Source organism: Vigna umbellata, chromosome 8, assembly GCF_029865625.1.
Source record: "Vigna umbellata cultivar VRB3 chromosome 8, Vumbellata_1.0, whole genome shotgun sequence".
NCBI classification, from domain to species: Eukaryota; Viridiplantae; Streptophyta; class Magnoliopsida; order Fabales; family Fabaceae; genus Vigna; species Vigna umbellata.
In genome coordinates, this window is record NC_142172.1 from 32,194,928 (window position 1) to 32,320,460 (window position 125,533).

Consider the following 125,533-nt stretch of genomic DNA (forward strand, 5'->3'; position numbering starts at 1 on the left):
AACGTTAATTTTTTACTCTTTATAAACATTTTTTATTTTATTTCATGTAATATTATAAGCTGTATTCAAAATTAATAAATCTCACTTTCATAACGAATCAATTCATACTACTTGGAACTAAATTATATTATAAGCAAATACTACATTAAAAATAAATTCATTTTACTAAATTATAATTTTTTTACTTTTTAAAAATTAATTTTAATAATTTTTTAATTTTTTACTCTTTATAAATTAACAATTATCATTTTATATTATTTTAATAACTAGGGGCATTTTGGTAATCTTTAATTTCTATCAATTAAACAAATATTTTAAAATTGTCACATCAATCAAATCCTAGACTAATTCTCACAAACTTTACCTCTAAATCCACTCTCATTTACCTCCAAATCCACTCAAGTAAACACAAAAAAAATTACTCTCAAATCCATTCAATCACTCTCCTCCAAATCATCTCTCCAGTCAACCCAAATGAACACACCCTTAAAGATTGCACATGACCCCTGTACCTATAACTAAGATGCACCTATTTTTTTTTTCTGAGAATGTTAAATTGCTGCATGCGCAGAAATATAGATAGAAGAGCGACGTATATTCAATAATGTTTTTTTAATATAGTTTAAGTCTATCTTAAATTTATTAACATACCAAATGTTTACTAATGTTATTTACATACTAAATTCAACAGTTTTATCAAATAAATTTTAAATTTAACTAAATTTCACACAAAAATGACAAATAATACATTGAAATTTAAACTTACTTCTATATTATAATCTCTGGCTATATATTTAACTTATCAAAGATCTTTAACATATTCTCATACACCAAATACTGAATATCTCCAATACGAAAATAAATATATATAATTATTTCATAACATATAATATATAGGTTCAACTAACAGTGTTAAAATGATCAACTTAATCAATTAACTCGTCAGATAGTGAATTTAAAATAGACCAACTCAAATTCGTCTTAATTTATGATTAACTAAAAAAAATTACAATATGATTCGATACATCATAAGTTAGAGATTTCATAGATTGACTTGCTTAAATATATTTTATTATTCAGGAAGAACTCACGTACATTCAACGAGACCTACATCATTATACATATGAAATCGACCATTTCTACCATTCACTTTGGATGTGTATAAATATTTTTAGCATATAAATCCTTAGAAAACTAAACAATATAAAATTTATTTTTTTAGCTACACAATATATATTTATATATTCTAATTTAATTATATTTTTATTGAAGTGTAATTTGGAACTAATAAAAGTGAATTTGTAAGGTTAAATTAAAAATAAACTCGCTTTTTGATTAGTTTAACTTTATCAGTCTTGTTATCATGCAACTGTGATACAAAGAATATATGTTATGGAACAATAGTTTCTTTACGCATTAATAAAACAGAATTACAATTGTATAACCTTATTAGACAGAGATTTAGTTCGTGTTTAGGATAAATAGCATTAAAGACGGTTGGTCGGCTGTGTAACTAGAGCAGTAATTTTACGACCAAATGTCAAAGATTAGCATACTTTGGAGAAATTTTATTTATTGTGCATGATAATGACATCATTGATATCTGATTGAAGTAAGAAGCAGCAGAGCATGCAGAATCGGATTAAAGAATAACAGTACCTTAAAAAATATGCAGAAAATGTGTCCTTTTCCAATTATGGCAAACCGGTATTCTTATTTTAGTATGCTGCCCATCATGCCCTCAGCTTTCTTATTAAAACCTATCTAAGTTCCTCTGCCAAGACAACTGGAAACCATCAACCGAACAAGGTACCATGTGTACCATCTCACAGGCTGAAACAAATTATGTACGATTATTTTTTTAAAAAATTATTAAAAAATCCATTTCAAATTTAATTTTATTTTATAAAATCAGTTTATAAAATAAAGTAGTGATCTCTTTAATAAATACAAATCATATTACTAATTTTAAACTAATGTTAAAAATTAAATTTTAAATTTAATTTAATTTTATAAAACTAATTTATAAGATTTTTTTTCATTTATTTATATATATTGTAAATTAATCTCTTTCTAAATTTTCAATATATTTTCTTACATCGAATATATATATATATATATATATATATATATATATATATATATATATATATATATATATATATATATATATATATATATATATATATATATATAATAGATAGTAAGTGAAACAATAGAGACACCAACCATAGCTTTTGTTAAAATATGTTTTAATCCATAACTCTGATATAAAAAAAAATTAACTTAATCCAATAAAATTGAATTTGTAGTCATTTTCTTTTATATATATATAATTATAATTGGGTTAATTTAGTTATTGAAGTATCAGTATATCAACGTGTTAATGTTGCCTATTAAATATTGTGATTATACACTTTTAGTTTCTGTTGCATAATAAATTAAGGTGGCATGATGGTAGTCGAGGAGATGGATGACCTATAATTTTGAAATTTTGATTGGTTGCATGTGTTTTGAACAAGCGAAAATCGTTCTTGAATGGAGAAGAATGAGTGAATATGAGCTAGTTTTATGCAGAGTGTGTAATGTGTTGCCTAGACATGAGGCATTATGATGATATATATATTGAAAAAAATTGAAAGAAAATCTTATATGATTTTGGCTGTTAGCTATTAGATTTTTATGTTGTATATATAAATGACAGCATGCGGTTTATAACACACTCGAGTTCAGTGCATTTCCACTTGATCACATGAACAGTATATATATTTTATTCCTCCACTTTCCTATTTTTTATGTTCATCTAAATCTTCATTTGATGACTACTTAATTGATGTAGATGATCACGTGAAACTCATTAGTCTTATGTTTTTAACACACTTTTTTTTGTGAGAGTAATAAATTATTTATAATTTTATTTTAACTGCATATAATTTTAAATTTTTGTGGATGTTGTGATAAGTAAATTAGATAACAAGATAAGATAATATCTGCAAGATTTACGAAAAATATTGATTCAGTTAAAAAGTATAAAAATATAACTTAAAAATTGACGTGTCTAATTTTTTCTTCAAAATTAACTTTCAAAAGGTGTTATGTACAATATTAATTTCTTTTAATATTTCTGCAAAATCATTTTCTGAGTGTTAAATATTTTTTTACTTCTGAAGTTTTTTTTCTAATACTTATAGAAAATGCTTTAAGGAGAAAGAGTATTTTAGAAAATAAAATAAAAGGAAGGTACATTAGTAAATCTGGAAGGTGTAAATAATAATCACCAAGTATTTTCGAGTATCTTTCTCTTTCCATGGGCTCAGCCCAATGGTTGAATTCAAACCTAATGCTGACAAACACGTAATTAGAAAGAATACACTTTTTATAATAAACTTTTTAGTCCGTGCCTCCTACAATCTCGAATGTGTGTTCATTTTATTTATAACAATATATGCGATTTTTCATTTTAGTATACGTATTTTACATTTTTATATTTAATTATATTTTAAAATTATAAATTATTTATATATTAAAGGCATTAAAACATCACAAATTCTTCATTATTATTTTTATGTAACTATCATTACTATTTTGTATTTTTTTTTAAATATAATGACTCGAAGTAAATTAACTAAAGTAAATTACTCATTTTCACTTATTATATTAATTAAACATTAGCTTTATAAATAAATTTCATATAATTTGTGGGAAAATAAAGTATATATTATGAAATTTATCTAGGATTAACCTCGATATAAAGTTATGAAACCAATCTAATAAAATAATTGGCAAGACAAATAAAGTTGCACAATCTTATAAAAGAATATGATCAATTTTTTGAATCATCATTCAGTCGTACCTAGCGTGATTGAGAGTCTCTGTGAAACCTAACACAAATCAACTTGATAATCAAGGTTAAAAGGTGGTTGTATCCTAATTAGGCTAGTTATAAGTAAAAAGACCGTTACAATTTATATAAATATAGGGTACAAGTGAAGTAGCTAAGATCATTGATTGCTACATTTAATACTATAGTGACTAAACCCTTTTTGACTTAAACATAAAAATACTTTTTGCAAGTACCATCATATCGGTTATAGACTGAGCTAAGACTACATCAAGCGAATTTAATAAGTAAAGGGAAAGAGAAGGAAGTTGGAAACTTAATCACTTGGGAGTTATTAGTATTAATATGATCTAGTAGAAACATTTTAGAGCCCATTGTGAGACTGAACCAACACTTATAAAGGTTGAAGGCTAATCGTCACGTTATGTAAGTTGTCCGATCTGAATGATTGAGAACACATGACACTTCACATCCTACGTCATAACTGACAGCAAGTGACATAAGGCGTCAGAACTATCGAAACCAATGGTAACTTTTCAAATACATCCGACCAGAAACCAAATGCCAAGTAATAATTTCAAATTATTTTCAAAGCTTTCATCTCATTACACCCAATTCTCGATTGTTGTGGCTTAGGAGGTTTGTGTATAGTATGAACCCAATTGTTTATATGTTAACTGTTGAATTAACTCCAATATAGGATTACAAAATCAATCCAATAGAACAATTGGTGAGATAAACAAAGTTGCATTGTCTCTTAAGTGAATCTGACTGATAATTTGAGTCACTGATTAATTGTACACCTGATGTAATCGAAAGCATATGCAGATATTAGCAAAAGGACTAATAAATGATTGGATTGTAATTAAAGTGATGGTAAGTAAAAGTCAATTACAATATGTATAAATAAGAGGTTTTAATGAGATAGTTAAGATCATTGATTGATACATTTAATATAAGAGTGATTAAACCCTTTTTTATTTAAATATCGGAGTACTTTTTATTGATACTATACATACAAAGGCTTATGAACTAAAAGAATACATCAAATCAAATGAAACATGGGAATTTAACCGGTAAAGGGATTGAGAAAAAAAGTTAGAAAACCTGAACTTGTTAGAAAAATGGAACTCAAACCCAGAATTTGATTGATTAGTTATCTACGTTTACGGAGAAAAACGTTTGGAATTTAGACAAATTTATAGTTGAAGAAAAATAGTTATTAAATAAAGGGTGCAATTGTATGTACTATCTATATATCTGTTCAGGGGTATTTTTGAAAAATATTTTCTATTAGAACTTTTCAAAAATAAAAATAAGAAAAATATAAATAAAAAATTCCATATAGTAAAATTATTTATTAAAAATTAAAAAATCATTGTAACTTTTAAAAAACTTCTAAAAAAATAAGAGAAATTTATACTTTTATTTGCCAAGAACTCTATCAGTTTCTGAGAGTCCCGTTTGGGCCGAAAAAAGGATTACTTCTTAACGGATCAAGATTCAACTCAACTTAAGGCCCAGTTTTTATTTTTAACACATTTAAGGTTTTTTTTTTAAGAATTTCGTGGTTATTATTTGAATTTGGAAAACAACAATGGCGAAACTTCTAGGTAATTGATTTTGCTATGAAACATTAATCTAATTATGAGAAAAAAAAATTAAACTTTAAATGCATACTTTCATTAAAATTGATTTGTCTGAAATAATGAATCTCAGGACGAGAAACTAATATATTTAGATTCTGGAATTGGGTCTGAGACCCGCTTAGAGAATTTTTTTTTTATAAAGTTTGTTCCGATCTTATCCTATAAGACCCATTACCCACTACTCTTAATAATAGGAAATAATTGTTTCTAAATATATAAATATAACTTTTCATGTATAGGAAGATACAATAGATGTTTCTAGATTAAGTATTTTTTTCGGGGTTTACTATAATGTTTTGCTGTTGTCATGGAAACAAAAATGAGGTTCTAAATTCGACAATAGTTTTGTTTTAATACACACAATAGTAATTTCAATACAGTTTTTTTTTTTTAATTTTATGATGTTTTTTAGGAACAAAATTTAATATAAATTTCAAATTTTAAAGTATACAATCTCAAATATAATGATTGATATTTTATTTTAAAAAAACTTAAAATCTGAACATTATGATCTATCCGTATATTTAGATTTTGGATTTGGCTCAAGGTTCACTTTGAACACAATATAATGAGAGTTGAACAAGAACAAGCACAAGTTGAATTGAGTTTATGATAAACATAACTTACAACTTATTGATTTTTTTTTTCACTGACAAGATTTATAAGAGAAATAAGAAACAAAAGAAAAAACACTCTTCCACATATTAAGATGGACTTATATACAAATTAAAAATATTTTATTCTTAAACTATACAAAAGGATTACATATTACCATAGATTTCAAGTGGATGACTTTCTTGGTAAATATTTTGAAAAAAAGAAAAACCAAATTAAAATTAAAGTTATTTTTATCGTAAATTAAAATAAATTTATGTAAAAAGTAAAAACTTTCTTATACAATTTATTTAAATTTTTATTTTTAACTTGTACATAAACCATTTTTTTTACAAAACAGTTTATTTTCTTTTCTTTTTCTTCTAAAAATTCTTATAAAGAAAACATATAAATATGCTCTTAAAATAAACGTGAGAAACCATTTTTTCTTAATTTTTTTATCTTGTCCCACTTTAATTTTACGCCCCACTGATATTTTCTTCCTTAATTGAAAAACTAAATAGACATATGGTGGAATTAATTAATTATATAGGATAGATTTCACGTCTGAAACATGAAATTTTTTATAATTTTAAACATAATATTTATTTTCTATTTTCTTTTCATTTTTAAGAAACCTTTTAAAAGGATAATAATGTTCATAAACAGGAATATTTTATAATATATTTCATCACTTGATGTAATTTTGAGGGATTAATATCATTTTGGATTTTTTTTTGTAATTTTTATTATATATTTTTTTCATCAAAATTCATATATGTCTCTTCTTATATTACAAGTGTATCATATATATATATATATATATATATATATATATATATATATATATATATATATTGTGGTTGAATGATAATTAATTGAGTTGGATATTCGAGAAATGAGTCTTGAATCTATGCATTAGTGAATAATTAAGTGAAGAACATACACTACCATATAGGCTTTTGCTTTATTGATTTTCATGTAACTAAAATGTGAGGTAGTGGAGAAAGGAAGAGTTCCTTGTTAGATTCACACCTAAGGTGATGTACAAAAAAATCGATAACTCTGAACTTACCGTAATTCTTAACTCTCATAATCTCTGATAATGATCTAATTTTAAATTGAGTAAAGTGTTATATTTTAGTATATTAATGTACTTAACACGAGTAATCCGTCCTCAAATTATTAAATATTTTAGTATCCATTGTGCTTAGATTTATTATAATATACCATGTTTCGAAATAAACTAGTTAAGATTATTTAATATGAGAGGAAATATAATAAAGCATATAAATATAGCTATTGTTGATTTGTAGATTTATTTAATTTTAATTAACTCACTCTTTCGTGTATTTGTTGTGGTTTCGTGCTATTATTTGAATTTTCTATGTTTAATATTTTGATATATTTTAGATAGATGTATTTATAAATTTTATTTAATTTTTTCAAGTATACCTAAAAGTGTTACAATTATTAATTTAACCAAAGTTTTCAAATAAAAAATGGTGTAAATTGCCAAAAACCCTCAACAAAATGATATAGTTGAGCGAATGAATCAAAATATCATGAATATGGTTTGAAGTATGCTCTCAAAACAAAAATTGCCAAAAACATTTTGGTTTAAGACTTGTTAATTGTGCAAGTCACATTCTTAATAAGAGTCCAACACTAACAGTGAATAATAAAATCTCAGAATAAGCTTGGATTCAAACCATCAATGTCTTACTTCAAAGTGTTTGATTATATATCACATGCTCGTGTTCTTTATTGTAAAAGAGCAAAGCTTGGTGACAAAAGTGTGAGATGTATTTTTCTTGGAGTTAGTGAGGAGTCAAAGACATATAAACTATATGATTTTATTTCTCAAAGAATTATAATAAGTAGAGATGTGGTGTTTGAAAGAGACAACGACTGGAAGTGGAATAAACATGATGACGAGTATTTTGGTTGACTTAAATTGGAGTGATAGTGATAATAATAATAATGAAACAAATACATTAGCTTTTTCAAATGAAGATGGGATGAAATTGATGAATATAATGGTGAGGAGTAAATGGTAAATGGATCAAGTGATGAGAATTCATCTAACTTGGGTGAAAAGCTACTTGAACAAAGAATAAGATGACAATCAACTTCAATGAGAGATTATGTTAATCGGGAAGGATTACCAAAAGAAGAAGATATAACAAATTTTGTCATGATAGCGACAAATAATCCAACTTGTTTTGAAGAGGCTTAAAATGATGCAAAATGAAGGACAATAGTGGATGCATAAATTGAAGCTATAAAGAAAAATGATACTAGGAACTAACAAAGTTACTTGCAAGAGCAAAGAAGGTTGATAGTGAAATGGGTAGACAAAGTTTGATGAAAATGGTGATGTAAAAAAGTACAAATGTGTGTTTGATTGTGATGGGTTACACCCAAAATATGATGTAGACTACATTGAAGTTTTTGCACTTGTTGTACATTTGGAAACAATTTGGATGGTAATTTCTGTATAGCTCAGAAAAATTGGAAAATTCTTCAGTTTGATGTCAAGTCATTTTTTCTTCATGAAAAACTTACTGAAGATGTCTTCATTGAATAACCACCAAGTTATCAACAAAAGGGTGCTGAATATAAAGTCTACAAGCTAAAAAAAGGCCCTATATGGTACTGAAGCAAACACCACGAGCTTGATGTAGTCATATAAAGTCATACTTTGCTAAGAAAGGTTTTAGGCGATGTTCTTATGAGCATATCCCTGTTTGTCAAAGTTGGAGATGGAGGTAAAATCTTTAGTTGTATGTCTTTATGTTGATTATCTTATTTTTAAGGGTAATGAGGAACATATGTTTGAAGAATTTAAAATTCTATGATGCATGAGTTTGATATGTCATATCTTGGACAAATGAGATGCTTTCTTGGCATAGAAGTCCTTCAAAGTCAAGAAGGTATTTTTATTTATCAAAAGAAATATAACCAAGAGGTGTTAGAAAGGTTTGATATGGATAGGTGCAATCCAGTCCATAATCCACTTGTTCCTAGGTGCAAACTCATGAGTGATGAGAAAGGAATTAGAGTCGGACAACACTTCAATACAAGCAGCGACAACTTGATATACCTAACCAGCTACTCGTCCTGATATCATATTTGTTGTTAGTCTTTTAAAGCAAATATATGGAACATTCTAATAGAAATGCATCTCCAAAGCTGTTGAGATATATAAAAGGAACTTCTAAATTTGGGATATTGTACGAAAAGGTAGAAGATGATGAATTTTTTTACTTATAGAGACATTGATTATGTTGGAGATCTGGATGATAGGAAAAATACTTTAGATTATGTTTTTGTATTAAGTTCTATTGTTTCTTGATCTTTTAAGAAACAATAATAAGTCATTGTGTCTACTATTGAAAACTGAGTTCTGTAGTTGTCGTATCTTGTGCCTATCAAGTCATTTGGATAAGGAGAATCTTAATTGATTTTAATCATATTCATAACTAGTGACTAACAATTTTCTTGCGATATTAGTTCGACTATTAAACTCTCAAATAATCTTGTCTTTTATCCTCTTAGCAAACATATAAATGTCAAATTTTATTTTATTTAAAAACTCATAAAGGATAAAATTGTAAAATTGATTTAGTGATTATATTCAATAACAAATTATAGATATAATGACGAAATCATTAAAACTTGATCAATTTGTGAAACTTCTAAGATCTATTAAAAAATTATTCTAAATCAGATGTAGAACTAAATACATAGTTTTCAGATTAAGAAAGGATGTTAAAGTTTGTAAAGTCTTTATTTTGAGTTTTATTGTAAATTATAAATTAGATTTTAAATCTTTTAGTTAGTGTTTTGATCAATCTCTATCTTTCAGGGATTTAACTAATGCTTTAAAACATAGTTTTAAGTTTTTGTCTTATCTGTAAGACTACATATTAATCATAGCAATTAATCATGTGATTTTTCTACCCATTGTTTTCAAATTCACACCCTTATATACTTATTTTTTTATTTTTTATTTTATCAATATTATGTCAAAAATCAGTTTCATGCATAATATCTTTCAGTTTAATTTATTATTTTTAATTTAACAAGGAAAACATTTTGCGACTGTTACATTTATTTGACAACACCGATTGTGATTCACAAGAAGGAGAAAATTATAAATTGAAAGAAATAAAAGTTAATCTGAACATGAAAGAAAATGATGAGGCCACGTGGGGTTTACATGAATGCGAAGACCATACACAGCACGTGGTGCTCTTCTCTCAGATCTCACTTATACACATTACACATCAATCAGCATCTTTATTCTCATCCTAAAATAAATATTTGTTTATTATAATTTTGTTTTCATATTATTTTACTTAACCTAATAATTTTAGGAGGAAAAAAATAATTTACGAATATGGATCCATCACAAATTAATATGTATGATATATTTATTAATTTTATTGTGTACTGAAAATGTTTTTTTTTATTATGCTTTAAGATAAGTCGGATTGAAAAAAAATCCAAATAAAAGTTGATTGTGAAATACGAATATAATAGCTTTTTAAATAACAGGTAATATAGATTTAATGACAATATAATAATTTATTAAAGTTGAATTCGTGCTTTTTATTTACACATGATTTGATTCCATTATGTTTAAAGGGGAGGTCTACCACTTTGCCTAATCACGATGGACATTCGGATACTTACATCAAAATAATCGAAATCAAGATGACATACCTGTAATTGAATATATCTAAAAGAGTTTATTTACTAATATTAATTAAAAAATAATTATCACTTTCTACATTCTTAAATGAATTTACTCAGAAGCAGATTCTAACTTAATTCTTTCAATGTAAATAGAAACAATAAATTATAACTACAGATATAAAAAAATACAATTTAAATCCTAAAACTTAGTCAAATTACACATTTAATAGTTTGTAGAGAATATATATATATATATATATATATATATATATATATATATATATATATATATATATAAATCAATTCAATTATTGAATTTTATATATATTTTTATCAACCAGGTTAGGTATATAAATATTCATACAATTTTAAAATGTGTGAAATCACTTAATTTTAACGAGTAATATGATATTTAAAAATATACAAATTTTATATCGTATTTATAAATTATAAACTTTGGTAAAGATAATTGTTAAAATAATATAATAAATTTCTAATATTGAATATATTAAATTTGTATTTTATAAAAAAATATTGAAAATGTAATCTAAATAAGTTTTACTGTAATTCTCTCTCTCTATTTATTTAACAAGTAAAATATGACCTGTATTCTCTTACAAGAAAAAGAACCTATTCCTCTTTAAATGAAGAAGAAGAAAAAAAGATAAAGGGGTGTGGCACACATGAGAGGTCGGTTGTAACATGGAACCCCATAAAGCTTGCCTTCATCAGCGCCGTTGCTTCTCTTTAGCGTGGCAACCTACTAGCCGTCGATGTTTTCAGCTTTCACACTCTGTCGTTTGACTTTGATTGCGTGTGTTAGTATTTTCACTTACTTACTATAGCCCCCACGTGGCACCCCAAACACTCCTCTCTGTCCTCTGTTGCATGATGCCAACCTTACATCTGGCATGTCCCATTCTCCTTCTAATCCAAACTTAACGTTACCGTCTATTTTAATTCACTCGTTTTGCCCCCCCCAAAAATGTAGACATCATTAAATAACATCATTGAAATTATTTTGTCTGCTAAGTAATTTTTCTTTTTTAATATAATTATCCAATTAAAAGAACATGGATTCATGAGAACTTTAGTTGAGGGAACCCTAAGATATTTTTATTTAAAGAATAGTTCCTTAGTATGACGTTTAGCAGCATAACGGCACACGGGATTTACGTGAGGTGAAGCAACCGCGTTCTTAGGTCCAATGAAAAGATGCCACGTGAATCCGTGGCTGTGTGTACGTGGCTTATAAATAAGCATGCAGAATTCTTGGGTTTCGTCTCAACTCACAAATTAGGCGGTTAAAGGTTTTCAGTGTTTCGTTCTAATCAGAATTGTTCCTCTGTATTTTTTTGTGAGTTGCAACTTCACAAAGAAAAGCTTTTTAAGTTAAGGAAATCCAGAGAGCAAAAATGGCAGGTGACGGTACAGCTAAATGCATAGACATCCTTCTTGCTATCATCTTGCCTCCTCTTGGAGTCTTTCTCAAATATGGCTGCAAGGTGTTCATAAATTTTACATGTTTTTTCTTTGCACAAAGATTTTTCAAGAAATTTTGGTTATTACTTTTTGTTTCGTGTTAGGGAATTTAGAGTGTGGCTAATACAATACATGGTTGACGGTTTGTTGGTGCAGGTGGAGTTCTGGATTTGTTTGGTGCTAACCCTTTTTGGTTATATACCTGGAATTATCTATGCTGTCTATGCCATAACCAAGTGATCATACTTTAACTTTTGTAAGTGGTCCTTTTACATGGAAGATTCTCATTTTGTTAAAGCCGTGGGATTATCTTTTTCTCTTGTAAAGTAAACATTTAATTTACTTCAAGGAATTTGGGTTTGAAATAATTTGGCTGTTGTAATTTTTTGGGCTTCTGGCAGCGGTCTCTAGCACCCTGTTCTACTCAGTCACATTAAGATGAAACCCATATCTATTTTTTTTCCTTCTTTCCTTTATAGAGAAAGAAAGCACAAAATATTCATTCAGAAGTAACTAGTTGTAATTAAGAATGAAGAGAGAAGTTTATACAGAGAAGGGCATGTTGTTACACCTCGCACTACTTTTATGCTAATTTCTCCTGATAATAATTGTGATTAAAGGAATTTGAAGTGGGTTACTGGGTTTAGCTTTGAGTAGCTTTACTTTTATGGTGGACCTTCTAATTTCACTGATGAAATGATGTTTCTTTTGGCAGGAAGGCAATAAACAAATGTCATGATCGTTTCTGTCATTCAACTCAGATATCAGTGTTTCTTTACTACATCATTGTCAATGTCATAATTTTTTTTATGCTCTGTTTCTAAAATTCCTTTGTTTTTAGCTTAAGCGAGAGTGGAGTGTGTAGCTTGTATGTAGTCTCTAGTGTTAATCGATTTGAAATACACAATTTGATTTGTACCAATGGTCTTGTTCAAGTATGTAATGTAAATTGTGCTATTCTTGACTTTCAAATGAATAAATTGAAATTTTTTCTTATTACATACTGGTTAGATTTGTGAGAACGCTTTTGACTTTATGTTAAACAGGTAAAGGTGTTCTGTCGATGTCATTCATCTGTTCGATGGGGACAAGGTTCTTGTATTATTGAGCCCTTTGCACATATTCATTCTTATCTTTAAGACAAAGAAAAAAAAAAGTTAACGATAATTATCTCGCCTAATAATATCATCGTCCAATGATATTACGAAAGAATCAAATTCAATATCATTATGTCCTTGATAAATAAGTAAATAATTCAGTGCTAACAGTTTAATTTTTATTTAATACGTTTAAACATAAATAGTAGCAGAAACGATGATAAATTTGTCTGGAGTCTCTTGAGAAGTTGAGCAGGAAAGAAACAAGTAAAGGAAATTCATGAAGGATTTCCTTATTCTGTACTCTTTCTGTCAACCCTTCTTTTACACTCTTGATTCGCTAGTTTATAGGGGTTGAGCATGGATCCTTCTCTGGCAGCTATAATTATTAATTTGTTTTTGTCAATAAAGAATCATAGTAATTTTCATCTTACTCTTTCATGCCTCAACATGGTTTAGCCTCTGCTATGATACAAGCTGCTACCCCAGTGGCATTGTTTTTTGCCACCAACAAGGGGAGCCATGAAAGTGTTGTGGAATGTGGTTCCTTTGGAATTCTCCAATGTGCAATTCTAAAAAATATGAATGTGCATATTGTAGAAACAAATGTCACAAGTTCTGTTATTTAGGTGTTAGGAAATGAGTTGTTTTTTTCTACTCAAACCTAATAACTATTGTACAGGTCATCTCTACTTTAGTTATTTAAACCATGGTGACACGACAACTTCAGTAATACAATCTTATCTACTAAGAATTTGACCATCTTTCGTACGTGGTCCATATCACATTATCGTAGTAAAATAACTTGTTGGCGTGACAAACATAACAGATTTAGCGGCCTAATTGGAACAACAACTTATTTTAATACAATTAATCTAACAATTGGAAAGTGGCAAACAGAGACACTTGGGACAAGGCGTTTATAAAATCAGGCAATGACTAACGTATCAAACTACATTTCCAAAATCTTTAGTGACAGTTCATTAAATCATGGAAAAAGGAGAGTTCGGGAAATCTGACACGTTTAATCGGGATAATAAAATTATATATATATATATATATATATATATATATATATATATATATACACACACCTGACACGTACCTGAGAAGTTCTCAATTGTGCGGGAAGTCCTTCATACTCCTTTGGTATGCGTACAACTTTTTAAATAGTAATCATGTATATCAGCGGCAGTTCAAGACATTTAAATCAGGGGAGCTAGAGAACTTTAAAAGCATGTATGAGTATATGTGTGTTTGTGCAACTACAAATTATGCTTAGCGGCACCTAATGTATCTGCAGTCAGGAAAATTGGAAAATCCTAAAATGATAACATTGTAATATCAATGCATGTTTGGTTTGGCATATATTCAATAACCACATGTAATAAGAAAACAAAACTTATTCGCTGTCACTATCCTACACGTACAGACCACAAAAAACCAATGAAAGGATTACTTTTAGAAACCTACAAACTTGAAGGCAAACCACAAATCTTGATCTACATTGTTTGTTGAGCAAAATCCAGTAATGGTAGGTGTACTAAACAAACTATTAAAAATCTATTATGAAATCACCATGAGACTTCATAGTTAACTCTTTGACAACTTTACCAAATCTTTAAAATAATAAAATCAAAATTAAGGTATAGTTTCCCAAAAGATTTACATGTGTTTCGTTAATGTATATTCTTGATAATCTGAACTAAAAACATAAAAACATTGGATCATATAAATTCAAAGAGTAATATTATCAAAAGCTTAATGGGCAATGAGAACAAAATCCATCAAAGGCCATCCTACAAATCCCAGGTGTTTCATGCTGGGCATCCCAAGTCCGCAAAGCAGCAGCATGCCATCTATATTTGACAAAAGGGAATGGCGTATAACACGAGATTTACTTGTTTTGGTTGCAAAGCAAATGAATAGATAAATACTTAGGAGGCTATAAAACATTGGAACAAAAATCATGTTTAATTTGTTTTGTCCAGCATATGTTTGGAGCAATTGAAACCACAGTGCAACACAATTTCACAGTAGTCATACAAGTTTTGTTTGTTCCATAGGATGAATGTCGGCAGAAAATTATTCATAACCTACTTTTGTCCTGTCCACCTAACATGTAACTGAAAATAAAAACCATCACTAATATTCCACCTAGCCATCCAAAAATGGAGCATATCCTCCTCAAGACACACATGTGCAAATCCCCCCCACAACACAAAAGTAAGCATAAAAGACCTTTCCAGACTCATCCCAACCCAACTACATATCAAATCAAAGCATTTCAATCTCGTCTCATTTTCACTTCCCTCATTTTCTACCTTCTCTAACAAGCAAGCACAACCTTAATTATTCAATAGATATAGTCATAAAACATCCAAAATTTTCAGCCATGGAGTAATTTGATAGACAAAGCAAGCAGAAAAAGTTTATCGTCATTATATTGGAGTTATGTCTAAGAAAGAAAAAGAGAGAGAAAGTCTCATTTCATAAGTAGAGCAGATATCAGGTTCGATAACTTCGTCAAGAAAAATCTTTTTTCTCTTTATTGTAAAACAAAGAAAGGGTTAAAAGATGAAACAATTATTAAAGGGTATTTTTAAGCCATACAATGCCTTATTTAATTTATAAACTTTATCTTTTTTGCCTTCAATTTCCTGTAGGTTGTTCAAGATACATTTCTTCTTCCAAAATACCTTCACGAAAGCAGACATAACATCTATTTGATGAATTTTTCAATTATTTTGAGTTAATAGAGAGATAATCATATAAATTGTATCTAATATTACCATAATAGCAAATATTTTAAAATAATCAATACTTGATTTTTGTTTATATCCTTTTACTGCTAACCTTACTTTGAAGCAATCAATTTCTCCATTGGATTTGTACTTAGTTTTGTATACCTACTTTACTCTAATTGACCTTTTGTTTGTTGGTAAATCTATCAGCTTCCATGTTTGACTCTTCTAAATGACATGCATTTTTTCATTCATCGCTTTCTTTCAATGTTGATTATTTGAAGCTTCTTTATATATTACAAGTTCACAATCTGAAAATAAAGAAAAATTGATAATTTCTTCATTAGATGGATCATTGTCATCTCCCACAACATAGTCTTTTAATTTGGTTTGTCTCTTTGATGTTTCTGACTCATTTAGTGTTGAATCTACATTATCGTTCTCTTCTTCGTAAATTTATGGAATTATTGTAACTTCTTTTGGAGCTTTCTAAGACCAATCCCACATTCCTTCTTCATTAAATGTCACGTATCTATTGATGACTACTTTCTTAGCCTTTGAGTTAATACTATAACAAATGAAGATGTTCTTTTTTCCTTTGACATCAAGGTTCTTTTTGAGTTTATCTAGTACATGGACACATGTTATACATCCAAAAATTATGAGTTTTGAATTGAGGGCCTTCTTTGCCTCCAAGCTTCTTCTGGTGTTTTATCACAAACACTCTTTGTTGGACACATGTTCAAAATATACACAACAGTAGAAACAACTTTTGCCTAATATTCTTTGGGCAATTATTTGGCTTTAAGCATGCATCTCACCATGTCTACGATGATTCCATTCTTTCTTTCTATCGCTTCATTTTGTTGAGGAGTATATCTAGTTGTCAGTTGATGTTGAATCCCATAGTGTTCAAAGAAATTTGCACAAGCAAGATATTCTTAGCCTCTATCTGTCCTCAACGCTTTAATCTTGCAACCACTTTATTTCTCCACAAAGGCCTTAAATTACTTAATGGCATCACTTGCTTTTAATTTCTCTTTCAAAAAGTATACCCAAACTTTTTTGTTAAAGTCATCAACAAAAGTACTGAAATACCTACTACCAGTCATGGGTTGGTATCTTTACCATACACAAATCTAAATGAACAATCTTCACTACATTTCTTATTCTCCAAGACTTTCTAGTTTGAAAAGATTTTTTGTGTTTTTTTTCCAATTTCCTACGTCTCACAAACACTTTTTGAAACATTTATAATAGATAAGTAAAAAATTTAATCAAAAAAGTGATAATGTACAAAGCGTATATGCCATAACCAATCATCATTTAGTATGAAAAAACTTAAACATGACATTTCTTTATGCCAAACTTTCAAAGAAAATAGACAATTATGAGTCTTTTTCTAATAGTTGCCTATTACTTAACAAGTTTTGATGAAGACTAGGAGTATAGAAAACAACAAAAAGATGAAATTATGAGAATCATATTTTAATATAAGAGCAAACGAAGATGAAGGAAGTTTTGAAATGAATAAGTATACTTATTTTAAACGAAGATAAACAAAAAATGAAAAAAGGTTTTAAACATGAACGAAAGAATAAATTTGAAATTAAACGCTGTTCCAAGAAGAAAGTTGAAGTTAAAATTGAATAAGAGAGAAAACGTTGTTGCTTCTGAAAGAGAAAGTGACTGTGTAAGAATCTCAGTAAATATATCATGTTTTATAGTAAATACGTTTACTAAAAAGTAATAATTGCTTACTTAATTAATTTAATATTTTTTATATGTATTTAGGAGGGACATATTTGATATCAGAGTAACATTTGGAGGTGCAGAAAAAAAAATGAAAGTACAAAAAGAAAATCCTTATTTGTCAAAGCATCATATAGTTGGGCCACACAAGACCCAATCTAGCATTGGCCCATTGAAAATACCAAATCAAAATAGTTTTGAGTGGCGTGGTGAATTCTACTACTGGTTTTGTTAGTTTACTTTCCATTTCTCATAACATAATATTAGTCTCTTATTTATCAATCATATTTTACAAACAATATTTTTAAAACTAGATTCATCACTCAAACAGTTAATGCATTAATTCAAGATTTCATCATAATTGAACCAGTATTAATAAAGTAATAATAATAATAATAATTTAAAAAATGCATAGAATAACATTGTAACTATATAATATACTGAAACTAAAAATAATACATAGTTTTATACATTCTCAACATTAATACATATACAAAAGTCAAAATATTAACTATATATATATACTTGAATAAAAAAATTAAATATTTAAATATTTAAAAAGCCAAAATGATGTATTAAGCATATTTTACTGACTACTGCAATTAGTTTTTTTTATTGATTTTAACCAAAATTTCAATTCTTCGATCGTTTTTAAGACTAGTTTTTGTGATTAATCTCTCTTGTTCAGTTCTGACACGGATAATGTCGTCATGTTTATCTTTTCGATCTTGAAATAGTACCCAATATAAATATATTTGGAATTATTAATTATTATCTTATGCTAGAACCATTTTTAGTTATTAAATATTTAAAAAATGGGAAATGTTTACTTTTGGTAAAGTTTAATATTAGAATTTTAACTTTAAGAAAAGATTTGAAAAAAAAAGCGAATTTGGTGAAAATTGAATTATTGTATCGGACAAGGAAAGTGAAATGCGAATAAATCTATCTAAAGGAACTCGATAGAGGCAGTGGGATCCACATTTCTTTTTTTAATTTTCTTACTCTTTCCTCTCTCTTGCAAACGAACCGATGGAACGATGGAAGACTGGTAAACTTTCTTGCTGTTTCTGCGAAAGCACAAGGGTTAGTAAAAGATCCATATCTTGAATATTCTCTAAATATGGCAATGCATTAAGGTGTAGCTATTTATGGCGCATATTTTTTAATTATTTTCCAATTCAATGCGCAAATGCAATCGGTGTAAAATGTCAATGATTTCAGGAATTTAAACTGGAAAAGATGAGATGGGGCTTTATAAAGAGCATAAGGTTTAGAGAGAAGATATTACATGAAATGAGATTGTGAATTGTTACTAGGTTTTTTTGGCAATTGTAGGCATGACTAGGCAGAAAGTGAAACTTGCGTATATCAGTGATGTGACCGCAAGGAAATCGACGTACAAGAAAAGGAAGAAGGGTATCATTAAGAAGGTGAGGGAACTGACGATTCTGTGTGGGATCCCAGCCTGCGCAATAATTTCATGTCCTTTTGAAGCTAAGCCAGAGATTTGGCCAGATCCTGAGGGAGCAAAGCAAGTGATTCAGAGGTATCTGGATGCATCTGTTATTGATGAAAGCAAGAATGTGAACCAAGAGAGTTTCCTCATTCAGAGGATTGCCAAAGCCCAGGAACAGTTGAAGAAGCTGCGTCAGGAGAATCAAGAGAAGGAGAAGATCTTGTCCTTGTTCAGCTACATGCAAGGTGAAGACCTCCCGACTGATGTTCAAGAACTCAAACAACTCAAAAAGCTCATTGAGAATACTCTGAAGGAAACTAAAATCAAGATGGACGACCTCAATTGTGAGTCTATGTAGTGTCTTTCAGAACATTTAAATAAAACACTTCAATTTCTACCATTTTACTCCTCTTAATCACAGAACAAGAGATGCCATGCTTAAATTTTGGTACTTTTAAGCAATAAGAATCTAATGCAAGCTTAGATTGAAATGTAGGAGCAAAATACCTATTCTATTCCATAAAATTTATAATCGAGTTAAAATTATTATGTCAAAGCTCAAATCAGATAACAACAATTACAGTCACTGTTAGTTTGCTGGTCAATGCAAACCTGTGCAGTCAGCAGTCAGGGTGATGTGGTTATTTATACCGTTGTCACTGCAATAATGTGTTGTTTACAATTTAAATACCTGCTTATTTGGATGAAATTTTGTTCATAATCAAGTATTGTACCACCATGTGAGTCTGCTACATAAATTAAATGACTATCAGAAACCAAATTTGGATAATTCAATTTAGGGCAACAAAGGTTTGTTTGTTTATCCTGAAGTTGCAGTCTTCCCTACCTCTTTTAGTTAATAATCTTCCATGTGAATTACTTTTTAACACATCTGTTGGTCTTCTCCTTGAAATCAAACCATCTTCGGCAAGAACTTGTTATATTCTACTCGACAAATGACACTCCAATTATGATCAAATATTAGCTTTTCTTTTATGTTCACTCATCCATCTAAACAAAATCTTATTTATGCTAGACTTTTTTCCTCCTTCTGGTGTCACAGAAACTGAAATTATGCTTGAAGCATTTTTCATTTGGTCAATTTTGCTTGAATCTTATTTGTTGTATCTCCCAATGTTTCCTCTTACTCCTACTTGAGCTTTTGCAGTTGTCTCTAATGTGGAAAAAGGAGTCTGCTGATAGGAACCAACATTTTATATGAATTCCCTAATAATTCCTAGCGCCATTATGTCCATGTTCTCCCTCATGATTCACAGTGACTAGTTTAACAATTCCTTTTTCATAGCTGTGTATTATTCTGTTAGTTCTCTCCACTCTTCTAAGAGAATTAGAGATGAGAAATTGAACATATTTTGGACTATGATGCATGGGGAAGGAGGCTAGGCCCAATTCAACCTTCCTTAAAAAATCCTCCATACTATTGTTTTATTTTTTAAGTGTGTCATGGGCTATATCTGACAACTGACTAGCGTGAGTGATATGCTGGGTTAGGTGGGTCACAAGTTTTGTCGGATCCATATCTTATTGGGTCTGGTCTCATTCTAGCTAAAGCCCAATTATTAAATAAAATACTAAATTTGAACTTTCTTTTTGCATGCGGATGATCTCGGGAATAGGGTTGAATTACATACGACTTCTCCTAGTCCACTTTAAAATACAATAAGATTTTATTGAATTGAAATAACATCGTCTACAAATCACAAAATCTTATGAATAAATAACTTGTTTTAAAATCGACTATCTTCTACTTCTTTCTTTCTATAATATATCCCTACAATATTACAAATATTACCAGTGACAAATTTTCGACAAATATTTTAGAAATATAAATTTTTTATATTAATATATAATTTTTTTAAGATACCAAATATATAAATATATTAAAAGAAATTATATACAAATAAATTTGGGGGCCAAGATCCTTCTCAGCGACCATCAAATCAAATTTTTAAAAGAAAATAATACATAATGTTTTATAAATTAATTTTAACTTATATATAAGGTAGTTTATAAAAAATCATTAATATTTTTGAAATAATTTTTTAAGAAATAATGTAATTTTATTTTTTGAAAAACATCTTTCAATTTTCATTTTTATTTTTCCTATTTCTACAATTATATATGAAAAACTTTACCAAAACAAATTTTATGCCCTTTAACAAAAATCCTATGGACCAAAAATTTCTAAGAAACTGGAAATAGTTTAATTTAGATATTGTATGTTAATTTAATAAAAATAAGAACCCACATTAATGTATTCTTTCAATGTATTTTAACCATTTAAAATTTAAAATTTTTGATTTTATCATTGACTTGCTTAAAAAGGTTAATTAAAGTCAATTATATCCTTATAAAACTTTATCATTTGCTCATAGGTATTTTGATTAAATATTATTATTTTATGTGCTATACAGCTAAACTATTTAGTCAATTAAAAATATTTATTTTATTTAATAATTAATGTTTTATATGTATTAGGTTATGATTTCGAGGGATTTTAAAACATTTTCTTATAATAAATCTTATTGTATTTCATCAAGACTTTTAAATGAAGTAAATAAGTGTTGTTTATTTATTTAGAGGATTACTATAATTCTGTGAAGGAACAATAAAATCTGATTATAATAAATTAAAATTTTGTTTGTAACTTGTACAAAATTTGTTGTTATTAATAAATATTAATGAATTATATATTTAAGATAGCTTGCAACTAATTTGAAATAATTTTTAAATTAATAAGATTTTAAATTCCATATTCATCAGCAGTAGCACCTAAATCTGAAGAAATACTATATTATTAACTAATCTTAACAACATAAAGTAGTCATTTCAATACCAAAATCTCTTAAACCAAACAATATCTCAAAATATCACATGGAATCAGATCATGAGACATCAAATCAATTCACAGCACTAAAAACTTTGAAATCCAATCTTTGAAAAATGCTAGCCCTAGAACTGAAACCCATAACTCTATAACCTATATATTTATGAAAAATTTAAACTTTAATATGTATTGAATGAAACGTTCCATCCACCTCCTGTTGTGTGAAACATTTCAATAGGTTGAAGATATGCTTGAATGCAATATATATGATGCCCCAGATAAAAGGTTTTTCCTTTTTCAATGGTAATGACCATTGAAATTAAATTTGATTAGAATTCTGGAAATGTGTTGTTGATAGAAAAATCATGTTTAGCCATTCTTTCTTGCAACAGTGTGATGCTTTATTTATTCGTGAGTCGAACAAACATAAAATGAAAGGCTTCAGATTAATGGTATATATGTGTGAACACACACTTCACACATGCACGTATGTAGTTGAATTGACTTGAACAATATACAAGTGTCTTCACTGTGACATTTGAGATTGTGAATCTCTATGTGCACCATTCGGTGTGCATCAACCATTATGTACATGCACCCTTTTTCCTTTAAGTTTGGGAGAAATCTTTCACGCCAGAACACGATTCTCCTATGTTGAAGGAATAAAAGGAGTGAAAGCTATTCATTTATATCGACCATTACAGGGAAATTTGTATATTCATCAGTCCATTTCGAAAAGACTTGGACACAAATTCCATCACTTTTTCAGCACAACTTTAATTTCTCAAAGAAACACTTTTACTGCTCAAATTTCACAAAACCACCCATTTTTTTTCCTATTAATAAAATTACAATGAAATAATCCTACAAGTTTTTCAGAACACATTTTTGCTAAAAAATGTCAAAACGAGCCAATGATGAGTCCTTAAGCGTAGGTTTGAACACAGAAGTCTTTTATGAATTCAAGGTAAAAGTTTCCTGCTAAAGGGTCAATTCAACATGATTCTTAGAAACAGTAAAGAGGTAATAATAGAGAAGGTGCTTATTTTGTTCCATCGTAAAGTAAATTTATATTTGGATCAATGAAGATTGTGGGATTGTTCTTGCTTACTTTTGACCACAAACATGAGCTATTACTGATTCTTTGATGGGAAGATAATTTCACGTTACCCTTTGCCCTTCCTTATATACTGATATAGGTATTAGAAACATGAAGATGTCTTTGACTCACTCTTCTTCTGCATTGACTTCCACCAGTTCAGAATTTGCCTTTGCATTTGAATGGAATATGCCAAAGCTCCTGTGGTAAGTGAGTTGTGAATAATTCAAGGAGAAGAATTAAGATATTTACTCTTTGGACCACTGTGACTGTCACAAATATCATAGCAGCAGCAATTTTAGATTTTCAATCTTCTGAGATGCTTATTCCAGATCAATATAACTTGATATATGCATTATTCTCCATTAACATCACTTCAATAGTTTCTCAGTGAAAGATTACATTAATGTAACTCAAACCCAATTCACATAAAAAGATTCACACCATGTTGAATTCAAAACAGTATTTAACTTTCTCAGTCAAATGTTAGACTCCCTCACACTTATATACATATAAGTTAGTAACTTTTTTTCTATGTGGATGATTAGATCAAAATATCTCAAATTATTATACAGTAAAGTAAATGGTGTGTATCAGGACTTAATCAGAGATTGCTATATATAGTAATTTTTCAATAATTAATTTGAAAAGAAATGATGAACAGCGAGCTAGAAAGGGTTGATTCGAGTTGGAGGGTCTATAAAGCAAAAAGAATGGGTTAGGAAAGACACGAACCATCAAATGGAATTCCTATGATATCCAAAGAAAGAGGAATAACCTTCACAAATATAGATGGGCAGCATCGGATCCAGTAAATTTGTAAGAAAAAAGATTCACATATAAGAGTGGATGTATGAGTAACTTTAAGCAAGCTAGCTGGCTGGCATATATGACTGCTGAAGGGTTTCTCTTTTTTGGTTCTGAATCGCAAAAGAAAGAAAAAGAAGACAAGACAAGGCAAGGAGGAATCTGTAAAAACTGAGGGTTATTTCATGGATTCTCTTTGTTTTGAAATTCTATGATGTTTACTTGTCTTTGTTCACTTTGGAGGGTGCATGGCACATGTTGTGCCGTGAAGATTGATGTTTGAGGATCAATGAGTCGATGGAAGGTAGCCAAAGAGAGAGCTTAAACACCACAGACGTAAAGGCCTTCTGCAGAATGTTTATGCTAAAGCCACTCGAATCAATTATTAATGTTTCAACACTAATAAGCTACTTCTTACTTTTAATTTCATTTTATGTCACATCCACCATCATTTTTATACCTCCCTCTTGTTAAATGATTATATTATGGAACGAATCTTCAAACCCTATCTATTTTTGCATTTTCACACCCTAATATATATCACTACTTTTCTATGTACCAATATTTTTTTTTTATGTAATTCCCAAGTTACAATAAACATATATTTTTAATGTATAGTTTATATTATTGTTAAAAATAAATATTTTCAAATCATAAATATGTATAAAATTATTTTTAATTATTGAACTTTGAAAATATTTAAAATCTATTTTAATAAAGTTGTAAATAAAAGAGCGTAATTTTGAATATGCAAATTAAAATATGAATTTTAAAATCAAAATAAAAGAAAGATATAAGTTATCTTTATTTTAAAATCAAAATAAAGGTACTGCCTGGTTTGAAACCCTAGTTACTTATATGAGGTTTATAAAACCCTAGTTACTTCTTAGGATTTGGGAAACTCCAGTTACTATCTTAGAATCCCATTATGTTACCAATATGATTTCAATATTTTTTTTCTTAGAGTTTTAAACCCCATTATGTTTGTTGCATTTTTTTTTTCAAATACGTATATCTTGAAACAAATAAAAAATTATAAAAGACAAAGATTTTAAAATTTTGTTATTTATGATTTGTGTATAACATTCATAGAAGGAGAAAAAAACAAAGTCTAATTTTAATATCAAATAATACAAACAACAAAGTAGAGATAACAGAGGAAATGTTAAAAGAAATAGAAATCAAAATTCTACCTACTCTAGTTGGGGTTTGATTAAAAAAAAAAAAACCCTTGATACTTATCAAGGGTTTAGAAAACTTCCATACACATGTTTCTTTCTGAAGGTTATTAGAACCTCTCTTAAATAACCTTGTTAAAATTTATTTTTTTATTGTTTATTCAAAAGATACTAATAAACATAAAAGTTATTTTAATTTTTCCTTCAAAAAAGTCTCTTCACTAAATTAGAATTGTAAAAGCACTTCCAAATTTTATTTTAACGTTCAGTATAAAATAAAAATATTTTTAATATGAATAAAAAAGGTTGGAATTAACCCACCTACCATCTCGGATTGAACACATGGGAGATAAAAAAATTTTAATGTAATTACAAGGTAATACTGAGTTAAAAAATTTAATTATTTAATTTATTAGATGAAATATAAGTAAATTTTGAAAATGATGGAAAAAAATATTGTTAAAATCAAGAAAATTTGAAGAGGAAGTGTAAAATTTTTAATTCTTTAATGCGTTGCTCATTATTTTTTATACGAAATCTTTAATTCTTAATTATAAAGTCTTAATTTTTCATATGCTATGTTTTGTTAAATATAAAAGAAATAAAATATATATTTTTACAAGGGTTAAATAAATTGGACCTGGTTTATGATTTTAATTTAGTAATTCAATATATACTGTGAATTATGTGCAAACTTGGAAAACTTTGAATTAAAGGGTATGATAGTTTTATGTATGAATGTAATATAATATAAATTCATGTCGAACTATATATTAAATGATGTAAATTTTGAACTGAATAATTTTTGACGTAAATTTATATCGAAGTGAGAATCTTCAATATAAATTTACATTGGAGTATTTGAAAGGAACATACAAATTTTAAAATAACATGTAAACACTTTTCTTTTGTGAGTGGCAGTTCTATATCATAGTCTATGATTTTCTGGCATAATGGGAAATCAAATGCAAAATTTTCGTTACATATATCTCCTTACAATGTAGGTCAAAGGTGTAAAGTATCTTATTCAATATAGGAAAATGATAAAATAAAGTTACGACTCACGTTCAAATCATAAAATCTGTATTAAAGTTTGTGCCAATTAGTTACCAAAGCATTGTCCATAAACTATGACAATGGAGTGCATCTTATAATATTTTAATAACGAGCTAATTGGTGATAAATTTAAAGTTTAGTAGTTAAATCATAGACAAGTTTAATTCGATGTAATAAATTAATTTGGTTGACTAATTTTTTCATTTAAATTGTTACTCAATTCAAATTTTGTTATCAGAATAGTAAATGTTGACAACCATATTATACAACCATGATATACAATCACCTTAAAATTGTTTATAACTTGTTTAATATTTTTATTGAATATATAATTCAATCGAATGTTTTATCATTAAACATTAATTGTTAATGGGTTGTTTAGAAAGAGTATGGTGAGAATAGATGGTCTGCTTCTTGTTAGGTGGAATATAAACTTTTTTTTCCCCATTCACATTTGCCTTATTTTGGAGTAAATTCAGGGAAAAGGCAAATAATTGGGTACATAAGGGAAAAGGTTTGCTGAAAATAAAAAGGGGAATTTTGTATCTTCGAACTCAAACCCGTGACAGATAAACATGCATGTACAATGGACAACGTTGTGCCTTGAGGAAACAAGTAGGATTCCACGTGCTGCCAATCACCTAATTTCTCCAAGGATAACTTTTTTTTTTTCAACAATGAACTGTACAATTCATCAGCTTCTTCCTTTAATTTTTAGTGCACATACCATATATACATGAAAACATGTACAATTCCCCAGCTTTAAAGGATTACAGTCTATTTTTGCATACTATACCACTATGCTAAAAAATAAAAGGAAAAAAACAACAAAAAAAAGTGGGGGGAAAATGATTCAACAGCCAACCAATCGAAACAGCACATTATCAGCATCCTCTGCTAAATCCTAGTACATGTTTCAAACAATAAGTTCTAAATATTATCTACTACATTTCAGACTTCAGCAAGTTAAACCCATTACATCAACATGATGGTTTAATTAACCATGTGCTAATAACGAAAAGATAAGTTCAAATCAAAAGAAAATACTTCATAGCACATTAACAACACCCATTACATATATAGATTCCCATCATCACAAGGGACACATTTTTCTAAAGACAGCACTTGATAACTAATTTCTTTGATAAAATCTCATTCATATAATACTGTGTCAAATTAGGTATAAGTTAAACTGCGATGATTGAGCAATTATAGGACCAAACATCTTATTTTAGACAAAAAATATTTAGTAGAAGTTCAAACTACAACCAAGAAGGCTGGCGTTACCAGCGACAGCGTTCCTAGCTGCTTTTGATCAAAGTTCCTATAATGACCCTCTAAATTCGTGATTTGGAATCAAGAAGAAGTGTGAATCAAGAACAAACCATTAATCCTATCTTTTTTCGAATTGATAAGGTGAAGAAGCTGGGATGTGTTTCGCTCCTCTCGGTTAGCTGGAACCCTTCCCTTTCAATTTGTGCGGGAGACGAAGTTGTCCAACAAAAGCATCCATGACAACGTCAACGGTAGCATCACAGCACTGCGTTTCGCCTTTCTCTGTTCGCGTTTGGGAAGATTTTCAAACGGGAGAAAGAAAGAATTCACGTTTGGAAAGAAAGTGAAATGGGGAAGGAAATATCAAATGTTAATTTAACTTCATAAAATAAAGTTTACTAATAAATATTTCTATCGATACCTTATATAAAATTATTCATTTATATAATTCTATTAATAATGGGAAGTTATCGACGGATTAATATCTATGGGTAAAATGTTGCTGTAATTTGAGCTTTTCTTGTAAGGAAGCTGTCAGATATTAGTCGAGTATTTCAAACAATAACCAAGTCACGTTCCCGTCACATTGAACATTCAACAAGTGAAGCAAATGTCATGCACTTGTTGAATGTTGAAACTCTAAAGTTTCTGAGAAATCTAAATTGCATGAAGCCCTGGCGAAATATTAAACACCAGAGCCAGTGTAAGTGGAAGAAGTTATGAACTCATATACACTTTCCACCGTTTTATCATGTAATTTTTTAATCACATACACAAAACAAGGGGTGTAACTGAAATCGTGGAAGAAAACATTGGTGCTACACAAGTGTAATGGTAATTATCAGAAAAATACATGGTGAAAGAGCCAAATGCTATCTCTAAACCACAGTATATTACAATAAGAAGGAAGATTACAAATCACCTGAAGAGCAGGCTATATAGTTGGGTGATCCATATATGAACAACTAGACAAGTTGTTGTATACAATAAGTTATTCATATATATCTTCATTATTTATTGACATAATTTCTACCAGGTAGAAGGTAGAAGCAACATTAATGGATAAATCACAGGTTCACAGCGAAGAGAAACAAAGAAATATACATATGGTTTGAAATTATGCATTATCAGCAGCAGGGTCAAGTTGATAGAGTGCAGATTCTGAAACACGTTTCTTGTACTTGGCAATGAAAGCTTCGGCTTTCATGTCAATATTTGGCTCAGCAACACCCCAGTTACCTTTGTCATAATCACTAGGCCACACCCTGCGGCTGGAATCAGGAGCATCACAGTAGCCTCCTCTGGACTTCCTAGATGAGAAGACGTTGAAAATAGAGAAGAAAGTGGAAGAAGACTTCTTCTGCCTATTACCTGCCATCACTGTGGTGTTGTTTTGGATAACAATGACTGCAATAATCACTTTGAAGACAATGAACTTTGGAGAACTCTTATTGTCTTGGTTTTCAATGCAGAGGTAACACAACTCATTTATACAGAGGGAGGCTTCGATCGCATGAGTGGTGAATAGTGAAGGAATCTGATAAAGGGTTCAAATGGTGCTGATTTGGCAAGTAATACACGACACTTTGTTTTGTAACATCATTGTCGAGGCACATTTGCTCTGCTCCGCTGGTTTAGTACTTCAAAGCTTTATTTTATCACTTCAAAGTTTGGAGAAATTTTATTTTTAAAAAGGTTTTATTATAAAATATATTATTTGAATCTTTATAAAAAATAAATTTTAAAAATTTATGAAAACAATTTGATTGTTTAAAATGACTTAAAATGACATTTTTTGTAAATATGTCATCAAGTTATTCGTCGAAGTTATAAATTTAAAATAATAACTTTTATATTTAAAATTTTTTATATTTAGAAGTAATTGAAATAATTTATTTAAATAAAAAAATTTCTCATCCAAATTAGGATTATAAAAAAAAAGGTCCAACCTAAATTAAATAAAGAGGTTCAATGAGTACATTTTAAAAACTTATTTCTTTTGAAAGGAAATATTTTAAGAAAGGGGAGTGTAGGTTTAAAACTTCATCACCTAGGAAAAGGTTATGGAATTCTAAACAATAATAATAAAATGAAAGGGAAAAGAGTATTTAGCCTCTAAATTATACTTTCTTTTTACAAAATAAAATAAAGTTTACGGAATTCTTAAACTTTAGTTTTTTCATGATTTCTGCGCCTGTTTCTTTCCTTCTTGCTTTCCTTTTCTTGCTTTTCACCTCACTTTCTCTAAAAAAAGAACACATCTCCCTTCTTTCTATTTTTCCTTGTTTCATATGTTATTTTTTTTTTAAATCTAAAAACACCTCGTCATAAGGACCTAAAGAACATATCTACCTATTAGATTTTCAAATAAAATAACTTTCTATGTAGTTTATAGGTTTCTTTTTCTCTTACTTTTTATATAGTTTTGTCATCAATTTTTACGGAGTTAATTAAAAAAATTAACCATCTTAAATTGTTTTACCTTATACTAAAATTTGGTCATACTTTATACTAAATTTTGAGTAAGCTTGTACTTGAGTTAAAACATTCTTGGTAACTTGGTAGCTAGGTTTTGGTTTGCAAGAATCGTGATTGGTTGAAAATTATATTTTGAATGTTTGAACTTGAATGTTACTGAGTTTTATTTGATGAATGATTGTTTGAAATGTTTTAAAGTGGATACTCTTGTTGATATTGATATATTATTCTAAAAACTAGATTATGCAAGTTAATTGAAGAGTTTCCTTGATTTGAATATTGAATCCTTCATTATGATAATTTATGAAATTGACATAAGCAAAAATATGCACACTTTGAATTAAAGAACCCCTGTTGATTTGAAATGAGTAAAGAATGATGCTTGAACACATTATGGTTTTGATTAATATATAATTTGAATTCTTTATAAGTTGAATGACTAAAATACTTTTAAAATTATTATTGAAATTTGGTTTGATTATGATGTTGAATCTAATTTTTCTTATATTTTCGTTCATGCGAAAGATTTTCTCTCAAGTAAAGATGGAATAAGGACTCAAACCTTATTTTCTATCTATTTTCACTTAAGCAAAAATAAAGTTAAATATAATGTCTTTTTTTTTGTCTTATTTTGCTCAAACGAAAATATATACCACTACAACTTTTAACTCAAGTGAAAATATTTTTGTTGAAGCTATTTCATTTTTCTTTTTCTTTTCTTTTCTTGTGGTTACTTTAACTCATTAATTGAACGTGAATGTTTTTATAAATTCACGTTGAACATTAATTTCTAAATGTGATTGATTTATGATTTTATTTAAATGAGTTATATTGTATGACAATGCTTATTAAGATTGATGGAATTTGCATTTGATATGAAAGTTGTTGAGATTTATGAGAATTATTTGAATTTGTGGTCAAATATCTAGGATGATATATGTCAATTATCGTTTGATTTAAGTATTAAGTATTGACATGTTGTAACAAAGATATCATGATTTTACTTATGGTATAAATCACATAGACTAAGATATTAGTTGGTGAGAAACTCGAAGGTATTTTTGCATACCGTGACATGTGTCTATGTGCGACTTAGATTGTATTAAACTTACCTTGATAATTTCTCTTAGGCTCACTTATATATCTAAGCCTTTGGTATTGGATTTAATGGTAGTCTATGGTAAAACTTACTTTAACACGTGTTTTTTAGAAGGCATTAATTGATATTCTGCTGTTTGAATATCCTTGTATAGATCCAAGTGTGATATATTTGGTTATTGTATGTTGGATTTTGAATGAAAGTTATTTTTGTGACTTTTTAATTAAATATTTTAATAGTTTACCCATGTGTTGTTTTATTGAGTGGTCCAATTTTGTGGGGTTGAGTTAGACTTAAAGTCCACTTCTTAACATGGTATCAAAGCTATGATTAGAGTCTATTCTAGCGATATTTATTGTTTGTTGGACATGTTGATCCACCCGTTTATCGAACCACCCATTAATGTCTAGTCTCACGCTTGAGATGATGTCTATACCTCGACGTGAGGAGAGTGCCTTAGAAGTCCCACATCAACTAGAGATAATACTAATTTAATTTATAATATATAATATATAAGTGAGTGCAAACCTCACCTTACAAACCAATTTTATGAGATTGTGTTATTTAAAGTGCACTTCTTAACAATCACTTAAAAGATATAACAAGAAACAAAATATAAATAAATATTTTTGGATAAATATTAAACGGAGATTTTTTAAAGTATTAGATACTCACTTTGGAAATATAATTTATTGGGTAGGTAATATATTAGTAAGTTAAAACTTATATTAGCCAACAGTTTTGAATTAAATATTTCTCATTAAATTATTATTATTATTTATTAGCTAAAAACAATTAGAAAACATGCATTTATAAAGTAAATAATTTTAAAAAATAATTATAACAGAGTTAAAGTTCTAGGTTTTACTTATAAGGAAAAGGTTAAATATCAATTCGAACAAAATTAAAATTTAAGGTGTCTTTGTAGAAAAAGAATAAATTTTGAGATCAATTAAAACAAAATTGAATTTTGGAGTGTCTAATTGTAAAATGAGAAAAGTTTAGGAGGTTAAATATTTTCTACCAAATAAAGAAGATAGAGATTTGACTAAACAATTAAAGATAATAATTAAAATAACGATAAAGAGACCATATAGAAAGCCAATAATTAAAAATTCTAACCCAAAGTTTGATTTGCGTTTTAGTTTTTCTTTTTTACACGGTCTCATTGAGGTGCATTTTTGGTTTTCTTTTATTTGCTATTACTAGTGAATTCTTACTTTCTTCATTATCAAGTGAAATTTATTGGAAATTTGAAAGAATTTTTAAAAGTTATTTTAAAACTAATATTGCCCTTTTAGTTTTTAAATAAAATAAATATATTGCATGAGAAAATGATTTATTTGAACTCATCGATTTTAAGACCCAAATAGGTAAAACCTTTGTTTTAGACCTCATAAAAAAAGTCTTCAAATTTTTTAATACCTATATATATATATATATATATTAAATTAATTGTAATGTTTAAGAATAAAATTTAATTAAATTATTATGAATGGCTATTAATTTTTACAATCAATTGTTTTATTAGTAATAATATCTCATTAAATTTGTTTTAGACCAAATTATGATATATTTTAACATAAATAATTTTATTTATAAATAAAAAAGGTTTTATTCTTAAGTTTATTTTAGCTCTTTCAAATCTTTGAGTCATCTTCTTTAATATAGGAATGTGTAACTTTCACAACACTAAAAGTATGACAATTTTGAAACTTGCTCAAGTATGCCACCATGCAAGAGTTTCTTAGTTTGAAAAATTAACTTTGTCCTCCACTTACAAGTTTTACATCTTTTAAAATTTCTTATCATCAGTCGACCTAAGATATTCAACACATTCTAATAAAAAAAATCAAGTGGTATAAATTGAAGGAAAAATTTTTTTTTAAGAAGAAGAATATAATAAAAGACTGTATCTTGAAACATATATATAAAAGTAATTTGAGGAATTATAATTGAAAGGATCTTATTACAAGATCCAAGATTAAAACACATGTCCTTAAATTTATATGCCTATGTAGAGAGGTACTTAAAACTAAAGTAAACACTTTTGAATCATATTACATATATAAATTTACATCTTTTTAGAGAGCATTCTCTTATTGGATGATTTTAATTTAAAAGAAAATACGTTTAGCCGTAAAAGTTAGTAATTAAAAATCAATAGTATTTTAAAAGCAAAGCATATGTATTAACATACACACAAATTATATATATATATATATATATATATATATATATATATATATATATATATATATATATATATAATGAATTTTCATAATATTTAGTGATTTATTTTTAAATTATCCGTATTTCAGTGCAACATGAATTCTAGTATTTTACTGTGTTTTTGTGCTTTGTGTGGGTGTGGGTGTTTTATTATGAAGAAGTTTGAGTATAATTGTGATTCTTAATTGATAATTTATATGTCTAATTGCAATTGAAGCCCTGTAAATAATTGTTATGGAATGGAATGGTATATTTCTTAACTCGATTCTTATTGCTTTGGTGCTACTGCATCTCTGGGCCATAAAATAAAAGCTTGAAAATGATAGAACTTTAAATGCTATGAAAGACAAATATCATGCATATCTGAATACAAAAGCACTAAATATTGAATAATCTGACAACATAAAAATCAAATAGAGTGAGAGTTGAGTGCAGCCAAGTTATTCTCAATCTGTTTTATATTTTTGTCAATCATTTTGTGGATTTCTTTGATTTCTTGAACGGTATTTGGCAGGTTTTGACCTAGCATGAACTGAAACATGGACAAGGTAATCTCCTTCTCATAGTTGTCTTGACGTAGCATCTTCAATTCAGCATGAAGCTTTCGTGGTTCACATTCCTGCTTTTGTTCAGCACAGATGCATTCTTAAACCTCTCCATCACCTTCTTGGCTCCTTCTGGATTTGGCCAAACTTCTGTCTCAGAATCAAAAGGATTACAAATTATAGCACAAACTGAGATCCTGCAGAGGGTCGCAAGTTCATCCACCTGAATTCATCATACTCTTCTTCCTTCTCTTGTACGTGCTTTTCCTTGTCATCTCATCAGAGATAAAAGCAAGTTTCAATTTCTTCCTACCCATGCTTCGGGACGAACTATTACGAAATTATAATAGTTTATGCATTATTTTTCTCCTGCTAACTGGGTTTTATAACGAGTTATTCTACCTTTGATTTCAAATTCTGAGAATCTTTTTGTTTGGACACACGATCCCACCTTAAAACCTCCAAACAGAAACTTATCTAGTCATTCTCCTTTTTGTATTTACAATTACTGCATTGTTGTATTAAATTGGAAAACAATTAAAACTCACATGTGTCATAAATTGTCATACCTTAATTAATTTATTACAATTTTAAAAGAATATATATGCAAGATATAGAACTTTTAATTAAGGTTGTAAAATGAATGATACACCAAAATGTTCGAAGAGATTGAGTTGTTAGGGATGTGCTTTTGTTTATACGATAATGCATAATTTAAGTTATATTTTATTTTCAACATATGTATTAATAATAATGCTATATTTTAATGGATTTTATGCACATTCATTGAATTTTACTTTTACCATTCACTCACTTATATCTATAAACCAACTAGAATTTTTTACGACCAGCACAACAAATTAAAACAGGCTAAATTATATTTCACTATTTTGAGAAAAAAAAAATGTATAAATTGCCCTAAAATTTTTCCGAATAATAATGTTATTTGTCAATAATTTTTCTAATATTTCACAAATGCATATTAAAAAATAAATATGTTTTATATCTTAAATAAAAATATAAAATAATTTATTAAAATTATAATTCATTATTTAAGTTCAAATCCTGCCTATTTTATATAGCGGAATATAATTTGTGATCACTACTTCTTTAGTAAGTTGACACCTAAATTTTGAAGTTATATGCATCTGACCTAAAAAAATGTTTTAAGTTTGAGTTTTTTCAGTAACATTGTTTAAAAATTCCTCGAACTATAACAATTTCTTTCGTAGTGGCTTTTTGAGATGATCTCGTGAATCATTAAGGTGAAGCTCTAGAAACATTGGAGCATTAAGTCTAAGATAAAAGTTTAAAATATGTGGTTTGATTTTCTACACGTGGGTGTAGTAGTCGTTTTACCAGTAGTACATAACAAAAATTGATGCACATTACAATTGTAAACAGTGTGGTCAAAACAAAATGTTAATGACGACTCTCCTTTGCAACGGCTAATGTGGTTATTTTAATAATTTTTATTAAAAAATTTAACAATAGGATATTACTTGATAGTTAGTACAAGATAACCTTTTAATAAAAAAATATTAATGAAATTTCAAGTCCGCCACTATAGATTTAAGGGTGTGTTCACTTGGAGAAATATAAATTTGAGGGAGTGAATAAATTTGAGAAAATTTAAGAGTAAATTAAGTGTTGTTTTTTTAAATAAATTTGAAGGTGATTGAAAGTGAATTTAGAAGTAAAATTTGTAAAATTAGAATAGAATTAGACCAATGTAACATATAAAAAAATGTTTTAATGGATAGAAAATGAAGATTACTAAAATACTCTTAGTGATAGAAGTAATATAAAATAATATTTATTAATAATATATTTAGTGATAAAAAATATTATAAGAGGAAAAGAATAGAAAATTATTTTCTAAAACAAAAAAGAACTTATATTAAACTAAAATCAAATAATTATTTTTAAAATATTTTTTTAAGAATAAAGTATTATTGTACCTAATACGCATATTCGAAATATTTTAACCAAATAAAGTAATTGAAAAAAACCATTTCAAATTAAAAAAAACATTTCAATTCAATGTATTTTAATTTCTCAATAAAAATAAAATAAAATGCAAATGATAAATGATACAAGTAAAAAAGAACGAAGAAAGGAAGAATTGAGTTAGATGGAGGGAGGTATAAAAGTCTAAATTGAAACAAAAATAGGAATACATGTATTTGAATTGAAGGAATTTACATACAATATATTTAATTGATAGGTTTTGGTATAGTGAGAGGAGAGAAATAGGAAGAGTAATGTGTGAAAAAGTTAATATGTTTCTTAAAGTGGTTTAATTTTATTAGCGTGACCCCATCATCATCATCATTACAAACTCTTCCAAGTTGGCGGTGTCGTTGTCTTTATCCACATCACTGATCATCCTTCGACACTTCGCTAAGGAATACTCCTCCCTAGGTCCTGTATCACCGTGTTTAGCTCCTCCGCTCTGATAAACTCGTTCCCATCCATCAATAACTAAAAATTTTATAAACATCTATTTACTCTAAACTTGACCATTCAGATATATTGATATCAATTTATAGGAGCCTTGCACCCAAAGGTAGTACAACAACAACTCATCCACACCAATTATCACAACTATCACCAATAAATGATCATCAGACTAAGAACCTCTTACTACTCTTCACCAATAAATGATCATCCCACTAAGAACCTCTTCCTACTCTTCACAACATAATTATCCTTTTCTTTTTGAGATTGAAAATTATTGAGAGCATCAAAATAACACATAATCATTAACATCCTATATCAATACATACACTATACACAACCATCTTAAGAATTTATCTTTAAAATCTTTATAGTATCATATACAATTTCATACTCACAAATAATTTCATATCAACTTTAAATCAAACATATATATATATATATATATATATATATATATATATATATAAGCGATAAAATAATTTTATAATTGTTTTTTTTAGGAGTTGTGACCTTCATCATTCATAAGACTTGTGATCTTCATTACTCATTTATACCATCCATGTAAAATATTAAGGGTTGTGACCTTCATCATTCTTCATAAGACTTTACTTCTGATTAATTGAATGATATAAGACTTGACCTTCAATCAATTGAATATAACTTGCTTGAGTAATCTTTGGTCTTACAAAATATCCTGAATAATTTATTTTTCCTTCAACAATAATCTTAACAAGAAAAATATACCTACAATCAATTTCACTGTTAAAGAATTTTCATCAACATGGATATGTCAAAATAATGACATTTAGTTGAGGTTAAACTCACGACTAACAACCAAAAATATAATCTAGTCGAAGTTAAATTAAAAAGAAAATATAGAAAATAGATATAGATATAAAAAAAGAATATATAAAAAAATTTAAAATTCTATAATTTAAATAATAAAATTTACTCTTTTTCCATTTTTTAAATTCTAATTTCTTTTTAAACTAATTTTCCAAACGTCATATTTTAAAATATTTCATTTTTTTTATAAAAATACATTATAAGCAGGTCTCGTAACCCCCTCAACCAAAAGTATAACCAACATAACGTGAACTCAATAAATGTCTTACATAGATGTGCAACTTGACCGATATTACTCAGCTGTTTCGACCGATGATAACCATGTCCCGTTCAATCATTCATATCGTAATCTTCATGTGAAATCTTAATTGCATGAGATCATGGCGAAAAAGAAGGTGATGCAAATGAAAGAAATACTTCTATGTGTTATTAATTTGGATCGTGGAAGAAGTTGATAATGCTACACATGTGCAGCGTGAGAGAGTGTATTTTGTCTTGTGAAAGAGCCAAAGGATATCTAAACCAGAGTGAAAGCATATATTTCAAAGAAGAAGCAGAAGTAGAATGAAAAAAGTTATTCATATATATCTTCGTTATTTATTGACATAATTTCTACCAGGTAGAAGGTAGAAGCAACATTAATGGATAAATCACAGGTTCACAGCGAAGAGAAACAAAGAAATATACATATGGTTTGAAATTATGCATTATCAGCAGCAGGGTCAAGTTGATAGAGTGCAGATTCTGAAACACGTTTCTTGTACTTGGCAATGAAAGCTTCGGCTTTCATGTCAATATTTGGCTCAGCAACACCCCAGTTACCTTTATCATAATCACTAGGCCACACCCTGCGGCTGGAATCAGTGGCATCATAGTACCTTCCTCTGGGCTTCTTAGATGAGAAGACGTTGAAAATAGAGAAGAAAGTGGAAGAAGACTTCTTCTGCCTATTACCTGCCATCACTGTGGTGTTGTTTTGGATAACAATGACTGCAATAATCACTTTGAAGACAATGAACTTTGGAGAACTCTTTTTGTCTTGGTTTTCAATGCAGAGGTAACACAACTCATTTATACCAGAGGGAGGCTTCAATCGCATGAGTGGTGAATAGTGAAGGAATCTGATAAAGGGTTCAAATGGTGCTGATTTGGCAATGTAATACACGACACTTTGTTTTGTAACATCATTGTCGAGGCACATTTGCTCTGCTCCGCTGGTTTAGTACTTGACTTAAACAAGCTTTGTGGAAGATTCCATAAAAAACCCACAATTCTTGGCTCTGCTTTTTGTACTTTGTTTTCTTGTAAAGATTCATGTTATTATTGGTCCTTTTTCACTACCCATCTAAGCACCTAACTAAGCGCTCCTTCCAATAATTTATCTACTTGCATGCACATGTTTACTCACATGAAAATGGTTCACACACACGACCAAGACTCCCCGGAGAGGGTGACACCGTGATCTTGCTGTTAATCTGTTTAATTATGCACCATATTTTGCATATACATAAATTGATCTATTTTCTAAGTATTTACAAAAGTGCTTGAACTACTCGGGCAATTCTCACGTGCAATTGGATGAAAAGAGAGAACTTCTGCACTATGAAATGTATAAATTTTGTAATTTGACCTGAATCATCTTGTGTATAGCTGAATTGTAACTACCTCATCTTTCAAAATTTTAGTACATTTGCACTTGATGAATGGACGTCTAATCTTTCCATCAAAAACATAATATTTACATTGTCGTCCGGACAAACTTTTCAATTCCTAAGATAAAAGTTTCTTCCAAACCTCTACTACCACTGTAACCACGGTCATATATCCAACTATAGTGAATGGGCTATTTGACCATGTTCTATCACAAGCACATTTGTGTTAGAAGATACCGGTGAAATTAGATCCCAAAGTTCATAATTATCTGATGCATGAGGTATAGTTAAAAAGTGTAACAGCAAAATATCTCAATCCATGTTTATCTTCATTACCAATAATAACACTTAATTTCAGGTTTTGGGTTCAACTTCCACGTTAACAAAATATTAACCACTAACATTTGTCTATTGAATTCAATACAATTTAGTTACTGAGTTTAATTCTGAATCTGGATTTGGCATTTATGCATTTGTTGTGATTCTGGTTTTTGCAAGTTCAGATTGATTCTGTTTTAGCATTTTAACCAATAGGGGATTTTTGGTTCTGCTAGTCTTTTAGTTCAATTAGTTGTGTTTAGGATCAACTTACATTTCATTGGTTGTGCCACAGTTTACACTCTAGGTTGTCACGCTAGTTGCTACCAACCTTTGTTATAACTTGTGATTTTGAGATTTCAACTTAGTTTTAAATATTGCATTGCCTTTCTAGTCTTATCTTAATATTGTAGACTTGTTTGAACCATTGCATCTGTACTTCATCTCCATTCATAAGTTTGCATCTAGCAACCAGTATAACAGATCAAATTCAAACAAATATAGTGAGGTTCCAAGGGGTGGTTATGTTCATAGCTTCCCTTCTTAGATAGTTCAGAAAGTGGTTCTAAAACACAGTGATGTGGCGGATAGCAAAAACGATTCAACACTTTTAAAATTGATTCAAGAATAAGATTTTTCTAAATAAGATTTACAAGTATGTATAAGTAAGAGAACTGACAGCACTGTCATTAAATAATGTGTTCATTTACAGCACTGTCTTTAAGATAATGTGTTTATGGAGCACTCTTAAATTCCTTCTAGAATTGACAATTTTCTCATTATCGACATAAATCAATTCAGAACATGCCAAATGATTTGTTGTGTATGTGGAAAAGGAACTTGGGAGCAGACATAGCCATTGATTATACAAAGGGGCTGCTTGAAGAGCTGGAAGAAAAGTTTGATGTAGTGTACGATACAGTAGGTGAGATATTGAAACTCTGAACCTATATTTTTGTTGTGTACAATTAATATGCTGCAACAATATACAGATAGACCAAAAAATAATATTGTATAAATTATTGCATTTGTATCAGATTTTCTATAATAACATTATTGAAAACTTGTGTATGGTTGATTCTAAAATCAGGGCAGAGTGAGATTGATAGAGCATTGAAGGCTGTTAAATAAAATGGGAAAGTTGTGACAGTAGCAGCACATAGAAGTTCTTCAGCTATCTTCGTAATTGAAATTATGTTTGTCACTGTTGGGAATTGATCACCAAGGAAGAGGCTGTGCAGGTGATGAATTGAAATTATGTATACTGTTGAGCTTGATAATTATCGACGAATTTGATATCGTCCATAAAAAATTATCTGTAATTCACGTTTTTCTTATAATGTGATAGGAACCCGGAAATAGTTAGGCCCAAACCCAAAATATCTAAGGTGTATGTTAGACAAAGAAGGAAGGGCAAAGTAGGGGATCAAAATGGTCAGAGAGAGAATGAGAAGAATCTTTCTATATAACAAACTGCTGAGCTGGCACAGTAGGAAATGAGTGATTATGTTGTTTGGGGTATAAGGAGTGGAAAGAGAGTGGGGAGAAGGGGGGGCTGGAATTGGCTGGGAATCGGGAGAGACTAGACACTCTCTAACTGTCTAGAAATACCTTTTTTGTGCTGTTACAGATCTGTATTCTCTTTCTGGGATATGCACTCTGTTTTTCTTTGATAATAAAGTGACTATTCAGCTATTGTGTGCTTCCTTATTTCTAGTATCTATCAATTGGTATTCAGAGCCCGCGCTTCTTGGGGTCTGGATGGTTATTACAAGAACAACAATGGAGTCGAGGATTGAAAATCTAGAGAAAAGTATGCTTGAATGGAAGCATGAGAGTCAAATTCAAATGGACGAAATCAAACAGCTATTGAAGGAGAAAAATCGCGGAGACACAAGGGGTCGATCACGACAACGACGTTCTCCGAGACGTCACGCGGAGGGGGAGAGTCAAGGTAGTCGAGCTATTTCATCACGAGTTTCTGAACCCTATTCTAGAACTCGCGATTCGCGGAGAGAGAGTCGACCACCGAAAGGGGATTACAGAGGGCGAAAATTGGAGGTTCCTATATTTGCTGGTGATGATGCTTATGGATGGATTACCAGAGTTGAACGCTACTTCAAGGTGAACGATATGGATGACTCTGAAAAGATGGGTGCGGTGTTAGTAGCATTAGAGGACCGGGCATTGAATTGGTACCATTGGTGGGAGGAACAAACACCTTCACCAAGCTGGGTCCAGTTCAAGGAGGCAGTGATTCGGAGATTTCAATCGGACTTAGTGCAGAATCCTTTTGGGCCATTGTTGAGCATTAAGCAAACTGGGACAGTAATGGAGTATAGGGAAAAATTTGAGATGATTTCAGCTCCATTGAAGAAAGCGGACCGGGTGATGTTAAAAGGAATTTTTCTAAACGGACTCCATGTCGAATTGCAAGCCGAACTGAAGCTGTACAACATAGAATCGTTATCAGAACTCATGGATCGGGCCTTATTGTTGGAAGAGAAGAATTGGGCTTTGAAGAAAAGGGTGTTAGGCTCGGGTGAGAAAGTAAGCATGGGTGAGAAGGAGATTTCTCCAATGGTGACTAAGATGGGTAGATCGTATAATGCAACAGTAGATTTTATGAAGAATAAATTGAATGCTAAGAAGCCCAATTTTGGAAGTGCGGGTACAACGGAGCCCAAACCACAAAATGGGCCCAGTGGAGAAAAACAAATCACTATGGGCAGAAGGCTTTCGCAAGCTGAGTTGCAAGAACGGAGTAAAAAGGGGCTGTGTTTTAAATGTGGGGAGAAATGGGGACCTGAACATGAATGCAAGCTGAAGCATTATCAGTTGGTTTTGATGGAAGAACGTGGAGAGGAAGAATCGGAGGATGAGGAGGAGGAAGGGGAAGAAAAAGCAGAGTTGGAGCACAAGACCCTTCAATTGTCTTTGAAAAGTAAAGTGGGGCTGACCTCTCACAAATCTTTTAAGATTTGGGGAACTATTGGCCAAAGACGAGTGCTGATATTGGTGGATTGTGGAGCAACCAACAGCTTCCTTTCTAGAAAATTAGTAGATGAGTTGGATATTCCAGTGGAGAATACCCCTACTTATACTGTGGAGGTAGGAACAGGTGAAAAGGTGAAGGGTAGAGGACTGTGTAGAGGAGTTGATCTTGAGGTGCAGGGAGTCAAAATTAAACAAGATTTTTTTCTGTTTAATTTGGGTGGAACGGAGGTGGTATTAGGTATGGACTGGTTGGCGGATCTTGGTGACATTGAAGCTAATTTTCGAAACATGATCATTAAATGGGGAGATGAAGGAGGCAAGAAGGTGTTAAAGGGAGACCCTTCCCTAAGCAAGGCGCAAGCATCCTGGAAGAGCATGATTAAAGCCTTACAAGATGAAGGAGTGGGCTACTATATTGCATATCAGCAGTTGGAGGATACAAAGGAAAATCAACAAATATTATCTGATGAGATGAAGGCTGTCCTAGAGGAGTACAAGGACATTTTTCAAGACCCACATTTGTTTGCGCCAAGGAGAGAGCATGATCATGCAATCAATCTAAAAGAAGGTGCTCAAATACCAAATATCAGACCTTATAGATATCCCTATTATCAGAAGAATGAGATTGAAAAGATAGTAGGTGAGATGATGCATGCAGGGATTATTAGGACTAGTACTAGCCCTTACTCTAGTCCTGTTATTCTTGTAAGAAAAAAAGATGGTGGTTGGAGATTTTGCGTGGATTATAGAGCACTTAATAAGTTGACAATACCTGATAAATTTCCTATCCCTGTAATTGATGAATTATTGGATGAAGTAGGATCGGCTGTACTATTTTCCAAACTGGACTTAAAATCTGGTTACCACCAGATTCGAATGAGGGAAGAAGACATTCCTAAGACAGCTTTTAGGACACATGAAGGGCACTATGAATTCTTGGTCATGCCATTTGGGTTAACAAATGCTCCTTCTACCTTTCAAGCTCTTATGAACAGGGTCTTAAAACCATATCTAAGGAAGTTTGTGTTGGTATTCTTCGATGACATTCTAATCTATAGTCCGGATGAGGGAAGCCATAAAAAACACCTCAAATTGGTGCTCCAATTGTTGCGGGAAAATAATTTATTTGCAAATTCTAAGAAATGTAATTTTGGGCAGCAACAGTTGAGATATTTGGGACATTTGATTTCGGGAAAAGGAGTTTCCGCAGACCCAGACAAGGTGAATGAAATGATAAATTGGCCAGTTCCGAAGGATTTAAAAGGGTTGAGAGGATTTTTAGGGCTCACGGGATATTATAGGCGTTTTGTTAAAAATTATGGCAAGATTGCTTGGCCACTCACACAGTCGCTCAAGAAGGACAATTTCAAGTGGGGAAATGATGCTCAACAAGCTTTCGAACAGCTCAAGGATTCAATGACCACTTTACCTGTCTTAGGTGTTCCAGATTTTGAGAAACCTTTTGTAATAGAGACAGATGCTTCTGGAAAGGGAGTAGGAGCAGTGCTTATGCAGGAAGGCAGACCCATAGCTTACATGAGTCAATCATTGTCTGATAGAGCTCAACGTAAGTCTGTTTATGAGAGAGAATTAATGGCTATAGTGTTGGCTGTTCAGAAATGGAGGCATTACTTGATGGGTAGCCATTTTGTGGTGCACACGGATCAGAAAAGTCTGAGATTTTTGGCTGACCAGAGGATTATGGGGGAGGAGCAGCAAAAGTGGATTTCAAAATTAATGGGTTTTGACTTTGAAATAAGGTACAAACCTGGTTGTGAAAATAGGGCAGCAGATGCCCTTTCTAGGAAGCTACAATATTCTGCACTTTCCACGGTACAATTCAATGAATGGGAGGGGTTGGAAGATGAAATTCAAGCTAATGCTCGATTAAGGGGGATCATCCAGGATTTATTGAAACAACAGGATGCACATCCGGGGTTTCAATTAATAAAAGGAAGATTATATTACAAAGGACGAATGGTACTACCAAAGAATTCTTCTAAAATTCCTCTAATACTCAAGGAATTTCATGATTCAGCGTTGGGTGGGCATTCTGGATTTTTCAGAACATATAAGAGAATTTCGGGATTAATATTTTGGGAAGGTATGAAGAAAGAAATACAACAGTATGTGTTGAGTTGTGCAGTTTGTCAACAAAATAAGTATCAAGCCTTGAACCCAGGTGGGCTGTTACAACCTTTGCCAATACCTACTCACACTTGGTCTGACATTTCGATGGATTTTATAGGAGGATTGCCTAAAACCCAAGGGGTTGACACCATTTTTGTGGTCGTGGACAGGTTAACAAAATATGCGCATTTCATAGCTATTGCCCATCCTTACACTGCTAAGGACATTGCTGAAATTTTCATCAAAGATATTGTTAGGTTGCATGGGTTTCCCTCCTCAATTGTGTCTGACCGAGATAGAGTTTTTATCAGTCATTTTTGGACAGAACTATTTAAAATGGCTGGCACTAAGCTGAAATTCAGTTCTGCCTATCACCCTCAAACGGACGGGCAAACTGAAGTGGTGAATCGCTGTTTGGAGACTTACCTTCGGTGTCTCACTGGGACTAAGCCTAAACAGTGGCCTAAATGGATTAGCTGGGCAGAGTTTTGGTACAACACTAACTATAACTCATCTACCAAAATGACTCCCTTTAAGGCTTTATATGGGAGAGAACCTCCAGTATTAATTAGAGGAGATATGACACAGTCTTCCGTGGAGGAGGTCAATAGGCTGATGGCAGATAGGAATCATATGTTGGATGAGTTAAAAGAGCATCTTGTCCAGGCCCAAAACAGAATGTGCAAGCAAGCCAACAAGCATCGACGGGAGGTGGAATTTGAAGTTGGAGATGTAGTATATTTGAAGATACAGCCTTATAAGTTAAAAAGCTTGGCTAAAAAGGTCAATCAAAAGTTAAGTCCGAGATATTATGGGCCTTATGAAATTGTGGAGAAGTTTAGTCCTGCTGCCTATAAACTACAACTACCTTCAGGAAGCAAAGTGCATCCAGTTTTCCATGTTTCTGCACTTAAGAAATCCATTGCTGCAACAATTACTAGCCAACCATTACCCTTATTTTTAGCAGATGATTGGGAATTGAAGGTTCAACCAGCAGAAGCACTTGCTGTTAGAAGGAATCAACAAGGGGATCTCGAAATTCTTATTAGGTGGAAAGATTTACCAGATTTTGAAAATTCGTGGGAAGCTTTATCTATAATCAAGGAGCATTTTCCTGATTTCCACCTTGAGGACAAGGTGCATCTTGTGGAGGGGAGTGTTGATAGGAACCCGGAAATAGTTAGGCCCAAACCCAAAATATCTAAGGTGTATGTTAGACAAAGAAGGAAGGGCAAAGTAGGGGATCAAAATGGTCAGAGAGAGAATGAGAAGAATCTTTCTATATAACAAACTGCTGAGCTGGCACAGTAGGAAATGAGTGATTATGTTGTTTGGGGTATAAGGAGTGGAAAGAGAGTGGGGAGAAGGGGGGGCTGGAATTGGCTGGAAATCGGGAGAGACTAGACACTCTCTAACTGTCTAGAAATACCTTTTTTGTGCTGTTACAGATCTGTATTCTCTTTCTGGGATATGCACTCTGTTTTTCTTTGATAATAAAGTGACTATTCAGCTATTGTGTGCTTCCTTATTTCTAGTATCTATCATAATGTATCCAATTTAAATGTTTTTGTAACATTTTTTATAACGAAAGATCAATCAGCCCGCATAATTCATCTCGCATGGTATACTTTACATCGTCATTCCTAATTTGCACACACAGATTTCAATATTTAAAAATATTAAAATGAAATAAAATTATTTTAAATCTCGATGAGAAAAGATAATTTATTATAAATTTTAAACATATTTAAATCAGAGGGGATGATATCTTTTACATTCCTAAAGTAAATAAAAACTTATACTTCATAACTTGAAAAAATACATATTCTAATTAGATTTCTTTTATTTTTTAAAATTAAAACACCAATATGTGTTATTATATTATTGAAATAGGTGTCATGTAATAGTTTTGGGTGAGTCTCAAACCATAATTTTTCTAAAGGAAAACATCTTTTAATTGTACTCCAAAAGTAAAATCAAGAGTTTGAGAGAGATATTTTTATGTGATAGATGCGTAAATATCAACTTCCAAGTACTTGCAAATACAAGAAAACTTCAGATGAATTATGCCATTCATGGTTTTAGGGCCAAGGAATACAATATGAATTTGGTTTCCCCTGTTGAATAGTATAACTCACTCATTAGTATTTCCAACTATAACCAACTCATTCTAATTACTCCTCATATAATGAATTAAACAAGTGAAGCCATACTAAAACTGATCATGTACCTGTTTAATGTTCAAACTGTAATGTTTCAGAGAAATAATTAAGAATAAACTTCTCTAATACATTCGTGGCTTATCACTCTTCATCAAAGGGTTATATTAACTGTAATTAACCTTGTGAAAGAGCTTATGGCTATTAACCAGAGTGAAAGCATATAATAGCAAGGAAAAATATATCTTGGGAAATCAATATGAACAACTAAACCAGTAGCTGAATAGAATAATTTAATCATACATCGTTGTTATTTATTAACATATATTAAATCAGTTCAAAGCAATATTAATCTATAAACTACAATCTAGAGCATTAAAGAAATATACATATGGTTTGAAATTATGCATTATCAGCAGCAGGGTCAAGTTGATAGAGTGCAGATTCTGAAACACGTTTCTTGTACTTGGCAATGAAAGCTTCGGCTTTCATGTCAATATTTGGCTCAGCAACACCCCAGTTACCTTTATCATAATCACTAGGCCACACCCTGCGGCTGGAATCAGGAGCATCACAGTAGCCTCCTCTGGACTTCCTAGATGAGAAGACGTTGAAAATAGAGAAGAAAGTGGAAGAAGACTTCTTCTGCCTATTACCTGCCATCACTGTGGTGTTGTTTTGGATAACAATGACTGCAATAATCACTGTGAAGACAATGAACTTTGGAGAACTCTTATTGTCTTGGTTTTCAATGCAGAGGTAACACAACTCATTTATACCAGAGGGAGGCTTCAGATCCATGACTTGTGAATAGTGAAAGAATCTGATAAAGGGTTCAAACGGTGCTGATTTGGCAATGTAATAATATGACATTTTGTTTTGTAACATCCTTGTCGAGGCACATTTGTTGTGCTCCGCTAGTTTGTACTTGACTTAAACAAGCTTTGTGGAAAGTTCCATGATAACGCACGATTGTTGGCTCTGCTTTTTGTACTTTTTTTCTTTTATGAAGATTCACGTTATTAGTGGTACTTTTTCACTGCAAATCTAAGCACCTAACTAAGTGCTCCATTGTACTTGTAATAATTTTACCAACTTGAATGCATCTGTTTATTCTGACATGATTAATATGGTGAGTTTAAACAAATGGGATAAAATGATTTACATAGCTAACTGTGATTTTTTATATGTTCAAAGAGAAATAGATTAGTGAATTTGCATGGACCACTGAACACCCTCTCATTCCTTCTATAGCCATATTCTTTTACCGAAGCCTTTATTATATAATCACGCTTTAGTCGTATGCGACAGACAGCTCTACTGCAAAAAGACCATCAGTAAAATTTATTCAGAAATCTCATACAGTGAATTCACAATAAAACCAAGCAAACATGTGTATGTATATAATATAATATATAATACGTTAAGGGTTAATGTCATGAAGCAAGTTTTATCTTCAAAGAGTGGAATTGCTAGGAATAGAAATTGTCCAGGTAGAATACACTTTTGGTTGGCCTGCTATGACTTTCAGTGTATAAGTAAAGATGGAGTCTGATTTATTTATTTGTTATAGAAGCTTTTTTCTAGTATTTCAGTAAAGATTTCTGAAATTTTATCTTCTTACTTAGGAGTGTGTTTAAAAACCTATTTATGAATAATGATATTTAATGTATTAAAAATTATGTCTTTATTCTCCAAGTGGCTTTTTTTAAATATTTGAATCAAGGTATTAATATAAAAAAAAATAGGGTTAAATATATTTTTAGTCCCTAAACTATTAGCCGTTTCTGGTTTTCGTCCCTCTTTCAAAGTAAGGTACAATTTGGTCCTCATTCTTTTCGAAACGTTCGTTTTAGTCCTCGGAATTTTGGTTTTAGTCCTCATTTGTTGTTAAATGAGGACTAAATTTTTAAACAATGTATAATTTTCGAGGACTAAAACGAACGTTTCGAAAAGAATGAAGACCAAATTGTACCATACTTTGAAAGAGGGACGAAAACCAGAAACGACCAATAGTTTAGGGACTAAAAACATATTTAACCAAAAAATATATATGCAATTTGTTTATAATTTTAAGAATAAAATCAATGTAATTTTGTTAATATTAATTTATGCATTAATATATATCAGAATTATTTCTTTAACGTATTATTTATAATTATTAATATTATGATACGTTAGTTTAAATTACATTCTTAAATTTTTAAAATTAAAAAAAAATTATTTAAAGTTTCAAATGTTCTATCTTTTTAATTCTTTTAGTACCCAATATTATATTTTTCAAGTTGGACATCTTCATTAATATTGAATGTCAAGGATAAATATGCAATTAAGTAACCTTTATTGTTTGTATTATTTACTTTGTCGTAATTAATTTTTTTAATGTTAATATTATTCTTTAATTTCAACTCATATTTGTTCTTTATTTAATTAGAAATTTCAACTCATAACCTAGTTAATAGTTATACAATTCAATTTAAACAAAAATTCAGTTCTCCATCAAAATATATAAACAAAAACTTTAAAAATCCATAAATTAAAAAATACCCAAAAATAAATTAAACAAAAGAAACATAATTCTAATCATAATATAAATTTAACAAAGTAAAATAAAAACATCATCAACACAAAAATATAGAAAGAAAAACATAGTAACCAAAAATAAGAATAAAATTAGGTTTAATCATTCACTAAGTCCCTATTTTCGCATGGAATCTCAATTTCGTCCATTTCTTTCTGAAAATATCAATTGGGTCCCAATTTTATGAAAATTGCAACAAATCGATCCTTTCCGTTAAATACTGTCAAACGGCGTTACGGTGTGTTTGACGTGGCACGCTGCGTTGGACGTGTTATCTGACGTGGCACGTTGTTGACCCTAATCCACCACATCCTCCCCGACTTCCTCCCCTCCTCCACTCCTCCTCCCTCCCCTACCAGCTCACCGCCCCCACCCCTCTGAAACAAACAGAAAAATGCAATTTTCCTATTCCATGTTTTTCCCCTCAAAATCCAACTTCTCTCCTGTTCGCCCCACCCTCCCTCCGGTTCGCTGCGGCATCCGCGAGCTCCGCCAACGAATCCACACTGTCCAGACCACGCAAAAGATCACCGAAGCTATGAAGCTCGTTGCCGCCGCTAGGGTCCGTCGCGCTCAGGAGGCCGTCGTCAACGGCCGCCCCTTCGCCTCAAACCTCGCAGAAATGCTGAACGACATCACCCAGCGCCTAAAAAGCGACGACGTTTCCACCCCCGTCACTGATGCCAGACCCGTCAAGACCGTCGCCCTTGTCGTTTTCACCGGCGACCGCGGCCTCTGCGGCGGTTTCAACAAATGGGTAATAAAAAAAGCCGTCACCCGAATCGAGGAGCTGAAGAAACTCAATCTGGGGGAGGTTTATGATGTGAAAGATGATGTTTTTAGGTTGAGTTCTAAGGAGGGGAAGCTGGCTGTGGAGAGGGATGTTGTGAGGTTGAGGAAAGAGGGTGAGGTGTTTTCCCCTCTTATGGAGTTTGAACAGGATCCTGTTCTCATTCTTGATGCCATGTTACCTCTTTATTTGAATAGTCAGATTTTGAGGGCGTTGCAGGAGTCTGTAGCTAGTGAGCTTGCTGCAAGGATGGGGGCCATGGCTTCTGCCACCGATAACGCTGTTGAATTGAGTAAAAGACTTTCGGTTGAATACAACCGGGAGCGGCAGGCGAAGATCACAGGGGAGTTGCTGGAGATTGTGGCTGGAGCCGAGGCTCTTACACCAATTGACTTATGAATGTCGGGGAGGATGTGGTGGATTAGGGTCAACAACCAACCACGTCAGATAACACCTCCAACGTAGCGTGCCACGTCAAACACACCGTAACGCCGTTTGACAGTATTTAACGGAAAGGATCGATTTGTTGCAATTTTCATAAAATTGGGACCCAATTGATATTTTCAGAAAGAAAGGGACGAAATTGAGATTCCATGCGAAAATAGAGACGTAGTGAATGATTAAACCATAAAATTATTGATACACACGGAAAGAAAATAGAAATCAAAATTGATTATGATAAAATAAAGATAACTAATATTCCTTTTTCTTAAAATAAAACTATAATTTATTAAAAACATGTTCTAATTTATTAAATATCATTTTAATATCAATAAAAATTGACAGACGAATAATAATTTAATTAAATTTTATTTTCAAATATAAAGTTATAATTAATTTAATAATGATATATTAATACTAAAACAAATTTGAAGCATTTTTTTTCTTAAACATAATTTTATATTTAATTTAATAGAGGTAAATTAGTATTAAAAAAATTGGAAACTTTTTTCTTAAACATAATTTTATAATTAAGTTAATAGAATAATACTAATACTAAGAATGTTTTGAAGCTTTTTTTTTAGGTTTAAAAGGAGTATTTTATCTGTTTCACCCTTAACCGGTTCAAATGTTATATCACTTTGGTTATTTGCTAAAAGAGGAGGTTGAACAACTAGACATACATAATATAGATGGTAAACACACTTAAAAACCAGTTTTTTATTTCATTAAATTTAAGAACTACAATAACACGTGACAAATTCAAAGATGAAAAGCATTAGCGCTTAGCTTATCTAAAACATGAATCCAAATAGCATACTTAACCCCCTATTTTTCTTCTCGTACATTCTAGTAAATTTTAAAATATTCATTCAATATCATTCTTTTCTAAAAATATATAGAAGTAATGTATACTAGCAGAATATATTATTGTACTAGTATAGATTACTAGTAAGGGAATAATATAAAAGTAGGGCCTAAAAGAAGGGAGAGGAAAGGACAATATGGAAATTGTGATTAACATGAAATAAAGAGATTATTAAGAAGAAAGATGTGAGAGGTAGGCATTGTAACTTAGAAGAAACCAGAAACACTCGATGGAAGTCTGTACTATATTATGTAGGATTCCAAGAGCTGGCATTCACTTTACTCTTCACGAATATTGGTCGTTAATAACTTATTGCCATACAATTAATAAAGAATTTTTAAATGCAGATGTACCAAGTGTCATGTCAGTACATCATAAATATATACATCAACTTAACAAAAAATAGAGATAAATAAATGAACAATCATATATACATCAAGAAGGTTATGCATTATATTTGAAGGATCAAAACAAGTGAATGCGATGCTACTCTGAGAAAGTTTTAATTGTTTTTAGCTTCTAAAAGGGACAGCGAAACGAGTAATTCGACAATAGTAACGTAGTTTCTCAGAATTATAGGTACATTGGAAGGAAGGAAACTTAGTACAATATAAAAACAATTTTCTCTGAATACTTTGGTTCTGTTATGTTGGAAGAAAAACTTTATTCACAATTAAGTCATTATTTGGTGTTTCGGAAGCTTAGTGTGGTTAGCACACAACACGATTGATGAGTACAATAGTGGTTTGAACCAGCGCCTCTCGAACAGTGGAAAAAGCTAACGCTTATGAATTTGAAAGTCTATATCACATATGTGCAATGGACAGACACAAACCTTCAAGTTCGATTTGCAAAGGTTATTCGTGTTTACATTAATACTCTTTGTGTTTCACATCCTGTAATCGATATGGTATGGAATAACTCAAACAAATTCACAGCAAATGTCTACCACAGACAATAACAGAGAAATCAGCAAAAGAAGCAACTGGAAGGTAGGGGAAGGAAAACAAGGGAAAATTACGCCAAAAAATAACGTAGTTAGTTCAATTAAAAGTTAACGAATTGCAGTCATAAAAGTTTACCATGAAAACAGATATTACACCACCAACTTTCTCTTCGAAATCCCAACACGATAACTACTTAATTACACGTACCACAGTTTTGTCTAAACATATTAAGGGTATGGGCAAGGGATCAACTGAATAATGTTACACTGATCTTAGGATGTCTCAACCGTTATCCGCCTTGATAAAGACCTTCTCTTCATTGCAGTTCTCAAATAAAACAGTATAACAAAAGAAACGATTTATCTGAATATTTTACGTTGGAAGCAAAATTAACATTCACCAATCAACATTTTTGGTGTTTTGGCAGTTGTTGCAGAACTATGTTAGATGCAGAAGACGTGAAGAAGAAAAAAGTTAGAGGACGAGATGTGTAGTGGTATGAGACAGTAAAATATGTTCCATTGGAAGAAAGGCAAACTCTGAATTAACGAAGTGGAAGTTTATTGATAAGAAGATAAATATTGTGGAATTCACGTATGATAATCAATAGCTAATTACAGTAGAGGCAGAAAGAAATTATTTAAATGGAGGAGAGTGAGATTTTGGTTTCTACTGCTGGACTTGAGCTTGGCAGTGAACTTCTGACTCAGAAATTCGTTTCTTGTATTGAGCAATGAAAGCTGTGGCTCGCATGTCAATGACAGGATCAGCGACCCCCCAGCGACCTCTGTCCTCGTCACTGGGCCAGACTCTGGTCCATTGTTTGGGTCCATCGTCGTAAGCATCATAATGCCCCCCTCTTTGCCTACTGCTAGATTTGAAGATGCTGAAGACAGATTTGAAGGAGGAAGACTTCCTTTGCCTGTTGCCAGCCATGGGTGGTGCAAACAGTAGAGAGAGTAGTGAGTGGGAAAGAATTGAAGAATTGTCTTGTGTACCAACTTGCAGGCTAGGGGTCTCTATTTATATAGTACCACTAGACTTCCTTTCTTAAGCTAAGGCAAGAGAATCTGATTCAAACCAGGGGTAAGCCCCATTATTCATGGTCCAAACATCCTCACATGGGACAGTAAACAATTATTTAACGTTTCGGCAGGGCACATCTTCTGTGCTCCAGTGCTTTGCTTTCTTGCTTGACCCGAACTCATGTGATTGGTTTTGTTTTTGTTTTTACCGGATTTAGTTCAGTAATCTCCTACATGGACTAAAATGATTCAAAATTATTATGACTTTGTTGTAATAATATAGTACAGTTTTGGTTCTGTCCTTCTTCGGTGATGCACAATTTTTTGGCTCTTAGCTTTGGTTTCACGTTAAGGTTTTCTTTTACTGTTTTGGTTTGTCTTGTGATTAACAAACATTTAAAACCTCTCCATAAAAATCATGATATCTAATCCGTAACTCGTGAAATAAATCATATCAAAGTGTTCAAACCTATTCCATTGATTTTTTAATCAATGGTTATAAATTACACTTTATACTCTACACCCTATCATCAGTCACACTGGAGGAACTAAATCCAAGTTTAATTATAGCCCAAGGAGAACATTCTCACAGCTAGGTAAAGAGCATATTGCATAATAAATATTTGTTAAAGGTTGTAACATTCTTACAAAACTGCATGGTGACTGTTCATGATGGCACTGCTAGGATAAAATGATCGGTAAGATGCATTTGTTATACCTTTCGCATTAAAATAGACAAGGCTAAAGAAAACAATATTAATTTAGTGTGAAGAATAAGATTAATGGGTTATTAACTAAATGAAGAATGAAGAAAGGTGGTCAAAAAACTGCTTTATTGATATGGTTCATGCATATCACAGGATAGTATGGTTTAGGAGTTTTTGAAATTTTTAATGAAACAGATAAAGGTTATTTAAAAAAATAGAACAAAAGTTGCTTCCCCTTTTCTTCTAAGTTATTCTCTTCTCCAGGAAAAGTCCTCAGTGGCCACAAACCAGTGGCTGCCACCTGCAGAAAAGGTTCATAAATATATTGATGTGCATTTACTAAACTACAACTGTTACAAGTTTTTACTTGTGGAACACCAAAACCCAAACAAGCAGTAACTTAGAATTTTAATTTTTGTTTTTCTTCTATCACTGCTTCTTGCAAGTTGCCTAGTTTGGGAATCTAAAAAAATATCTGGTTTTAAATATTTGTTAAGGGCCAGAGTTTGGTATACCCAATTTGCACTCTTAGACACGGATCTCTAAATATTATATTTATATTCTTTTTTTGAATTAGAACTGTTATTTTAAGCCATTATGATTATGCTCCTTTGCTGTAATCACATTTAAGCTTCAAAAGCTGCGTACAACAGAAGAATAACGTTTTGTTTTCTGCTTCATACTTAAATCACAAGCTTTGCATATTTCTAGAACAATGATAGTAAATACCCTCAACCAAGTATAGTTAGTTTTGGAAAATGGTAATAGAGTTGGATGGAATATATTTACAGATGGGAACATGTATAATGAAAATATTTGAATTTACCTCATTTTAATTGATTTGGATTCAAAATAAATATTACTTTTATGTTTATTAATTTTATGTTGTTGAAAATAGATGGTTTAATGTCTCGGTAGGTCCCTATTTTCGGCGTGAATCTCAAATAGGTCCCTTTTCTTTTCGGCGTCTCAATTGGGTCCCCATTTTTGTAAAATTGTAACAATTAGGGGTCTGCCGTCAAATTGAACAAACGGCCGTTTAATTGTTTGTTACGTGGCATGAACAGTGTTTTCAGTAATCACACGTGGCATGATTCCCATCTGACACGTAAGAAACAATTAAACGGCCGTTTGTCCAATTTGACGGCAGACCCCTAATTGTTACAATTTTACAAAAATGGGGACCCAATTGAGACGCCGAAAAGAAAAGGGACCTATTTGAGATTCACGCCGAAAATAGGGACCTACCGAGACATTAAACCAAAATAGAAATATTCAATCTCTTTGGTAGAAGGCAATAATGAAAGGAGGAAAGAGAAGCAGGATTCGATGAAAGCAGTGAGTCTTACTACTGAGACCTGAGACACTTTTGTATGATGGATACATCTTATATTCTCCACTCTTTAACCTTACACCATTGAAAAAATTAATCAAATTCTATTTCATTTTCCGCAACTATTCTGTCACTGCCTAAATAAATGGAAAAGCAAAATCAATATCAGAAAACTTCCTCAGAAATTAATCATCTTCTTCAATTTATTAACTTCCTTCAACATAATTTATACACACTGCCGCCTAATGATAGCTAGCAGTTGCATACATACAGGATCTATTTAAATTCTTTAATTTGTTTGTCACGGGAGAATTCTCAGTTATTAAAATGGATAATGATACTTGACAACATTTTTTTATAACATTTTAATATTATTTACGTGTTATTATGTGATTGGTCTTGGTGTATATGATTATTATTATTGATTGTAGAATAATTTTGGACCAATCACATAATGACACACAGATGATGTTAAAATGTTGTCAAAAAATATTGTTAAAGTATCTTATCTTATTAAAATTATATTCATAATATATAATATCAATATTCATCTTAGATTTACACGAATATATAGTCCTAAACTAAAAATATACATGTCTATGTGTTAGGAAATTTTTTGTTATCATCATCATAGAAGAGGAAGATTCACCACCGCTAATTAACTTAAAATTTCAAAGTTTAATGTTCGAGAAGTTAATAAAATAAGTTTAAAAAAATACACTTAATTGTCTAAGGGCTACTTCTATTCCAAACATTTCAAGGGTTGAAGCCAGACAGCAAAGCAAAGGAGACTGAGTTGGATAAAGGTTGTTTTGAATGTTGTAAATAATTGTGTTCCCTTTTGTAATTCAGCTATCCGATGCATATCATTATCAAAATTTGTACGGATGTTTTGATTTAGCCTTGAAAGTATTCGCATCTTGTATAATATAAATGTGTTAAAGATGATCGAGTTGTTTATAAAGTTGGATTAGTAGCTACTTTTTCAAAGAAGATTGCGGTTTATTCTCTTTTTCATTTTATTTTGCTTCATTGGAACGGAAAGGAAAAAGGATGAACACGGCCAATTCCCACTCAAAGTTAACATAAACCAACTACCAACCCTGTAACTCAAACTAATCTCATTCAAAGTGGTGCTTTTCTTTTATTGTTCTTTTAATTGAGTTGGCTTGAAATTTCTAAAAAGAATTCAACTTAGGTTGAATTTGGATAATATATATTTAGGAATCTCTCCTAACTAAAGATTTAAAATTATTTTCACCATCCTAATAACAACATTAAAAATTGTTATCTTTTCTTTTTATCTATACTTAATGATGATTTATTGGTTATTTTTTTGAAAAATTATAGAAATGGTAATTGAGTGACAAATGTATTTCTTCTCATTTTGAAAGTAAAAAATCATCTTTATTATATTAAATAAATTTTAAAAAAATGATATTATCATGTATTTAATGTTAAAATGTACGTTTGTTTTCTGAAGTTAAATGTTAGGAAATAAATTTTAATTGTATGACTATTAAATGAAAGTATCAATTAACAATTGATAAAGATAAAACAATGACAGAAGATAATAAAAATATTATATATATATATATATATATATATATATATATATATATATATATATATATATATATATATAGTAATTCCTCGTCAAAATCGAAAGATGTTTAGAAAATACTTACATAAACAAATTGTCATCCTTACAAAAAAAGTCTCTGTTCAAAATACTCTCAATTCTTTAATATTACTATTTTATAATTAAAAGTGACCCTCGAATATTTGATTAATATAATCTGTATGAATATAGACACTGAAATCTAGACAAAATTAACTAAATGCCCTAATTACATGGTTATCCATTATTCATTCTTTTAATTACTGTATACATATTCGGATTAGAGATAATGGTAATGGAGATAAACCTCAATTAAATCTAAATGGATAACTCTCAATAATTACTTTTTATAAGACAAACCTTCAAAGTTACATATTTAGTATAAAAATAATTTAAAATGATAGTAGGAATTATGAATACTGGTGAGCACATGAGGGATTATTAAAAAAAATGTACTCACAGATATCTACTCTATGAAGAATTAAAATGGAAAATTTTTCTACATGTTTTTAAGCAAGTCATAGATAAACATCACTACGACCAGTGCTCACTACCAATTATACATTTATTTTAATTTTTTTTTTCTAAATATAGACATATCTATTGTATGATTTTATTTGAATGTATGCTTTAAAGAGGCTGATTTATAAATAATTTTAATAAGTTTATCTTTTAATAAAAATTTATACACTTACTTTTTTTATAAATTATACAGGACTCGGAATAAAAAAAGAAAAAACAGTTTTTAGAAAAATGAATATCTAACTGGTAAAGAGATGGTTACGGATAAATATCTCATATAGGCTAATTATTTAGGTTGATACGATGTAATCTTAAACAATAGTAAATATGTTCGTAAAGAAGATTTCACTAAAGATGTGTTAATATTTAATTCGTTAAATTTAAAGTATGTCTTGAAATTTTAATTGATTGTACTATATTTTATTTGATGGAATGACAGGTAGTTTGAGTAAAAAGTTTGTCTGGAGATCTAATTAATTTTATTCAATAATAAATCTTAGCAGGTTATTTATATCAAAATTATATGTTTGTACTGAAGAACGGAAGTCCTATTTTTCATTGTTATTTGATATTATGTAAAAAATAGATTATAATTTATTCTAAAAATTTGTACATGTTCAGTAGCAGTAAATTACAAAACTTGAAAATATATAATATTTTAAAGGCTTAATATTAAAAAACAAAGATCTAAGAAGCCTAATTATGTTTGTATTTCTCTAATTCAAATTATTTAAGATTTTGGTCTTTGGGTTTTTTTTTAATTAATTAAGTATATCCATTTTTCAAATGAATAAAAATTTATCTTCTAATGCTTTTTCTTATACTTAAAATCCTCAAATTACATTTATATCCATAAATTTTAGGGATTTTTTAGGAATTTGAGATATACAGCAATTTTAAAACTTAAAGTAAGAAGTTTAGTTGCCACCTAATGAAATTTGACCTATTTTATAAGACAACTTCCTTTGGATGACATTTGATTTATGATTAATGAGTTTTAGATAGAAGACAATTTAATCAATTTAAAATATTAAAAGATTTTGAGTAGAAGGAGAAATTGATGGTTTAAGTGGAAAAGTAAATTGCTTCATTTTAAAAGAAAAAATAAAATAAATCTTTCAACTCGATAAACTTGATGAACTAAAACTAAAGTAGAGGAAATTGAAGTGCAATTAAGCCTATTATCTACTATGTTCATTCAAAATGTCACTTGAAATATTCTATATTGACAATCCAACCCAACTTAACTAGGCTGCAATTAATTGGTATGTAAAAGTAATATTGCCTTGCCTAGTTCTTGAATTAGTACCAAAAGCAATCTCAAATGATTCATAAAACCATCTTATTTATTCTTCTTAACATCAAAAAGTTAAGTGGTAAAATTAGTTTCAAGTATTACTTTAGTTGTTACAGATTCAGCTTAGTTTCAAATGATTTAATCGTTCTAATTAATGTTACTAAACATTATAATGTTTTTCATATCAAAGATATTTATTTAACTAGTTGAAAGTGACCATATTAATCCTAAATAGCAAATGGAATCGCCTCAAATGCTTCCTTTTGTTCACTGTAGACATTAGCCCAAGATCCTTTGCTCGGAACTCAATTTAAGAGCCAGCATTTAATGAAACAATGTATGTAACAAAAAAGATAATAGTAGACAAGTTCTATGAATGTATAGACACCAGTCACGGTTAGCTTTTTAGGAATCAGATGCTTAAACATCATATTCAATGCACGGCAAATACGGAGCATATAATTTTGGGCAAAGTTAACAATGCATTATTGGACATTTGAGAGGGAAATGAAAAAACATTCTTGTTTTTGTATTCATGTTGCTCGTTTGGCTACAGAATCCATCGCTATCTTCATTGCACATAACATAAGGGTACAATATATAATCTACTGTTCAACATGGTGTTTAATGAAAATGATCCCTTCAAGTACAAGCACACAATACTTGAAAGGGCGTAGTTTCACTAGTGTGTACATTCATGAAATCTATAACGTGAACCTGTGCCATATTAGTTACTGAGGCTTATTTACAACACAAACAAGTTCATTAAAAGATGTCCTGAAACATAATATCCTACATGTCTTGTTATGCAGCTTTGGCGAAACCAACTCGGAGATTGCCATAGTCAAAGACAGTGTGATACACCCTCATGAAAACATCCCCAAGAATCCTTCAGGTAAATAGTCACAGCAATATCAGAAAAAAAGTAATATCAAAGGCAAAGCTTAGAACAATAGTCGTGAATCATTACATGCATATTTGTTCTGTGCTATGCAAGTGTATGTATAAATAATTTAAATTGATTAACATTAGAAGGGTAACATACCAAAGAGGACCCCGTGGAGGAGGAATGTCAAAAGCAATAAACCCACTAAGGCAAACTTCTGCAATGCCTTCTCCAGTTTTCAGAATATACTGAAATTACACAGTATTTTCAGAACCAGAATAAAATAAATACATAAGCTCTAAGAGTTAGCCTTGGGATGTAGATAGATATATAATGCCACAATTCGTAGTTCAATATTTCCACTAAAAAGTAAAAAATATTCACTACTTCCTAAGGCTAATGTTGTTTTGAGGCTATGATTAGATTTATGGAGTGTAATCATCTGCTAAAACTGCATTGTAATTTAATTTATCACAATTTTGTAAAGCCAACCTGCTCAGGAGTGAGGGTGAAAGGTTTGTCTCCAACAGTAAATGTGATGTTTGGTAATCCAGAAATGCCATTACAGTTAACTACTGACTCTCCATTTGGACTTGGCAAGCTCTCGCACAGCTGCCAATGATCAAGGGAAAGACATCACACGACATATATGTAGCGATATAAAGGTAACCAACAACAAAGGTTTCAGAAAATGATGGTTCAAAAGGCCTACCTGATTTACATAGTTGAAAACTGTGTCCTTTGTCTTCTGTTGTTTTAGTTGATTCTGAATCCAAATCACAAGCATCTGACAGGGAGCACACAGAGCAGTATCTTTAGCTGACAACTCTCTCTGTTCCTTTTCAGTCACCATCTCAATTCCATTACTGCACAGTATCAGGATTCAAAGAAAATTTAGGAGTCTGTTTCAGCCAAAATCTAATAGAATTGTAAGAATAGAACTTAAACTCTCTCAGATGAAAAAAGAAGAAATACATAAACAAGTAATTGTAACCAATGAAAAAATTTTGGAGCCTGTTTTAGCCTAAATCTGATGTAATTAAAAAGTATGAATAGAACCAAACTCCTCCCAGTGGCAAAAGAAGAAATTTATAAACCAGTAGTTGTAATCAAGGGTATCAAGCCCTGAGAAATTGGTTGCTAAGCTCACAGCCAGAATATTAACCATCCCTCCAACATCTTCAAAACATTACTTAATTTAAGTGAACTGAATCAAATATGTTGAAAGGGCATACAAAACACTGATATATAAAATTGCCTATTGCAGATTTAAACAAACTGACCTCTCTGATTGACCTTTTTGGGCAAAACATAAACCAACCTGTGAGCACACATCACCAGGTCGTACCTGCAAATCAAGACCGAACACACTTAGGTCTGAGGAGTGAAAACTAGTGAAGGGAAAGAGCAAAGACAGCAAATCAAGGTGAAAGGAAAACTTCAAGGTTAGGCAAGAGAACTTACCCCTGATATCAAGAGATCCCATAACATTTCTCCATATTCAGAAACAACTTCCTTACATTCTACGCTTAGAACTCCTTCGGCTCCAATTGCATGATTGATTTCAGTTACAACAGCCTGAAATTAACAGCGTCATAAAATTTATAAACAGAAAGTTACAAATATCAAGTCTTCAAAGAAACGGAAGGACTCACAGTTGGACCAGCAAGCAAAGATGTTCCTGAATCCACAATAGCAGCACAGCCACCCTCACAGACACCTGAAAATAGCATTGATATACAGGATTAGATACATTTCATAATCAAAGATTATGGCTACAAAAAAAAAGATACACTGAGTACTCATATCACAAGTCTTTAAAATACACTGCAGTACATTTGAGTACTCAATGTACCTTTCGACCACACAATCACTCACTACTTATTCGCAAATAACTCCCCAAAAGATAAAAGAAACTATCTATATAGCATTGAAGATGAATGAAACGTAGTCACCTGTTGAGAGACCACCGATTAAAAAATCTCCCATTTCAATCTGAAAAGGAAAATATTCTTGTGAGCCCTTCAAAAATAAAGCATACATTCCTGATCAAACTAAATTGTTTTGCTCACCTGCCAGTAGCCTTTTGTAGTGACTGGGACATAAGTGTGATTTCCCTTGAAGTGTTTTGGATCAACACCTCCAAAAACTAGTTCTCCACCCTCTTTTGAATTTGGATCGCCATTGAGCCAAAAAGAGAACACCTGCTTACTTACAAGATTTTGCTGCACTATATTGTACCTGCAATTTATAATGGATCAGTAAATGAAAAGATGTAGGCATACCAATTGGTCTTTGGACATGGATAACAGCTGCAAATGAACTAACAAAAGTACATGATGAAACATACCATACTGGCACAGCACTTTCAACTGAGATCTCCTGAAACCCAAGCCCAAGTAATCCATCAAACTTCGCTAATAGAAAGGAAAGACTTCCTTCTCGAGTTGCCTCAATGAAATCCTACAGTTAAAAAGAATAATATAATGGTAAAATCTATAATGTATTGCAGCAAAACTGCACATTCTAGATGTGGGAGCTAATCTATAAAGAGGCATTCACCTGTTTCTTGACAACAATATCACCAACTTTAACATTATCTGAACTGAAAAAACCAGATATTGATCCAGATCCATAGGTTATTTTACATGATGTTCCTGGTTGACAAGTAAAAAGGTGAATTGAAACATGTTAAATAGCATCCGCATAGAATGCACTATCGTTTAATGTTGTGGTTACGTGATTGCATCTACCACTATGATGATTCTGCATAATAAGAAACTGGCATTACCATTTTTTATATACGTTTTGGACTTCTTTGGCTTGTACCATTTATGAGTGTAGCAGGCAAGCTGTAAGAGAACATTAATCAACAAGACTCAATGATAGTACATATTGGCAAAAGATTGAATGCACAGAAGTTAAGTTGAACTCACAGAAAAATAGCACTTTGATGATGGAACCCATAGGTTGGAACTACCAGTATCAAATATGACATTAAATTTCTGCGGAGGTGTGCCAATTCCAATCTCTCCATAATATTGTGCATCCAAATAATTCTTCAAAGGTACTATGCCCTCATCGGTTGGTTTGCCAACATACTGATCATATGCACCCAACACAGGTCTGCCTAATCTTAGTTTTCCTCGTAGCATTCTAGCTGTTCTGATACTATCAAGATCTACATCTCTCTTCTTCAAACCAATTCTCATAAGTCCACACGAGAAAAAAGGAAGAAGTGAGCATGTCAAAGCCCACAAACAAAAGGTTAACAACAAATACGTGTTTCCCATCTTCAAGGAGAATCTGCCATACAGGGTAATGTAACGTTAAGTAAGATATATAGTCCCAGATACACATTCAAAATAGTAACATGAACTAGCTTATGCATGAACTAATTTGTAATAGCTTTTTCAAGTAGTTTCTCTACCTTTTCCACTTTAACTTCTACATATACGAATTTTAGGATAAGTCAAATTCATTTTTTCTTCCCTAAAGAGCTTATGAAGAAGGTCGTCCAAGGATACCCATGTTTGAAATTCTTTTTTCAAAACAACACTAGTAAACTAAAAAAAAACGTAAGAAAAAATTATATAAACTCTTTCCATACGCTAAAATGAAAATAAAATATCTCACATGTTATCTTCCCTAGAAGTTTATTTAACGTATGCTGAGCTAATTTTAACCATTAAAAAAAATGCTTATCTTGTTTTTCTTTCTTCTCTTTTTCTACCGGATCTTGTAGAAAAAGTTATCTTAACAAAACCGTCGGCAAAAGTAAAATCTCATCAACAAAATTTATAATAAACGGTATTAATGGAATTATTACAATGAATCCCAAACCTCGTAAGTGGAACTTTAAGAAGCCAACACTTGTCTTCTTCATCTTATCTCATTCTAATGATTCTTCTCAGTTGATTTATCTAATTCTACAATCGTTTTACCCATACATGAAAAGAAAAACTTTTATTTTTCTGGTAACAATAACAGACAGTTCCCAAATCCAGTAGCGGAATATTCGAACAGATGCATAAAAAAGAAAAGGAAAGGATAAATAGAAGTGAGATGAAACATGTTTATACAATAGCATGAAGACAGATCAAAACCTTTGGAAAACTGAGGATAAGATATCACAGAAAAAAGTCAACTCAACATAGGATCATGATACCATAAACAAAGGAAAAAAACGTTATTCAAAATCAAACCTGTAATCATAGAAAAACTAGGACAACTAAAACCTGGTGGAAATTAGAAGAAACCAAGCGGTTTGAACTCACCGGGATGATTATATGATTTGAAGTTTTAACTTTTTTTACGGGGGTACATGTGATTAAAGCTAAGATATTAGAAAAATGAAACCTTTTTAGCTACTGGAGATGCTTGTGCAGCAACTATCGTGGTACTTTACTACGGTTCAAAGCAGAGTAGAGAGAAGAGTTGATGAAAGAGCACGTTACCTACACTGAGAGGAAGGTCTCTAGGAGGAGAAGATTGGAATCTTTTGGGTGGCAATTATATATTTAGAAACAATATATTTAAGTTAATTAGTTAATTGCTAAAAAATCATATCTATAATGACATCAACCAGGTCATGCTTTATCCTATTATCTGAATATTTATGTAATTATTTAGTGGAGCTTGGCTTTTTTCTTACACTCTCCAACAAAAATCTTCTCTTCCCATGCTCCACCAAAGTATTTTATTATAGTAGGTGGAGCACGTTATCCTTACGTTTCTATTTATTTATTTATTTATTTATTTATTTATTGGAATTGAATATAGGTATGCATGGGTAAAAGAGATTTCGCATAACTTACACATTATTTTAATTGATGGACTCATATCATAGTTCACTATTCACAAAAATATAGGAAAAGAAATATAACAATGTTCTGTTAATTAAGATTTATGAAACAAATTTAAACTGATAAATTAAATACTAATGTGATTAGAGATTGGCAAAATAAATTGTATGGTTAAATATATTTAACTAAAATTTAGTTTGTGAACTGAAAATTAATTCAAATTGATAAATTTTTTTCTTTTATCAAATTGTATTGAATTGTATGAAATTACACTGTAATATAAATTGAATTGAACTTTTACCTGTCTTTAAACTACACTAATTTTGAATTGAAATCACTATTTTTAACTGAATTATAATAATTTTAAATTAAATTGCAATATTTTTTAATTATAAAATTATTATTAACTCATTTTATTTATAATATCGCTTCTTTTATAAGCAACAAAAATAAAAAGTTAAAATAAGTTAAATCATATTGAAAATTGTGACGAGTCAAGTCGAGTAAAATGTCAAAACAGATCGAAATTGAAACTTAATTAAATTTGATTGTGACGAGCAAATCAAAATTTAGTTGAATCAGTTCCAACCTAAAATCGACTAAATTAGACCATGAAAATTATCAACAAAATTCAATCAAGTGAGTCTCGATGAAAATTCGACCGAGTCAGTCCTAATAAAAAATCAGACAAATTCGGTTCATCAAAACTCACTTGATTTATTCTTGACCAAAAATCCAAATTAATTTGATTTTCTGTTCTAAAGAAAATTTGAAACTGTTCTGAGGGTTTATCGATAATTTGATACGATTTATAAACCAACATATAGTTTATCGAGTGTGTTTATTTTAATTTAATTTTCTTTTTACTTATATTTCACATTTAATTCATAAACATCGACCTCTTTATGTTTAAATGAAAAATAAACAGTGGATTTTTTTAATTCTGTCTCGTTCAAATAAAAAAGTTGGGAGGAAAAAAATAAAGATAACAGAACAAATAATCTTTCAAATATAAAGTTGTTAACAGCATGTAAAATCGTATATGAACGTTCTATTGGTTTACATTCAAGTTATGTAACTACTGTTGTTTTTATGTTTTCCTTTATTCTGAAGATCAAAATAAAAGGCATGTTTGGAAAGCTTCTTTTATTGGGACTTTAAAGAAAAATAAAAACAATTTTTTCAATGAGTTAAGATTACTTTATATACACATTAAAAAGTAAAAATTTATATAACTCACTGAAGAACTTTTACAAATTAATTTGAATGTATGTATGTAAAAATATAATGTGTATATATCTGGTGCATGTGTGCGTGAACTAGAACATGGTTTTTCATGCTTTATTTTATTTTTGAGTGTTTCATCCTACACCTCCAACATCTCATCCTGCACCTCCAAAAATTCCAATTTTAACCTTCTGACATCCTGCACCTCCAACCTTTTTAAAAATTTCATTTTTATCTTTTTTCTCTTTCTACTTAAAAGACATTTTATTTTCTTTTCTTTTTCTATTAAAGACACTCTACACCACCTTAATAATAATTCTAATTTAATTTAAAATTTAAATATTATTTAATATAATTTTATATTTTAATAATTATTAAAATATGATTTATATTATAATAATAACTATATTAAAAAAATAAGAATAAAATCATAAAAATAAAAATAAAAATAAAATAATAATAATATAAAATTTGACTTAATATATTTAAATATATTAAATTATATTAAAATATTAAAATAAATTAAACAATTATTAAATTCTAAATAAAAACAAAAAATTTTAAAAACTTGTTATCGATTTTGTTTTTTATTTAAAATTTAATCAATATTTATTTTAACTAAATATTATAGCATTATTTATTATATTTTTATATTTTAATAATTAATATATTTAATTATATTAAATTATATTAAAATATTAAACTAAATTAAATAATTATTAAATTAAAATAAAAATCAAAATTTTAGAAAAATTTATTTATCGGATATCCATATCCGATTATAAATTTATCGCACGTCAAAATCCGACTCACGTTTCTAAAATTTTATTTTTTATTTAAATTTTAATAATTATTTAATATAATTTAATATTTTGATATGATTTAATATATTTAAATATATTAAATGTAATTTTTAATATAATTTTTACTTTTATTACTTTTATTCTTATTTTAGTTATTATTATTTTTATTTTTTAATAAAACTATTATAAAAATATAAATCATATTTTAATAATTATTAAGATATAAAAATATAATAAATAATGCTATAACTTTAATTAAATTAAATATTGATTAAATTTTAAATAAAAAGCAAAACTGATTTTCGATAACAAATTTTTAAAATTTTTTGTTTTTATTTACAATTTAATAATTGTTTAATTTATTTTAATATTTTAATATAATTTAATATATTTGAATATATTAAGTCAAATTTTATATTATTATTATTTTTTTTTTATTTTTATTTTAATTATTTTATTTTTATTTTTTTAATATAGTTATTATTATAATATGAATCATATTTTAATAATTATTAAAATATAAAATTATATTAAATAATATTTAAATTTTAAATTAAATTAGAATTATTATTAAGGTGGTGTAGAGTGTCTTTAATAGAAAAAGAGAAGAAAATAAAATGTCTTTTAAGTAGAAAGAGAAGAAAGATAAAAATGAAATTTTTAAAAAGGTTGGAGGTGCAGGATGTCAGAAGGTTAAAATTGGAATTTTTGGAGGTGCAGGATGAGATGTTGGAGGTGTAGGATGAAACACTCTTATTTTAGAGTTAGAAAACACTTCAAAAAACAAAGTATTTAATGGGCTATCTCTTAACTAATCCCGGCCCATTTCAGTCCGGCCCAGTCGCTCTTCAAGGCACAATTCGCATAGAGGCGCCTTCTTCCTTGCAGTGATTAGGCAGCAAAGTGACCTTCTCTCTGGCTTCGGTGGCTTTGTATTTTGAGGTAATTTTCTTTATCAGTTTGAACTGAAGCTTTAATTCAACTTCACCTTCGTCAATACCATAATACAACATGTTCTTCTAATCCTGTTTCTGCTGAAATTTTGGAATCTGGTTTTGTCCTTGGTTTGATTAGTGTATAACCTTGCATTTTGGGTGTTTGATAAAATGACCTCAAGGGACAGGTTCACACCACTTTGGTTGAGACATAGTATATTGGTAGCTTCTACTCTTGGTTAAAGAAAAATTAGTGTAGAATACTGGGAATCTCAATAATATAGAGGCTTCTCATATTGTTCTATTATTGAGAAGTCTTGGCACTTTTCGTTTTTCTACTTCGTTTGGATAAAGGGTCTATAAAAGCATAATCGGTATGCAATTTAGTCTTTTGGGGGAATAACGTCCAATTCGACAAATTCTTCTATGACGCCTATAGGAGACATAAAAAATAAAAGGTTAATTAATTGAGCTTCTTCTGTGATAACTGGTTTAGCTTATAAAAGAAACTAATTCGTTTTGCATTTTTCTTTTCTTCTATAATTTTTTATGAAAGAAAAAATATTCAAACGGGACATCAATTATAATTCTTATTATGAGACAATACCTCCGGGGTAGTCTGAAATGGGACTTTTGAATTTGACTCTTTAAAGAACACTATAAAGCTGTTTCACAGGGAACATGAGAAAAATTTCTCTTTTATAAATTCTATTGGATAACGTTTGTAACTAACTGGCCTCACCCTGCAAATGCTGCACTATATGATCTGCTACAGCTAAAGTTTCTGTTGCTGCATTATATTTGTGTAATGAAGCTACTATTTGTTAATTTTTATGGTTGAAGTGCATAACATTGTATAGCAAACTTGTCTCATATATAGGGTGGCTATTTTTTAGTTTATTACTAAATTAAAAGTTATTACAGGCGAAGTTTTAATAAAATAAAACTAGTTTTCACATCCTTTAATATCAGTGGCATCAACTTTATAGTTTTCTGTGCTTACAACGAATATTTGTTTTATTCTATTTGATTTTCATTTTACATCAGCCACCTTTAAGTTTAATATTGACATTTTTCATGTGCCTTCTAACTGTTAAGAGTGAATTCTGCTTGCATTGCAATCACAAGCACACTAATTTTGTGCTATGCTTACTGTTATATTGAAGTTGGAGGTGTTCTATTGGACATCTTTCTTATCACAATTGTCCAGTATATTGAGCATTAACTCTTCACCACCCGGGGTTGTCTTTCTGTAGGTAACTAACACAATGTCGCTGAGGCGTTTCTTAGGCTTTTCTGATGGTGAGGTTATGAGGTCTGATGCAAAACCTTGTTCTCGGCTAATGAGGCACACGGCTGGAATCTATAGTGTTGGTGGCGCATTAGGATTTTGGATCCTTTGTCGACTGCATTATGGTTTGTTCTACCTTTTAATCTTGCTTCCTTCTTGTTCTGGCAGAACTTTGCAAATGAATTGCTCATAATGTTGTTTTCCTGTGGATGATGATTAAAGTAAACACGGCATTTCTGGAGCATTTTTCTGAACAGTTTAAATTTTTTGTTGAATCACTAAATCAACTAATTGAAACTAGAGGAAAAAGGTTGGGGTAAAAACTTATGTTTCTGAATAGCTAAACTGTACAAAGAATAAATTACTGCTTACCTCGTGGCCTTGAGCCAGCTAGGTTTAGGGCTTTTAATAAAAACTTATTTTTTGTTCCTCCCCTGTGTTGGTCTTCCATGCTCTGCAATGGTGGGGTAGCACGTGCAAAACTTCAATAGTCTAATCAGCTATGATGCATGAATACAACGTGTATCTAATATTTTGAAAATAATAGAATACCATACGTGATATATGCATATTGAAAAGTGTATAAAAATTCTTAAAAATATAATAAATATATGATTGTTATTGTGTGAATCTAAATTAAAATCATATTTATTAAACATTGTCAAAATAAAAAAATTATAAATTATTGTCATCATAAAAATATTACAACTTTATAGATTAGATAATTCATTGATAAGTATCAGTAGAGTATCTTAAAGTATTGGATATAGATACATGTCTGACATTGATAAGTATTAATAGAGTATCCTAAAGTATTGGATATAGATACATGTCGGACACAAATATATGATCCAAATTAAAGTATTGGTACATCATAGCTAGTCAATAAAGGTACCTGGTACATCATACATGTCTGACATTGATAAGTATTAATAGAGTATCCTAAAGTATTGGATATAGATACATGTCGGACACAAATATATGATCCAAATTAAAGTATTGGTACATCATAGCTAGTCAATAAAGGTACCGTACCTTGAGCCAGCTAGGTTTAGGGTTTTTAATAATCTTCTGAAGTTTATATCTTTTAGTCACCATTATGTACAAGTGATTTGGGCCATGCCCTTGCCAGAACATATACAGATACAAGAAGAAGCCCAATATGTAAGAGTGGAGTTAAATCTAACGATATGATCCTAATTGCAAAATGTACAGTAAACCTCCTCAAGATAGACTATCTGCATAAATACGAATCAAACCTGATATAAATAGGAATCTAAGGCAAAGCAACTAAATCAAATATGTACCATTGGTCTGTTTAAAAATACAACCTAAAAGTACTTTTGGGAGCTTCTCTACTGAATGTAGGGCTTTTTGCCGGTAAAGAAACCCTTAAAAAGTCCTTTAGCACTGTATCCAACTGTACCTGTGAACACAATTGTGAGCCAACGTGACTATAGAAGTTTTCTACTCCGGTCTTTAGGATTATGAAGCCTAATTATAACTGTTATTTCACTGCAACAGAGCCGAGTAAGTAGTCATTGTTCTCTGCTTCCGCCTAATTTCCGGCGGTTATAGACTCCTTGATATAAGCAACTCCTTCAACTTGTGAAACCTATTCATTTTCTTCATTCAGTGTAACAGAGTGCCAAACTAATAAGTAGGGGAGATTGACTATCACTCAGCATGCCTCTAATTTAAAACAAACCCTTTTTATGTGTTTCTTATATGATGTGGCGTCACCTTTGAAATAATTTCGAGGCTTTAAATAGTATTTACATCTCCCCTTTCTTTCCCTCGAAATCTTGTCTCGGTTGAATGTCAAAATTTGTGACATTGTAATTCATCCTTCTAGACTCTCTCAATCTTTGTTGGTCATGCAGGTCCTCGAATTACAAATCCTAGGAGCCTTCGTTGGGCAGCATGTGGAGCTGTAACTGTAAGCTCAAGCACGGCTTTACTGGTTCGTTTATTTAGTCCTGAATGTGAGCCCCAGAATATAGCTGCTTACGACAATAAAAAGTAACACTGATATTGTCTGCCCTTTCCTTTTTCACTGTTAGTTAATATAAGAAATGGGAAATTATGAGTTTTTGAGAACCTTTTCTCCCCAGGAAATGGACCAACATATTGAAATCACATAACTCTTGTAACATTATAATATACTTGATAAGCTTGGTTGCAAATATCTTGCATATGTAAGTTTTATGGTATGGTTTTCTGGCATCACATTGGGAAAATTAGGCTAATTATTCTCACTATCAATTCCTATTAGAAAGGGTAGAATACTTCAATTCTCTAATTTCTCCGCTGAAAAATTTTGGAATGAAATTTGTCAGTGTATAAAATAAATTTCCAAGAGTCCGGTCCGGAATAAATGGAAGGTGACATAGATATTGGGCAAAATATCTTTGATAACGATGGCTATTTGCTAATGGTGGATTCAGGTTTCGGGATGAGTTTGTGCCGATCTATGCAAACCAACTTTTTCTCAAGGACCTCACAATACGTTTACGGAGTACATTATTAAAGATTTTCGGTCTAATTACCTTTTCAGTTACATTATTACTTTCTTTTATTTGATCTAACTATTAATATAATGTTGAATTAAGTCTCATTTTTTAAAAACATAATAATGTAACTAATCTCTATCCAATTAATAATAAAATCGTTAACAAACAAATATAAACTGTATTGTTTATGTCTAATACAACTTATAATTTAGACATAGTGTCAATTTATAAAATTAATGATATTATATGGTAACATTTTTGTTATAAATTTTGTTATTTTATATATTTTTAACTTTTTTATGCATTTATAAACATTACATTTAAGGATTTAAATATGGTTTATTTAAGTTTTGAATTTCATAAATTTGAGAATTTTTAATTGAATGTTTATTAAATTTTTGTGGTTATTGAGTTTTTAAAAAAATTTAAAAAACTTAATTGAGTTTCTGTCATTCAATATTTGTCACATTGTATAATTAATAGAAAAATCTAATGATAAAGATTCAATTAAAAAAGTTTAAAATTTTGAAAACTCATAAACCAAAAAAAAAATAACTTGGGACTTAATTAAACCATTAAATTCACTGAAAAAGTTGATTGTAATGTAACTTTTTTATGGAAATAAGTGTAAATTTTTTATGTTTCAAGAATAAAACTAATTTTGTGATATAAGTTGGAAATGAAAGACATGAATGAAATAAATGCAATTTTGGAAATTAGAGTTATAAGGTATAATGTATTAATACTTCAATTTATATCACATATTTATATTCAATATATAATAATATTCCATATTATATGACATTTTATCGGTATTAAGTATTTGGTATTAAGTATCTAATATAATATTTGTATAATGATAATAATCTTTTATCTTTTATGTTAAAAGTGTGTAATGAGTGTGATTTTAACATGAATTTGCACTGGCTGGTATGGTATGTAATTAAAAGCATCGGTTTTATGTAATCCTCAGGCTGGTATGGTCACACTTGTGATCTTACCAAGTATTGTGGTAACAAATATGTGTTACATATTCCCAAAAAAAATATATAATTTTTAGGAATTTAAATTTAAGATCGCTTTATCAAAATTGAAAGACAATCATAGGGTATTGGCGATTTCAAAATTACAGAAACAAGATTTGACTTCCAATACTTCAACGTCATAAAACTGATTTAATTTTTTACTTTCAACAGTACAATGATATCATATGGTTATTTTTTCACTACTTTCATATGTGCTACTAGAAATTATAGGAATGCTTAAAGAAAAAGAACTTTTGAATGAAATAGTTTGAATACTAAATAAAAATTCAGTTAAGATAAAACTCTTTGGTACTCAAATTAATAAAAAATAATAATCATAACATAAAATAGATATTTCTCTCTCAAATTAATAAATAATAATAACATAAAATAAAATAACTATAAGTATAACATAAGTATTTCTCTATTTGATAATGATATTGTTACGTAGACTTTTAGTTTTCAAATAATAAGATACATAGTAATATGTTAAAAAACTAAAAAAATTCATTATTTTGATACAATAATAGTCAATTTACAGATATTATAATAAATCTTTGGAGAAAAGTGTATAAAAGAATTCGAATTAATAACTGATTAATGGAACTAAATATATTGTTAAAATCTTACATCATCCTAATTAATTCTTTGGTCACAATTTGTTAGACCTCGAAAATTTAACTCAAACCCCACCTCTTTAATCTCATTTAATACGCTCAAAACCCTGCTCAGATGCATTAAAAACACACCCAAAACTCTGCACACTGATGTCAGGTGTCAAGCATGGAAGATTCGAAAATCAGTAAGTGAAGGACAGGTGTCCATAGGAGAGTGCACGTCCGTTGGACGTGGGGTAGACAAAAATGATTTTCTGAAAAACCCTGTTCACTCTCCTCTGCACGCACTTCTCCTTCCCAACTCTGACCTTCCATTTCCTCCTCCTTCTCTCTAGAAACTCCCCTTCTCTCTCTACTGTAACTCACTCTTCTCTGCTCCGATCACCGTTCATGCACCGTAGGAGCATTCCCGGCGTCCCAAGCTTCCTCTTAAACCGAACAAGTTTCAAGTTTGAGCTGGTAAGTTTCTTCCCTTAGTCGTTCGTTCTTGGGTTACATGCAAAACCAAGTTCTGGTTGCATGCAGGGGTATAGTCTAAGTTATTCTTGACTTTTATGTGGTTAGATTTAGTTGGAAGAGTTAAGTGGTCGTGAGGATAGAAAGCTGTAATCTGGGCAAACCAAGAACCTACGTTTAGGACGTTTTCACTCACGAATCCAGGTAAGGGAAGCTTATTTAATTTAATTGATATTTGCATGTTGTCTTACTATGTGAACGTACATTGTTTGACTGAATGAATATGGTACATGATGATTGATATGTATGATGATGGTTGATATGTATGAATGTGAATATGAGAAATTATTTTGGAGTATGAATTATTATATGGATTCTATACAGTATTTGAATGGAGATTTGATATGAAGTTATAAAGTATGAACTGATGTGTTGAAACTTGAATTAGAGATAGATGAAAATCTGAATATGAAATTTCTACTATGATAGAGTACGTTCGTTACTGAACGGTCATTGACCGTTCGGTTTTCTGTGATTATAGTTAAAATAAGGGGATTCTGTCATTTGGATAGAATCCTAGTAAAGGACGAACGTCCTCATGTGGAACACTATGTTTGAGCGTTCGGCTCAGCATAGTTGTACCCGGATATCCGAAACAAAGTAATGTATATATATATATATATATATATATCTTCTTAATTTAAAATTCAGTAACGCTCGGTCTTTCACCTAGCGTTCGTAATAAGTAACGTTCGGTCTTACACCTAGCGTTCGTCCTACGTAGTGCTCGGTCTTATACCAAGCGCTCGTACTATTGTATAATCATCCTTGATAAAATAGCGTTCGTCCAATTTCAGTGATGTTTTTCTGTTACCATGTTCGGTCACTTACTGACATTGAATTTTCGTATATGAATTAGCCTAAATATCATTCCTCAACATCTTGACCAGACTTCTTTCATTGGAACAGTTCTAAGATCTCTTTACTTGATTTATTCTTTAAGTATTAGTTCGAATTCAAGAGAGTCAGTTCATTCAACTGATTCAAGTGGTAATTACTGCTCGTCACATATTTCACTATTTACTAGGTTCATTTTGTAAATCCAAAAGAAACTCTTTTAGTCTTATTCTGTTCTGAACGGGAGAATCATCGATCTCCTTCTTATCGTTCGTTCTCATTCTGAAGAGGACTGAACGTTCGTTATTTTATGTCCTTGTAACTAATGATGAAATTGATAATGAATTGGAAAATTTTAAAGGATGAACAATATGTGAGATGAATATATGATTGTGGATTTTGAACGAGCGTTCCAGGGAGGAATGACTCATGTATGGATGAATATGGAAACTTGTAAAGTATGACTGTGGGCATGCTAATGCTGGCAGTTCATCCTGATGTTCCGTGAGTACCATCCTCAAGTAGAGGAGGGTAGGTCATGCGTGGGAACGGCAGGAGGTCCTAGTCCTTAGGGGTACTTTGGATAGGGCTAACCTCGGGTGGCAGCTGTTGAGTGTATCCCAGTTACTACATCACCTGGGTGCGAGAACGCCTGTAGCTACACAGATTCATACAGTCCGGACGGTCCGTCTAGTGATAAGCTTTAGTATGATTTTATGTGTTGATTCATTCTTGTGTTATTGAAATGTTTAATTTATATGTTGATGTGTGAGTTAAATTACATAAGCTTACCCTGTGTTTTCCTTGTGTTGTCTCGTACTTGTACGTCCGTCCTGTCATTTGCAATGATCATCCGTGTGGATGTGAGCAGAAGGTGAAGCATTGTTGGAAGAAGTGATTGAAGAGGAGAACCTGGTGGACGTTGAAGTTAAGGCCGAGCCTTAGGTCGTCCGGCTGATTTTAGATGTTAGTGTTTTGTAGTGATCGTTCGGTATTTGGTTGTGTAAACCGTTCGATCCTGACTCTTTTACTTCGGTAATATTGTAGATTTATTAGGTACTTATGTCATTCGGCTTTTGAACATCAGTTTTAGTGTAAGACTGCACTGTTTGATTATGAAATGTAATTAATTCTATGATATTGTGATTACTGTATTTTTGGGATGTTACACTATTCTTTACTGGTTATTATTTATCCTGTTCTTCTGTGATTTGAAAATATATTAATAAATACTGATTTTAATGTTTTAAAACAAATTAAAAATTATTTTAATATATTATCATCAATGTGGTTTTAATGTTCTGTAAAAAGTAATTCCAAAAAAAAAATCTGGACTCATTAGATATTTGAAAACATTTCACATATATATTACTAAATTATAATATTTATTATTTGGTATGGAATATAATTATAAACAACACTCCAAATAATCACAAACAAAATATAATAACTATTTATTTCTGATAACTTTTAGCATCTATCTTTAATTGTAATTGCATGAGAGATGAACTATACTGTTAACACGAAGAAAATAATTTTTCCATGAACAAGAATATAACGAGCCCCTGAATTATGCATATCACATTAACATAACAAGAAGATAGGACAAAGGTCCACTGAAGGACAGAAAAGACAAAACTTAGTTCGAATACTTCAAGTAACATGTCGAAGTTTTAGCATCAAGTTATTGACCCAAGCAGTGCAAGTTAAACAAAGTGAAGCAACAAAGCTAATTAATAACAAAGTCAAGTGGCAAAACATATTACAAAAATATTATTTTTTTAAAAGAAAAATAAGCCTGCATCGAAGTGTATTTGTTTCATATTACCCTACAAAATAAAAATGAATATCATCAAGTGGAAATGGAATCGGCAAGCATATAAAGTCCTAAATAATATGGCGTCGTTGGTTTCCATATGCCATGATAAAAATATATAATTGTTCAACCTTTGGCTATTCATTTTTAAAAAATTTAATGTATTTTTTTTTCTTATCTTATAATACATATTCTTCAATTGGAAAATTGTTTTTTGCTTTGCTTTACACATTTAAATTTCTTCAATCAGATGAAATACTTCTAAAAAGAAATTAAACAAACTATTCAACAACTTGAAATCTATGGGTTTATGCAATATTTACCTGATGATACGCAAACTTTGAAACATTGTATTATCCAAAAGAAAAAGTCGTTAACAATTATATGAATATAATTCCTATTGTAGTATGGTATCTTCAAAGGCTTTTGATTATAATTTTCAATAACAAGTGGAGGGTTATAATATGAAGAGCTTTGAAATTGTCCCAATATTGAGATGTGTACAAGAAATTGGTATTTTACATGATACTTCATTGCCCCCTCCCCACAAAATTTAGATTGAAAACAAAATCAACCAAACTTTTACACGACGGAAATCCATGGTTGTATACCTTTTATGGATTCACTTCATCATCATCGCCAGTAAAATTTTGGCAAATGACAACAAACATTAATTCTGTGTTGGGATCAGAAGCAGGAAACAGAGTAGTAAACATACCCCTTTATTTAGTAAAAAAGTGTAAGAAAAAGTCCCTTTGCTTTGTTTGCGAACACATTGAATGGAACTAACTTTGGTTTCAAACTCATTGAATCAAGCACACTCATTCATCCTTTACTTTGAAAAAGCATTTCAAGTAATGAATACTAATAAGCAAGCATAACAGGGTCACTCAGTGGTCAAATCCTATAGTTGTGTGCTAGTGGGGTGTGCAATAGGAAACCAAATTCCAAGCATAAAAAGGAAAAGATGGGAAACGGATTGCAATGATACCAGCACTTCCTGGAGCATTACATTGCATTGCATTATATGAATAAGAAAACAGCAGCATCCATAAAAAGGGTACCTTTATGCTGGTTGGCTGGTTTTGTTCCTCCCTCATTTTATATTCCAAATTTCCGATGTCACTATATGGATTGCTTAGTAGACTCTAATGCGAATGAAAGATAATATCACCACACTTTGTCTTCATTCTCTTTCCCCTTCTTCCCTAGATCCACTCTCCTCTCACAGTCTCCAATGGCTTCCACCGAACACCAAAACGGCGACGCAGTTTCCCATCCCCACAAGAAGTTAAAGCCCACCAATTTCATCACCGACGCCGAGATCCAATCTGAATTCTCCCACCACGACCCCGCCGTGGCGCGCCTCAACAACGGCGCCTTCGGCTGCTGCCCGGCCTCCGTCCTCGCCGTGCAGCGAGACTGGCAGCTCAAGAACCTCCGCCAGCCGGACCAATTCTACTTCAACCACCTCAAGAGCGGCCTCCTCCGCTCCCGCACCATCATCAAGGACCTGGTCAACGCCCACCACGTGGACGAGATCTCCCTCGTCGACAACGCCTCCACCGCCACCGCCATCGTCCTCCAGCAGGCCGCCTGGGCCTTCCACGAGGGAACCTTCCAGAAGGGCGACGTCGTCCTCATGCTGCACTACGCCTACGGAGCCGTCAAGAAAGCCATCGAGGCCTACGTGGTACGTGCCGGCGGCTCCGTCGTCGTGGTCCCCCTCCGCTTCCCGGTAACCTCCAACGACGAAATCGTCCGCGAGTTTCGCAAGGCCATCGAGAAAGGAAAGTCCAGAGGTAACAGAATCCGCTTGGCGGTTATCGACCACGTGACTTCCATGCCCAGCGTGGTCATTCCGGTTAAGGAGTTAGTTACGCTCTGCAGGGAGGAGGGGGTGGAGCAGGTTTTCGTTGACGCGGCGCACGCGATTGGGTGCACGCGCGTGGATATGCAAGAGATTGGCGCGGATTTCTACACCAGCAATTTGCATAAGTGGTTCTTCTGCCCCCCTTCCGTGGCGTTCCTCTACGCACGTGCGTCGCCGAAGTCACGTGACCTGCACCACCCCGTTGTGTCTCACGAGTACGGGAATGGGTTAGCGGTGGAGAGTTCTTGGACCGGGAACCGGGACTACAGTGCGCAGTTGGTGGTTCCTGCGGTTATTGATTTCGTGAAGAGGTTCGAAGGAGGAATCGAAGGGATGAGAAAAAGGAACCATGATGTTGTGGTTGAGATGGGGAAGATGCTGGTGGAGGCTTGGGGAACCCATCTCGGGTCTCCTCCTGACATGAGTGCTAGCATGGTGATGGTAGGTTTGCCTCCATGTTTGGGGATTATGACTGATTCTCACGCTCTCAAACTTAGGACTCGTTTGAGAGATGAGTTTGGGGTTGAAGTTCCCATTTATTTCGCTGGAGAAGAAGAAGACGCCACTGTTACTGCTTATGCTCGAATTTCTCGCCAGGTTTACAACAAACTTGAGGACTATGTTAAGTTTAAGGATGCAATTAATCAACTTGTCACCGATGGCTTCACCTGTGCTCTTCTTTCCGATTGAACTTTTTCTCATCCTCTCTTAGCTTTAATTAACTCACAAATAGTAACAGATACATCAGTTTTCTACACAGAATAATAATATCTGCAAATGTTGAGTTTGCTTATCTGCTTATTTCGCCCCTCTGCAACAACTCTTTTCTGCAATGTTAATAAACTCTCTTAGCAGATTCCCATTGTTTTCCATGTATAATTGGAAATTTGCAAAATTTAAGGACCAGTTTCCATTCTATCTCAGTTTGTGTGGATTTATCATTTTGAATTCTTTGTTTTCATCATTTACCCTGTTTTGACCTCAAGATCTTATTTTCTGCCTATAGTTGCTGTCTTCTCTCAGGTTTAGAATAAAGGATACTGGTGACCTTGTTCAAAACTGAAAGTTGCATGTTTACATGGAAACCATGTTCCTTTTTTTTCACACACACACACACACATATATATATATATATATATGGTTTTTACACAAGGAAACACCTTAAATTCTGTAGGCGCAACATCCCATTAGTATTTGTATTATTATGTCATCATTATATTTTTAAAACATCACATCATGTACATCTTCAATTATATTGAGGTCGCATTAACCATTAATGATTGTCCAATGTTAAGAATTAATTCTTGAACTAGAATTCGCTGTATTATTAATGTTAGAAATTATTCAACGTGTTAACATGTTACAAGGAATTGGAATGCAGGATGAAAGATTACACAACTAATTTGGTTTTTTTTGTATTTGATTTTATTTTTATAATATGTATTTGCCACTAAAAACAGGTGTCATGGGTCAAGTTTAACATAATGTTATAGTATTTGATGCATTTTCACATGATATTTTATTTTCAATTAAATGGAGAATGAAGTGAGGTGAATCTTTTAATTCTTAGTCCGCATAGGTAATATAATTCATTGTTGGCTAACTCACCAAGACTTGCATTGATGCCATTTGTCTTGTTGTGATAAGGTCTCAAACTTTGTTAAAAGAGAATGAAGAAACACTGATCACATCACGCTTGTACTAATCTTATGGGTGCAATCAGGCTTGAATTTACCAACCTCTACCTACAATGTAATATATAAATGTATATATTTACATTTGGGAGGGATGTAATTAAAATCTCTTAAAACAATCTATAACATAATTTTATTAATTAACATGTGCATACATCAATATTTTAGTGGTAAAATTGGATGTATTTTTTTTATTTTTCGTCTTTTTATACTATTGTAGCAAACCATTATATTTTTGTCAATGAATTTTTAATGAAATTGTATTGTATGTATTTATCAATACGTATTAACTACAATAATACAAAAATGTGACTGATTATTCTAATATAGAAATAACTAATTGGTTAGAATTAAAATAAGTTAAACATCTCATTAACATAAACTGACCAATATTTAGGTTTAAAGGAAATTGGACAATAATTACACTAATTCTAATCAAAAGTTTATAGAAAAAACTATAAATATAAATAAAATATATGGTTTGTTGGGACTTTTTATTACGCATTTATTATAATATTAATTGTTTTAATAGATTGAATATGAGCTAACTTTAGCATTAGAGCACCTTTAGCAGATATCCTTTATTAGTTGTTGAACAAATTACCCTAACATGGAGAGTACTGCATTGGTGTGTACAACCAAAAATTGTTTTAAGTAAATGTTTTGCCTTACACCCGAAACATTTTGTGCTAATTGTGGGGTCGAGCAGAAACTGCTTAAGCCTATATGGTAACCACTAGGAACATGACAAGTAATGTTGTGCCAAAGGAAGTTTTGGACGAAAATGGATCCAAGGGAGATTATGTAGAGGATGCAAAGACATAGATGAGATGCACAAAAAGTATGAGGAAGAGATAAATGCGTTGCAAACTGAGAACGCAATCATTCAATAGAAGATGGGTGGTAAAGATCTCATGTCATCCACCCGACCCTTTAGGGACCAACAAAGCAGTTCTGCGATGAACCAAACCAAATTATTCAAATGAGTAACTTCGGGGCAAGTAAAGACCATAACTCATCTATAACGATAGTTGATACAATCGATCTACTCCCATTCATTGTAGGGATCACAAAGACTCTTTTACTCGACAATTAGAGAATGTCTGTATTTGACAAGTATAATGAGTCTATTAACCGAACAAGTATATTAGAACTTTTATGAATCATATGACGTTGTATATGATGAGTGATGTCATATGATGCAGTGTTTTCCACCACTTTGAAGAGAAAAGCTTTGGTTTGGTTTCTCTTTCACAACTATCTAACCAAGATTTTGAACTTAGTTTGTCACTAGCCAATCCATTATCTAACATTGATTACCTTGGTCAATGTTAAACAAAAGAAAAACAAACTTTTTTGGACCTTTATAAAAGGACTTGGGAAAGTATCATTCTAAATCAGAAACCTTAATCAGTGCTATGTTCAGAATTGTTCACTATAATTTATGCATAAAATTTGCTGAGAATCTGAACCAGCTTTTATACATGTATAAATTAATAATAATAATAAAATTAATAATAAAATATTAATAATAATGTTTTTCATATAAAACTATAAAATTTACAATCCACAAGATCAAAATTGAAGAAAAGATGACTGTGAACGAAACTCGCTGTAGAGCTGAGTTACTATATGTTGAGCCACCTAATAAGCCGAATAAGAAATTATCTGAGGATAATTTAATTTAGAACACTAAATAAATGAGTTTGAAATCAGCAAATTAGTTGTCTTTCTAAACATAACTTATTTTTTTCCTGTTTCTAATATAGGATTTAGAAATTTTGTGTAGAAGAGTATGGGATAAGATTATGAGTAGATAACTTTTTAATAGTATACAATAAATTACCTAAATCAGGGTATGGAAAAATGCATGTTGAATATATAATGTTTTGGAAAGATAGTAAAATCATCTCAGAAGGGTTTTTTTTTTTTAATTTACCAAAAAGTCTAGGGTAACACTATCTTATTCATGCATCTAAAAGGGTAAAAAGGAGAGAGTACATGATATGAAAGAAGGATGAGAGATTACAATATAGATGGACACGTCTGTGCAAGCCCAGTTTCGTCCAGCCCTAAAAGCTTTAAATCACAAGATTTGTTTGGGAAGCAGGAGTAGGACATGACATTGCTTTCAATAAACAACAACAAATTCATATTTTGATTTTCCTTTTCTTCTTTTTCCATTCACTTTCAAAGAGAAATCAAATGTGACAGCACTCTCGCTGATGCTGCACCCACCAACTGAGAGAAGCGTGCTTCCGTGTAATCCATCGTCTTTGTTATTAGAAACCCTAATTCACCTTCTCTAGTAATCAGACAGGTATATTTGTAATATTCTTTCATTTGTGTTTCCTCTGATCTTAGGGTTACACTTTGATTGATGATCATACCTGTTCTGAATTTAAATGGAAAAACAGCAAGTTCTCCTTCAGGTTAAGAGTCTCTAATTAGGGTTAATGAAACTATATTATGTCTCAATGCCATATTTTTATTCTTGAAGGAATGGAATGTCATCTTAGTACTATAAATATTCTAATTAGCCATTCACAATCCTAAAAGTATTGAAATTTGTGTTTTTTTTTTTCTAACATCAGTAAAAAGATAGAACTAATTAGTTCTTTACACTTTTCTTTCTGTGTTGCTGTTATTACTGGAACATTCTTTATAAGTGTCATCTTGATGATAAGAATTCTCTGTTTCAGTGTTAGGTCATGGCTGCCATGAAGCTCATTGCAATATGTCAGTCCGGAGGCAAGTTTTTGACTGAGAAAGACGGTTGTTTGTCATATAAAGGTGGTGATGCTCATGCTATAGACATTGATGATGAAATGAAGTTTGCCGAGTTCAAGGTGGAAGTGGCCGAAATGTTTAATATTAGAACTGATAGCATGTCAATCAAGTATTTCCTACCTGGGAATAAGAAGACTCTCATTACTGTATCTAATGACAAGGATCTGAAGCGAATGATTAAATTTCATGGGAGTTCTTCTACTGTTGATATTTATATCCTTTTTGAAGAGGTAGTTGCCCTTGAGGTATCAAACATGCCTGGCAGTAGGTAGTTATCTTTCTTTCTGTGCTAATAATATCTCTATCTATGTTATTTTGTAGAACATTCTAGAGCTTAATTTTGGAATTTTTGAACTTTTTAGGTCAAGCAGAACAACCTTGTCTGAAACAGTAGCACCAGCACCACTCAATGCTTGTCATAGTCATATTGTTGATACTGTGCTTGATCATGATACCAATCAAATTGATACAAATATGGATATGGACATGCTACCGGAAATTTCTCCCTCTCTTCCTCTTCAATCCTCAATCGAAGAGAAGTATGCCAAGGGAGCACAGCAGTGGCAGAATACTATAACAGGGGTGGGTCAAAGGTTCAGTAGTGTACATGAATTTCGAGAATCCTTGCGTAAATATGCCATTGCTCATCAATTTGCTTTCAAATATAAGAAAAATGATAGTCATCGAGTAACTGTTAAATGCAAAGCAGATGGTTGTCCTTGGAGAATTCATGCATCAAGGTTGTCAACCACTCAGTTGATATGTATAAAGAAAATGAATTCAACTCATACCTGTGATGGGGCTTTTGCAACAACGGGGCATCAAGCAACTAGAAGTTGGGTGGCCAGTATTATAAAGGAGAAGTTGAAAGATTTTCCGGATTACAAACCTAAGGACATTGTCAATGACATCAAACAGGAATATGGAATTCAACTGAACTATTTTCAAGCATGGCGTGGGAAAGAGATTGCTAAAGAGCAGCTTCAGGGTTCTTATAAAGAGGCATACAGTCAGTTACCTTTCTTCTGTGAAAAGTTAATGGAGGCTAATCCTGGTAGTCTTGCCATGTGCACAACAAAGGAAGACTCAAGCTTCGATCGTCTCTTTGTATCACTTCATGCTTTGTTGCATGGCTTCCAACAAGGTTGCCGACCACTGATTTTCCTTGATAGCATTCCATTGAGGTCAAAATACCAAGGAACACTGTTAGCAGCAACTTCTGCAGATGCTGATGATGGTGTGTATCCTGTTGCCTTTGCCATTGTTGATGATGCAGAATGTGATGATAGCTGGCATTGGTTCTTACTTCAACTCAAATCAGTGCTTTCAACATCTTGTCCCATAACATTTGTCGCTGACAGAGAGAAGGGGCTGAAAACTTCAATTGCTGAGATATTTGAAGGTTCATTTCATGCATACTGCCTGAGATACTTGAGTGAGCAACTTTTTAGAGACTTGAAAGGACAGTTTTCTCATGAGGTAAAGCGACTCATGATTGAGGATTTATATGCTGCTGCTTATGCCACCAAACCAGAAGGTTTTCACAACTCAATGGAGAGCATTAAAAAGATTTCTGAAGAAGCTTACAATTGGATTATTCAAAGTGAACCTCAGAACTGGGCAAATTCATTTTTTCAGGGTACTAGATATAATCACATGACATCCAACTTTGGGGAGCTCTTTTATAGTTGGGTATCTGATGCAGATGAATTGCCGATAACACAGATGGTCGATGTAATTAGGGGAAAGATTATGGAGTTGATAGTTGCCAGAAAGACTGCATCGGAACAATGGGAAACTAGGCTGAGTCCGTCCATGGAAAATAAGCTTAAAAAAGAAAGTCAAAAAAATCATTCACTTTCAGTTCTGCAATCAACATGTAGCACCTATGAGGTATGTGGTGACACAACTGAGGTGGTTGATATTGACAGGTGGGAATGTAGTTGTAAAGCCTGGCAACTGACTGGTGTGCCATGTTGTCACGCCATTGCCGTAATTGTTGGCATTGGCCAAAGTATTTATGATTATTGCTCCAGATACTGTACAACTGAGAGCTACAGGTTGACGTATTCGGAGATTGTGCATCCAATTTCTGATGTGGAATTGTCTGCTTCCAAAGATTCTCAGCTTGTGGTAACAGTAACACCTCCTCCCACCAAAAGACCTCCTGGTCGACCAGCTACAAAGCGATTTGGACCTCAAGAAGTAGTCAAGCGCCATCTCCATTGCAGCCGATGCAAGGGACTTGGACATAACAAGTCTACTTGCAAGGAGTAACTATAGCACCGGATATCATCATATGTAAGTACTTCCTTCAATACAGTTATGGTTATGCTGAATTCTAAATTTGCTAGTCTTAAAATAACAGTATTGGATTGAAAATGAACTAATCTATTTCTTTTTTTTTTATTATTTTATCAATAGAGTTTCAACCAAGGATCGGTGGCACAAGGGTCTGCGCATTGCATCTAACTGATCTTGTACATTGCATCTAACTGATCTTCTGAAAGGACTGAAAAAGGCTCTAGATTTACTGTAGTTTTAGGTGTACAATAAGCATGGTAGTTCCATGGTATGTAGAATTCTTTGGCTCATGGTTTACTGGTTTAAATTCATGATGTAATCTAGACCAGATTCTCCTTGTTCTTCTTAGTCTGGATAAATGAGATAAGTGTGACAGACATAAAATTAGGGAAAGCCAAATATAAAGGGCTCATTTACTAGTTAGTACCAATAGATTCTGCATCCAATTCCACTGATTGTAAATACATCTTCAATAAAGAGTACATTGGGGTATTCAGTGCGTGATTGTTCTTAGGTTTATTTAAATTGGATTAATTTAAAATCATTGAATGTAATTTAAATGTTTAAATTAGTTTTAACCCGATATTGAAACATGAACAATTTTTGAATGGTTGAGTGAGCTATTAACTGTGAGTTTTAAGAGTAATAAATAAGGAATTTAACATATGAAGAAATTTAAAATTTATGGATTTTGGGTTACTTTTGTTTTGAATTATTTTTAAAAAATTCATTTTGATAAGATAATTTTAATTTTTTTTATAAAGTATTTAAATCATTATTGAATATAAAAATGTCAAATACAAAACTCAATTTCAATCTTGCAATCAAGTAGATATAGAAAAATAATAATAATAATAATGACGAGTTTTAATTGATATGATATGGTTGATATTAAAAAAAAAACTCATGGTATCAGTGTGGACAAAAGTTTATAAACACTAATTGAGAAATAGTTCCTATCTATAGTACAGCATAAACAGTAATGTTAATTAGAAAATAGTTGATACCATGTTGGGTAAATGATTGAAAAAGTCACATTGAATCAATAATTGAAAATATCTCAATAAGAATTAAAAAAATAATATTCCAAGCCTGAATCAAAGAGAATATTAAAAAGATACATATATACATTAGAGAAAAAAAAAATCAATCAACTGATAAGTTGTTATTGATTATATTATAACTATTATTCTTATTATTAATATCTTATGATTGTGTTAATTTTCAAATTCATTTAACTTTTATTTAAGAAATGTACAATATATTTAATAAAGTGTAAATTTTCAAAATAAAGTCTAAATTTAATTAAATAATAATGTAGAATATATAAATTTTGTCCTTATTATAGAAGGATATCAATATGTTAATATCATAGTTTAATACGGGTAACAATAGAAATATAATGAAAAGAATATGTGGTATATTTCTTATTAATTTTACATCAAAAATTTGTTACAACTTTTTAAAATTAATTATTTTATTTTTTAATTTATTTGTTTTTATAAATATTAATAGAAATGCGTATATTTTTGCACATGTATGTACATGATTATAAAAAAAATTAATTATTTTAGTTATTATTAAAATATAAATGTTATTAAATTTGTAAAAAATATATTTTTAATAGTTAATTACAAAAGAATAGATACAATAGTAATAAGAATAAAATTGATATTGAGATGTATCAAATGATTATGAAGCAGTTATTAAATACAATTTTCTTTTTATATAATTATAACTAAAAGTTTATTTTTTTAATAACTATTTTATACTTAAATCAAATGATGTAAAAAATATCATTTTCCTAAAAATGAAAACTTTCAGTTACCATAGCCTAGATAATAAAAATATCAAATGAATTTAGTTTTCTTCTTTTCTCATCTCCTCCCCATCCTCCTCATCCAAAACCCTAAAACCCTAGTTTCAAAACCAATAGCCATTGTCATGAACCTTTCTCCGACTAAACCCACTCAACCGCCTCTGGACACTGTCCTCAATCCTGAATGCGCTCACTGTGCCTCTAAGGACAGCCGTCTCTCCCACCGTCTCTGGATTCGGGGCATGAGCCGCCGCGTCTGCACCTCCTGCGTCCTCCTCCTCCACCCCTCCTCCTTCTGCTCCTCTTGCTTCCAATTCTTCGACCACCCTCTCTCTAATACCTCCGCCCCTGCTCACCGTTTCCTGTCCTGCACTAAATGCTCCTCACTCACTCACCTCGACTGTCTCCCTTCCCCTCCCCCTTCCTCCCCTTTCCTCTGTCCACCTTGCTCTCAACCAAACTTCTCTTTTTTTCCCGATTCCACCTCTTCTCTGGACAAACGCCGTGCTCTCATCTTCCTCTGCGCCTGTAAGATCGCCTCCGCCGCTGCCTCCAAGTCTCTCGCCCTCGCCCGGACTCGAGTTGAGCGAAGCGTCCGCGAGGCCGCCCTTGCAAGAAAGAGGGCTCGGGACTCTCTCGACCATTGCTCCATTCTTGACAAGATTAAGCGTCTGGGCCTCGAGGGCACCCTTGAGGTTTCTAATGCCAGGAATTTGGGAACACATCATAATAATGTTGTGTGTAAAAAAGAGGAGTTAAATAGTTTCACAGGACAGGGTAAGGTTAATGTTAAGGTACCTTCTGAGGTGCCACTCTTGCCTCGTCCTATCATCAAAAATGGAAATAATGATGGCAAATTATTGAATCGATAGAGGAGTTGATAGACTAGGATAGTTGATGTTGCCTCTACCAATATTTTGTAGGTGGCACTGGAAAACCATTGAGATTTATCCAAGGTATTATTTTTTCAGGCTTGTATTCTTAAATGATGAGTTTTTTTAGTTTGAGGATCACTTTTTTTTCCCTTATGTTTAATTCAGTTGATGATGCTGGTTTTGTAGATTAAAATATGAACACCTTGCTTGAATTGTTTGAATGCAGGTAGAAGAAGGTAAAAGAAGGGAGAAGAAGCTAGTGACTGGGTTCTAGATTTTCTGTTGCTGTGGAATTACGAGCAAAATTGTGAGCAAATGGTTCATTTTTAATTCGATATATCCTTGTAAAGCCTCTTTAGTAATGTGATTATGCAATTTGAGTACTATAAGCTGTAATTACTTCAAGCACATATTTTCCTCTTTAGGAGAAGTTGGGTTAGACCTATTTTCATTCTTTTTCTTTTTATTTTCTTTAGGGACTGATTGATTGACTGCTTCATAATGACTTTGGATATCTTGGATTCATTAGCTATCAATTTTGGAAATTTTGGATTTAGGATTTCTTTTTCACTGAAGATTTTTGTTTGTAATTTGGCCATAGCAAATTTCACTTTCGATCATGGCGTGTTGCACATATTTCAGAACTGGTTAGAGATTTGCTGGAGTTAATGTTTGCATTAGAAGGAATTTAAATTTTTTTATGTATTTCAACTTATGTCAAGTTTATGTTTCTGCTTAGCCTCCTATTGATTATGCTGGGATTAGGTCATACGCCTCATAATAAACTTTTGATTTTTTCCATAGGGATAATTTAAAATCAGCTTATATATAATTTAAAACGGAGAGAAATTTAGATAAGATATATCATATAACTTTTTTCAAATTAATTTATGTATATGCTAAATTATAGTTAATAAAAAAGAAGTCAATTTTAACTAAAAAGTTAGTTTTGATTTTTCTTTAGTTTTTTCTTTTAAAAGTTCTTATACTCAAAATAAACTCTAACACTATGACAGCTTTCCAGCAATCTTCTTATCCCATGGTGCAAAACAATTCTTTGAAACTTTGCTGTCAAATTGAACCATTGGGTTATAACCGGGTATGAACGTTTCAGTTTATCTTGGAGTGACTATTTAGTATGGAGTTACTATTTAGCAAATCTAATTTCACTTATTTATTAATAATTTGAAAAAATTTAAATTTGATTTGATTTATCATGAATTAAGAAATTAAATAGGTTAGTTTAGTTCATTTAATTATAATTTTTTTAATTAAAAAATATAACAATTTTTTTTAATTTAAATATAAATAAAAAGAAATGGTCTTTAAGTTAAATTTATTATCAATCAAATATAATATTTTATTCACACGTATATCACAATATTTTTGTATAGATTTTTTTGTTGTCTAATTATTGTTAATAAATAATTTTATGCAAGTCTCCGATATAACTCACATGTTTAATTTGGATAAGTTGAGTTATTAATAAGTCAGATTTAAAATTAATTTATTTTTAAATTTTAATTTTTTTTAATTTATTTGGTAAATACTTGTACTTTTAATCCTCAAGGTTGTCACTAGCTAGTAATTTGCTTAATACTTAGCACTTTTAAGACCATTTGATTGCAGAAAGAAGCATAAAATAACTTCATGGATAAAACATGACATGTACACATTGTAAAGGTAAATTATTTTAAGTAAAGTCATAAAAATCAAAAGTCATTCCACATCTTACTAAGTAGGTGCTGAATGAACAGTCCTTGATGGATGGAGCAGCACTCATGATGGAACTGACATGTTAATTGTTAGCCCTCCTAGTCGCATAGATATTATTAACCACATATTCCATAGATATTAATAATTTCAAGAAATTAAAATAAATAGATTTGAATTACTTACAATTAAATTTTCTTTTATTTATTTAAATAATTTGTTTGGATAAATTAATTAAAATACCTTATATTTCAATGTTTGAATAAAACAATTTAATTTTTATGTTAACGCAAATTTAATTTTATTTTTTAGTCATAGTTGAATTAATTTGATTTTCAATTCAGGACAACTCGTCTTGATTTTTAGTTCAAAGTAACTCTAATAGATTTAATTTGATTCTAGTAGATTCAACTTAGCTCCATCTTTGGTCTGACCCGAATTGATTCAACATTTGGTCCAAGCAAACCTAGTTCAGTCTCTGATCCTAATCGACTCAGCTCTATCTTTAGTTCGAATCGACTCAACTCGACCTGCGACCTAGGTCGACCTAGCTCAACCTCGACTTGAGTCAACCTTTGGTCTAGGATGACCCAACTCGACCTTCGATCCTAACAAACTTGATTGAACCTTTAGTCCAAGGTGACTTGACTAAGCCTTTAGCCTGGGTTGACTCGACTGAGATTTCATCCTAGATTGACTCGATTGAGTCTGAATCCTGGGTTGACTCAACTCAACTTTCGACCTTAGTTGACTTGACTGAGCCTTCATCCTAAGTCGACTCGGATTGACCTTTATGAATGGAGTAAAAAAGAGCAAAATATCAAATTTCTTATATTTTTGAAGGTCTTTGAAATTATTATATTTTATTAATTTGAAATACCTTCTAAAATTTCTTAAATTTGAATTTCTTTCTAAATTTTTTTATCCAAACAAGTCATTTTAGTATAAAGAACTTTAAAATCTTCAAATAAATAAATTTCCTTCTAAGTTACCTCATCTAAACACAACATAAACAAAATCCGAATATTGTGCTTAGATAAGACATTTCAACAATTCCAAGAAATTGAAATCCATAGTATTTGAGTTATTTACAACTGAATTCTCTTAATTTCTCAAATAGTTGTTTAGATAGAATAATTGAAATATCTTATATTTTAGTTTTCATGTTTGAATCAAGCAGTTCAATTACTCTTTTAAGGCAAACTCAACTTCATATTTAAGCTCGAGTTAAGTCTCGACTATCGATCTGGAGTGACTCGGATTGACCACCGACTCAATCAACTCGAGTCAACTTTTATTATGGACCAACTCAATTCAACCTTTGTTAGTGGAGTGAACATGAATGAAATTTCAAATTTCTTATATTTTTTAGAGTTGAAATTATTCTATTTTATTCATTTGAAATATTTTTCATAAAAAATTATATTTGAATTTCTTTCTAATTATTTTATCCAAACATATCATTTTAGTGTCATAAGTTTTAAATTCTTTAAATAAATAAATTATCCTTCTAAATTACTTAATCCAATCACAACTTAAATTCTGTCTAATGTGATAGAGTCGCAACGGGTATCAATCCAATAAATCTCCAATTTTAGTAGCTAAATTGTGTTATGTTATCCATGAAAACTAAAGCAAATGTTGGAGGAAAATACAGAAGAAGCTATCTACTCTAGCACAGTGCAATAAACTCAAGAAAAAAAAAACTAAAAACGATGCAAACAGATGTGCGAAGATGTAACAGGTTCGCATGACAGGTCAGAGATGAAAATGCTCAAATCAATACTTGAATGATGTAATATGATGAATGAATATGAAAAACACCTAGAAAATATGAATAGAAAATAATTTGGCTCATAAATATACCTAAAACAATGCAGCAACATGAAACCCAAAACTGTTGGTGAAAAGTACTGAATGAAAACCTAACTTTCACTAGGTGTTTGATGAAATGCATGTGAGAACCAAATTTGTGTTTTACGCAAAACTAATGCATGGAACATATTTCAATGATTATTACCATGCAATGAATGTATTTAAAACTGTCAAAACACTCATAAATCTTAATTTCACACTTCTAACCAATTTTTGGCAGCAAATGGGCTAAAATAGTGCATCAGTATCTTTTACAACAAATGTGATATGCATAAAATGGGTCCAGATGATATATGATGCATGAATTCATGATATGAAATGTTATAAAAATCTAAAACAATGTAGAAATATGAATTACCAAACTATTTGATGAAAATTTTACAAGAAACTCTAATATGCACAATGTGTTCGACAAAATGCCTAATAGAACTACAATGTGATTATACAATGGAGATGATTGAAACAAGTTTAGATCACTAAAATAATGCATGATATGAATTTAGAAAGGTTAAACTACTCAAAATCCACAAAATCACCCTCTAAACCAGATTTGGCAGCCTAAGCAATGTGTATCAGCATTACAGGAAAATTAACAGCAAAAAGGGTCTAGTGTGGTCTGTGATGAATAATGTATTTCTATGTCATGCTATGAATGTAAACATGATATGAATATACAAAACTCCTAAAATTAACCAACTAGGAAACCCAACTATAGGGTAAGAACTGGAAAATGAGGATTAGAACTGTAATTAGATGTATAGACATGAATATAATATGGAAACAAACAATCATGAAACAGTGATTAGAAATGAAAGTAAAACAGAAACTAAAAGTCATCATTCAAACCCAAGATAGAACTATTGGCACAGGATGTAACAAACATAACTACCAAAACTGGAAAAAATAGAGATCTGAGACAGAACTGGAACTAACTATCAGAACAAGTTTAAAATGATTAAAATGCAATGTTGAAAGTGAGATTAAACTGGAAAACAATTGCAGAAAGTAAATCATATGTAAAAATGGAAATCAAAGAAAACAACATGAAGGCAGTAGCATAAACAGATAAAAACTGTCTAAACCAGAATTTCAAAATTGAATTAATGTCCACTAAGATTCACTCATGCTAGCCCGGGTCAATTCTGACCTCTTGGTGTTTAATTAGTCACATTGTGCTCACTAGAACATCAGCATGAATCCATAACCGAGTCTAGTTAAAATGCAAGAGTGAGACCCAAATCTTCATCTATAAAACCTGAGTTTCTGATTTAGAAGGAAGAAACTAACACAATGCATTGAAATATAAATGGGAAGAAACTAACACAATGCATTGAAATATAAATGGGAATGACTTAAACTCAGAAATTAAAGACAAGAACAGTAAAGAAATCTGTAAAAGTGCAAAGGAAAGTAAAATTGCATGAAAAACAGAATTGGATTGAATAAACCTGGTTCAAAATTACAAAGTACAATGAAGTTTGGTTGCCTTTGCTCACATTGTAGTCTAAGACAGCCAAGAGCTCCAAGGCAAATGTTCTCTCAAACTCAGAACTACTTTAGAGAAACTGTATTGTAAACTATACTACTGAAAATATTATAAACCCTACTAAGAAAGCCATATTGTAAACAAGTTTCTACATGAACTCCCAAGTCTTTTTATATAGGCTGAAAGTGAAGTCCAAAACTGAAAAGGGAAGAGACAAACTGATTGCACAGGTCATGATTACACTAAGCTCAGACTAAGTTCCTTAACTGCTTTTACTGGTTACTCCAGTTACAAGTCTTCAGGTCAACTGACTTTTCCAGCTCCAAAGAATCAGCTACATGTTAGACTGGTTGTCCTAAGTTGCTTTAGTTGAAGCTAATCTGCCCACTCCACTTCCAACTGGCTGCAGCAAGTAGCCCTCACTGGTTAGACAGGTTACACGTCCAGGTACAGCCCTTCACTTGACAGGTTCAGCTCCCAACCAATCAGCTCTTAAGTGACGTTGACAGTCTTGTCCAGGTTCCATTTTCAGCTTTTCCAGGCAGGTGTAGGTTACTGCTGTCTTTTCCAGCTCCCACTCTTCATAAGTGACCTTTGGCAGCAGGTCAGCACTTGTCAGTCTTTGGCTACAGCAGGTCATTTTATTAACTGAATTCTTCACTGCACCAATGTTCACTGCACTAAATTCTCACAGCACCTAAAATCCACAAGCTGAAAATTCATACAAGAATTATTAAGCACATAAAAACTAAATTTTTCTCTGCACTAAAAATCAAAGGCTGAATTATATGTACAAACTAAACTAGGATGAATCCTCATCTCACTACTCAACTGCTACTGTTAAGAACAAAAAGAAGCACCAAACAAAGCATCAAGATTTCCAAACAGGCTGAAAACAGGCCAAGCAAGTAAAGCAAAGTAATTTTCATTCAAAAATCAGTTCATAGATCAGAATCACAGCCTCACAAGTCAGTGTACATCTCATCCTCTCATGGGTATGACGTTAGTGTTTATCTATCAGCATATCACATCATGAATCTAGCACCAGCATAAGCTTGAAGAGCCTCTAACATTGCTACTCATTATCAACACAACTGAAGATCAATAGGACTTTAATCAAGCTTTACAGATTCGGTGTAAGATATGGAAAATTATTCAAAGCTAAAACACTAAAGATTAAGTGAAATATCATGCTCTAAAAGATTCACAGATTCAGCCATCACTCTCTTTCATTTTTTTCTTTTCATTCTTTTTCAGCTTTTCTCTTTTGAAACTTAGCCACATTTTTTTTTTCTTTTTCTCATCTAATCTTTCTTTCTCAAACCACTTACACAATTTTCAGCACTTTCAAATTGATATAATTGTTATAGCAAACTCCCCCACACTTGAATTTTACCAAAATCCAAAACAGTTCCAGAGCCCCTTCACAGCTCAATAATAAGGTATGGCATGGTTTTTCTGGTCTAAGGGCTTGAAATGAGCAGGTCAATCACAAGAACATGTCAAACAGGCTCAGAAATTGGGTTCAATGGGAAAAATTGCAAGGTAGACTTTATTTAGTCAAGTGGATAAAGAAACAACAATGGCCTATATCACATCAAGAGTTGCAACTGAAAACAAGCTATGTCAACTAGAGTCAATTCAAGTTCTTCCAAACACTAGAAATCATGAGTGCATCATATACAAGAAGGAAACAGTAATATGGCTCAAGTCTGACAAGGTCAAATCTGTCAAACTGATCTAGAACTGAAGTTATCATGAAAAATCTACTCTACTATCAATGAATGACTGAATCAAACAATTTGGAATTTCTAAAATTTGAAAGTTGGCAATGTCTTCACAAGAAAACAGCTAAGGTAACAAGAATAAGGCTCAAACAAACTGTAAACAAATTTTATAACAGCAAAAAAAGTTCAAAACTAAAAGCTACTATTCAAATCAGCAAAAGAATTATCTAAACCAGTCTAAAAAACAGCAAAAGAAACTAAAAACAGAATCAAAATACTCATAACCTCAAGTCAGTACAAGAAATAAAAAACTGGTTAGTCAAAACTGTTAGCTAAACACTAGCAAAATCCAGGTTAGTGACTGATGAACTCAGCAAAAAGGGTTAGTGAAACTAAAAAGGGTTAGCCAAAACTGACCATGTCAGAAAAAAGAGTTAACAGAACTGGTTAATTAAAACTGGTTAGCAAAACTCAAAACTGCATATTGGACTAAACAAAATACTACTACTATAATATCAAAACTAAGCTAGTTACCATCTAAAAACAACAAATAATACTCAAAAATACCAAGAGAAATTCAAAGTAGCAAGTAAGACTCAAAATAGAAAAATAGAATCAAAAGAGGAGATAAGACTCAAAAACAGCAGTACTGCACTTATCTACTTCTAAAAACAGCAAATGGTTCAAATATGACTAAAAGAAAAGCAATCAAGAGTGTAAAACAGCAAAAAGAAGTTTAAAAGCAGCTAAAATAGATAGCAATCAGCAAAAGAAAATCAGCACAAAAGCAAAAAAGAAACCATTCCCCCACCCTTAAATCACACATTGTCCTCAATGTGCAAGGGGAGCAATCTGGAAAGAGAAAAGGGAGTACAGAATTAAGTATAAAATGCAGAAAGAAAATTGTTCTGAGGTAATGAAAAAGAAAAAGAAAAACCGGAATGAAAACTCTGAAGCTGAAGTGCACTAGTCTTCCACTATTGGTTCTGTCATATCCTTGGATTTCTCACTGGCTGAGCAGGAATTGCTCCAGATTTTTGCTGAACCAACTCACTCACAGCAGTAGCTAGCTGACCAATCTGTGTCTTCAAATCTTGAATGGTAGCTTCTACGGATGTCTCTTTTCACTTGGTGCTGTGGTGCAAAAGTTTGTGGTCTGAACTGTTGAAAATGACCAGGATTAAGATTCTTTTTACACAATGCTGAAGTATCATGTATCCCCGAGGCCTTCTGCAAGAATATTGCTAACAGAATCTAGTGAGGCAGAATCGTCAAACAACATTGCTTGAGTCATTCCTTTTCTAACATCAGATCCAATCAATAGATTATGAGTGGTTGCATCAGGAACCCAACCTTTTTCTAACATTGAGTCTAGTAATCGACGGGCCTCGTGTTCCCTACCCTCTTTCAACAGGCCAGTTATCAGTAAGCCATACATTGCTGAATTCAAAATGTCCCCACATGAAATTCTATCAATTGCACTAGAAATCATAGATAACTGAGAATGATTGGCCATGAATAACAGTTGATCAAATAGTTGGTCTGGATCAGGTATTAGACCTTCATTGATCATTGTATTGAAAAATAAAACACATTCCTTTATTTTGTTTTGTCTACTCATACTTTGAATAAGAATACAATATGCTTCCAGGTCAAGATTACTGCCCACCATCAACATTTGTGAGAGGAATGCTAACAAATCTTCTGCCCTCCTTGATCTTAACAACAACTGCATGATAGCAGTGTGTGTGGCAATACAGCAAGAAATAGCACAAAAACAAGCTAATTGCCATAGTCTTATGGCTTCTTTGACCTGTCCAGAGTCACAGACACATTTTATCAATTTGTAGAAGGCCAAGGAGTGAAGAGAGCATCTCTTCATTGACATATAGTGAAACGCTTCCATGGCATCTTCAGAATGTTTGATGTCACAGAGACCACCAACTAGTTCAGAATATGAGGCAAAATCTAAAATCCAGCATCTGGCGCAAATTTTATGAAATAGTTTCATTGCTTCTTCATACTTGCCCAATCTACAGTTGCCAATTACAAGAGCAGAATATGTTGCACAGTCAAGAATAACAAATGATTTGATCATCCTGCCAAGAAGTATATGTGCCTTCTTGATGTCTTCATTCTCACAAAACCATCTAATGAGAATGTTCCAAGATTCACAATCCGCAATGTGTCTCTCAGACATTGTCTCCAGCAGAACATTTGCTGCCAGAATTTCACCAGCATTACAGCAACCTTCAAGCAATGTATTGAAAGGAGCAGTTTCATGAACTTGTCTATTTTCTAAAAACACTATAGCCTCCTTAATTTTCCCTAATTCACAGAAGCAATTCATTATATCAACAAGAACATAATGCTTTGGTGGCATACCACTTTCTATCATCTCATTTATAAGGGCAACAGCAGAATCCAACTGCAAGTTGTTGCAAAAACACCTTACTAGAACCTCATAAATGAAAGAATCTGGCTCAAGATCAGAATCTTTCATCATTCTAAACAACTTCACAGCCTCATCTATTTTATTTTCTCTGCAAAACAGAGGTATTATGCACGTATGAAAACTCAAATCTGGTTGACATTGAACTTTGAACATTTGTTCTAAAATAATAGCAGCTTCATCCACTCGACCATTTTGAATGAGAGCCTTCACAAGAATCTCAAACGTCTTCGTATTTGGATTGCACCCTTTATTTTTCATTCTCCTAAATTGATCCAAACCTAAGTCAATCTGATTGGTGGCAAACAATGCCTTCATCAAACAATTCAAAGTTTCAACTGTGGGTAACACACATGCCTTCATCATCTCTTTATAAACAAACAACGCCTTTTGAAATTCTCTACCCTTTCCTCCCACAAGAGCACCCAATAAAGCATTAAAAGCTTCAATGGGCAGTCTATACCCACCCAAATTCATGTTCACTAAGACTGTAATAGCTTCTTCAATCCTACAATGCTCCACAAATGAGTGAACCAATCTCACAAAGGCTTCTTCAGTACCAGGGCACCTATCCTTGGCCATTTTTTCACAAAAATCCCTCATCTCCACAACTTTCCCAGCCATACCCAGTTTCAAAACTATCCTATAATATGTGTTCGAAGTGTGATGAAAACTCTTTTGCCTTGAAGCCCAATTGAAAATCCTAACCGCTGAGTTCAAATCATGTGTACGGTCCAAGATCCGGATTAAGTTGTCAGGGGCAAGCTTATTTCTCAAAAAGTTGAGATTTCGTTCAAATTCAGATGAATCCTTGAGTTTAACAATCTCAGGGGTTTCTGAAATATCTGCAATACTAGAAGAGAAATAAACCCATCTGAAGAATCGAGTAGGATATGTCAAAGATGGAAGCTTTATTGCCATGGAACAAAGTCAAAGAATAATTGAAGAGATGGGAAAAATTGAAACCCTGACCTGAGAAGGATATTTGTCGTCAGTCATGTATGGAATAAAATTTCAGAAGGAGGGAGTTCAGTAGGTTCTCAAGGAAACAGGAACACAGCAAATTTTGTGATTGTAAAAGTTTTATTTTCAAAATATGTCTGTGATGATTTAGGTCTTCCTAGCTGATTACGCTTAAATTTTGGAGTTTTTCTAAAATATTTGAATGAATATATGTAAGCTTTTTATACCAACATGATCTGAATTAAAAAAAAAAAACAGAAATAAGTTAGGTTAATAACTTTTTGTTAAACTTTTTTCGAGTTTTCAATTTATTTCTTTGATATAAATTTAACCAATCTTAGTTTCTAAAAGATTTTCATTCATGTTTTATTAAAGAAAATAGAGAGAAAAAAAAATAGATGCAAAATAAGTAAAAATAAAATGAAAAAATTAGTATAATATTTTTCATTCATGTGTTTACACTTGTAACCAATAGAAATGGTTGTTTCACACAAGTATTAAATAGTTTCTTGTCATTTGCATCTGTCATCAAATGTTTACTAAATTGTTGAGTTTGCTCAAAACAAATATGCTAAATGGCTTCTTCTTTTTTCCATACCAAACCGGTTTTTTTACTTAGTTGTTTTGTTTTAGAAAGTAATTTATCAAATTTTATTGGGTAATTATGTTTAAAAATATACAAGCAAAATACAAGAAATAAATGTTTAAATTAGTCCCTGAAAAGATGGAACAGTGTGTGATAGGTGTGATAAAAATTTTATATGAATTCTTGAATGATTCATTTTTATTATATATGTTATTTCGTTAATAAGACTTTTAATAAAGTATAAAATACACAAAAAGAAATATAACGAGTAAATATCTAAGCTGGTATTTATGGGTGCTGTAGTGAAGGATGGAGATTTTCTAAAATTTTCATGCAAATGAGTTTTTGAATCATTCATCTTCTTACTTTAGGCCAATATAGTGAGAGTACTTCATCTTAATTTTAATTGGCTCTTTGTGCTTTTCATGATGCTATGTATTAAAGAGTTAAAAAAGTTAATTGCGTAACCAACAGTTCCTTTCATTCTCAAATTTTCCAAATTTTCCTTTATTTTTCTTTGAAAATTTTTAATTCGGATCTTTCTAATTTTTTTTAGACATTTTCAATATATTTATTCTTAATTGATGTGATTAATTTTTTTTTTACTTAATCTCCTAAAGATTTTTTTTTCTGTAAATAATGAAACTTGTGTTCATTGTTTTTCAAATTGTAAGATAGTTTGTTTATACATGGTATAACATTTAAAACAATGGTCTTTTTCTTTTATTATTTTACATAACATTCTTTCATTTAAAAAGTATAGGTATTTTTTATTTATTATGTAAAAAGAAAAAAAAAAACTATTCTTGTGTGTAAGAGTCTAAAAGATTGTAATTTAGAATTTATAATGTAATTAATATTGTGATTAAAATAATATGATTGAATTATTTTAGTATTAAAAATTTAAAATATAAATAAACTTTTTATAAACTAGTTTTATTATTTAAACATATTCTTTCTAAAAAAATTTCTTATATTTCTTTTTTTCTCTTTATGTTTTCTTACATTTTATTCATATATTTGAATATCAGAAATTGTTCGAATAATTCTTATTCTGTTGGATTAATTTCTTTAATAAAGTATGTTGGTTTTTTGTCCATTTTCTTGGTATGTATGTTCTTCCTCTCCATGTGAATAATCTTGGTTTGCATATAATATTTGACTCTTCTATATAAGTATTTATAAGTATTTGTTGCTCAGTTGTTATAATAGTGTGCTTTGATAATTTTTGTGTTGTTACTATGTATAAATAGGACATCATGTTAGCTTGAAGCGATTTCAGATTCCTTAGAACAATTTCATCTGTCTTTCAAGTGAGGGAAGTTAATTGCATAATTTTTATGTGATTGATACTTGTAACGGTTAATTGTATGCTTTCAGGTAAGAGAAGCTAATTACATAATTTTTATGTTATTGATATCTTGTAAATGCTAATTGTCTGCTTATACGGTATTGAATTGAAATTAGGATTTTGAATTGGTTTACCTGAATTGTATGATAAATTGAGAATGATGCTTGATTGGTATTGCAGATAATATTGTTTGAATTAATGAGGATAGTGTAATTTGGAATTTGGTATGTTTTAACATTTGTGATAGTTGTTGAATTATTGGAAGGGTTGGCCAAATATGTGGTGAGAGGTGCAAGAGGTCGTACTCTAGAGTCTTTACCTTGGTCAAAGATATCAACAGATTAACATTTTGTGATAAGTAAAGGTTAGCAGAAGTGCATACTCACTAGAGTTAGATATTAATACATGTATCCATTGAATCTAATATGAGCCTTTATATGTGATATGATTGTTATTATTTATGAAGAATGAGTTATATGTGATAATGTCTTATGTTTGTTTTATGAATACTCATTTTGCACATTAGTTTATTTTTTCTTTTATGTTGTTCTTTCTTTTGTGTTGTTATTGTCTATATGTGTTATTTTTGTCTCTGTGTTTCTTTTCTTTGCGATGATTATCATAAATGGTGTGAGTATAAGATGAGGCAACGGTTTATCATGTGCATGATGGAGGTGATGCAACAATATAATTACTAAGTGAATCTAGTGGTGTATAGTCTTTCTTGAATAACTTTATGATTCTCTTTGTTTTGATGTAGTATCTTTTAATTATATCAAAGCGGGATATATATTTTTAGTATTATAGTTGTATTTTGGATAACTGAAATAACATTAAATATTTTGAATTATTTGTTTATAAATATTGAATATGCAATATTTCTTTTAATAATTATGTTATTAAATGCGATGTTACACTGTTTTATATGATTTTTTTTTCTTATGTTCATCTCGAAATATTGATCTTAAAAAAAAATAAAGAAGACAATAGAATATGTGAATTTTAAGATTTGTTTTCCGGTTGTGAACTAATTATCTCTTTGAACCTTGATAGACGTTGTTTCCAAAACTAGATTACTCATTTTATCATTGGTGTGAGATTCTTGATTAAACCGAATCTTACCAAAACTTGTAAACATATAATTATAAAATTATTAATTTGCATGGTCACAAAATAAGACTCGTTCATGAACTTGTATTTGATGTTTGGTGAACAAATAGATTAAGTTGGAATTAGGTTATGTGGTTTCGTATTTATTTGAATAAATTGAGTCCGATTTTTCTTTTGGTAAGAAGTTGAAGCTTAGCAAACCTGCACTCAAATTTTGTCTCGTCCCAAAGAAGTTTTACACTTATAATACAAGGATTTTGGAAAAATTGTAGTTTTAGTCTTTTAAGTTAAAAATAATATTAATCATCGTATTTAAGAAAACGATTTTAGTTTATAAATATTAATTTTTGATAATTAGTTAACAGCAACAACAGATCATTATTGTATAATTATAAAATTATGAAGAATTATTTTATAACTTTAAAATTATAAAATTTAAAATTTATAAAATTACATAACGACAACTATTCAAAGTCAGTAAATAAGAAAAATATAATTTTGTTAAGTCAGTACATGAAAAAAAAAAAAAGAACTTTATTAGGGCATCAACATTCACTCAAGTGCTACGTGAAAATATTGGAAACACAACAATATTGTATTGGACTAGACAAACTTAATGGGATTTTGATGCTAATATCAGGACTAACTTAAAAGAAAAAAAGTTTATAATAATTAGGCTTCATCAACGATATGGTATACTGTGTTTACACACAAATGAAAGGCAGAAGGAGCATACACCTATCCCAACTGAATGGCCCAAATTCCCAGTTATGATTTGAGAAATATGCCAAAAGCCAACTCCAAGTAAAGCATGAACATTAAAAATCACAACTCTACAAGCACCATTTGCGCAAGTGATATTGAAAGCATTTTGGTTCCACGATCATCGATCATTTTCAAAAACTCCATGTAGTGATTCGTTCATAAGTAGAAGCCAAAGCTTTGAGGCGGGCATATTCGTTACCAGATAGATCCACTGCGATGTATAAGAAACCAGTGGCTGAGAATTTGTAACCTCAGCAGCAACCAGAAGAGACTTTATGGTTTGTATGTTTAAAGTTTCAGGTTTCATTTCTTGTCCAAAAGGTAATTTCCTTTGCCCCTTCAACAGAACGGAAGAACCTTACCAGTAATCATATCTGTTAGCTATAGCATTCAAGGTACTTGTATACCACAGCTCTTTATTACTAACTACCTTTGTTTAGCAGTAGAAAGAGAGGTTTATCCAGATAACTTCTGATGTCCTTCTGGAGTTATTTGCATGCTATGACCTCTGAATCACATTTCTCTGCAAGGGTGATGTTAACTGGTTGCCAGCCCAATTGTTGATGCACAATCCATTTTTTATAGGAAATCGCTAAACTCAAAATCTGTAGGACATCACCCAAAGCATGATCTTTCAAGCACATATTCTTAATCACAATACCTGCTTCGTACCTGGGAAAAGACAAAATATATAAATATAATGAGAAGCAGAAAATTTTGAGTAGCTGAAAATAAACTAAATTATAGTATCCTTACTTGCACTGAGTATTCATTATTGCCAATCTTCCAGGAGAAGTAGCTAGAAATTTTTTTATTTTGTTCCATGTCTCTTTTGAGTGCTTCTTAGGATTACCACCCAGAGTGCATACAAACTTCCAAACTTGATCATTCTTACCAACAAACAACTCCAAAGCACCTACATTCTGCTTCACTACCATCTGCTGCTCAACAGCAATCTCCAGAGCCTTCTTGACATCTGTATTGCGATGCTTGGGATCTCCAAATCGAATACAATCTGTTATATTTGACTCAGTTGGCTTAATTTTTTCAGTTTTCAGTGTGTTCAAGGCAAGTAAAACAACCCCTATAAGATCTTGGACGTGCTCAGAAGATTTAGGAGATTCTGGAGATCCCCACATACCATTACCTGGAAGATTATTATTACCCACGGTCGCTGATGATGAAGTTCGGTGTTCTGGCCCATGTGCATAGCCATTATACAAATTTCGTGCGTTCTGTATCATGTGCCCATCTGCTTCATCAATAGATTTAACAGGATTTCGAGAATTACTGCAAGAACTCCGTTCCAAGTCCCCGTTCAATTGATTAACAGGGTGCGGATCGTGACCATTACTAAGATATCCAGAAATATTACCAGTATCTGGTACCTTCGTAAGTGGTGCTGCAGAGAAGCTGGGCCCACCAGTCCAAGCCGGCACTACTGAAGTTCCAAAACTTATGGAATTTAGAGAAAATGAATTGCTTGGTGAAAAAGGAGGCTCCAAAGGAAAAATATTTGATCTTATTGGTTGTGAATGTGGATTTTGATGATTGTCTTGTAGATTACCATTATTTGGTGTAGAACCACTTGGGGGAACATTATGGGTATAATTGCCAGGTGGAGGAGAATTTATATTGCCATCATTTTCTTGAAGTCCAACTGGAGCTGGATTCTTGACCTTGGGTCCATTTGATTTATTTGACTTTCTCCCATTTGTCTTCCCATGATGTCTAGAATCAAGTTGCCTTGCTGTACCAGGAAATTTCTGATTTCCTGTATGAACTTCTGAATAGGATTCCAGATACTGCGGTATCTGAAAGGCATTATGGACTGGACTTTGTACGGAGTCAGAAGAGGATTGGATGTCATTATTACCAAGTTGTAGTGATTCACCCTTCGTAAGGGGAGGTCCTCCAGCCAAGAGACTAGTCCAAAGCCACACACTCTTGGCAGCTGCTACTAGGGGTGCAGAAGCTTTCTTAGGCTGTGCAAGAAGAATATTATACCTCCTCAACCGCAGTTGATGAAGAGCATTGGAAAAGTCTCTATCACCAGATATTAATAAGTAATTAGCAGGTGCAGGATTGTCCACAGCCCAGAATAGCATGTCAACAAGAATCTTTTTGTCACTTGCATCTTTAACACCTGGCAGTAAAAACATGAAATCATTAATTACGCGAATTCATTATTTGAAGTTCCCCATTATCAGGAAAGCAGATAGATTTGTAACAAATTATCCCAGAGAGACTCCTAACAAGGCTCTTCAACAGAGAAGACTAACAAATTAGTAAACTCGTTGACAACCGCTTTATATATATATAATCATGCTTTATATTTTTTGTTAAACACTTAATCAAAATCAAATATAGAATCTATTGAACATTGATTTAACAAACAATACACACTTGTATACGGACTGTCATGAATTGGATTTTAGGAAATCTAAATATTTAGTTTAAATTTTGAATCCAAATCCATTTTTCCTACAAATTCTAATTTGGATGTTTATATATCCAAATATAAACATTTCGATCAAGTTTTAAATCTAAATCTAAATATCAAGTTTTAAATTCAAATCTATTTTTTTATAAAAACAATCTAAAAACAATTTTTTTTTCTAAATCTAATTTTAAACTTAAATATATATTTTTAAAAATAATAGATTCTACTTCATTTAATATATAAAATATTAGAAAATATATTATCATAATTTAATAATATCAAAGACTAAAGATAATATATTATGTAAATTCTTAATATTAAAAGAAATACAACCATCTAAATATCAATATAATATCCAAACAAATAAAAAAAATTCACGTAATATCTATTTTCAGTTACAGAATTCTTAAATTAAAAACAAATTATCATTTTCATATATAAATAGACAAAAAAAGATACAGCATCACATATACATTATACATTACAATGCAAAAGAGAAAAAGCTTGTTCATGATGTCTAACCAATCGCATTTACAGGATCCTAATTGCACTTCTCTTAATATCACGTGCCTATTCATTCCAAAAACAAGACTTTTCTGAGCACGCTGTCAATTAAGATTGGAAATTTGGATTTTTTAATTTTTAAAATCCATATAAACAAAATGGAGATCTGATAAGGAAAATGGATTAAAAATGGATAAAAAAACAGATTTAAGGGAATGGATCTTTAATGAAAAACACATACATTTAAGGGAATGGATCTTTAACGGATCAGAGCAGACCAAAACTAAAGAAGTCTAATACAAACAGATTTTTTGCCCACACGGCAATCCCGTATTATAATCATTATAAATAGATTGTCACCCTCTCGTATTATAAGGCTTTTTCACCATTCTGGTATAATTTCACTTTGAAATTACTTGGTACATGTTCTAAAAAAAATTACTTGGACAAGTCTTGTCAAGTTTACACGACTTCACAACAAAGAAGTTGCGTATTAAATTGAAGCAACTTCAGATGAACTGTGTAAAGTTTGACTTTTATGAAAAATATATAAGTTGTGTTATGTTGATATGACTTTATTTCCAAAGTAAAATAAACCGAGGTCGTATGTGATGATTTCAATTCATTTTATTTAAAACTGAAATCATCTCAAGTTGTAATGCTTGACTTTAGTTTATTTCATTCTAAAAATAAAGTAGTCTCTGCACGAAGAGACTTCATATGAAGTCGTGTTGTCCATCAGCAAACTTTTTTAGTAACTTTAAAATGAAATTACACCAATGGTGAAAAAATCGTATTATGATCATTATAAATAGACGGTCACCTCATAGGCTTCTCCAATTCCACATTTAATGTTTTGTTTGGTAGCAACAAAATAGGAATGAGAGGATGAAAATAGGAGTGAAAAGAATATTAGTTGTTTGACAGGATCCAAAAGAACCATATTCCCCTTTATTTCTCACTATTTCCATTCATTTTTTTAAAACTTCTATCTTCTTTATTTCTTTTGACTCTACCAACATGGTCCTAAAAGATAAGCATGAACATCAAGAAAATCAAACAAACTAATATGGCAGAGAATTCAAGTACTGTTAGTTCTAAGCGAAAGTACACAGTGAAACTCTTCTCCCATTTATTTATATTTTTCTTATAATACAAAAAATATAACTTTTAATTGATCTGATTTAAATAGAGTGGTTTGATCACGTAATGCAGTAAAAGATCCGTACGTTTATTCAAGGCTAGGTTACTAGAAACCTAAGAGTAATGCACCCTCCTTCCTGAACCGGAGTAGACAAGTCACAAAATCGAGAATAATGATGATGATGATGATAAACATAAAAACAAAATCTATGCTAACAAGTAAGTTAGTTCAGGTTATGTCAAGCGTGAAATTCGAGATCAATCATTTCGAAGGAATTGAATAGAACATTTGGATTTTCAGGGAAAAAAAACCAAGTCAAAGCGATATAGGCAAGCATGTCAAGTTTGAGGGTTGAATAGAGAGGAAAAATGGATTACCGGCGGGGACATGATTGAGGGAGATGCCGGTGCTGGAGAGGGCATGCTGAACGGAGGCAGTGATGCCAGTGGTATCGCCGTAAGCAGAGATGGAAACGGGGCCGCAATAATTCATCCGAACGAGAGCGGAGCTTATATTTTGGGCGATGGCGTGGGGATCGCACCCTTTGGGCACTTGACAGTTCTCTATGTCCCACCAAACCGAAGTCTTGACCACCGAGTACTGTGCCTCCGCAACGGCCGTCGCTGCTCCACCTCCGCCCATCTTACTGGTTCTGAAACCTTCCTTTAGTATCTACAGTTTGATGAAGTAAAAACTTGTCGCTCCAGTTACGATTGTGGAAGGGAACGTATCTGGTTGAGGGTTAATGGGAAGGGAAGGGACTGTACTGTGCCCGTGTGATTTACGTGTTTGCCCTTTTAAGTTTGGAATACTTAACGAAGAAGGAGAGAAGAAAAGAGAATGGGTGGGAAAAATGGGAATGAATTTGTATTTTTACTTTTCATATAAATTTGAGGATGAGTGAATAAATGAATTTGAAAGTATTGAAGTGAATTTCAAAAATAAAGTATTTGTTATTGTTTTAAAAGATTTTAATATAATATGTAGTATATATTGTTATTATATTTATTTTTGTATTTTTCAGTTATATCAGCAAATATTAAAATTTGTTATTTGGAATGTATATGTGTTTGATTCTGCTATGAAAAGTAGGTATGTGATAGAGTAATTTTAGGATTATTATGTGAAATATTAGTTGTGTTGTCTTTTTATATATCAATGGAATCAGAGAATTTAAGAATTGAAAAATTTAAATAAAATTTATTATTAATTTGATTTATTAGATAGATTAAAAAAATTAATAAATAAAAATTTAAAATTATCAAATTATTCTTAATAATAAAAATAAAATAAAATTATATTTATGAGTTACATTTATTTTAGAAAAATTATTTGAAATACTAAAATTTTAAAAAGTTATAATAAATAAATAATATAATAAATTTTGATAACACTGAAAATTACGTTTAAATAATAATATTTTATTACTACATAATTTAGTCACGGGTATTAATTTTTATATTTATATGATTTTGATTGTTTTTTTAGACTTAATTATAGATTTGGTTTTCGTATTTTAATTTCGTCCCTTTATTTTATTTTTATTTTTTTATTCAATTTAGTTTTTTATTTTTTAAAACATCATTTTTATTAATTTGACATTAAGGTCGTGTTTGAAATTTGTTAATTTTAAATTTATTTTTTAATATTTTTTAATTTAAAAAACAAAAAAAAGGTGTCAATTTATGATTATGTTACGTGTTATTATTTATGTTATATGAACATGCTTGTTTTCGATTTATCATCGTATTTATAAATTTGATTTAATTTAGTATTTTTTTAAATAAAGTAATTTAATTATTCTTTAATTTTAGACCCATTTAGTAATTAATTGGTTCAATCCTTCCGAACATCTCTATTTCTGTAGGATCGTCTCGAGTAGGTCTTTCTATTGTAAATGTTATCGATTAGGTCCCTTATTATGAAAAATTGAATCAATTTAGGTCTTACCGTTAGTTCTATACTAACACCGTTAAAGGGGGTGACACGTGTCAATTCGTGGTTTTTTGAATTTTTGAATTATATTTTTATTATTTTTATTTTTATTTTTAATTTTTAATTTTTTTAAAAGTAAATTTTAAAAATGTCACGTGTCAAACTGATAGTGTGTCACGTGGCAATGGCAGTGTGACATGGCACTGACAGTGCCACATGTCATTGTCAGGACACGTCTCATTGCATTAGTCTCAATTTGGTCCCTGTATTTTTATTTTGTCTCAATTTAGTCTTAATTTTAAAAATTAAACAATTTTTCCTTCCTCAAATTCAAACAAAGTTTAAATTGTATACAAATTTTAACAAATTTTGTTTAAATATGTACAAAAGATATATATTTAAATATATACAATTTAAAAAAAAGAGTTTAACTTAAATATATACAATTTAAAAAAAGAGTTTAAAAATACAGGTGTTATGTTATGTTATGTTATAAGGGTTTAAAAAAAAGAGTGACATAACATGCTGATGCTATGTTATGTTATTTAAAATTAAGACTAAATTGAGACAAAATAAAAATACAGGGATCAAATTGCATCATAATAAAAATACAGGGACCAAATTGAGACTAATGCAATGAGACGTGACCTGACAATGACATGTGGCACTGTCAGTGCCATGTCACATTGTCATTGCCACGTGACGCACTATCAGTTTGACATGTGGCATTTTTAAATTTTACTTTTAAAAAAATAAAAAATAAAAAATAAAATAAAAATAAAAATAATAAAAATATAATTCAAAAATTCAAAAAAACCACGAACTGACACATGTCACCCCTTTAACGGTGTTAGTATGGAACTACCGGTAAGGCCTAAATTGATTCAATTTTTCATAATAAGGACCTAATCGAGAACATTTACAATACGAGGACCTATTTGAGACAGTCCTACAGAAATAGGGATGTTCGAAAAGATTAAACCTAATTAATTTTAATTACAATTTCATTGCTAAAATACTTTTAAACTTTATACATCAAATTAGTCTGTTTAGAGATTTTAATGTGACAAGTATCTATTTACATTTATATTTTTCATATTTCTAAAATATTATAAGTTTAACTAGGGATTTTTTTATGTAAAAAAGTAAAAGAAAAATAATAATTTGAAAAATTAGGTGGAATGAAATTATGTGTAAATTATATAAAAATACAACTTATATAAGTTGTGATTAAAATTAATTATTAGTTTATTCTTAAATTGGAGAAGGACCAAAATGTTCCATTTAAAAAAATAAATTAAATCAAAATTATAAATATGGGACTAAATTGAAAATAAGTACGGTCATGTGACAATAAAGTGACACATAGCATTGTCATGTGACACTGTCACTGTCACATGATATGATCATGACTTGACACATGGTAGTCTTTTTGTTTTTTAAAAAAATAAAAAAATTTCTCCAATTGACACGTGACATGTATGGGACACGACATAACGTTAATGTCAATCTAAAGAAAAATATCAAATTGCATGGTTTTAAAAAATAAGACAACTAAATTGAATAAAAAAAATAAGAAAACGAAATTGAACCAATCAAAGAAATACATAGAACAAATATAGAATTAAGCTTGTTTTTATTACTACTATTATAGTTATAAAAGATTATGAATGATTATTGATTGGTTCATGTATATTAAATTTTCATTATCACACAGTTAATAAAGTCAACTTAAAATATGACATACGAATACATAGATGAGAAGTTACAATATGATTTATGATAAATCAAAGTGAACTTCCTTCATTCATGCAAGAAACTTATTCCAACGATATTGTGTTGGTGTCCTTATTATACATCTTGTACGGGGTAGGTGTGAAGAGAGAAAGTCGTATCATTGTCTAAATAAGTTATTATTTTGAATGTTCATTATCGTTAGTAACCTAAAAATTTGCTCTCTGGTATATTGAGATGAAGGGGTTCCACCAATTAGGTTATTTCTTTTAGTAAGGAGGACATTTCCACATTTAATAATTGTAAGTTATCGATCAACAATGTTCATCTTGCTTGAACATTGCTTCCTTTAGTGCGTTCTTTGTTCTAAAATCATTTGATGTGAAGAGCAGTAAATTAAAATGACAATAAAAAACATTAATTTTAATATTTAATAAAAAATATAATTAAAGTTGTTGAAATGTAATGAAGCAAAGAGCACGAGGATATAATTATGCGAGTAGAGTCCTAGTAATCCTATAATTTATGGACAATTAAGTTGACACTGCAATTCACTTTTGCCATTTGTCGATTTATATCTAGAGTCAAATTGGATAAATTTTCTTCAATTCGTTGAACACATCATTGCATTCAGTTTTGCAAGTCTTGCATCCCTTCCCACATTTGAGTTAGCAATTCAGAATTTGAGTAGAGGGGAGGTTGTTGAAAGTGACCACTAAACTAGTGCGTTCCTACAACAAGCTCATCATGCAAAAGAATTTGTTCTTTTGCTTCATCATCATTAATTGAACGATCGTGTTGTCATACACTATTGACACTAACAATATAGAACTTCTTCAAAAAAATTGTAGAAAAATGTTGTCTCAACCCAATAGGTGTGCTGGCGTTGGCAAAAAAATATACACTTTAGTGTATTACATAATTTGGGTGATTAATATACCATATGGAAGAGGTGTTTCACTTGCCTTGCATTTAAGAATATGTTGCATGATATGATTAAGCCAGTTAATGGATATGTTATTTTTTAGCACCCATATCATAAAAGTATCTTCTTGCAATATTGAAACGTGGATTCAATATATATACCACCACATAATGAAGAAGTTTATCATCTATGTTAAGAGAACCAACAGGATACCTAATGGGAAGTATCTTTTGAAACTTAGACTTGGAACAAGATACCTAATGGAACTAGCATCTTGGATGAAGTTTGACCCATTAGTTGTCTTAAACCCTAGACCTTGAAGTGGGTTTTCTTATTAAGTGTTCAAATGATTGTTTTTTGGTGAGGAACCTAGGCTCTTTCACCTAAGGGATTAGGGTTTGAGTGTTCTTGTGTGTTGACTTTAGTGTTTAGATGGAGAGGAGATGAGTTTGCTTGTGCGCAAGAGTGAAGCCCGTGAAATCTACCTCCAATAATGACGTTTCATACCATTTCTAACCCTTTTTCATTCCTAAGTGTCTTCAACTTCCAAAGTCCAACCTTTATTCTTTATTAATTTGTTTTCCTGCACATAATCTTTGATTCACGAACTACTATTTAATTTAGATGAATTATTAATTGTATGCTTATTTAGTATTACGTAAGTTTCTTGGAACCGATAATTGGTCTTACCATTTTATATTACTTAAACGATTCGGTATGCTTGTCGAGAAATTAACAACCAACCAATTTTTGCCTATATTAATTTAAAGTTTTGGATGTAATTAGAGCTGTCAAAATGGGTAACCCGGCTCGACCCGGCCCGACCCACCACGGGTTGGTCACTTAGTGAGCCAACCCAACCCGACTTACTTATTAGCGAGCTGAAAAAATTTGAATCCGGCTCGACCCACCACGGGTTGGCGGGTTAAACGGGTTGGTTCACTAACTTAATTATAAAATTTTTTTCAAATAAAAAAAAATATATATTTTAATTCAAATCTAAATAAATTTCACTCTAAAATGCTGTTAAACTCCAAAGACAATTCAAAATAAAAAAATAAAATACAATCCAAGCGTAATTCAAAAATAAGCACAAAAGACGAACAAATAAGTTTTTACTATTGATAATTTTGGTATCACTTGTCCATTTATAATATTAAAGACTTGAATAGATAAATCTATAATATTTTCCTCTCTTGAAACATCTTTTTTTTATCCCATATACAATATAATAAAAAAATGTTAACTAATAATATTGAAACACAAAATAATAAATAATTAAGTTAAATTTGGTGGGTTGGTGAGCAAACCCGGCTCACCATGCTGGGTACTAAGTGAGCCAGGTTGAAAACTAACCCGCATAAAAAATTTACATTTTTTTCAAACCCAACCCGTGGTGAGCCGGGTAGTCTCGCGAGTTGCAATTCATTTTGACGACGCTAGATGTAATGATGTATGTTACCAAATATAGACTATTCTTGTTAAATTGCAGTTCCACTTTTAAAATTGCATAACCTATTGTGTTTGTGAATGTCCTAAAACCCTTCATGTTGATGTTAAAATATCAATCATAAACCCTTTTAAAATCCTTACTATGCAGTTAAAAGAGGTTACATTTGTTTTCTCTTTTCACTTGTAATTGGAACCTCAACAATAATCGGAAGTGATCACTATTTTCTTATATTTAGGAATTGATGTGAAAAATAAAAAATATCGCAGTTACAAGTGGTTGAAGCATCTTCTCCACCTCCTATTTTAATAAAAATATCTTTTGTTGAAATATGCGATAAAAATATCTTTTGTTGAAATATGCGAGCCAACTGGTCAGGCCACTCTGCTCCATCCCAAACATTGGGCTATAAGTTATGCAGGTTAGTGGACTCAAAATCCTAGCCCACCCCGCATTTTTTGAGTGTGACTCCCTCCATCACCACACAATGCTTCCTGCACCTCTCCATTCCTCTTTTGCCCTTCCATATTTAATGTGGTAGTTAAAAATTTTAACTTTCTACAACTTCCAACCACTTCATTAATGATTCCCATCAATATATGAATGCACCCCCACACTTCATCACTTTCACAGAAATCAAATTCCTCTTCTTTTCCTTTTCCCTGTAAAAGTTCTTCTTTAAAAATAAAAGAATTCAAAACAAAATCAATTAACTTTAATTAAATTAATAATAAATAATTCATTAAATAAAACAAAATTAATTTAATTATAAATACATAATTTACTTAAAATATAATTACTTAAGTTTAAAAGTATCTAAAAATTAATTTACAAATCAATAAATTAATAAACTAAAAAGTAAAAAAAAAAAGAATTCGTTCAGTTTTTCATGCTTTCTTTTATTTTATTTTTACAAACACTTCATTTATAAATAAATAATACTACAAAAAAATATTAAATTAAAATAAATGTACAAAAATTAACAACCTAAATAAAATAAAATTAATTATTAATTTACAAACCCTAAACCCTAAACAAAAAAACAAGAAAAGGAAACCCTAAAGCCTCAACGAATATGGGAGATCCGTTGGACCTTCCCCAAGGCTTCAACGGATATAGGAAATTCGTTGAGCCTTCAATGTATCGAGATCCATCCATAGATATCGAGATTCGTTGAAGACTCAACGGATGTCCCATATCCATTGCAGCATGTGGCATTTCTCTTCTTCTTCGTTTAACACAAAACATAGGTGCATATAGAATCACTAACTTCGATCAGAGACAACAACAAAGGAAGCATCAAACTCCACAACACCATGAACCCACCATGAATCAAGCAACAACATGAACCCAGCATAAACCAAGCACCAACACGAACCAAGCAAAGGAAAAGAGAACCTTGACGAAAATGGTAAATTGGAGAAGAGGAAGATGAAAAATTAGGGAAAGAGAAAGAGGAGAATAAGGGAGGGAGAGAGAGAGTAAGAGTGTGGGGGTGGTGATGTGGTGTGCGACTGAATGAATAAGAAAATAAATATTAGGGTTTTAAAAAAAAGTTAAAAATGTAAAGGGTAAAAATAAATAAAAATATTTTTAAAATTAAAAATATTTAAGAAGGTGTACGAAGCGATGTCTGGTGGTGGAGGAATAACACTCCACATTTTTCAATACCGGCCTACGGGCCGATCCACCTAGCATGTCTCGCATTGTCATTTCCGACGAGAACCACATGACCAACACTATGGTCCACACTACTAGCACTGAGGACGTCCACCAACAACACTGACTCCAACAACCATCGATACACCACATCGGAAAGCACACCACCAGTAAGATCGCAAAGCAAGAGAAACACCACCAACACATCAAAGCACCAAAACATTTGCTCGAAACCATCACAAAGAACAATAGTACCACCATTGGAACCACCCACCTTCGTAATTGCACCACACCAACATAATTTCAGAAACTCACAACAAATCCTCAAATGGAAAACACAAAACCATAAATACACCTTCAAATACTAACTCATGCATTTATAGTGAATTGAAGCCTTTACCTACCTTCGTCAATGGACGTAAAATCCTTTATCAATGCTTTAGAGAGTCAAATATGTAAATGCATAATGTGTGTATAATATTTCCTCATATTCTCTACATCCAATCGGAATGTCTCAGGCCTTCTCTCCCCCACAAACTCATCTCTCTAAATCATTTCAAATTTGTTGAAACAAACTATCCTTCCACTCGCTTTTCAATCTAGGAAATACCCAAAACAAATACAACATAAATATAAATAAGTTAAAGAAAAATTATTACACATCGTCAAGAGTTTTGGATCTTGGATGCTTTAAATTTGTCATAAATCCATGGAGTCCAAATATACTTAAAGGTGTTAATCTCAACTTGCTCAATATATATCTGAAAGACGCCAATAAATACTTTTTATTGAATATTTTTTTGTTAAATAAATTTTCTATTATAGTATATGTGATTGTGTGATAGTAATGAAATTGCATAAGATTATTTATTTTAAAATATCACTCTTTGATAGTTTATATTTATTTGTAGACTAAAATCATTTTCTTAACATTGAGGATTAAAATTAACTTTAACTTAAAGAATAAACTTACAAAGGATTAAATCACAATCAACAAGTTTTTTCTTTCAAAACCTTTACAGCCAGGTTTGCTCAGCAACTTCGTACCAAAAGAAAAATTGGACTCAATTTATTTAAGGGGAATGCAAAAAAAACGTAACAATATTCCAACTTAATCTATTTGTTAACTAACCATCAAATTCAAGTTCATTGATTAAACCGCTTCTCATAAAAACTTGTGAGCATACAGATTAATAAATTATACTCAGGCAGCTCTATAACAACTTGGTTTCACTCCCCGATGTTAAGCTTATGGAGTCAACATTCACTCAAGTGCTACATCAAAATATTGAAAAGACAAGAATATTTTATTGGAGTAGACAAACTGAACGGGCTTTTGATGCCACAATCAGGACTCACTTAAAAACAAAAAAAATTAAAAATTACAATAATAAGACTTCGTTAAAACGATATATACTTTACAGAAAGCATACGTTCAGATAAATATGATATACTGTGTTTATACACAAAGTTCCTAGCATTTAAAGAAAATGGAATGCAGCAGGAGCAGAGATCTATTCCCAACGGAATGGCCAAAGTTCCCAATTATGATTTGAGAATCATGCCAAAAGCCAACTCCAAGCAAAGTACGAACATTAAAAATCACAACTCTACAAGCACTATCTACTCAAGAGATATAGAAATCATTCTGGTTCCACGATCGTTGATCATTTCCAAAAGCTCCATGTAGTGAATTTTATTGATAGTGAAAATCCTCCAGAAACATGCCCTGTGCATGGGTCAATATGGTATTTTTTTTTGGATCGACGGTCAATATAGTAAGTCATGAGCTTCAAGGATAACCAGTAAACATGGTAATACAACAGTTTCTGAAGTGCATTCCACATTCCTGAACAATGAATATGATTTGATAGACCCTTTCCCATGTGATAAACCAACACAATGGATTCCGGTAGCTTGCCTGAAGATTGACAAACTTCCACTAATTCATAGTTCGGTCATTATCCTAGACGCAACTTAGGAGGCATAAGTCAAAGGATTCACGGGTTCCGTTCAATAAGTCAATATCCAAACAAAGTATGTGTAAAAACATAAGTAGAAGCCAAAGTTTTGAGGAGAGTATTTCCACTGTGATGTATAAGAAACCAGTGGCTGAGAATTTGTAACCTCAGCAACCAGAAGAGACTTTAGGGTTTGTAAGTTTCAAGTTTTAGTCGTGGTCCAAAAGCTAATTTCTTTTGCCCCTTGATCAGAATCGAAGAACCTTACCAATAATCAATTATATCTTAAGCTATAGCATTCACGCTACTTAGATACTACAGCTCATTATTACTAACTACCTTTGATTCGCATCACAAAGAGAGGTTGATTCAGATAATTCTGATTCAGATAACTGTTTCATTTTGCCGGCATGCCTTTTCGAATTATTGGCATCCTACGACCTCTGAATCAGAATTGACCTCAGTAAGGGTGACTTTAAGTGGTTGCCAGCTCAATTGTTGATGCAGAATCCATTTTTTAACGGTAATCGCTATGTTCAAAATTTGTAGGACATCACCCAAAGCATGATTTTTCAAGCACATATTCTTAATCACAATACCTGCTTCGTACCTAGGGAAAAGACAAATATATACTTATAATGAGAAGCAGAAAATTTCAGCAGCTAAAAATAAACTAAGTTACAGAATCCTTACTTGCACTGCGTACTCATTATTGCTAATCTTCCCGAAGAAGTAGATAGAAATTTTTTAATTTCATTCCATGTCTCTTTTGAGTGCTTATTAGGATTACCACCTATAGGATTTACACACTTCCAAACTTTATCATTCTTACCAACAAACAACCGCAAAGCACCTACTTTTTGCTTCACCACCATCTGCTGCTCAACTGCACTCTCCAGAGCCTTCTTGACATCTGTACTGCGATGCTTGGGATCTCCACATCGAATACAATCCGTTATATTTGACTCAGTTGGCATAATTTTTTCAGTTTTTAGTGTGTTCAAGGCAAGTAAAACAACCCCTATAAGACCTTGGATGTATTCAGAAGGTTTAGGAAATCCTGGAGATCCCCACATACCATTACCAGGAAGATCATTATTACCCACAGTTGCTGATGTAGGTTGGTGTTTTGGACCATGTGAATGGCCACTATACAAATGTTGTGCATTCTGTATCATGTGCCCATGTGGTTCATCAATCGACTTAATAATAGGATTTGAAGAAATACTGCAAGAACTCCGTTTCAGGTCCCCGTTCAAATGTTTAACGGGGTGTGGATCCTGAGCGTTATTAGGATAAATATTACCAACATCTGGCACCTTCGTAAGTGGTGCTGCAGAAAAGCTGGGCCCACAGGTTCTAGTTGGCACTACTGAAGTTGCAAAAGTTTGGGAATTTGGGGAAAATGAACTGCTTGGTGCAAAAGGAGGCTGCAAAGGAAAAGAATTTGATCTTAATGCCTGTGAATGTGGATTTTGATGATTTCCTGGTGGAGTACCATTATTGCCCCGCATTTGATCAGGATTGCCACAAGTAAAATTAGGAGTAGAACCACTTGGGGGAACATTATGGGTAAAATTTGGTGTAGATTCACTCGGGGGAACATTATGGGCAAAATTTGTAGTAGAACCACTTGGGGGAACACTATGGGTATAGTTGCCAGGTCGAGAAGAACTTATATAGCCATAATTTTCTTGAAGTCCAACTGGAGCTGGATTCATGACCTTGGGTCCATTTGGTTTACTTGAATTTTTCCCATTCGTCTTCCCATGATGTCTAGAATCAAGTTTCCTTCCTGTACCAGGAAATTTCTGATTTCCTGTATGAACTTCTGAATAGGATTCCAGATACTGCGGTATCTGAAAGGCATTATGGACTGTACTTTGTATGGAGTCAGAAGAGGATCGGATGTCATTATTAGCAAGTTGTAGTGATTCACCCTTCGTAAGGGGAGGTCCTCCAGCCAAGAGACTAGTCCAAAGCCACACACTCTTAGCAGCTGCTACTAGGGGTTCAGAAGCTTTCTTAGGCTGTGCAAGAAGAATATTATACCTCCTCAACCGCAGCTGATGAAGAGCATTGGAAAAGTCTCTATCACCAGATATTAATAAGTAATTAGCAGGTGCAGGATTGTCCACAGCCCAGAATAACATGTCAACAAGAATCTTTTTGTCACTTGCATCTTTAACACCTGGCAGTAAAAATATGAAATCATTAATTACACGAATTCATTATTTGAAGTTCACCATTATCAGGAAAGCAGATAGATTTGTAACAAATTATCCCGAGAGGCTCCTAACAAGGTTCTTCAACAGAGAAGACTAACAAATTAGTAAACTCGTTGACAACCCCTTCTCATGATCATTATAAATTGATTGTCACGTCAGAGGTTCATAACATAATATCAACGGACTTCAACAGAGAAGACTAACAAATCAGTAAACCATTGATAGGAGTGGGCATGGATTGGATATTTAAAGATGCAATCCACATCCAATATAGATCCAAATATGTAAATCTGATTTCAAATCCAAATCTACTTATTGTGCAAAACTAGTTTGGAATTTTTTATAGTCCAAATCCAAATATTTAGATCAAGTTGTAAATCCAGATCCAAATATTTGAATCAATTAAGCAGGAAATCCAAAATCATTTCTAATTTCTAATGAAACTTAACTTTTTTATAAATCTATATTTTAAAAATAAAATAAGTATTTCATCTAATACACAAATATATATAAAAGTTAAATAATATATAAAATAATAAAAAATTTAATAATATTATAATTTAATAAAATTAAAAATTAAATATAATATATTATATAAATTTCAAAAGTCAAGTCATCTCAAGTTGTGGTAATTTCACTTTTAAATACTTTTTACATCACACAAGTAGTTATAATTTGATACTACTTCAGTTCATCTACATTAAAGTCAAGTCGCTTCACAAGTTGACACGCCTTGTCTGTGTGGGTATTTCTTTAAAACTTGTACCGTCAAATTACATCAACGGTGAAAAATCCGTATTATGATCATAAATAGATTGTCACGCCATAGGCTTCTCCAATTCCATATTTAATGTTTTGTTTGGTACCAACAAAATAGGAACGGAAGGATGAAAATAGGAGTAAAAAGAATATCAGTTGTTTGATAAGATCCACAAGAACCATATTCCCCTTTATTTCTCACTATTTCCATTCATTTTTTAAAAATTTCTATCTTTATTACTTTTGGCTCTACCAACATGGTCCTAAAAGATAAGCTTGAACACCAAGAAAATCAAACAAACTAATATGGCAGAGAATTCAACAACTGTTAGTTATAAGCGAAAGTACAGAGTCAAACTCTTCTCTCATTTATTTATTTTTTTCTTATAGTACAAAAAATATAACTTTAAATTGATCTGATATAAATGGAGTCGTTTGATCATGGAATCTAGTAAAAGTTAGTAAAAGTTCTGTAAGTTTATTCAAGGCTAGGTTACTGGAAACATAAGAGTAATGCATCATCCTTCCTGAACCGGAGTAGACAAGTCACAAAATCGATAATAATGATGATGATAAGCATAAGAAACAAAACCTATGCTAACTAGTAAGTTAGTTCAGGTTCTGTTAACAGTGAAATTCGAGATCAATCATTTTGAAGGAATTGAATAGAATATTTGGATTGTCAGGAAAAAAAACCCGAGTCAAAGCTATACAGGCAAGCAAGTCAAGTTTGGTGGTTGGATAATAAAAAATGGATTACCGGCGGGGACATGGTTGAGGGAGATGCCGGTGCTGGAGAGGGCATGTTGGACGGAGGCAGTGATACCAGTGGTGTCACCGTAAGCAGAGATGGAAACGGGGCCGCAATAATTCATCCGAACGAGAGCGGAGCTTATATTCTGCGCGATGGCGTGGGGATCGCACCCTTTGGGCACTTGACAGTTCTCTATGTCCCACCAAACCGAAGTCTTGACCAACGAGTATTGTGCCTCCGCAACTGCCCTCGCCGCTCCGCCTTCGTCCATCTTACTGGTTCTGGAACCTTCCTTTAAGTTTACAGTTAGATGAAGTGAAGTGAACCTTAACTTGTCTGTTCCAGTTACATTGTGGAAGAGAATTTATCTGGTTGGGGGATTTATGGGGAGGGAAGGCGTGTAATTTGACGTGCTTGCCCTTTTAGTTTGGAATACTTAGGGAAGAAGGAGAGAAGAAAAGAGTGTGGTTGGAAAACGATGGAATGAACTTGACTTCGAGGAGTGGGTTCTTCCAGGTTAGCTTCGATGTGGGACATTGTCTTTCTAATTTTTTATTTTTTCCTTCAACATTTTCTTCTTTTTTAATCCCTTCTTGGAGAAGCTCTTCTATCATGACGTTCAAAGTTTGTGTCTTTCTTTTTCAATGAGTGTGGTAGGTGCCTCCCTGGTGGAATAATTGTACTTTTTAATTTATAAAATGACAATTGTGTTAAATTTTATTTTTCTTATATTAGTGTGATTGTTTCTTCATATTTTGGTAGAGTGTGAGGATAAGGGATACGCATAATCATGAGTGACATATAAAGGATGAGAAATCGCGGTGATTTCAATGTGTGGTTGAGTAACAAACCACAAAAAAAAATTTAAAATGTTCATTATAGTATACTAGTCATGCATGTAAAATAATTTTTATTAAATATAAAAGTAAATAATTTTTATAATTATTTTATTATATAAATAACTATAAATCGTTATTTAAATTTTAAAAAATATTTATTACAAAAATTATTATGAATAGTTACTTTTATTTAAAAAGGTGGTTATTAAAAGATAAAATTGGAAAAAATATGCACATAGAAATTTTCTTTATATTATAATAGTATATATACTTTTAAAATTTTCTTTTCTTCTCTACATTTTTATTTTTTTTATTAAAAATATATTTATAGAGATAAATAAGATCATCACAAAAGTATTTTTAAGCATAATAAACACTGGTTATAAAAAATTGTAATTTATATTTTATAAATTAATTTAACCAATTCATAATTTAATTAAATTGTTTATTGTTACTTTTTATATTTTAATATATTTTTTTTTGTTATTTATAACTTTTGTCAAATCTCATGAATGTAAAAAAATTTTAAATTAAAAAGATAACTTTCACTCTTATTTTATTTTTTTTAACGACTAATTTTAAACATTTATCGAATTTTCTTTTTCTTTTTTCTTGATTATGATCTTTTTCTGAGAAGGCATTGGAGAACTCATGACACCAACATCATAAAGAGTTGTAATAGGTAAGTGAAAAAAAATGTCATTCTTAAATCAGTTTTGAATTGTATGTAATTGTTTTTTTTCCTTCTTGTATGTGTTGTTGGAGCTTTCTTAGGGTTTTTCTTTTTTATTTTGATTCTAAGATAGTTTGGACTAATTTGAATTATTATTTATTATAATTTTAGATTTAAATAATAGATTGAGGTTAGGTGATTTTTTTTTTGAGAAAGAGAAAGTGCCAATAAGAAAGTAATAAGAAAAACTAATTATTTGGAAGAATTGTTTGAATTATTGTTTTGAAATTACATTATTAGATGTTATAAACTATATTTTGTGATGGAGATTGTTAATAAATAATATTGGATATTGCATGTGGAGTCTGGGACCTCTACTAATATTTTGTAGGTGGCACTGGAAAACCATTGAGATTTATCCAAGGTATTATTTTTTCAGGCTTGTATTCTTAAATGATGAGTTTTTTTAGTTTGAGGATCACTTTTTTTTTCCCTTATGTTTAATTCAGTTAATGATGCTGGATTTGTAGATTAAGATATGAACACCTTGCTTGAATTGTTTGAATGCAGGTAGAAGAAGGTAGAAGAAGCTAGTGACTGGGTTCTAGATTTTCTGTTGCTCTGGAATTACGAGCAAAATTGTGAGCAAATGGTTCATTTTTAATTCGATATACCCTTGTAAAGCCTCTTTAGTAATGTGATTATGCAATTTAAGTACTATAAGCTGTAATTATTTCAAGCACATATTTTCCTCTTTAGAATAAGTTGGGTTAGACCTATTTTCATTCTTTTTCTTTTTATTTTCTTTAGTGACTGATTGATTGACTGCTTCATAATGACTTTGGATATCTTGGATTCATTAGCTATCAATTTTGGAAATTTTGGATTTAGGAATTCTTTTTCACTGAAGATTTTTGTTTGTAATTTGGCCATAGCAAATTTCACTTTCGATCATGGCGTGTTGCACATATTTCAGAACTAGTTAGAGATTTTCTAGATTTAATGTTTGCTTGTGTGTGACATCCTAAAAATATAGTCATAAATCATATAATTGAAAAATCACTTAAATAATAATTTAAAACAGTTTTTACTAAAAGAACGAACGCTCGTCCTTGAGTGTAGTCTTACAATTATAACGAACGAACGCATAAAGCCGCACGTCCATACATAAGGTTGCAAAATTTAAAGTCGAACGTACATGAAACCTGATCGAACGGTTTACAAAGGAAATACCGGTGGTAACTTAAAATGAAAACATAAGGTGGTCGAACGATCACTCAACACTACCCGCCGAGCATCTCACTGTTCGGTCTTCACTTCAACTTCGACCAGGTTCTCTTCGTTCAGCGCCTCTTCCAAACGCTTGTCTCCTTCTGCTCACATCCACACGGATGATCATTGCAATGAGAAGACGGACGTACAAAACGAGACAACACAAGGAAAAACGCAGGGTAAGCTTATGTAATTTAACTGATGCATCAACATATAAATCACGTAAACAGTTCATCACACATATACATATCAACGCACGCATCTCATAAAACTCAACACACGACTGACCGTCCGGACTGTATGAATTCTGCATAGTTACAGGCGTTCACGCACCCGGGTGGTGTGGTAACTGACATACTCATCAGCTGCCACCCGAGGTTAGTCCGTTCCGTCCTAAGTACAGTCTAGGACTGGGACCTCCTGCCATTCCCACGCATGATGTAAGACCCATGAAAAAAAAAAATATATATATATATATATATATATATTTATTTATAATAGTAAATTTTAGCATTTTATTAGTAATAATAATTTTAATGGATAGAAAAATGTAAATTTTTGGATATAAAATTATAGTAATTCTAGAGGGAGAGCTTCAAATTTTTGATAACTTATTTAGGATTTTTTAATAGTGAATAGTGAATAGTAAATAGTAAATAGTGAATAGTGAATAGTGAATAGTGAATAGTTAAAAAAAAATAAAAATAAAAATAAAAATATATTAAAATAAATTGTGGAAGAGAATACTCCACGTAGAATTAATCATTCAGAGATAAGAATGGTGAATAAAAAATAATTTTTGAATAGTAAAAGTGAATAGTAAAAATGAATAGTAAAAATGAATAGTAAAATTTTTTGGCTATAAATAGCCAGGGGGGAGGCTGAAAATTTGCACCAAAATTCTAGAGAAATTGTGAGAGAAGAGAGTTGGAGGAAATTCTAAGTGAAGAGGGGAAATTCTGGAAGTTCCGGAGAACGGTTTGAGAAGAGGAAACTAAGTCTGGAATAGAGGTAAGGGGAGCTAACTTTGAGTATTTCCTTTTGTATTATCTTGAGTCTGGAATATGCTATATTTTGCTTTTGTCTGATCTTAAATCCTGAATATGGAGTATTTTGTTTCTGTATGATATTGAAAATTAAATAAGAGTATGCGTCTATGATGATATCCAAGTGTGATAGTTGTAAAATGTGATGTTGATTATGTTATGCCATTTGTATGTTATTAGTTGTTTATTTTTTTGTATTTTGGAAGGATTAGAAATTGTCTAATCGGCTCTGCCAGATTCAATTTCTTGTTTCCCCAAACATTTTATTGCTTTTTCTTGTCTATATTTTTTTATTTTTGGAAGGATTAGAAATTGTTTAACCGGCTCTGCCAGATTCAATTTCTTGTTTCCCCAAACATTTTATTGCTTTCCTTGTTTATTTTTATTGTATTTTGGAAGGATTAGAAATTGTCTAACCGGCTCTGCCAGATTCAATTTCTTGTTTCCCCAAACATTTTATTGCTTTCCTTGTTTATTTTTATTGTATTTTGGAAGGATTAGAAATTGTCTAACCGGCTCTGCCAGATTCAATTTCTTGTTTCCCCAAACATTTTATTGCTTTCCTTATTTATTTTTATTGTATTTTGGAAGGATTAGAAGTTGTCTAACCGGCTCTGCCAGATTCAACTTCTTGTTTCCCCAAACTATTTATTGCTTTACTTATTTATTTTATTGCATTTTTGGAAGGATTAGAAGTTGTCTAACCGGCTCTGCCAGATTCAACTTCTTGTTTCCCCAGACATGTTATTGTTCTTGTTATTTAATTATATTGTATTTCTGGAAGGATGAGAAGTTGTCTAATCGGCTCTGCCAGATTCAACTTCTTGATTCCCCTAAATTTTTATATTAATATTATTTTGATGGTAATGGGAGCTAATTATTTTTGTATGAATTTATTTTATAAAATATTTGCATATGAATGTTGAACTGGTGTGCTCTTGTGAAACTATTTTATGACTTTTATGATAACTGAAACTGTGAAATTGTACATGTTGTGATGTGATGAATTTAATCTGTTTTGAATGAGTTTGTTGGCTGAAATTGATCTTGTTGGAAGGTCTGAAGTAAGGGTTCTGAAATAGTTTATATATGGATATTAAATAGATGTACAGATATTGTTGAGGTTGCTATGAGAGGAAGTGAACACATTAAAATTTGGCATTTCAAATTTAGAGCATAAGAGAACATGGTAGATAAATTAAATAAATCAATTGTTAATTATTGAGGGCCTTTCGTTGTTGGTAGGATAGAGGAACCTTAAAAACCTGAGTTGGCACATCCCTGATCATAGAGCAGCCCTGGCCTGGTCCAGTCAGTTGTGACTAGTCATATGTGCTGGCGTCGAAGGTGAGTTTGATGCGTTCAGACATCTGGGTCCTCTCCGGTGACCAATTGGGGTAAAGAAAAATCTCTACTAGGATGAAAATAAAATAAAACAAGTTGATTGTAGATGCATAATATCATCATGGTAAAAATTTCATATATATTTTATTTATCATTACATTGAGCCCAGACTTTAATATGTAGTTCTTAAGATATGTTGATATATTTTGGTTGATCCATGATCTTTGTTTGGTGAAAATATGTTGAGTTATACTCGTTGTGGGCAAAATGAGTTTATAATATGAAGCATGATATCTGGCAATATGTTTAATTTATTGATACCAAAACGAGTTATTATGAATTCATGATTAAAGAATGAATATGATTGAGTTAGGTGGATAAGAGGGTATGAATTGTTGGTTTTATGAAATGTTGGAGTGGATATGAGAAATCATTACTTATGGAATGATGTTTACTACCGGGAGTAGTATGTTCGAGTTATACCATGAGAGTTTGGTATGAGCAAAGTAACACCTGAGGTTTATGAAAGCAGGCAGAAAGTGGTCTGACCATAAGGCTTTGACATAAACATATGATTCGTAAGTTTTATAGAAGTAGGCAGAGAGGGGTCTGACCATAAGGCTTCAGAAAGTAAGACATAGTATATAAGTGAGGCTTAAGGAAGCAGGCAGAGAGCGGTCTGACCATAAGGCTTCATGAGTAAGCATGGTACACTTGTAAGATTTATGGAAATGAGAAAGATGATTTTGATAATGATGAATTAAGGACATCGGAATAATGATATTTTATCAATTGCAGAAATACATGATTATAATATTTTATTACAAGTTTAATGATTTTATGATAAGGTTGGCTTACCCTTATTTGTTTGTACTATGATCATATAACTCATGTTATATGTGATTAGATAATGTTGCAGATGCGGTTGAAAAAGCTGAGAGATGAGAGAGATGCGGGGAAAAACTTTCAGGGATTTTTGTAAAAAGAATAAATTTGTATTAGGGAAGATTATGTTGTGTAAAACTTATAAGTTGAAATTTCAGTGGTGAAGACTATATTGTTTAAAGTTTGTAAGTTTGGTATTGTACTTTGGAGTAATTGAAATAAAGTTTGATTGTTTATATGAGATATCAAATTAATTTAATCTCTACTATCAGGAATACCCTTTAAAATATTTGGGTGTTACACATGACGTGCTCCCTCTATGTGAGGACGAACACTCACGGAATATCAGGATCGAACAGCCAGCTTAACTTCCCACAGTCATACTTTACCAATTCATTCATGAGTCATTCCTGCCTGGAACGCTCGTTCAACATTCATAACTTTCATTTCCTTTCATATACATTTCATCTTTCACTATTCATCATTCTATATACATTTTTATCATTAAAAAGAAGACCATAGAAAAACGAACGTTCTGTCGACCGAGGACGAATGCTGTGAGCGAGACCAAAAGACGCTCGTTCGGATCAGAGTACGAACGGCAGAGTTACAATTACGTTCGGAAATAGCTGAGTAATGTCCTGTTCATTGGACGAACGTTATTTACCATGAGAATCAGTTGAATGAA

At 31.3% G+C, this 125,533-nt stretch overlaps 12 protein-coding genes and 3 pseudogenes across 20 annotated transcripts; 7 read left to right on the forward strand and 8 right to left on the reverse strand.

Moving 5' to 3' along the window:
* The first annotated feature begins 12,056 nt into the window (after positions 1–12,056).
* LOC148194477 (hydrophobic protein RCI2B-like) lies at positions 12,057–13,269 on the forward strand. Its single transcript, XM_088095987.1, has 3 exons — positions 12,057–12,293; positions 12,427–12,526; positions 12,986–13,269. Exons 1-2 carry the CDS (start codon positions 12,204–12,206, stop codon positions 12,508–12,510), a joined length of 174 nt encoding a protein of 57 aa, XP_087952113.1. The 5' UTR covers positions 12,057–12,203; the 3' UTR covers positions 12,511–12,526; positions 12,986–13,269.
* A 5,551-nt stretch (positions 13,270–18,820) lies between these two features.
* LOC148194478 (agamous-like MADS-box protein AGL80 pseudogene) lies at positions 18,821–19,722 on the forward strand (annotated as a pseudogene). Its single transcript, XR_015781772.1, has 2 exons — positions 18,821–18,949; positions 19,202–19,722. The product of XR_015781772.1 is annotated as an agamous-like MADS-box protein AGL80 pseudogene (transcript).
* An 8,747-nt stretch (positions 19,723–28,469) lies between these two features.
* Positions 28,470–29,038, reverse strand: LOC148194479 (uncharacterized). Its single transcript, XM_088095807.1, has one exon. It carries the CDS (start codon positions 28,961–28,963, stop codon positions 28,703–28,705), a length of 261 nt encoding a protein of 86 aa, XP_087951933.1. The 5' UTR covers positions 28,964–29,038; the 3' UTR covers positions 28,470–28,702.
* A 4,765-nt stretch (positions 29,039–33,803) lies between these two features.
* LOC148194480 (agamous-like MADS-box protein AGL80 pseudogene) lies at positions 33,804–34,256 on the reverse strand (annotated as a pseudogene).
* A 3,627-nt stretch (positions 34,257–37,883) lies between these two features.
* LOC148194481 (uncharacterized) lies at positions 37,884–38,286 on the reverse strand. Its single transcript, XM_088095880.1, has one exon. It carries the CDS (start codon positions 38,207–38,209, stop codon positions 37,949–37,951), a length of 261 nt encoding a protein of 86 aa, XP_087952006.1. The 5' UTR covers positions 38,210–38,286; the 3' UTR covers positions 37,884–37,948.
* An 8,493-nt stretch (positions 38,287–46,779) lies between these two features.
* LOC148194482 (uncharacterized) lies at positions 46,780–47,392 on the reverse strand. The gene has a single exon (XM_088095818.1). It carries the CDS (start codon positions 47,390–47,392, stop codon positions 46,907–46,909), a length of 486 nt encoding a protein of 161 aa, XP_087951944.1. The 3' UTR covers positions 46,780–46,906.
* A 1,679-nt stretch (positions 47,393–49,071) lies between these two features.
* LOC124845595 (ATP synthase gamma chain, chloroplastic-like) lies at positions 49,072–50,297 on the forward strand. Its single transcript, XM_047322713.2, has one exon. It carries the CDS (start codon positions 49,480–49,482, stop codon positions 50,272–50,274), a length of 795 nt encoding a protein of 264 aa, XP_047178669.1. The 5' UTR covers positions 49,072–49,479; the 3' UTR covers positions 50,275–50,297.
* Positions 50,298–59,144: 8,847 nt separating this feature from the next.
* LOC124845594 (aspartic proteinase-like) lies at positions 59,145–64,126 on the reverse strand. Of its 3 annotated transcripts, none has more exons than XM_047322710.2 (14): positions 63,980–64,126; positions 62,459–62,828; positions 62,314–62,374; positions 62,085–62,179; positions 61,873–61,985; positions 61,595–61,763; positions 61,478–61,517; positions 61,178–61,242; positions 60,987–61,100; positions 60,806–60,870; positions 60,235–60,388; positions 60,015–60,134; positions 59,682–59,770; positions 59,145–59,525 (listed from the first exon to the last, which is right to left on the reverse strand). In XM_047322710.2, exons 2-14 carry the CDS (start codon positions 62,813–62,815, stop codon positions 59,441–59,443), a joined length of 1,527 nt encoding a protein of 508 aa, XP_047178666.1. In that variant the 5' UTR covers positions 62,816–62,828; positions 63,980–64,126; the 3' UTR covers positions 59,145–59,440. The 3 variants fall into 3 exon arrangements, with proteins under 3 accessions (XP_047178666.1, XP_047178665.1, XP_087952324.1); XM_047322709.2 differs by having other exon boundaries at positions 63,882–64,009; XM_088096198.1 differs by lacking the exon at positions 63,980–64,126 and having other exon boundaries at positions 62,459–62,742.
* A 3,048-nt stretch (positions 64,127–67,174) lies between these two features.
* On the forward strand, positions 67,175–70,812 carry LOC124845599 (40S ribosomal protein). The gene is made up of 3 exons (XM_047322717.2): positions 67,175–67,299; positions 68,549–68,708; positions 70,467–70,812. Exons 2-3 carry the CDS (start codon positions 68,561–68,563, stop codon positions 70,607–70,609), a joined length of 291 nt encoding a protein of 96 aa, XP_047178673.1. The 5' UTR covers positions 67,175–67,299; positions 68,549–68,560; the 3' UTR covers positions 70,610–70,812.
* Positions 70,813–76,618: 5,806 nt separating this feature from the next.
* Positions 76,619–78,703, forward strand: LOC124845597 (putative L-cysteine desulfhydrase, chloroplastic pseudogene; annotated as a pseudogene).
* A 2,807-nt stretch (positions 78,704–81,510) lies between these two features.
* Positions 81,511–85,064, forward strand: LOC124845596 (uncharacterized). Its single transcript, XM_047322714.2, has 4 exons — positions 81,511–81,794; positions 82,177–82,532; positions 82,627–84,565; positions 84,689–85,064. The coding sequence occupies exons 2-3, from the start codon at positions 82,186–82,188 to the stop codon at positions 84,539–84,541; spliced, it is 2,262 nt and encodes a 753-aa protein (XP_047178670.1). The 5' UTR covers positions 81,511–81,794; positions 82,177–82,185; the 3' UTR covers positions 84,542–84,565; positions 84,689–85,064.
* A 1,372-nt stretch (positions 85,065–86,436) lies between these two features.
* Positions 86,437–87,818, forward strand: LOC124845592 (uncharacterized). Of its 3 annotated transcripts, XM_088096176.1 has the most exons (3): positions 86,438–87,164; positions 87,311–87,343; positions 87,489–87,818. In XM_088096176.1, the coding sequence occupies exons 1-3, from the start codon at positions 86,513–86,515 to the stop codon at positions 87,500–87,502; spliced, it is 699 nt and encodes a 232-aa protein (XP_087952302.1). In that variant the 5' UTR covers positions 86,438–86,512; the 3' UTR covers positions 87,503–87,818. The 3 variants fall into 3 exon arrangements, 2 of the variants coding, with proteins under 2 accessions (XP_087952301.1, XP_087952302.1); XM_088096175.1 differs by lacking the exon at positions 87,489–87,818 and having other exon boundaries at positions 86,437–87,164; positions 87,311–87,387; XR_015781535.1 differs by having other exon boundaries at positions 86,440–87,343.
* Positions 87,819–92,266: 4,448 nt separating this feature from the next.
* Positions 92,267–97,644, reverse strand: LOC124820141 (uncharacterized). Of its 4 annotated transcripts, none has more exons than XM_088096802.1 (2): positions 97,488–97,644; positions 92,267–97,389 (listed from the first exon to the last, which is right to left on the reverse strand). In XM_088096802.1, exon 2 carries the CDS (start codon positions 97,137–97,139, stop codon positions 95,274–95,276), a length of 1,866 nt encoding a protein of 621 aa, XP_087952928.1. In that variant the 5' UTR covers positions 97,140–97,389; positions 97,488–97,644; the 3' UTR covers positions 92,267–95,273. The 4 variants fall into 4 exon arrangements, with proteins under 4 accessions (XP_087952928.1, XP_047147742.2, XP_087952926.1 ...); XM_047291786.2 differs by having other exon boundaries at positions 92,267–97,360; positions 97,488–97,638; XM_088096800.1 differs by having other exon boundaries at positions 92,267–93,047; positions 95,001–97,638.
* A 3,395-nt stretch (positions 97,645–101,039) lies between these two features.
* LOC124820140 (uncharacterized) lies at positions 101,040–106,178 on the reverse strand. Its single transcript, XM_088097400.1, has 3 exons — positions 105,759–106,178; positions 102,047–103,436; positions 101,040–101,962 (listed from the first exon to the last, which is right to left on the reverse strand). The coding sequence occupies exons 1-3, from the start codon at positions 106,021–106,023 to the stop codon at positions 101,779–101,781; spliced, it is 1,839 nt and encodes a 612-aa protein (XP_087953526.1). The 5' UTR covers positions 106,024–106,178; the 3' UTR covers positions 101,040–101,778.
* Positions 106,179–114,370: 8,192 nt separating this feature from the next.
* LOC148194483 (uncharacterized) lies at positions 114,371–119,305 on the reverse strand. The gene is made up of 3 exons (XM_088096906.1): positions 118,793–119,305; positions 115,739–117,236; positions 114,371–115,655 (listed from the first exon to the last, which is right to left on the reverse strand). Exons 1-3 carry the CDS (start codon positions 119,055–119,057, stop codon positions 115,469–115,471), a joined length of 1,950 nt encoding a protein of 649 aa, XP_087953032.1. The 5' UTR covers positions 119,058–119,305; the 3' UTR covers positions 114,371–115,468.
* Between the last annotated feature and the right edge of the window lie 6,228 nt (positions 119,306–125,533).

Excerpts from the sequence above, each read along its gene's own strand:
- LOC124820140 (XM_088097400.1), bottom strand. The coding sequence starts at position 106,023 with ATGGGCGGAGGTGGAGCAGCGACGGCCGTTGCGGAGGCACAGTACTCG. Across the intron at positions 103,437-105,758 it reads CCTCAATCATGTCCCCGCCG|GTGTTAAAGATGCAAGTGAC; the intron begins GTAATCCATTTT and ends TTTTACTGCCAG. Across the intron at positions 101,963-102,046 it reads ATAATGAATACTCAGTGCAA|GTACGAAGCAGGTATTGTGA; the intron begins GTAAGGATACTA and ends GTCTTTTCCCAG.
- LOC124845594 (XM_047322710.2), bottom strand. The coding sequence starts at position 62,815 with ATGGGAAACACGTATTTGTTGTTAACCTTTTGTTTGTGGGCTTTGACA. Across the intron at positions 61,764-61,872 it reads GAAAGTGCTGTGCCAGTATG|GTACAATATAGTGCAGCAAA; the intron begins GTATGTTTCATC and ends TATAAATTGCAG. Across the intron at positions 61,243-61,477 it reads AATCGGTGGTCTCTCAACAG|GTGTCTGTGAGGGTGGCTGT; the intron begins GTGACTACGTTT and ends TGCTATTTTCAG.
- LOC124845599 (XM_047322717.2), top strand. The coding sequence starts at position 68,561 with ATGTCGCTGAGGCGTTTCTTAGGCTTTTCTGATGGTGAGGTTATGAGG. Across the intron at positions 68,709-70,466 it reads CCTTTGTCGACTGCATTATG|GTCCTCGAATTACAAATCCT; the intron begins GTTTGTTCTACC and ends TTGGTCATGCAG.
- LOC148194477 (XM_088095987.1), top strand. The coding sequence starts at position 12,204 with ATGGCAGGTGACGGTACAGCTAAATGCATAGACATCCTTCTTGCTATC. Across the intron at positions 12,294-12,426 it reads TTCTCAAATATGGCTGCAAG|GTGGAGTTCTGGATTTGTTT; the intron begins GTGTTCATAAAT and ends TTGTTGGTGCAG.
- LOC124845596 (XM_047322714.2), top strand. The coding sequence starts at position 82,186 with ATGGCTGCCATGAAGCTCATTGCAATATGTCAGTCCGGAGGCAAGTTT. Across the intron at positions 82,533-82,626 it reads TCAAACATGCCTGGCAGTAG|GTCAAGCAGAACAACCTTGT; the intron begins GTAGTTATCTTT and ends TGAACTTTTTAG.
- LOC124845595 (XM_047322713.2), top strand. The coding sequence starts at position 49,480 with ATGCAATTTTCCTATTCCATGTTTTTCCCCTCAAAATCCAACTTCTCT.
- LOC148194479 (XM_088095807.1), bottom strand. The coding sequence starts at position 28,963 with ATGGCAGGTAATAGGCAGAAGAAGTCTTCTTCCACTTTCTTCTCTATT.
- LOC124820141 (XM_088096800.1), bottom strand. The coding sequence starts at position 97,436 with ATGGCAATAAAGCTTCCATCTTTGACATATCCTACTCGATTCTTCAGA.
- LOC148194481 (XM_088095880.1), bottom strand. The coding sequence starts at position 38,209 with ATGGCAGGTAATAGGCAGAAGAAGTCTTCTTCCACTTTCTTCTCTATT.
- LOC148194482 (XM_088095818.1), bottom strand. The coding sequence starts at position 47,392 with ATGTTACAAAACAAAATGTCATATTATTACATTGCCAAATCAGCACCG.
- LOC148194483 (XM_088096906.1), bottom strand. The coding sequence starts at position 119,057 with ATGGACGAAGGCGGAGCGGCGAGGGCAGTTGCGGAGGCACAATACTCG. Across the intron at positions 117,237-118,792 it reads CCTCAACCATGTCCCCGCCG|GTGTTAAAGATGCAAGTGAC; the intron begins GTAATCCATTTT and ends TTTTACTGCCAG. Across the intron at positions 115,656-115,738 it reads ATAATGAGTACGCAGTGCAA|GTACGAAGCAGGTATTGTGA; the intron begins GTAAGGATTCTG and ends TCTTTTCCCTAG.
- LOC124845592 (XM_088096175.1), top strand. The coding sequence starts at position 86,513 with ATGAACCTTTCTCCGACTAAACCCACTCAACCGCCTCTGGACACTGTC. Across the intron at positions 87,165-87,310 it reads AAATAGTTTCACAGGACAGG|GTGGCACTGGAAAACCATTG; the intron begins GTAAGGTTAATG and ends AATATTTTGTAG.